Source organism: Nomascus leucogenys, chromosome 6, assembly GCF_006542625.1.
Source record: "Nomascus leucogenys isolate Asia chromosome 6, Asia_NLE_v1, whole genome shotgun sequence".
Taxonomy (NCBI): domain Eukaryota; kingdom Metazoa; phylum Chordata; class Mammalia; order Primates; family Hylobatidae; genus Nomascus; species Nomascus leucogenys.
Genome location: NC_044386.1, coordinates 40,434,713 through 40,567,485, shown reverse-complemented (window position 1 = coordinate 40,567,485; position 132,773 = coordinate 40,434,713). Strand labels below are relative to the sequence as shown.

Here is a 132,773-nt window from a genome sequence, read left to right as displayed (position 1 = left end):
ATGGCCTTCCATACATTATTTCAAAAGCACTGAGCTGCAGATTTCCCTTGGGGGGCCACTGGAATCTGTAACAAGGCTACAGGCAATAAAGACGGCCAGGTTGCTGATGCTTCCTGTTAGAGTTTAGCAAGAGTCCTTTTTAGCGTTTGATTGGCTCTACTTTCCCTGAAAACTGTGGCCTCCACACTAAATGAAGGCAGTACTGAATTCCTAGGCCTGAAGATATGTTTTGGGGTATTGTCACTGTGAAAGATGGGCCATTATCACTCTGCAATCTCTTAGGCAAGCCAAATCTAGGAATTGTTTCCTTCAATAGCAGTTTAGAAACCTCAATTGTCTTTTCAGACCGGGTAGGGAAAGCCTCAATCCTACTGGTAAAGGTGTCGATAAATAACTAAATATTAAACCCTTTACCTGGGGTAATCTGAGTATAGTCTACTTGCCAATCTTCACTAGGGTATGTTCCCCTAAGCTGAACAGACCTTACTGAAGAAGGAGGTAAAGATTGGTTATTCAGATTATTCTGGGCATAGAGTTTACAGGCCCGAGTTACCTGCTTTACTGTTTTAAATAAGCCTTTTACTAAAAAAAAAAAAAAAAAGACGAGACATTAACTGAAATTGGGAATCTCTTCCCAAATGAGTAGAATCATGCAAATCCTTAACTATTTCCCACTGATTAGCACCCAGTATCAACAGTTGTTTTCACTGATTACCCATCCAGAAGGATCTTGAATTAAACCCTGACTTTTAGCCCATTCTCATTTCTCTCAGTACATCTCGGTTCTGTCATTACTGGGGTGGTGGGCACTAATATGCCTACAAGTCCAGCTGGCTCCATTAATAGCTGCAACATCTGCAAAGGAGTTTCCCTTTGTCACACTACAGTCCCGTTTTGATGCCTTCTGAAACAGATTACACCTACTTCTTGGGCAGCAAAGCCACATCTAATAGATTTAAATTTTCCAAGTGATGTTGCACAGGGGAGCCCTTAGCAGTTCCTCCCAGATAGCAGCATGAGCATGAAGTACCAGGAAGTGTAAATGTTGATTCTTAAGTCTTTTTCCAATTGCAGGGCTCTAATGAGAGCTACTAATTCTGCTTTTTGAGCCAAAGTAGGAGCTGGTAAGGCTTCTATTCAATTACCTCATGTTGACTGACAACTGCATACCAGCTGTTCTGTTTCCCTGGGGCACAAAGCTACTTCCATCTATAAGCCATTCTACTTCAGGATTATCTAGAGGCTTAGCCTTTCGATTTGGCCAGCTGGAATAAATTTGCTCCATAACTTGTATACAAGAATGATCGTCAGGGTGCGGTGGCTCACACCTGTAATCCCAGCATTTTGGGAGGCCGAGGTGAGTGGATCACCTGAGGTCAGGAGTTCGAGACCAGCCTGGCCAACATGGTGAAACCCCATCTCTCCTAAAAATACAAAAATTAGCCGGGCGTGGTGGTAGGTGCCTGTAATCCCAGCTACTCAGGAGGCTGAGGCAGGAGAATCACATGAACCCGGGAGGCAGAGGTTGCTGCGAGCTGAGATCATGCCATTGCACTCCAGCCTGAGGGACAAGAGCAAGACTTCGTCTCAAAAATAAAAAAATAAAAAAATAAATAATGATATAGGGTGCCTGTGGGTTCAGGCAGATAGGCAGCTGGATTAAAAGTCTAGCATACTTAAGAGTTACATAAAAACTCAGACTCATCTATGGATTTTCCTGAATTTTTCAGAAAAATGGCCAAACTTCTCTTTACATAGAGCCACATCAGACATAGAAAAAGGGACATGTACTCTTACAGTGCCTTCTTCTCTGTTTGCCACTTGTCTAAGTGGAGAAAGATTTCCCTTTGGAGATTAAAAAGAGGCTTCACTACAAGTAGTACCTGCAAGGCTAGATTCTTCAGGAGGTGGTGGGTATAAAGTAGGACTAGACAAGTAAGGAGAAGGGGATGAAGGGGCTTCAATACAACTTGCAGGTGGACTAAAGGGAGAAGAGGCCAACGCACTGAATATTCAGAGCTGACAGAGGAGGTTCTGCTCCACCCAAAAATGCCCGCTGAACTTGGGGGGCTTGCATCAAGGGATCACCTATTACGGCTAGTTTTTTTCTTCCTTTCCTCTCATCAAACATGCACATGCCTGCTGCAGGGTTTTCTCCTAACTGAGCAACAAAAATGCTTGAACATGTGGCATTTCATCACATTTTCCCTCCCTCTTACAAAACAAATCGAGTTGAAGTGTAGTATTCAAGGCTGTAGTTCCAGTAGGTGGCCATTTTTTTTTTCCAAATAATATCAAGGCCAAACACTGTTACACACTGATTTCCTCTTCTTAAGCCCATTTAATTTAAACTGGTCCCAACATTCAAGAATACATTCTAACATTGAGTCCTTTGGAATCAACAACATGGTTCCCATGAAGGAGGCAGGTGATGTTGGAAGAAAAGTTCCAAACCTACAAGACTGTTTTGCCACTGGCCAAGTTCCACTGAAAAGGATAAGAGAGGTTTTAAGGCCGGTTGCATTAATGAGGAGATCCCTGCTGAAAACTAAATTATCTTATTCACACAAGCCAAATAATATAAATGAGCTAAGCCATGCATCTTAAATAAACCATAATATGAAATCTGACAAAATAAATGTCAAATAAGGCAAACCAAATGAAGAGGATTTAGTTGGGGATGACCAGAGCAAGCATGTTCTGGGCAACAATGGTAGCATGGATTGGACAAGCAAAGTCAATTTACCTGAATCCAAGAAAGGAAAGAATTTTTTCAGTGTGCAAATGAAACAAAAAAGCAAGGAGAAAAGTCCCCTTATTTCTATCTGTTTTAGTCTGTTCTCATGCTGCTAATAAAGACATGCCTGTGACTGGGTAATTTATAAAGGAAAGAGGCTTAATTGATTCACAGTTCATCAGGGCTGAGGAGGCCTCAGGAAACTTACAATCATGGCAGAAGGGGAAGCAAACACATCCTTCTTCACATGGTGGCAGCAAGGAGAAGTCCCTACCAAAAGTGGGGAAAGCCCCTTATAAAACCATCAGATCTGGTGAGAACTCACTATCATAAGAACGGCCTGAGTGTAACTGCCCCCATGATTAAATTACCTCCCACCCATTCCCTCCCATGACGTGGGAATTATGAGAACTACAATTCAAGATGAGATCTGGGTGGGGACACAGCCAAACCATATCACCATCCTAGTGCTTCTTTCTTACACCTAGTGGGCATAGCTGCAGTAAAACATAACCACATCTATCTAATCTTATTGCTCATACCCGTTAAATACCAAATCTCAATCAGCAATTTTAGAGATGGGACCTTAGCAGCTAGAGTGTTAAAGTAAGCCAAATATAATAAAACCAAATCTTGTAATGCCTTTTGTTCCCAATGTTTCAAAAGCAAGTGGACAGAAATCAGGAGGTACACAGGGGAAAAGAAAGTTCAAATCCCTAGGATCAGTTAAATGAAGTTTCCTGAAAATGACAGTGAAACCGAGACAGCAACCAAGAAATTGATTCATGCAGCAAAGAGGACAAGGCAGATTAATACAAAGAACATAGCAGTTAACATCCCATGGTGCCAAACCCATTTTTAGCCAAGAGGGATTTTACTGAATGGGGCCTCAACCCCCTAAACCTTGGGAGGGACTCCAACCTTCCTAAGTTGGGCCTGAAACCAAGTTCTGTCAAGTGTCTTTGACTTTTATTAAGAGGGGCCTTTAACCTTCCCTGTCTTAGAAGAGAGTTAAGTTGGGCCTCTAACCTAATCCCATCCTCTACCTAGGTAAGTGCACTCCACTTACCCAAAGTTGGCCAGTTGGTGTAGTGCACAGATGATTTTCCTTTGGGTCAGGGGTCTCTTCAGTATAATCTCTTTGTGGTTCACCAGAAAGATGTTACTGGAAAGGGGTCCCTATCCAGACCCCAAGAGAGGGTTCTTGGATCTTGCACAAGAAATAATTTAGGGTGAGTCCACAGTGCAAAGTGAAAGTAAGTTTATTCAAAAAGTAAAGCAGTGAAAGAATAGCTACTCCATAGACAGAGCAGGGCATTCCCAAAAGTAGGAGGAGGAATGCACCCATCCTAAGTACAGTACTTGTTAAGGTATAGGATAACAAAAACAAAATCACAGGGATATATGCTCTACTACAGGGTTTGTGATAAAGGATTTTCTTAATTATTATATTTTACAAGAATCGATATTATCTTTAAAGCAAAATTAGGAATGCTTTTGTTCTCAAGATATGGGCATATCCGGACATTCCTTGGCCGGGGTCTGTTTAGTAAACATTATTAATCTGTTTCCTTAACCATAAACATCTAGAGGCTAGGAATGCCTAACCTCCTGGGAATGCAGCCTAGGGCTGCATTGAATGATGGCTTTTTCCTAGCCCTCATTCAAGACGAAGTCTCTCTGGTTTGAATGCCTCTGACATACCTAAGAAACTCTGATATGGTTTGGCTGTGTCCCCACCCAAATCTCATTTTGAATTGTAGCTCCCAGAACTCCCGTGTGTTGTGGGAGGGAGGTGGTGGGAGATAATTGAATCATGGGTTAGTTTCCTCCATACTAGTCTCGTGGTAGTAAATAAGTCTCACGAGATCTGATGGTTTTATAAAGGGTTTCCCTTTTTCCTTGGTTCTCCTTCTGTTTTGTCTGCTGCCATGTAAGAATGCCTTTCTCCTTCCTCCATGATTGTGAGGCCTCCCCAGCCACGTGGAACTGTAAGTCTATTAAACCTCTTTTTTTTTTTTTTGAGACAGAATCTCGCTCTTTTGCCCAGGCCAGAGTGCAGTGGCACTATCTCGGCTCACTGCAAGCTCCGCCTCCCGGGTTCACGCCATTCTCCTGCCTCAGCCTCTCCGAGTAGCTGGGACTACAGGCGCCCGCCACCACGCCCGGCTAATTTTTTGTATTTTTTTTAATAGAGATGGGGTTTCACCGTGTTAGCCAGGATGGTCTCGATCTCCTGACCTCATGATCCGCCCGCCTCAGCCTCCCAAAGTGCTGGGATTACAGGCATGAGCCACTGCGCCCGGCCAAACCTCTTTTTCTTTATAAATTACCCAGTCTCGGGTATGCCTTTATCAGCAGCATGAGAATAGACTAATACAACCTCTGATCCAAATTTCTCCAAAGCTATCAACTCAGCTTTTTAATACGTAAACCTTCTTAAAGTTTCAAAATGAGGACTGAAGGAAATAAAAATATTTCACCCCAAAATGTATTTATTTGACATGTTTTGCCACGGCTGTTCAGAGGGCCTGCAAATAGAAGTATCCCTGCAAAGCTGCTTTTGTGGGGGAGAGCTGCATTTGTAGAGAAAATCTGTATTGATGCAGCCAGGTTCTTTCTGAGGCCTTCCATTGTCTATATCAAGAAAAGATTAACTGAGAGTCTGACGACTTTAAAGGTCTGAAAAATTATTCACCATCTAGCCTCTCTGAGGTCTGCTACCTATTAGGTTCCATCTATATAACAAGACCACCTTTGCTAGGAAGCTTTCCTCTTATCTCTCTCTCCCATAACCTGTTTTGCCATTGTAAACTGTTTTGTCACAATCTAAGCCCCCATTCTTCCTGTAACCTCAATATGGTATATAAGTTTCTAAACCCCATTAGGGGTTGGAGTGATCACTCTATGGTTCTCCCCTATGTACATGTTAAGAAATTTGTATGTCTTTTCTCCAATTAGTCTGCCTTTGTCAGCAAATTTTTCAGCGAAACTTCAGAGGCCAAAGCAGAAATTTTCCTTGGCGTCTACCCCTAAATCTGTTTCCTTTTGGTATTTTCCATCTTACAGGCTGAGGCACCAAAGCCAGAATCCTGGAAGTCACCCTCATCTCTGGCCTCACACTAATGCCTCACACACAATCTGTCAACTTCTTCCTAAACATCTCTTCAGTGTGGCCTTTCTCTCCAAACCCGCTACCACTACCTTACTAGACACCATCATTTATCACCAGAACGTCTGCAATAGCCACTGAACTTGTTTTCCTGCTTCATGTCTCATATGCCTCAAACCTACTAATCTCACACCCCTACATATCCTCAGCACCTGGAACAGTGCTGGCATGAAGTAGACACAAAATCAATATTTGTTGAATTAACAAGTGAATGAATGAATTCCTATTGTGGGGGCCAAAGAAAAACTTCCCCTTTGCTCTCTAAAGTTCTACTGAAAAATCCACTGACAAAAGGTATATTAAAAGAAATGACTGTGAGGCCCAGCGTGGTGGCTCACGCCTGTAATCTCAGCACTTTGGGAGGCCAAGGCAGGTGGATCACAAGGTCAGGAGTTCGAGACCAGCCTGGCCAATATGGTGAAACCCCGTTTCTACTAAAAATACAAAAATTAGCCGGGCGTGGTGACATGTGCCTGTAATCCCAGCCACTTGGGAGGCTGAGGCAGGAGAATCGCTGAACCCAGGGAGGCGGAGGTTGCAGTGAGCCGAAATTGTGCCACTGCACTCTAGCCTGGGTGACAGAGTGAGACTCTGTCTCAAAAAAAAAAAGAAATCGCCGTGCTCAGAGGAGACTCACAAAGTAATTACTCAAATGGGGTACAGAAGCTGATATACTTACTATCTTGAAGTTACAGAAAGAGTGGAAGCTCAGCGCATAGCCAAAAACAGATTATGGTGTTAAATCGGTTATAGTAGCAAGACACGGTAAGGGAGAGAGAGAGAGAAGAGGAGAACTGGCTAGCAAAGGTGGTCTTATTATGTAGATGAAATCTCACAGGTAGCAGTCCTCAGAGAGAATTTTGATAAACCTTTAAACGTATCAGAGTCTCGGTTAATCTTTCCTAGATGGGACAAGTGAGGGTCTCAGAGAAAGCCTCACTGCATCAATGCAGATTTTCTCTACAGATTCAATCTTCCCCAAAAAAGGCAGGTTTTTAGCTACTCTTATATTTTCAGCCCATCCAAATAACCATCTTGAACTATGTCAAGGAAATATATTTTGGGGTGAAATATTTTGGTTTCTTTCATTAGCCTCATGGAATTCACAGTGCAGCTAAGAGATCAACGTTAAACAAGTATCAGTAGATATTGAGGAGATTCCAAGCAGCATTCCTGGCTATCTTAGACTCTAAGATGAATTGGGACCCTAATCCAGATGGGAGTCTCAAGAGCTGACTGCCTGAGGTTACTTTTAATAGTGGCCAGAGGAAGATAATTTACACAGATGAGACACCCAAGAACAAATGCATCAGCTAATTTTTTTTCTCTCTTAATGATGCTCCCACTCATTTATAATGATATGTAAGTTGCCATGATGATTTGTGCAGAAAGGAATGAACTGAACTAGCTAGGAGAGAATTAGGAGTGATGGAATAAGATGCAACAAAGTTTATTTATATGTTAGGTTTCTAAAACTTGTTGTAGATTCACATGCAATTGTAAGAAATAATACAGAGAGATCTTGTTTACTCTTCACCTTGTTTCCCCCAATAGTAACATCTTGTATAACTATAATATATAAGTGATACAGTTCACCAACCTTAGTTTTACATGCACATGTGTGTATGTGTGTGTGTATGTGTGCACACTTATTTCTATGCAATGTTATCACATGTATAGACTCATGTGACCATCATTATGGTAAAGAACAAAATAGTTCCATCACAAGGTTTTTCTCACACTACCTACTCTTTTAATAACCACATCTACTTGCCTCTAAATTCCACTCCCTCCTTAACCCCTGGCAACCACAAATCTGCTCTCCATCTTCATAATTTTGTCATAAATTGAATCATACAATTGCTCTTGAGATTGAAATTTTGTGTTCAGCATAATTCCCTTGAGATCCATCAACATTCTTGTACGAGTAGTTCTTCCTTTTTTTGCTGAGTAGCATTCTGTGGTATGAATGTACCACAGTTTATGTATTCATCAAAGGATATTTGGGTTCTTTCTAATTTGGGGCTCTTATTAATAATGCCACTCTAAATATTTGGGTACAGGATTTTATGTGAATATAAATCTTAATTCTCTGTGAGAAATGTCCAGTAGTGCAATTGCTAGGTCGTACAGTACTTAATATGTATAGTTTTTTAAAGAAACTATCAAACTGTTTTCTAGAGTGACTATAGCATTTTACATTCTCACCAGCAACATATGAGCAACACAGTTCCTAGTTTCTCTACATCCTTGAATTTGCATTGTCACTATTGTTTATTTGAGCTATTCGAATAAGTAGGTAGTGAAATCTCAGCGGTTTTTAAAAAATTTTTCCTACTGGCTAATTATGTTGAACATTTTTCATAGGCTTATGCTATCTGTATATTCCCTTCAGTGAAGTGTTCTTTCATTTATGTTTGGCCCTTTTCTAACTGAATTGTCCTTTTACAGTTGAGTTAGGTTTTTTGTTTGTCTGAGTTTTTTTCAGACGGAGTCACACTCAACCCAGGCTGGAGTGCAGTGGTGCAATCTCGGCTCACTGCAGCCTCTGCCTCCCAGGTTAAAGCGATTCCCCTGCCTCAGCCTCCCAAGTAGCTGGGATTACAAGCACGCATCACCATGCCTGGCTAATTTTTGTATTTTTAGTAGAGATGGGGTTTCACGTGTTGTTCAGGCTGGTCTCGAACTCCTGACCTCAGGTAATCTGTCCGCCTCAGCCTCCCATAGTGCTGGGATCCCACCTGGCTATAGTACTCTCAATACAGTTGAGTTCTGAGAGAACTTTATATATTCTAGATACAAGTCTTTTGTCAAATATGTGGTGCCTTCATCTATTTTTGTTGCTATAAAGGAATAGCTGAGGCTAGGTAATTTATAAAGAAAAGGGTTTTATTTGGCTCACTATTCTGCAGGCTGTACTAGAAGCATGGCACCAACATCTGCTTCTGGTGAGGGCTTCAGGCTGCTTCTATGCATGGCAGAAAGTGAAGGCGAGACAGTGTGCAGAGATCACATGGCAAGAGAGGAAGCATGAGACAGGGGGAGGGTGCCAGGCTCTTTTCAACAACCAGCTTTTGGGGAAACTCTTCGGGAACTAGTAAAACCATAACTCATTCATTACTGTGAGAATGGCACCATGCCATTCATGAGGAATCTGCCACCGTGACCCAAACACCTTCCATTAGGCCCCACCTCCAACATTCAGGATCAAGTTTCAACACGAGGCTTGGAGGGTCAAATATACAAACTATACCATGTGGTGTGCAAATATTTCCTCTTGCATATTTATGAAAATTTTCTCCTGTTAGCTGACCTTGAAGGCTGCACTGTCGACTCCCATAAGGTCTAATGATGATCCTGAGGTCAATAAGTTCTAAAAAACAGTCTTTTTTTTTTTTTTTTTTTTTTACCATCACTAGACTGGTGACCTAAGGAAAGGCAGGACCATTGCAGGTGAGTTCTATTTCTGTTAAAAGATTATTATGGACTAAGTACTGGGTTAGGACCTAAAGGATTAAAAGGCATCCTTTGTCTTCACAGGGCTAGTTTAGGGAAGGAGACATTTAAATAAACCAAATACTAACAATAACAATCTGGCATGCTAAGTACCAAGACAGTTTTCCCAAGGTATACTTATGACAAGGGAGAGAATCTAAGATTAGGCAGCTTGGGAAGTCTTACTGGAGAATGCCTTTCAAGTACAGTTTAAGGACACATATTTTTTTCATAGTTCACAGCAGGTCCTTTTCCATATTACAACATATTTTCCCACTTGACCAAATTTAGTTCTACTCTCCTTTCACCATAAATTAATAAGAAAGGCATACGTGTGGATGAGGAGCACTTTGATGATTCTCTTTAGGGAGTTCCACATGGTGCTCACACGTTCATGTGTTTCTCTGTATGCATTTTGCAATACCTGCCAGTTAGCTCTGAAACAGTCCTAGGATGGACCTGAGCCCTTGTGGTATCTGGGCGCCTTTTCTGCAAAATGAAGACATTGGAATGTCTATCTCACAGGATATGAGGATAAAATAAAATGATAAAATAAAAGCTCTTAAAAGGTGACTGACACATAATAAATATTAGATATTTTTATTATCATGATGCAAGATCCATTCGTGTTATCTCCAAGTCCACCATCCACACATTATAAGAATAGGGCAAAAGTTATACAGTAACAAATACAGAGAAGGCAAAGGATATCTTACCTAATTTTCCTAACAAGAGGGTGTGAAGATGTCGTGACATCACCATGGATGCAGGATGGCCTTATCTTCACATAGGAAAGTCCCAGGTGTTAGAAAAGGTGCTATTCATCATAAAAGCTTTAAGGGGAAATGAAAGGGTGGTGAGTGCAAACAAAAGCTTGGGACAGAATTGGGGCATCTACTTCAGTGGAACATAACTCATTGTTAGTTTTTTCGCATAGTTTATGGGTCTTTCCTATATGATAAAAAAAGTCCAGGCAAGAAGTGACTGGTGACCACATACAATAATGAATTTGAAAATGTTAAAATTGTAATTTTTAAATTGTAATCTTGTCTCTGTAATATATGCTGAGTGTTACAACACAGTTATTATTTTACAGATGAGGAAAGTGAGGCTCAGAGAAGCTAAACCCCTTACTTACCCAAAATCACACAGCCAGCAATAGTCAAGGCTGGAATCCCAACTAAGCTCTGGCAGACTGAATCCTAAACTTTCCGTACACCAAAGAGCCACACGTACTGCTGGCTTCCTTCCCTGACTTCATTATTTTGCCTAACATCAATAGCATGAACCATTTATTCATGATTGCTCTCGGTGAAGCCATTTTCTCATTCATTAAGGGGAAGACATTGTTTTCTTTAGTAATGAGGAGAGAAAACGGTTAACAAGAGTTTGTGTCCCTAATTGAAATGATTCTTAAGATGAAAAGATAGAAAAACATGAAACCCTGCTTAAAACACAAGGCTAAAATCAGAATTTGTGGAGATGGATCAACCCAACCGTAAAGAAATCAATTTTTCCTTCCTTGTCATTACTTACATTCATCCATCCTTTATTTGGCATTAACACTGTCAGGCCTGACAAAAACAACAATTTACATATTAATAAAATCTAGAATTGTGCTGTGCAACGCAGTAGCCACTAGCCACATGTGGCTCTTGAGCCCTTGAAATGTGCCAATCCCGACTAAGATGTGCCATAAGTGTAAAATATGCACTGGATTTCAACTAGTATCTAAAAAATAGAGAAAAGATTTAATATTTTAAATCACATGTTAAAATACCATTTTGAACATAATGGATTAAGTAAATTTAATTTCACCTTTTTGTTGTTGTTGTTGTTGTTGTTTTTGAGACGGAATTTGGCTCTTGTTGCCCAGGCTGGAGTGCAATGGTATGATCTCGGCCACTGCAACCTCTGCCTCCTGCGTTCAAGTGATTCTCCCGCCTCAGCCTCCCGAATAGCTAGGATTACAGGCATGTGCCACCACGCCCGGCTAATTTTGTATTTTTAGTAGAGACGGGGCTTCTCCATGTTGGTCAGGCTGGTCTCGAACTCGCGACCTCAGGTGATCCGCCCGCGTAGGTCTCCCAAAGTGCTGGGATTACAGGCGTGAGCCACCGCGCCTGGCCTCACTTGTTTCTTTTCACTCATTTAATGTGGCTTCTCGAAAATGTAAAATTACATAAGTGGTTTGCATTTGTGGCTCGCATTATATTTTCATTGGACAGCACTGACACAAGATGAAAAAGAGGGGAGAGTTACATTGAAAGGTAGCACATTTTCTTGAAATTTCTGGAGGGGAAGGTTAAAGGGAAGAGAACGAAGCTTGTTAAACGTAGGTGTGACCTACTGTGGTAAACACCTAGTGTGAATTAAAAAGGGGGGACACATACTTTGATTCCGTTTCTACTCCCTTCCCCCGATGCTAACGGAGCAGGTGGCAGTCTCCCAGGGACCACTCCTCAGCAGTCCGCGGGGCTCGGCCGGAGCCGTCATTGAACACACCTGTGCGCCAGCGACCCCTGGCGCAGGGTCCACGCCCCCTCCCCCCGTGTTTTTATTTTCCGGGCGTCAACTGTCGGTGTCGCACGTCTCTCCTGAGAACTACCGAGTAGGTCGGGCCTGCCTGTGGTAAGCGTCCCCCTCACCCCTGATCCCCCCAGCGTGGCCCCGGGAACCGAGATGCCCCTGCCCGAGAGCCTGGCTGCGGGCCGGCAGGTGGCCGAGACGCCACTCGGCGGGCGGCCTGCTGGGCCCGGCGGCCGGCCAGCCGCGAACTGGAGGAGCCTAGCGGGCGCGTCCCGGGCCTCCGGGCCGCAGGGGGCCGCTGTGACCCGCCTGCGCCCCTGCCGCGCCGAAGGCGGGGAGCCGGGTTTTGGGGGAGAATTGGAAAGCCGAGGGTAGCCGAGGGGGGCGGGCGCTCTGGAGCGGCGGGTGCTCGTGCTACCGTCCGCTCCGCCAGAGGCACCGAGCAGCCGAGCCGGGGCCCTGCCGCCCTCCTCCTCCATGAGGCCCGAGTGAGGCGCGGCGGCTATAGCCGACCCGCGGCGCCTTCCCCCCGCGTCCTATCGCGAGCGCAGCGGCAGCGGCCCCTGGAGGAGGAGGCGGAGGAGGAGGAGCATGTCGGACGGTTTCGATCGGGCCCCAGGTGCTGGTCGGGGCCGGAGCCGGGGCCTGGGCCGCGGAGGGGGCGGGCCTGAGGGCGGCGGTTTCCCGAACGGAGCGGGGCCTGCTGAGCGGGCGCGGCACCAGCCGCCGCAACCCAAAGCCCCGGGCTTCCTGCAGCCACCGCCGCTGCGCCAGCCCAGGACGACCCCGCCGCCAGGGGCCCAGTGCGAGGTCCCCGCCAGCCCCCAGCGGCCTTCCCGGCCCGGGGCGCTCCCAGGTACGGAGCAGCTCTAAGGGCCCCAGTCCTCCTTGGCGAACGCTTCCCCACGGCCCTCCACGCGTGCCGAGGCCCGACGCGCTGTCTGCGGTCCCCACCCCCGGTTCCCCGAAAGCATTCCCCGAGAGGGCCGCGTGACTGGGTAGGGACGGGCCCAGAACCGGGTTTGGAAGGTGTCTGCTGGAATCCTTTGTGCGCCTGGCTGGGGGAGGGGCCGGGTGCGCGGTCTCGGAGTTCGCGGTCCCGGGAAGAAGTAAAAATCGCCTCCGCTCAGCAGCCCTCTAAAGCGAGACCCTAGCGAGTAACCACCTCTTTTCCAGCGACCCGTTTAAAACGACAGAGAGGAAAACAGCTCGCAAGCACTCATTTGAGAGGCAGGTATGCCCATAAATGAGTCACATCAAGTCTATTGTTCCTTTTTGTAGGCTGTACACATCCCAGCGATAAGCATAAATTTCATGATGGTTCCTATTTAACTCTTAAAAACAGACGCTTTTCAGATAGTTTTTCAGTATATAGCAAGTTGTTGTACAAAGGAAAGAATGCATCTGACGCCCCGTTTTTTTTTTTCTTTCGCAGAGCAAACGAGGTCCCTGAGAGCTCCACCTAGTTCACAGGATAAAATCCCACAGCAGAACTCGGAGTCAGCAATGGCTAAGCCCCAGGTGGTTGTAGCTCCTGTATTAATGTCTAAGCTATCTGTGAATGCCCCTGAATTTTACCCTTCAGGTTATTCTTCCAATTACACAGTAAGTACACCCTTTTTTCTACAACTCTGGGTTAATTTACTGGAATAATGTGGTTATTACTTTGTTAATCAGAGTATGTTTGTGCTTTCTGTACTACACGTAAAAAAATTTTTTTATTGTGAATGTTTTGAATTATTGAACTCAGAAGGAAACAAAGCTGATTCAGAAATATATTTTGTAATTATATTCAAGGTATTAGAATGTAAGCTTGAGATACACACCTGTGTTCTTGTTTCTAGTGATTATTCCATTACGTTAAAATAGACATAGTTTTGATCCTAATTGTATGCAGAAGTGTCTTACGGGGTTGCGATAAAGTATTTACATAGGTATAAAGAACGTTTAAACTTTCAGTTTTTCTTTGTCACTTATATAACAACTTTAAAAAATAGTCACTTCTCTTAAATAGCCGTACAAAGCACAGTTGGAATATGTAGAAAGGAATTTGTTGTACTGGATAAACCCAGATGAGTAAATGCATAGGGATTAATTGTAGAGAAGTGGGAGGGAATCATTGGAGAAATGATTGATGATACTTTAGCTTAAGTCCTGTCTTTCCTATCTTCTTAGTTTTATGGAAGTATAGCAGAGAATAGTGTAGTTAAGTGTTAGCTCAGTCTCATAAAGTGAACACTCAACTAACCAGCATCCCAGTCAGGAAATAGAACATTATCAACATCCCAAAAACCCACTCTGTCTCCTTCCAGCTGTTCCTGATGTCCAAGTATAACCACTGTTTTGACGTCATAGGATAGTTTTGCCTGTGTTCAAAGTTTATATAAATGAAGTCATATAGAATATATTCTTTCTCACTTTCAATATCAAGATTACTCCATGTTGTAGCATATAATTGGAGGTGACTTATTTTTATAACATTCCATTGCATGAATATATCCTATTTGTCTGTTGATGAATGTTGGTAGCTTTCACTGTTGGGTTATTATGAATAGGGCACATTTTGTGTCTTGCTGGCTGTATACCTTTATTTCTGTTTGATATATACCAAGGAATGGAGTTGGTGGGACTTAGGGTAGCCAGCTTTAGCAGAGACTGCCAAGTAGTTTTCCAGAGATTGTTCCACTGTACATTCTGAGTAGGGTATGATTTCCAGTTACTCTACTTCCTGGTCAGCACTTGGTATTTTCTGTTTAACCATTCTGGTGGGCATATAGTATCTAGTTGTGGTTTTAATTCATATTTCCTTTATAACTGATAATGACACACCTTTTTTATTACCTCTTTTTGGCTCTCCTTCCATATTTGACAGTAAAAGTATGGAAAAGCTGTGTTCCATGTTTTAGATACTCCATGATTCTTAAACGCTGTATAGGCAAAAGCTTTAGGATTGGAAAGAAAAAGATATAGGCATAGCAGGAAAAGCAATTGATATGGGGTGAAAAAGGCCATCTATCGTGTAAGGTAGAAATGAGAGCATCTTCAGTTCTTGCCAGAAAATTGTATTTAGCTCACAGAGGAAAAGAACCATTAGAGCACTGTAAAAGGTTGAATAAACTCTTAAGGATGCTTGTTCTAGCAGCCACAAGCAGGTTCCCATTTATTTTCTTCCCTATTGACTTGGGCTGTTTTATGATGGAGGGATACAGGGTGTGTTTGTGTGTGTAATAATCGTGTATCAACTATTTTTACGTGGTTCAAGTGACTTTGGGGCTGTAGAGCAGTATATAAAGTCATGTTAGTCCACTTTGAGCCACTGCAGCTTTTAGGCATTCCCTGCCATCCGCTAATAGATGAGCACCTCCTGTGCTCAATTTACCAAAACAGATTGCAGCCTGGCACCTGGAAACCTGTGTGGCCTGCAGGTGTCTTCTCTAGCCCTGAATGGGTTTGTTTTTTGTTTAAGTTGTTTTAATTAATTAACCAATACCTAAATTAGATATTAGAAACTTGAATGTTCTAGTTTGTCATAAAATCTGGCCTTAGTGGACTGGCATTTTGATACGGCAAAAATTGGTTGGAGCTGAGTAGAGGCATTCTCTTTAGATGGAGTCTGTGAGCTCTATAATTTGCTTTCTGGCTTATTTCATTCATTTGTAATCTACCTGAATTCTACAGGCATTCAGGCTTACTACCCCTGTTCTGGTATATTCTCTAGCCTTACTAGTTTACCCTAATCTTTACCCATAGTTAAGGCTAAGAGAGTTTTTCTCAATCCAGTTAGTCACAGAACAGCAGGATCCTTTTTTCCCCCTGACTCTTAGGATAAGCTCTTGTTGCAAAGGAAACGTTTCCTTTTAGTAGCCATAATCCAAAGTTAGCTACATTCACTCATTCAACAAATAGTCAAGTACTTATCATGAGTCAAGCACCGGTGATACAGCAACAAACAAAATGGACAGAAATTCCTGTCTTCATGGAGTCTCTATTCTAGTAGTCTCCTGGCTCAGTTTCCAGACATTTATTGAGTCTGCTTTTGTTCTACACATGAAAATCTATTTCCTGGTATCCTTTTTCTAACAGCCTTTATGGTAGTCCTCTGCTGTGCTTTCTTAACTCTTTCAAGGCACCAAGCCCTTTTATCTTCAGTTCTTCCTCTAATCCTGCTGCTAGAATTTCCTACTTTGCATGCCTTCTTACCAGTGAGTTGCTATGTCCATTTATTCCTGGCCATTGTTTCTTCTCAGACAAACCATTTTGCCTTGAATATTTCATCACAGTTCACTTACCAGAGCCAAAAATTTAACACAGGAATTCATAAAGCATTGATTAAGAGACAGAAGTCCCCTTCCTCCCCTGCAAAACAACAAGCTTTTTTTCTAAGAGAATCCCTCTTCAAGTTACTTTCCAGTTTTTCTTCTGCCTTGCAGTAGTATCATTCTCCAATAGGTAAAATCATTCACTGTCTCTCACTGTTCAAACCTCTGCAGTCTGATCTCCCTAATTGTATTGATACTATTTTTGTGACTGATGTTCTTCCAATCTTTAAATTTATCTTCCTAAATCTCATTTTAAAACTTTGAGCACTGTAGGATCTATTCAGTTTATAAATCCTCATGTGCCAGGTCCTGTGCTAGGTGCAAAGGTACCTTTTTAGTCTATCAGAAGCTCCTTCTCATTTTTATAAGAACTAAGTATTTAAGGTACTAATTTTGTTCTTTTTTCTCTCTGAGCATAATCTCCTTCTCCCAAGACTCTGCAATGATTATTCTTCTCCAGATTTCAACCTATGAATTTATTCTGTAGCATTTGTTGTTATGAGCACCTCTTCTCCCCTACCTCTTTGGCTTCTGTGGCAGTACTTTCTTTATCCTCCCAACTTGCAGATCATTCCTTTTCTCCTCAGATGACAGTTGGTGACGTTCTGTCTTCCATTTTATTACCTCCTTTGCTAATCCCGCCTATTCCCTAGAATCTGTCACTTATTTATGTGCTAATAACCCTGACATCTAGTCATTCCTTTGAACTCTAGTGAACTCTTGGCATACATTTTCATTTATTTGACCACTTCTTGAAGACCTCACATTCAAATGCAAGTATAAAATCTATACACAGTGTAAGAATTATTTATCTCATGTGAATCTCTTCTTTCTGACTAGCTGCTTACACTAAGAACTTGGTGGCGTATTGACTCACCTCTCCTGCACACCCTTGCCTTAATTCAATCCAGCTAGCTAAAGTAGTCTTGACTGTATTCACTCTGTAGTGTCTGATCAGTTTTCTTTTATTCCCACTGTTCTGTAATAGGTTCTCATCTCTTGACAATGTAGAAATAGAGTACCTACCATGAAAAAGTACATTTTCTAATTTATATCTCTCCCAATCTCCCATAGAATTCTAAGAAAAATAAAACTTGAAAATATCCCTGTTTGAAAGCCATTTGACTCCACATTGAAGACTGAAGAAATTTGTGGCTTTAAAAAATCTGGTGCTAGAGAAGTAATGCAGGCTTTGATTCAAACACGTTGGAGTGCCTGTCTGTTCCAAATACTCTATGCCTCCTTTTTTGCTTAAAATGGCAGGCTCTGGATCCTCTGTTCTGCTATATTCAGAGCAGTTCTACTTTCTTCTTTTACTGATCAGATTTTACATTTTCTTAAAAGAGAGTTCTGTTGACTTTAAAAAAAAAAAAAAAAAAAGGATTGCAAATCAGGGCTCTAAGCAGCATTTTTGCCACAAAGAGTGACAGTTGGTGGAAACAGGAAATTAGTACTTTCAGCTGGGACCCGTACCTTTGCCTTTCTGCTGTTGCTTGTCATTAATAGTGGTAGGATACTACAAGTCTGTAAAACTAGCAACTGTATAACAAAAACTTAAGACTAGTTTTTAGTTATAAAATTCATACATGTATGTAGTTAACATTAAGTATATGAATGTGTACAATTATGCCTAACTGCTTTCACAATTTTATAATGTGAGTATTTATAATGGGAACATTTTCTCACTCTAGAGGTAAGTACTGTTGCCTGTTGTTTTCTTAAATGGCTATATGATATTCCATTATACAGATATATGATAATGTATTTAACCAATTCCTTGTTAATGGATTTTTTGGCAATGAACATCTTTGTACATAAAGTCAGAATTGGGTTTTAAGCTTTTGTCATTTATTTTGAGTTTCACATAGAGGTTAAAAGTATAGGCTTTGTTCTGCGCTCAGTTCTTCTAACCAGTTTTGTGACCATGCACAGTCACTTAAGTTGGTGCATGGTCCTTCCTTGTTCAAACCCTCTTTCCCCCATCCTGTTTTTCCTACTCCCTTAAGAGTCAGTTTCCTTAATTTGGCCCCCAAAGCCCTCCAAGATCTCCTTATCTGCCTCATTGACCTCATTAGTTACCACCCATCCTCAGTTTCTGTATTCTAGTTATTGTCTTTCTCAAAGTTATTAGGCCTCCTTGGGGCCTGTGTGCTTCTTGTGCCCATAGAAAGACAGAGAATATCTTTCCTTAGATATTTGTATGGCTAGATTTTTTTTTTTTTTTTTTTTTTTTTTTTTTTTTTTTTTTAGTTTATATATTAACTCTAAGAATCTTTATTTGACTTTTTGCTTTTTTTTTTTTTTTTTTTTGTAGTATATTCCAACTTCTGAATGTGTCTTCCATCATGGGGTATGAGCTCCATGAGAGGAGAGCCCTGTCTGTTTTATTCATGGCAGATATTCATGTCATGGCAGTATCCCATCCCCTAAGACAGTCTTTGGCACTTAGTAAAGGAACAACTGGACAATTGGCAATGTTGGTCTTTCTCCTAAGACTGTGTCCTGGGCCAGGTGCAGTGGCCTGTAATCCCAGCACTTTGGGAGGCCAAGGTGGGGGAATCACCTGAAGTCAGGAGTTCGAGACCAGCCTGGCCAACGTGGTGAAATCCTGTCTCTACTAAAAATACAAAAATTAACCGGGCATGGTGGCGCATGCCTGTAATCCCAGCTACTTGAGAGGCTGAGGTACAAGATTAGCTTGAACCCGGGAGGCTGAGGTTGCGTTGAGCCAAGATTGCACCACTGCACTCCAGCCTGGGCGACAGAACAAGACTGTCTCAAAAAAAAAAAAAAAAAAAAGACTCTTTCTCCAACATGGAGCATTTATAAGGGTGTTTTGACCATGTATGACTTTTTTTCTTCTATGCACTCACTGACTTTAGAACTTAACCCCTTCACAAAATGCTTCTGTTTTGTAGTCATAACTTTTTTATGTGGCTTTTCATTTGACTCTGGAGAAGGTTAAATTTCATCAAACAATATAGTTATTATTAGATTTTAACTGTTTGGTAAACTTCAAAGCGCTTCGGGTGGTATTCCAGGCATTGAGATGTGAAAGTTGCTGCTCAAGTCTATTATCTTTTGTAAAACTCGCCCACTCAGCCTCCTGCCATTAGTGAAAAGTTGGAAACTGCCAAAGGTGACAGTGGTGGAAACAACATTAGCTGGAAACTACTGCTGCTATCAAGGTTTTGTTAGCAGCCTGGATGTAGCAGCCAAAAGGCCTCCTTCCATTTACACCATGATGAAATTTTAGTTACTCGAGCAGCTTTATGCATTTCTTTGCCCTTGGGGATTAACAGATGATAAACCTTATTAGGTTTTTGGTGGTTTTTTTTCCCCCAATAAAAAAGTTGTCAACATTTGCAGAAATACAGAGAATGGTATAATGGATCCTCATGGCCTCAACAGTAAGCTACATGTGGCCGTTGTTGTTTTTATATCCCTAGTCCATACTTCCCCTCCCACTTTGAAGCAAATCCTAGATCTTATTTCATTCGTAAGTAGATCAGATTCTTAATTTTTATATTGGCATTGTACTGAAATATTGGTTTAAACTTTATTCCTCGGCCGTCTTAGAAATTGATCCAGAATGGGAAGACAATTGCCTATTCGGCTAAACAGAACCTTTCTGCTGTTAATTATAACACTTCAGCTTTTAGGCAAGGAAGAAAAATAGCTCAATTGACAATTTTATTGATGAACATAAATTTTTATCATGTGAAGGATCTTTAAAAGCATTTGTGCTAAAGACATACCACCTTGTGTGTTTTAGCCAGTTGCATAGATTAAAATTTTTTTTTTCATTTTTGATCCGTAGGAATCCTATGAGGATGGTTGTGAGGATTATCCTACTCTATCAGAATATGTTCAGGATTTTTTGAATCATCTTACAGAGCAGCCTGGCAGTTTTGAAACTGAAATTGAACAGTTTGCGGAGACCCTGAATGGTTGCGTTACAACAGATGATGCTTTGCAAGAACTTGTGGAACTCATCTATCAACAGGTATGTTGGCCTATAGTATGGAATGACCTTCAGATAGCTTCCTTGAAGCCCAAGGATAGTGGCTACTCCTTGAAGGAGACCAGATTTATGATCACCTCCCTCTACACTTAACTCTTTATAGTTTCTGGGAGGTCTAAGTCTGTCTTGTATAAAACTCCTATAGTTAGGGATCCAAGGGTAGAGCCAAACAGGATTGCAAGTTCACCTGTGTAGTCAAGGTTCAATATAGGCAATATTCACCTGTTTAGCCAAAGCTCTATACAGGCAGTATAGTATAGAAGGTGATACGGGCACTGAAAAGGAAGGCTACATAAGTGCCACCCCCAACCCAAACCCTGCCCCTTGTTTTGCAGGCTCTGAAATTAGCAGTACCAGAAAAGACTGCAATTCTTTTTCCCTATGTGTTAAATTGAATAGTAGTATTAGAGTAGGGGAGGAAAAAAGAGAATTTGCTTGCCTCGTAAATAGGTCTTTAAAAAAAGAAAGCCAAACCATAAAACGTCTCTCTTGAGTCTTAACATTTCTACTTGTCTTTGCTTTCTTTTAAAATTTAAGGATTTCATCTTAATTCCTTGAAAGTCTAATTTAGTCAGTTGAAATTGTTTCATTATACAAGCATTTAGTTTTTATCCCAGCATATTGGTCATTAACATATTAACGCTTTTTTTTTTTTTTTTTTTTGATACGGAGTCTTGCCCTGTCTCCCAGGCTGGAGTGCAGTGGCGCAGTCTCAGCTCCCTGCAACCTCCACGTCCCGGGTTCAAGCGATTCTCCTGCCTCAGTCTCCTAGGTAGCTGAGATTACAGGTGTGCACCACCATGCCCAACTAATTTTTGTATTTTTGATAGAGACAGGGTTCCACCGTGTTGACCAGGCTGGTCTCGAACTCCTGACCTCAAGTGATCTGCTTGCCTTGGTCTCCCAAAATGCTGGGATTACAGACATGAGCTGCTACACCTGGCCTCATTAATGCTATTTTAAAAGTGAAAAATACAGTAGGCAACACTGGCTTAACACAAAATTTCTTAGTCACTGTGAGACTGGTCAAAAAAAATGGGCCATGATCAGAAATGTAAACTTTAGGTTCTTTAAGTCACTGTTACAAGAGCAACTCAAATTTGGAATATATGGAAGGGAGATTATAATGCAAATTAATGATTATTTTCTATCCTAATGTTTCATTTGGCTGCTTTTCCAAGTTATTCTGGATGGTTACTGGACCCCAAGATTAACTAGCCAACTGTCAGGTTTGAGGAAGTACCTGAGATGTTAGGAAGATAGAACTGTCCTCATTTTTGCTTTCTGCCGATAAATGAATTGAAGAGGAATATGAGATAAGAAAATGAAACATATATTTATTTCTTATGACCTTTCTGGCTTCCTCCACTATCTAGTTTCAGTTATTCAGTAGGCTGCATAATTAGTACTTATTCAGGGCTGGACAAAGGGTCGGTAACCTGATAAGCTTCAACTATTTCTCTGATTGTCAAATATGTAGTCAGTATATTTAATGTTTTAATATTCTATGATCAGTGGTGCATAGGTTTATCAAAGCTGCTAAGTTTCATTGAGGTAATTTATGGAAATTTACTCATAGCAACTAACAAACGAAGAAGTATTATCAAAGATGACAGATTAGGCTGAGCACGGTGGCTCATGTCTGTAATCCCAGCACTTTGGGAGGCCGAGGCGGGTGGATCACCTGAGCTCAGGAGTTCAAGACCAGCCTGACCAACATGGAGAAACCCTGTCTCTACTAAAAAAAAATACAAAATTAGCTGGGCTTGGTGGTGCATGCTTGTGATCCCAGCTACTTGGGAGGCTGAGGCAGGAGAATCGCTTGAACCCGGGAGGCAGAGGTTGCAGTGAGCCAAGATTGCGCCATTGCACTCCAGCTTGGGCAACAAGAGTGAAACTCCGAATCAAAAAAAAAAATGACAGATTAAATACACATTCAACTTTGATATCTCCCAAACACCACTAAAATGACACTATGGGGATTTTTCAAAGGCGGAAGCTCATAGGGACAAAGAAGAGGAAAAGAAAAGCACTAGTTTTGAAGACTAGAAAGCAGATGGGTGAGTGGTACCTGACTTGGCAGATCTAAAGTTGAATTCCAGGCCAGTGGTGGTAAAGCTGAGAATCACCATGACTTGCAGTGCAAAACCTAAAAGGTTCTAGAATAAGGATGGAATGAGGCTAAAAGGATTGCTTGAGAATCTAAAAAGTTAGACCATCCAGATCTTTTTACACTGACCAGCCAGTTTGAAATTTTGTTGTAACCCTTCTTATGAAATTAACAAAGGAGGTACTCTGTCAAAAAGAGGAATTATGCCACGGATGAAAACATGGGAACCAGGAAAAGGAACTCTACAGGAGAGACTAAGTGAACTGTCCAGATGATGGTTCAAAGGAGATCTCCAGACAATAGCAGCGTGCATAGTAGGTCTGAAGCAGTCAGGCTTCACTGGACTAGGTCAGAAGGCTCCAGGAAAGATGTCCGTAGTAAGATCAGCACACGTGCTGTAAGGTATGAGAAGAAATTTACAGAGTAGTGAGTTTAGGGATAAATCAATGAGAAGAATATAAAAATGTAGGAAAAACTGCATCTAGGGAAAACAGAGTTGTGCAAAAAAAGGTAAAAGCAGTGTAATACATGGTTCAGCTATAAATGAAAACACAGCAAATGAATAAAATCATAACCATACTGTGATAGTAGGAAATAGTAGAGTGGGGTGAAATTAAGCAGGGTGAAAGCTAAAAGCTCATCTTCCATGATGGGAAACTATAAGTTGAGTATCCCTTATCTGAAATGCTTGAGATTTCAAGCATTTCAGATGTTGGATTTTTTCAGATTTCGCATATACAGTATATAATGAGACACCTCAGGGAGGGTACCTAAGTATATTACAGCTGAAGGGGGCTGACAGGATCCTTTTTCCTTTGGGGATGCTGAATAAATTATGTGTTGTACACCTGTGTTTTGACTGACTTGTCACATGAGGTCAGGTGTGGAATTTTCCACTTTTGACATTATGTGGACACTCACATTTTCTGGTTTTGGAGGATATTAGATTTTTAGACAGGGATGCTCAAGTTGCAGTAAGAAATAACATCTAAACTGAAAAATTACGTAGTGCGGAGATATGGGGGTTAAAACATTTTTAGCTGAAGAAGTCAAAAGTGGTCTTTGGGAGTAAAACCGGGGTGTAAGTAGGGAAGTAGGAAACTGTTGAATGACAAGCCTTATAGAACTTGTCTTTAAATCATGTTATAACATTAAAAAGAAGCTAAAGGAAAACATGCAATGCCAATAATAGGAAAAGCGTAAGTATGAACCAAGTCTTGGGTACCAGCTAAACCTACATGATGTCAGGAGAAATCACTCTTTCTCCCTTAATGTGACATGTACTGGCCCCATTTGAGCAAGGAAATAATTAGAAATAAAAGTTAGTAAGTAGACCCAACATAGGGTCAGAGGGGTAGCAGGACATTTGTTAGATCCAGATTCTATGTTCGATTACATTTGTGACTAAGTCCCTTAACTTTTTTTTTTTTTTAAAGATGGCTTTGTTTTGTCACCCAGACTAGAGTGCAGTGGCATGACCACAGCTCACTGCAGCCTTGAACTCCTGCACTCAAGTGATCCTTCCATCTCAGCCTGCAGAGTAGCTGGGACTACAGTGCATGCTACCGTGCCCAGCTAATTCTTAAATTTTTTTATAGAGATGGTGGTCACACTGTGTTGACTAGGCTGGTCTTGAACTCATGGCCTCAAGCATTCCTCTGGCCTTGGCCTTCCAGAGTACTAGGATTACAGGCATGAGCTACTGTGCCCGACTTCTTAACCTTTTAATGTGTGTTTTCTTACCTTATATTAGATGATAAACTATGTTCTCTACTATTCTTTAGAAATTGCAATTAAAGTTAAACTTGCTGAACACTGCTTCGGTTATATCAACAATCTTTGATGTGTAGTGTTTTATTACTGTCTTTTTTTTTTTTCTTTTTTTAAGTAGCTTAGCTGTTTTCATTTCCCCTTTACCCAATCATTCTTGGAGTTTTTAAGTGTTAGTTGCTTGTGCCAGTTACCATTAATCACCTCTTTAAAGTCTAACTGAAGCTCAAGGAGGTTTACCGATGTCCAAAGTCATGAAGCAGAATGCCAGGGAATCTTGTCCTGGACTGCCAAACACTAAAGTCTGTGCTTTCCTGCCCCAAGAAGCCCCACTGGTCAACAGTTTGGCAATATTCTCATTCATAATTGTCACTGTGCAGTTGAGGACATGTACAGATTTTCTGCAAAAAATGGGTTAGCATCAGGAGACATTATCTCTTCGCTTTCTGGTAGCCTCAGGTGACTGATGGGTTTTTTCTTTTTTTTTTTTTTCTTCACTTTTTTTTGTACTTATTGTGGTTCTTGCTGTAAGGTTGGGAGAGAAAGTGAACTTACTTTCCTTAAGCCTAACAATGACAAAAGACTTGTATATATGGTCAGTTTGGGGAGTCAATTTTTTCTTCTTTAGAATGTTGCTGTTAGGTATTTGCATTGATAATGATGTACCTATGTCATATGACACTTTTCTTCTTTTTAAAAGGCCACGTCTATCCCAAATTTCTCTTATATGGGAGCTCGCCTGTGTAATTACCTGTCCCATCACCTGACAATTAGCCCACAGAGTGGCAACTTCCGCCAATTGCTCCTTCAAAGGTCAGTGTAAATGTGAAATTAAAGGAAAACTACTTCTAAATATACTAGAATTTGACCATTCCTCAGACCATATGTTATAAAAAGCTGCAGGAAAGAATAGGGCAGCCCATTTTTATGTGCATTATATTTGAAGTTTATAGTTCAATATACCAGTCTTTTTTCTGTAATGGTCTATGAATTTGGTTTTGTGTTTAGAAAAGCCTTTCCTTTTCCAAGATCTTAAAAATAAACAGTTATGTAATTCTTATTACTTTGGTAGCTTTGGTTTGAATAAGGATCTAATTTTATTTAGATTAGAATAAAAGCGAATAATCCATTTTTCCTTATTGATTTGAACTGCCACTTTTATCACACTGCATTATTTAGGTTTTGATTCTGGATTTTCATTGCATTTATCACTTATTCTATTCCTTTTTATTACCATACAGTTCATACAATAGCTATTAAAAAGCTTTTTTTTTTTTTTTTTTTGAGATGGAGTCTCACTTTGTCTCCCAGGCTGGAGTGCAGTGGCACGATCTCGGCTCACTGCAACCTCTGCCTCCCAGGTTCAAGTGATTTTCCTGCCTCAGCCTACCCAGTAGCTGGCTAATTTTAGTAGAGACGAGTTTCACCATGTTGGTCAGGCTGGTCTCAAACTCCTGATCTCAGGTGATCCACCCGCCTCGGCCTCCCAAAGTGCTGGGATTACAGTCATGAGCCACCCTGTGCTGCCAAAAGCTACAATTTTAAAAAATATCTTAGGGTAATTAGTTTTTTGTTCTTTTGTGGAATTTTTTTTTTTTTTTTTTCTTCCTAGACCGAGTCTTGCTCTGTCACCCAGGCTGGAGTGCAGTGGCTCAATCTTGGCTCACTGCAACCTCTGCCTCTGAGGCTCAAGCGATTCTCGTGCCTCAGCCTCCGGAGTAGCTGGGATGACAAGTGCGTACCACCATGCCCAGCTAATTTTTGTATTTTTAGTAGAGATGGTGTTCACCATGTTGGCCAGGCTGGTCTCGAACTCCTGACCTCAAGTGATCCGCCCACCTCAGCCTCCCAAAGTGCTGGGATTACAGGCGTGAGCCACCATGCCCAGCCTGTCGAATATTCTTTGCTATGCTTGTTTCGTCCAATGAACTTTAGAATCAGTGTTTGAAATTATACAAGTCTTGTTGGTATATGTTAGATATTTTGGAGATAATTTATAAGCTAATTTAGGGAAAACTAGTTTTCTTATAATTTGATGTCTTCAATAACAAGGTTATCTTCAAGTTTATTATAGTTTGTCCATTAGTTTTTTAAGTTACTTTTAATGATTGCAAAGCATTCCATTGTGTGGTTAAACTGCAGTGGAACAGAATAAAGATTCTAGAAGTAGACCCCAGAGACCCTTGAAAATTCAAGCTGTTGATAAAAAGATAAATTGTGCTGGTAGCATAACTGGATAATCATTTGGGAAAAAAAGACAAGTTCCCGTCTCACTCTCTGTGCTAAAATACCAAATATGTCAGAGACTTATTAAAAGTGAAATGATAGGCTGGGCACGGTGGCTCATGCCTGTAATCCCAGCACTTTGGGAGGCCAAGGAGGGCGGCTCACGAGATCAGGAGATTGATGCCATCCTGGCTAACATGGTGAAACCCTGTCTTTACTAAAAATAAAAAAATAAAAAAACTAAAAAAACAAAAAAAAAAAAAAAAAGCTGGGTGTGGTGGCGGGTACCTTTAGTCCCAGCTACTTGGGAGGCTGAGGCAGGAGAATGGTGTGAACTGGGGAGGCGGGCCTTGCAGTGAGCCCAGATCGCACCACTGCACTCCAGCCTGGGTGACAGAGCGAGACTCCGTCTCAAAAAAAAAAAAAAAAAAAGTGAAATGATAAATGCTAAGTGGGAAATTGACAAGAAAACAGAAATCTTGGCATGGTAAAGCCCTTTTAAACAAGACATGATACCCACAGGCCCTAAAACAAGAGATTAATACATTTAGTTACATATTGATTGTAGCATTTTGGGGGGAAGGCATATATTTATGAAGTAAAAATCAGATAATGTATAACACATGGCAATGAGCATATTTACTTAATACGAAAAAAGGGGCTTCTTGGGAATGAGTAAGAAAAAGACTAGTATCTTTTTTTTGTTTTTGAGACAGTCTCGCTCTGTCACCCAGGCTGGAGTGCAGTGGCGCGTGATCTCGGCTCACTGCAAGCTCCGCCTCCCTGGTTCACACCATTCTCCTGCCTCAGCCTTCCGAGTAGCTGGGACTACAGGCACGCCCGCCACCAGGCTGGCTAATTTGTTGTATTTTTAGTAGAGATGGGGTTTCACCGTGTTAGCCAGGATGGTCTCGATCTCCTGACCTCGAGATCCGCCTGTCTCGGCCTCCCAAAGTGCTGGGATTACAGGCGTGGGCCACCGCACCCAGCCGACTAGTATCTTTATAAAAATACTTGGAATGGGCTGGGCACGGTGGCTCACGCCTGTAATCTCAGAACTTTGGGAGGCCGTGGCGGGCGGATCATGAGGTCAGGAGATCGACACCATCCTGGCTAACCCGGAAACCCCGTCTCTACAAAAAAATACAAAAAATTAGCGGGGCGTGGGGGCAGGCGCCTGTAGCCCAGCTACTCGGGAGGCTGAGGCAGGAGAATGGGATGAACCCAGGAGGCGGAGCTTGCAGTGAGCAGAGATTGGGCCACTGCACTCCAGCCTGGGTGACAGAGCCAGACTCCATCCCAAAAATAATAATAATAATAATAAATACTTGGAATGGCCCCCAAATAGATATAGATACAATTTGGAAAAATACAGATGTCAAAGTTATAAAAAGATATCTAACTATACTTACAATTAAAGAAACACAAATTATAGCTTCTGTAAAGATTCAGAGTGGGTACTTGTAGGCGGTAGGACGCCAGGAATGCTCACTCATATTTTTCAGTGCTTCTCACCCCCGGCTGTGCCTTAGAGTTACCTAGATACTTAAAGCCAAGATCCTGTCTGAACCCTTTGAAATTCTGTTGTAATTAGACGAGGTGGAGTTAGGACATGGTTTTTTAAAGCTTCCCAAGTGATTCTACTGTATAGCTATGATTGAGACCCACTCTTCTCATTGACTGTTACCCACCATATGTGCTTCTATGGTACTGTGATCCTGTCAAAGATAATAACGTGGAGAAATGCTAGTGAGCTAACAAGTAAAAAGCAAAGCATAATTCTGCTACCTCTTTAAAAAATATATACATACTTTGAAAAAGATGGAGCGGAAGTTACCTTCACAGCAGTTATCTCTTGTTTTTAGTAGTATTACAGGTGACTTTGTTCTTTATGCTTTTTCTGTTTTAACCTTTCCAAAATAAACATACATTGCTTTTATAATTGAAAATCTCTAGCTTAAAAAGTGACTTTTCACCTAGTCAATTATGTAGGTATTTATGTTTGCATGTACATAATCATATCCTAACATACAATCTGTCACAGCATTTTATGAAAAAAAGTTATTTCATCAACTCTTACCAACAAAGTTGTAACAGAAAGAAAAGCAGCCAACAGGTGTTTTTAAATAACTGATTTGGCATTAATTAACTGATCTCTTCCATTATTAACCAGAATGTACTATCTATAAATATCCCAACTTTTTTCTGATGAGGAATTTAATATGTACAAGATGATAACAAATATCTTACCACATTTGACTCAAACAGAAGATGTTGCTCAGTTAATATACCTCGTAAACATTGGAATTGGCCACATAAGCACAATAAGCTGTGCTGGGGTTTCGTGGTTGACAAACTGACCCAGAGTCAATTGCTGAACAAGAGGTAATTTATTTTTTCTTTGTTAAACATTTTTTACAAAGTCAACCTAAACTGGCTGCATGGAAACCATTCAGTACCCATAGCTTTTCCCTTTGTCTTTAAAAGGAAAACTGTCAAAACCAGTTTTGTGAAACAGGTTACTTTCCCAGAGTTTTCTCACCTTATCAATAAAGATTAAAAATACTTAATAACAAAATGATAAACTTTTACAGTCCATTTTAAAAATCTATTTTAGTAACAATATCTGACACTGTAATTCACTTATGAAGGCAGTGACAGGGTTATTGTGCCTAGTTTAGTTACCTTGTAGGAACTATGACTGACAATAAGCTCCAAGAAGAGGATTGCTTCTTTTTGTCATCTGTGTGAAGCAAATGGGTCAAGTAAGGGGCAAAGAGAGCAAGGAAAAATCAGTTATTTGAAGCTGTCAGTCTCATTGGAAATAGAGAACAAGTCCAGTGCTTTCTATATTGTGGTTTTAATGGGGGAATTTTTTCCTCACATTAATACTTCTCTGATACGTATAATGGAAATTATAAGAATAATGGACTTAAAAACAGTTCATTTTCAGTTGGAGGCTGTGTGTGTGTGTGTGTGTGTGTGTGTGTGTGTGTATGTATTTAAAGATCCTTTTCAAAGTTGTAGTATGAAAAAAAATTTACAGAGACAATTTGGGTAAAATCAGTGCTTTCTTAGTAAAAAAAAAAAAAAAAAAAAAAAAAACCTATAAGACAAGGTGAGGCTCTCTCTCCCCTCTTTGGGCTGCCAGTATGCTGTGAATCAGATTACACCTATATTGCTTAAACATATTATAAATTTGATAAAAATAGTTGAAAATAAAACTGTCAGTTTTTTCAAACTGGGAGACTTAGTGTGAAAAGATGGTGTATATTCTAGCCTCTTCAATAGTCAGGAACAGTTTCTTTATTGTAGAAAGAGCAGTGGGACATTGTCCTTGCCTCTTGCTGTGGACAGCCAAACTGACAAATTCTTATCTTGTTTGACTGTTTAAAAAGCAAAGCAATGTGAGATTATAAAAGATATGTCTTTAATTAGATGTCGGACTGAATATGAAGTCAAAGATCAAGCTGCAAAAGGGGATGAAGTTACTCGAAAACGATTTCATGCATTTGTACTCTTTCTGGGAGAACTTTATCTTAACCTGGAGGTGAGAAGTTTTTCTTTTGTTAAGTACTAACAAGGCCTGAGAACGTAAGTTGATCTCAATGAGGAATTTGTGTTCACATTGTACTTTTACAACATTAAGAGTGAAATGAAAGAGAGAGGAAAGAAAACATGTTTCGGCACCTGCTAGTGTCTGTGGTTTACTGGACCATCTGTCCATAACATTTGCTCATGGGCAGAATGTTAGGAAATAATTACTGAGGTAAAAATCTGCGTACTTTTAGGAAGCTGTGGTTTACATGCAAATTTAAGTTCTTGAGATATCAACAGTGATACCTTTTTGAGTTCTTGCATCTTATATATTAATACATTTAGTATGTTGACTTTCAGATGGTGGCTCAAAGCAGTTTACTCTGCAGAACTCTGAGTGAAAAGAGAAACTAGAGTCTCTAGGCTTTTCACTCTAATTCACCCAAATTATTGTTTAATTAAAAAAAATATTTTTAAAAATATTTTTTTAATTGACAAAAATTGTATCTTTATGGTACACAACACTGATATATGTATACATCGTAGAATGGCTAAATCAAGCTATTTAACATATGCATTACTTGACATACTTTTTTGTGTTAAGAACACTTAAAATTTTTAGCAGTTTTCATGTATACAATATATTGTTAACTATAGTCATCATGATGTACAAGAGATCTCTTGAACTTATTCCCCCTAAATGAAATTCTGTGTCCTTTGACCAACATCTCCCCAATCCCCCAACCCCTAAGAATAGTTCTTTTTTGTCCTATTTTATATATTAATCTTCCACATAAAAATGCATTTGTACAAAGTCTACAGCTAAACGTATTTATAAATTTGGGTGGTGTACTTAAGTATATGCTTGTTAGTAGGCAATAGAAGTGCTGGATTCAACACAGCAATATTACTGTGTAATGGATTTGCTTGAATTTTTTTTTTTTTTTTTTTTTTTTTTTGGTGGGGACAGAGTCTCGCTCTGTCACCCAGGCTGGAGTGCAGTGACGTGATATCGGCTCACTACAACCTCCGCCTCCTGGGTTCAAGTGATTCTCCTGCTTCAGCCTTCTGAGCAGCTGGGATTACAGGCACGTACCACTGCGCCTGGCTAATGTTTATATTTTTAGTAGAGACGGGGTTTCACCATGTTGGCCAGGCTGGTCTCAAACTCCTGACCTCAGGTGCTGCTCGCCTCAGCCTCCCAGAGTGCTGGGATTACAGGCATGAGCCACCATGCCCAGCCTCTGCTTGATTTTTTAAATTAGTGAATATCAGATATAAGCTTATACCTTCTTATACCCTGATTTGAGAACTTAAGATCATAAATGCCATAATATCAGAAACATCATAAGACAATGTGAATCTATCAAATGTGCATCTCAGTCATTGTATCTAAAAGGTCTGTGTCCAGTCCAGAGCCTAACTTACTATGCCTTTTTACCACAGGTAGACTTAGTTTTTTGAAAATCTTATGCCATGTTCTTTTTCAGTCTAATTTTTGTTTAAGCCAAAATATGGACAGCAATCTAAAATAGGAATACTGTTGAGCATTTTCTGTATGGAGATAATGATGCTAGGTCTATGGGGGATGTAAAGACACAGCTTAGTTCCTGCACCTAAAATTCTTCTACACAGTGATATAAGATACATATACCACTCTGATGCAAAATAGAATATTTTAAAATATTTTAAAAGCAGAATAAAATGCTGTGTGTTCAAAAAAAAGTGGTAGTTGAACAAACTAGAGAAAGCTTTATGAAGCAGTAACATCAAAGTGGGCTTAAATTATGCTGACTCTGATATTAAATTTTACCTATAGCTTACCAGTTTTATTAGAGGTCTTAGTTACATATAAAGTAATTCTAACTAATTCTGTGAAGATATCAGAGTGTGTTCCTGTGACTTTTGTGATTTAGCTAAAATGCTTATTTTGCCAACACCTTGTTAGTTCATTTATGTATCTGTATTATATTTTGACATCATTCCTTTTGTTCTTTTTTTTGGTCCCTAAAGATCAAGGGAACAAATGGACAGGTTACAAGAGCAGATATTCTTCAGGTTGGTCTTCGAGAATTGCTGAATGCCCTGTTTTCTAATCCTATGGATGACAATTTAATTTGTGCAGTAAAATTGTTGAAGGTAGGTTTTTTTTAATTTAACTAATTTACCTATTTACTTATGATTTAGAGGAAGGTCAGTCTGTATAGTATACAGATGAATTCAAGATTAAGTTATTACTTTAAGGTAAATATTGACATTTTACTTTTTTCTCGAATATTTTGGAAAAGCAAGATATACTTATTGTTTAATATATGAAGCAAGTTCAGAAGTGAAAAATGGAAGTCCTTTACGCCATTTCCATTTGCAAATTCTGTCTTCTTCCCTTCTTATCTCGGTATATGTGCCCTTATTAAATAAGATCTTACTCTGTTTTGGCTTTTTGTTTTTGTTTCTGCCACCTAATGAAACATCTTAGATTTTTTCCATGGCACACAGATTTACCTCTTTTATTGAATAACTTCCTAGTATTCTGTCATATGCATGTGCATTGTTTATCCATTCCATACCATCTATCAATGTTTACTGATGAATATTTGGATTATCTTCAGTTTAGCCACTGCAGCATTGCTTGTAATCTTTTCTCTTGTCTTTATATGTGCAGATACTTTTGTAGGTTAAGTTCTTAAACGCAGATTTGGTGGGTCGATGAGCATATGTATTTTACGACAAGTAATGACTAATTTGCCTTCCAAATGCTGAACCAGAGTATAGCCCCATCAGCAGAATGAGTACATCTCTTCCTACATCCTTATAGTGATGGATATATCAATCTTGGTTTTTGTTTTGTCAGATGATTTTAAGCATTTCTTCATGTTTATTAGCCATTTGTTTATTATTTTCTATAAATTACATGTTTAAATTCTTAACTGATTTATTTCCTGATGAAATGCATGTTTGTGTTTTTTTTTTTAATTCAAAGCTTCTATATTTGTTGCATGTTGTATATTTCAAAAAAGTGACATGTTCATTAAAATCTAATAGCCTATCTTAGTCATACAGGGAATATAACAGTCGTTGACATAAAACCCATGATTAAAGTTCTGCTATCTTTTTTTTTTTTTTTTTAGTTTCTGTCAGTCAAGAGAAATATAGAGGGCGTAGAGATCACTGAATACTAGATGGTAGACAGAGAATAATTAGGAATATTAAGCTTGCTACATTCATCTCGTTTAGGGAATGCTTGAACTGTTACTGGTATCTTTTTAGAATTTCTATAATACACCGTTGAATTTCTTATTTTACTGACACCTGCTTTTTTAGTTGACAGGATCGGTTTTGGAAGATGCTTGGAAGGAGAAAGGAAAGATGGATATGGAAGAAATTATTCAGAGAATTGAAAACGTTGTCCTAGATGCAAACTGCAGTAGGTAGGAAAAGAAGTAATGTAAATAGCCAGTGCATCTCAATTTCTTGCTTTTTCTTTGGAGATTGTTTTTTAATTTGCTGTACTTCAGCAGGGTGAGTTGATGGCTAACGGATATACAAAAATACTTTAAAGGAATAATATTTTACCTATAGTTTCTGCTCGCTAGACATTTTTGTGATAGACGTGTCGGACATTTTTGTGATAGATGTGTCATTTTTGCTCAATTACATTTAGAAATTGAAAAAGCTAATTTTCTCAAGATATGAATTAAATGAAAAATAAAATCTGGATATTAACTGTCCAACAAATAAAAGTACTACTGTAAGTATAGTAGGACACATAAAAATGTTGTTTGAAGGGTAGCCACTGCCTTTAAGGTCCATATAGTCATAGTTACATGGAACATAATTCAAGGCTATTTTTTTTTTTTAATGAATTTATGTCATAGGAAACGTCTAGCAAGTCAGGGCATCAGACGTACGTGTTAAATTAAGGAAATAAAGTTTTGGGAATCTGAGATATTTTAGGGTCTGACAGCCCTTATGGTGGATACGCTAACTCACTTTCAACTTTTGTCTACAGAGATGTAAAACAGATGCTCTTGAAGCTTGTAGAACTCCGGTCAAGTAACTGGGGTAGAGTCCATGCAACTTCAACATATAGAGAAGCAACACCAGAAAATGATCCTAACTACTTTATGGTATGCCAGTGTTTATGTTTTAAGTTTTGCTTATTGCTTGAATTCCGTTTTGGAAATTAGAAGAGCTACATAAAGCTGTTCTCAGAATTCAGTGCCTAATAACTGTCTTCACTGGCTTTGAGTGACATGGCAGCCATCAGACTGGGTAAAAAAGAGAAGAGACCTGGAATTCTCCATTGAAAGGGTGGACTAGAGAAAGATATATCCAGTGGCAAGAGAGATTGACAAGGCTTGGACTTAAGTGAGCACAGGGATGCCAGGAAGCAGCTTTTCCAGACAATTTATAACCAAGGACCTGCATCTCAGACTTTTACTTTGCATGTTGTAGTAACGAAAAATAAAATAAAAATGGTTGGCCAGGCATGGTGGCCCACACCTGTAATCCCAGCACTTTGGGAGGCCGAGGTGGGCAGATCACCTGAGGTCAGGAGTTCAAGACCAGTGCCTGACCAACATGGAGTAAACCCCATCTCTACTAAAAATACAAAATTAGCTGGGCGTGGCAGTACCTGCCTGTAATCCCAGCTACTCGGGAGGCTGAGGCAGGAGAATTGCTTGAAGCCGGGAGGCAGAGGTTGTGGTGAGCTGAAATCACGCCATTGCACTCCAGCCCAGGCAACAAGAGCACAACTCTGTCTCAGGAAAAAAAAAAAAAAAATGGTAACTAGGCCAGTGATGCCCTGAAGCTCCTGACATGAACAAACATAAAGCAGCTGTGGATAAATGTTCCTCCAGCCCTGGTCTTGGAAATTCTTTAAAAAAAGAAATGGTGGGGTTGGAAACCACAGCTAAAAATGCACTGACACTAAATGACAGTGCACAACAAAACAGTTCACTGAAAGACAATAGACAGCACCGTTAGAACCACAAGAACTTGAGATAATAGAATGGAAATCTGAAAACCATAGACTTTCTCAGTGAAGTGAAAATGGCTACTAGGAAGTTAGGTTCTTTTGCTTGTTCTTGCATTATCAGGTGCAGACGAGTGACATCAGCCATGCCTCATTATTGTACTTACAAAAATCAATTCTGAAATGATTACATATTTTTATCACTTTGATTCATCCTAGAATGAACCAACATTTTATACATCTGATGGTGTTCCTTTCACTGCAGCTGATCCAGGTATGTTGTCTCACAGTCATTCCCTCCTCCCAGTTGTTTGGTAAAGTAGTAAATTTACAGAAAACCACATCCTCACCAGCACAAAATTGTAACTTTTTGATGTCTTCACATCATTCTAAAATACCAGTGTAATGGTTTGTCTAATATAGAATGCTCTTCATAGTGACCACTTGAAACATTTCAAATGAAAGTCTGATTCCACATATAATGTCTTGTCACTTAACAACAGAGGATGGGAAGAATTCTCAATTAAATGCAACTATTTTAATTTTATATTTCCTCTAACATTTTTTATAATCTTAAATTTTCAGGTGATTAGAATGGAGGGGAAAGATGGTTCTAGTTCACTGCATAGTCAGCAACATGTATTAATATGGGTTAATACTTGACACGAAGAATTACACATTTCATTCATACTTGGTGTGTGAGAGTTAATTAAAATCCAAATCTCTGTGCATTTCCTCTTCCAGAAGAGGACCATTTATAGAAAGATTGCCTTAATTGTAATACATGGAACTGTAGAGTGAGGAAGAGAAATTTTTCCCATTTGGTACAAACTGCAACCAGCTTATGGTTGGAATTTTTCCATTTGTTTCCTCTGGATTCCAAGCATTGACTGTCCTGTGTTTCTAGCACAAAGAAATTTCTTTAGGGCAAGGAAGTAGAATTAAGTTACACGCTATGGGCATCTTAAACTTCACTAAGTGTTACTAAATTGTTTTCCAGCATGATTATGCCACTTAATCTTCCCATCAGCAGCACATGAGGGTTCCTTCTCCTCATCTTTGGCAATACTTTTTATTAAACTTAATTTTTGTCCATCAGATTGTATGAAATTCTATCTTGCTGATATTTTATTTCCCTGACAAGTGATATTGAAGTTTTCTTGTTCCTGTTGACCTTTTTGATTTCTTTGAGAATTGCCTGCTCTTATACTCTTTGTTCATATTTCTGTTGGATCATTTGTCTGTCTTACTGATTTGTAATTCCTTGTGTAGTCTAGAAAAAAGTGATTCTTAGCTGAGGGTTTCCGTTACCTTCTTTCAGTATTTGCCTGTCTTTGCATTTTGTTTATAATGTCATGTAGAACCTTTGAGTTTTAATGTGAACAAAATTTATCAGTCTTGTTTGTAATTTCTGTGGTTTAAGAAAGTTTCCTTACCACTTCTATTTTCTTCTAAAAATCATTGTTGCTTTTTATATTTAGGTCTTTAATCTACCAGTGCAATTTTTATATAGCATGTTATCATAGGAATTAAGTATCTTTTCCATTGCCTGTTGTCTCAACAATAGGTATTAAGCCATCCTTCCTTTCCTAGTTATAATAAGCCCCCTTTGTTGTATACCATGTAACTCTTCTATCAAATTGTGTGTCTTATTCCTGTGTTTGTGTGAATCTTTTTTTCTGTTAATCTCTTTCTATGCCAATACTACACTTAAATTATTTTTACCTTACTGTGAATCTTGCTATGTCTGGTAAGACAAATCTTTCCTCTTATTCTTAAAAATTACCTTGATTTATTTTGATTATTTGTTTTTTATTTTGTCTAACTTGTTTAATTGTTTCTAGTACTGTTTGATTTACAGAAACTCAGTTTGCTTTTTCAGTTTCTTTTCAAGGAAAAGAAGTAATGTAGACAGCCAGTAGATCTCAGTTTCTTTTTCTTAAGGGTTTTTTAATTTGCTATACTTCATGAAAGTAAATGAAATCTTACAGTTTTACAGAAAAATCAAGCTAAATTTTGTTTCTGCATTTTGTTCAAATAATCTTGACCTTTTCTCAGAGTTTCAAGTTATTTTTTCTCATCATTCTAAACATGCTTACTCCTGTTTTATATTTTTGTTTTATCTCTTAATTACTACCCTTCTGTTATTTCTGATCATCACACATAAAATTTTTGCCTTAACTGTCTTTCTTAAACTTTTATTTGGAAATGATTTCAAACTTACAGAAAAGTTACAAAAGTAAAATTGTACAAGGAATACCTTTTACCCAGGTGTACTTTTTGTTAACAGTTACTTGCTTTATCATTTGTGCTCTTTCCACACATTTTTTTTTTCTTCTTTTCTTTTTTTTTTTTTGAGACAGAGTCTCACTCTGTTACCCAGGCTGGGATGCAGTGTTGCAACCTCGGCTCACTGCAACCTCCACCTCCTGAGTTCAAGCAATTCTCCTGCCTCAGCCTCCCAAGTAGCTGGGATTACAGGCATGTGCCACCACGCCCAGCTAATTTTGTATCTTTTTTTTATTGAGACAGGGTTTCACCATGTTGGTCAGGCTGGTCTTGACTTCCTGACCTTGTCCACACACTTTTTTTTTTTTCTTAAACCATTTGAAGTTTCATATTAATATGACTCTGATTGAATGCTTCAGTGCTTTGTCTTTTTTTTTTTTTTTTCCCCATGAAAAACACTGTGGCTTGGATTATAGGAACCTCTGTCCAAAATGGTTTTACGTTTGCTTCTGCCAGGAGCCACACAGTAGGTATCAGTGACTTGGACAAATTTTTTGCTTTCTTGTCATAGGGGTTCTTTATGTAGGTAGTAGGAATTTGAGGTGCAGGCCCATTGTTAAAAATTCTCTGGAGGACCAATTTCTACAAAGTGCTCTGTTCCTATTCCAAACCCAGGCAGAGATGACCAAGCTTTCCTGCTATCTCACAGGGAAGATAAAACACCACTGAGATATTTCTTGGTTTTTTTCCTGATTCACCTTTTGTTTAAGATACCAGCCCTTTGAGGGTCCCAGGTTTGTGCAGGTGAGGTTGGGCATGGAGCATGGATTTCATTTTCCTGTTTCCCATGGGGCCCAAGACCTTGCTTTCTGACTTTCTGTGGGTTTTAAAATCCAAGCCCCTTAGTTACCGAGACCAACATCATCTGTCAGCCTCCCAGCTGCAGCAGCTGCAGTTTATGTATGGCTTTCAGTTCCTTCTTCATTTGTGACCTGATGACTTGGTTTTTCTTTTTTGTGAACTTATCCGTACATTTAAAAGAATATCTGTCTTTTTGTAGCAGGAAGGTTTTATTGTTAAAATGGTCTCTAAAGTGTCAAAATTGGGTATCAAAATGTCCCCAGCCCTTGAAGCTGGAGTTACAGTTTTATACAGACTGACATAGTTTTGGAAAAACATGGCTTTTACCCAGTCTAATATAATTGCGAAATTTCCGTTGGCTTCCGTTCATAAGAAACTATAAGGTAACTAGTCTTAATATATACTGATTCATTTTTTTATTCAGAGGTTAGGACTTCATAAAGAAATACGTAACTTAAAAGGTACCCAATAACTCTTCCTAAGAAAATTGGCAGATAGCTATAATATCACCTGTATTACCTGGGAGGACCCAATGAAAGGAAAGTTGGCAGAGCTGAAACGTTTACCAGGTAGCTGCCTTCCCCATCTCTCTGGGAAGAAAGGGAAGGAAAATCCCCCATTGTTAAAACTTTTGGTAGGTTAACCTCATCTGAGGAACAGAGACCAATTGTTATTACCTGGTTACTTTACCAGATAGCTTTCTTTACTTCCTTGTGGAGGAGTATAGAGGGAGCTGGAAACCAGTAGAATTTGATTAATGTCTTTCCAATGAAAGGAAAAACAGGAGTATGGAAGGACTGTTCATCCCCAACAGTTATATAACCATTATTTTGTCTGATGGAAAGCAGCAGTAGAGAATGTAAACAGTACACATTGGCTATGAATGTACATCACTTACAGTGGCTTTGATTTCCAACTTATATTTCTAGTACTGTATGTAATTTAAGATTTCTGAGCATGCAAGGGGGTAAAAGTCATAATATTAAAAAACATTTAGTGGTGATTGGTCATTTCATGTGATATTTTTTCAGTATTTAGTTTTTCTCCTATGTTGTCTTACAGATTACCAAGAGAAATACCAAGAATTACTTGAAAGAGAGGACTTTTTTCCAGATTATGAAGAAAATGGAACAGATTTATCCGGGGCTGGTGATCCGTAAGTTTTCTTTAGTTACTAACTTTGTGAAATTTCTGTGTCTAATTTGTAGGTGGAGATTAGACAAAGTAGCGCACGAAAGAATGGTGTTTGAGGCCAGGCGCAGTGGCTCACGCCTGTAATCCCAACACTTTGGGAGGCTGAGGAGGGCAGATCACCTGAGGCCAGGGGTTCCAGACCAGCCTGGCCAACATGGCGAAACCCTGTCTCTACTAAAAGTACAAAAATTAGCCAGGATCACAGAATCACAGCTACTCGGGAGGCTGAGGCACGAGAACTGCTTGAACTTGGGAGGCAGAGGTTGCAGTGAGCTGAGATCGTGCCACTGCACTCCAGCTTGGGAGACAGAGCTAGATTCTGTCTCAAAAAAAAAAAAAGGCATTTTGATATTTTGATTTGATGGTGCTATGTGGTGGTGTTTATGTGTTAAAAATTTTCAGAAAATTGTATTAACTCAGAGACTAGCTCTGAAAAATGTATAGTTGAGGAAAATATTAAAGTAGTATACTTAAGCATAATTATTTTTTTTAAATAGATTCTATTTAGACTTTAAGAAGCTCTAAAACTTACTGTAAGATCTTGGGCAACTTCTGTGTCTGCTTCTCCATCTATAAAATAAGAATAGTAGTACCTGTCGTTGAGAACTACATGAGAGTACATAAAATGTCTACTTAGCCTTCCGGCACACAGTAGAAGTCTCAAATCTTAGCTATTAAAGGATAAGTTAAGAGTAAAGAAAACAGATTACTACGTAAAAATGTTTGAACTGATAAGAAGATGTTAATTATAAGACTGTTTATATATCTGTTTCTTCACCTGCCGCTCTTTGTAATTAAAGATCCCTTTAACATATTACTCACTTACCATCAGATTGCACTACATTTTCTTACAGAAGGACCAGGAAATTGTGAGGTTTAGTCCCAATTCTGTTAACAACTTGTGTATATTTGGACAAGCTACTTAGTTTCTTTTCTTCCTAAGTAGGAGATGGGAGGGAATAAATTATATCTTGAACTTATTTTTTTTTAATATCTCATCTCCTGTGTTGTAGATTTTTTTTAAAAGCGAACCACTTTTATTCTAGTGATATTTTAATTATGGGTCGGTTTGAGATCTAGAAATACAATTGTTGCCATACTTCTATATCCTAGTTTAATAGAAAACAAAAAAATACAGGGATTTAACGACCCAGGCAAACTAGCAAAGTTCCATCTACTTGGGTATACCGCTGGAAGATAAAGTTGTTCTTGGCATTGAACTTCAGGTTATCCTCAAGTTTATTTGGTAAGCATCATATTCTCTTGCCCTAATGAGCTCATGGTTATTTCAACACATGGCCCTGTATTGGAAATGGGGAAGAAACAGAAAAGGACTCATCAGCAGTTGGTAGGATTGGCAAGATTGTTTTTTCATGCTTGTAGGTGGAAGGGAGTGGATTATTGGAGGGGTGGGGAAGATGTAGATAGAATCATGTTGTGGAGGAAAAGGGGTAAGACCTGGAGTCAAATTCTGGCCCCGCCACACACTTAAAATTTTACATTGTTCATTTAACCTTCCAGAGTCTATTTTCCATCTCCAAAATGAAGGTGATCGTAATGCATATCTTTAAGATGGCTGTGGACATTCAATAAGAATGTGTAGATTAAATCCTTAATTGACACTTTAAATCCTTCCCCCCATACTTAACTATGGGAAGCCTTGCTTTCCACCATTTTAAACTACCTAATAGTTGGAAAAAAATCTGGAATAGATTATCTCAAAAGTAGCTTCCTATGAAAATCTGATTCCAAATAAATGGGAATGTAACTAAATTGTCATCATGGGAATAACCCAGCACAAATCATAGCAGGAATAGCACTTTCTACTATTAAGTGGACATAAAATAGTAGTGCATCACTAGAGGTGAATGGCATATTTGAAATTATGTTCTATTAATAGTTATATTCTAATTGTTTGTTGATAAGGTAAATTTATTAATATCAGTCTTGAGCCCCAAGTTTATATGTCAAGCCTTTGATTAACTTTCAAGTTATAGAATTTAACTTATGTCTAAAAGTATTATATATTCTTGACTATAATTTCAGACACAAGGGACTCAGAATCTGTAAAATTTTACTTACCAAATTAAGCATTTGGTTGTCCGAAGACTGCCATTAATGTAATTCTAAAGTTAGGCTTGTGTTCTATTATAACTCAGTCTAGGAAAGTTGTATTACATTATTTTTTCCATGATTTAGCATCTTACTTTCTGAATTGAAAAACCTTACACTTACGAATCATCTTTGCTTTTACAGATACTTGGATGATATTGATGATGAGATGGACCCAGAGATAGAAGAAGCTTATGAAAAGTTTTGTTTGGAATCAGAGCATAAGCGAAAACAGTAAAGTTAAATTTCAGCATATCAGTTTTATAAAGCAGTTTAAGTATGGTGATTTAGCAGAACACAGGAGAGCAAGAAAAATGTGTCACACCTATACCAAATTAAGGATGTTGAGTTATGTTACTAATGTATGCAACTTTAATTTTGTTTAACACTATCTGCCAAAATAAACTTTATTCCCTATAACTTAAAATGTGTATATATATATAATAGTTTATTATGTACAGTTAATTCTACTGTTTTGGCTGCAATAAAATCGATTTTGAAATAAATGAAATGTTGACAATTTTGCTAGTTGGTTAGATGCTTATCCTTTAAATTCTACTTTTCTTGAGGGGAAAAAGTCTTCGTCTGGAAATACATATTACTGCAAAAATGTAGCATCCTTTTTTAGGTAGGAGTATTATAGCTTTCATTTTAGTTTGACATTTAGTGTCCCAATGAATTGAATTTCAAATATGAATCATAATCTTGAAAATCTTTAGCACTAAAGTCTTGGAATATATCAACAACTGACTTACATATGCAGATGCTATTTGATACCAAGGGCTTTTTAAATGTCATGGGGGGGAAAAACCCAACTTGGTGAACTCCCAGCTAAACAACCAAGACTTCACTGAAGATTTATTCCCATTCTAGAATTGTTCTTTTTTATTTTTATTTTTTCAACTGACTAATTTCATTACCTTAAAGCCTAGAACATTATTCTGCTTTATTTATATGGCTTTCTCACTTTTATTTTGTAGCATGGGTTGCATCGACTTTTTTACTAGAGAATTTTACTAGATATTTGTCATTCAAATTTTCATCTGCTTTATAATTGATACACCTTGAGAGTCACTTTTCTAATACTTTTACTATGATGTGGTACCACCTCAGCCCTAATAAATAATATTTTTACCTAATGACAAATCTTTTTCCAGCTAACTAAAAATAAAACTATGTACAAAAGGATTGCTTGTAAATATGCATGTAAATAGTTCTGTTAATAACCCACTGTTTTACATTTGGTACATCTGTGTCTGCTAATACAGTTAGCTTTCTCACTTTTCTGCTTGTTTGTTCGGTCTGAATTAAAATTAGACTTTGAAAATAAAGCTTAAATAGTTCTGTTTCCTCTAAATTTTTGAAGTAGCATCTGGTATTTTAAATAATTTGCAGTTGAACTTAAATGACATAATGAATTTACTTAATGGTTTGAAATCAAAGAAATCATATTAGAAGATATTCTCTGAATAAGAATTTAGTAACAAGTCTACCTTGAAAAACTAGCAAATATAAAACATTAAAACTTTAAAATTCCTTCTGTAAAGGAAATATGTACATAATTGTGGTTTTTGGAAGTTGTAGTAGTAAGAAATGTTTTTCAAAATGGCTCCTGTAACATGGCAGCTATTAACATAATCTGCAGTTCTCTAAAGATAGCACTGACTTATAAATATTGGAGGGAGAGGAGGTGTAGAGAAGGGGTGGTACATTAGACCAGAGACAAGGAATGCTAACTGCATATACTTGAAACCTCTAGCAGCTGCTCTGTGAATAACCATCCAGTATTTGTCTCCTAGCTCATTGTCACCAACTACTGCTCTACTCACAGTAGCTACCAACAAGATCAATATCTGTTCCCGGTATTATGCTTAATAAAAAAAAAGCACAGAAATCTAGCATCTTAAAACAATCATTTTATTATGCTCATGGACTGTATGGTTCAGGAACTTGGAGAGGGCACAATGGGGATGGCTTTTCTCTATTCTGTGATGTCTGAGGCCTAGGCAAGGAAAACTAAGGGCTGAGGGTAATTTGAATATCTGAGAGCTATAATCATCTGGATTCATGGTATCGAGATGACTTAAAGCCAAGACTAGATTGGAATCGTTCACCAGAACCATCTACACTTGTCCATGTAGCTTGGACTTCTCACAGCATGTTGCCTGGATTCTGAAGGGCCATTTCAAAAGACCCAAAAGCAGCTAGCTGCATTTGGAAGTTATACAGCATTAGTTCCATTATATTCTCTTGGTCCTAAGGGAGTCACTAAAACCGTATCAGGCCATCAAGGAGCATGTGGCCATATTTTAAAACTGATGGCTTGAGCCTGGTGGTCTTTGGTTGACCAGACTTTGCATAATTGACTACACCAGTACATAATGAAAGGAAGAGTTGCACCCGTCCACAATTGTTGGCCTTTAGGATTGTCATGCCTTAAACAGAAACGTGTCAGTAATTCTTGAGGAAAGATCATTTTCCAATGAGCAAGGACACAGAGCTGCTAGTAAATATAGTCTTGTGTTCTGGCAAAAAAACACAAATATTGGTCTTAACCTAGAAGTCATCAACTCTGACCCTCTGTCTTTATGTTGTTAATGCTCTCCAGCCATAGACTACCAGGAACACACTGTACCTGAACATGTTGAGCTTATTGGGTTTTGTTTTTTTGTTGTTTTTTGTTTTTTGTTTTTGAGGCAGAGTATTGTTCTTGTTGCCCAGGCTGGAGTACAGTGGCATGATCTCAGCTTACCTCAACCTCCACCTCCCAGGTTCAAGCAATTCTCCTGCCTCAGCCTCCCAGGTAGCTGGGATTACATGCACGCACCACCATGCCCGGCTAATTTTGTATTTTTAGTACAGACGGGTTTCTCCATGTTGCCCAGGTTGGCCTCAAACTCCCAGCCTCAGATGATCCACCCACCTCAGCCTCCCAAAGTGCTGGGATTACAGGCGTGAGCCACCTCGCCCGGCCTGAGCTTATTGTTGCAGTAAAGGAGAACATACACCTTGTGGGAGTTGTGGGGTGCATCAGTAAGAGTGTGTTAGAATCTGTGATAGGATTTGGGCTTTGGTTTGGTGATTCGGGGGATGGTCTGAAACAAGGTTCACTCTAGGCTGGGTCTTGCCAGAAAGCAAGCTTAATTCTATAATTAGGTACTTCATTAAATCTTTAGGGAGGACAGATGCATATGGATTAAGTTGTGCTTTAGGGGGAAAAATCATTCACATTTAACGAGAGGAGGATGTTTGGTATGAAAGTAAACTCTAGGACTCAAAGTGGCTCAAACTGAAAAAAAAAAGCTCCACCACTGTCAGGGGGACAGGCAGATAAAGGCAGCTGCAAAGTTAACATGAAACTGTTAGGTCCTGCAGCAGCTATAAAATACCATCATGACTCCCTCATGTGACCACTGCTTTGCTGGCTATGACACCCTTAGATTGCTATAACCCATCTACTACTGGGGATATCCAGTTGCTAAACTTGCCCTCACCTCATTGCAGCACCAATCCCAAGTTAATTCTCACATCTAATCTTGCTACAGAAATAGCATCCAACCCAGAACTGGTCTCCTTTCCCTTATAGCTTGCTCAGAACCCTACATTGGGAACCCAAACCTTACCAAAGATGGCACCCCCTGCCCTCTTGTGGAATGCACCATCTTTGCTGCTTCTGGTTCTCTTGCTTGCAGATCAATAAATGGTTTTGTCAGAGAAGACAGGCTGGAGCCTGGTGATCTTTGGCGGACTAGACTTCAGCAGATGTAAATAATTTAAGCTCATGTATGCTGCTGCTTTATTGTGTCAGCCTGGCAAAATACCAGCCCTGGATGAACCCAACACTGCTTCTGCATCCTTGCAGCTGGAGGTCATGTTTCTGGTAGGTTTTTATCACTGTAAATTCATGCTCAGCACATTGAGTTAGGCTGTCAGTACTGCCAACAATGTTAATGTGTTTTTCTTCAATCCTTCTGTAACTATTTCAAACCCTTTTCACTCTAAAGGCCCTTTCACCTCCTAACTGATTACTTCGCAGGGAAAAAACAAAACAAAAAACATGATACCCATGTACACAAATGCATCTGCATTCACTTCATCCCTCCTCTTCCTGTACAGGAAGAATCCCTCCTCTTATTAAAGGCCAGTTATTCAACATGTGCTGGAATCCTATCTCCTCTCATTCTCTCATGGAGTCTGTTGTTACTTGGTCTGTATTTTTCCTCTCTTTCTCCATTGGCTCTTTGCATGGACTATTGAACACACCATTCTCATCAGAAGAAATCTGCTTCTCATATTTGTCTCCGACCACAGTCCTATCTCTGCTTCATAGTCAGACTTCTCAAGTGCCTTCCCATGTTTTCCATGTCCTTACCTCCTATTTGCGCTTAAAACCCACTATGGCTCCTGCCCCCACTATATACAGTGGCCCTCACGAGAGTCACCAATGACCTCTATGTCACTAAGTCCTGGAGAGACTTCATTCTTAGCTTATCCTGTGGCAATATGTGACATTGTTAAGTAACACTAAAATTGAAAACCTCAGGCTGGGTGCGGTGGCTCACGCCTGTAATCCCAGCACTTTGGGAGGCCAAGGCGGGCGGATCACGAGGTCAGGAGACCGAGACCATCCTGGCTAACACGGTGAAACCCCATCTCTACTAAAAATACAAAAAATAAGCCGGGTGTGGTGGCAGGTGCCTGTAGTCCCAGCTACTCAGGAAGCTGAGGCAGGAGAATGGCGTGAACCCGGGAGGCGGAGCTTGTAGTGAGCCCAGATTGCACCGCTGCACTCCAGCCTGAGTGACAGAGTGAGACTCTGTCTCAAAAAAGAAAAAAAAAAAAAAAAGAAACCTCTAGGCATTTAGGACACAGTTAACTTGCTTTCCATCTTCGTGCTGTTCCTCCTATGTTTCTGTGGGCTTCTCTTCCTTTACCTAATCTGTACATACTAGTGTTCTTCAAAGTTCAGTCCTAAACATTCTTTTCTCATGTCACAATATTCTTGGACTATTTCATCCTCTCCTGTAGCTTCAGTTAGCAGCTATCAGCCAGTGACCTCCAGATTTGTTTCTATCTCCTGATTGCAGACCTTTACTAATTTACCATTTCAATCAGGTGGACTAACAAAATTTAAATCATGCTATCACTAAATTTGCTCTTCCTCTTAACATCCCGCCTCTCATCAGTAGCACTGCCACCTATCCACTTGTCCCAACCAGAAACCCTGGCATTGCCTATGACTCCTACCCCTCCCTTAGCCCCCAGGTTCAACCATCACCAAGTATAGAGTCAATCTCCTAAATATTTCTTGGAGCTGTGCTCATCATCTTCACTGCCCAGGTCCTGCGTCCAAGCTGCCATGATCTCTACTGTTGCTTTTTCAAAAACCTTCTACTGAGCTATCCATATTCTTTTCTCATGTCACAATATTCTTGGACTATTCTTGCATCCTATAATCCTTTCTCCACTTACCAGTTCCAAGAATCTTTCTAATGTACAAATAGCATCGCAAAACTCTGTAGCAGACAGGATTTCTATATAGGAGGTTCTTAGAAGATAAAAGGTGGGGGTGGGACAGGACCTAAGTTAGCATTATATAATACAAACTGATGTTACAGTTCAATGAAAATGTGATCTTATAAGGATGCCTTTACACTTCATGTAAGATGGATATCAATTTGCATATCAGCCCTTCTTAAATGGAGGTAAATTAGGGGTTTAGGTTGACCCCCATCCTGTGGTGCTGCCACGTTTGCTTAAACACCTTGTTGTTTTCTGTTTTTGTTTTTTTTGTTGTTTGTTTTTGTTTTTTTTTGAGATGGAGTCTTGCTCTGTTGTTCAGGCTGGAGTGCAGTGGCACGATCTTGGCTCACTGCAACCTCCCCCTCCCAGGTTCAAGCAATTCTGCTGCCTCAGCCTCCTGAGTCGCTGGGATTACAGGTGCCTGCCACCATGCTCAGCTAATTTTTGTATTTTTAGTAGAGATGGGGTTTCACCATGTTGGCCAGGCTGGTCTGGAACTACTGACTACAGGTCCGCCTGCCTTGGCCTCCCAAAGTGCTGGGATTACAGATGTGAGCCACCGTGCCTGGCCTACTTAAACACCTTGCAATAAACAATTATACCTCAATAAAGCTGTTTTAAAACACACACACACACACACACACACTCACACACCCCTTGGCCAAAAATAGAGACCTCTTTTTTTCCTAATTTGGTGTCAGAGAATATAAATCTTGAGTCCATAAATCCCTAATGTTCTGTACTCTGCCTGCCTACCTCAATATCCCACTCCAGGATTCCCTCCCCTTCAGGCCTCTTTCTTCCCTAACCATGCTTAAACCACATTTGCTTTCTTTCAGTCCTTTTAAAGGGAAAGCTCTTTCCCTTGGGCCTCACAGCCTTAACACACAGACCTTAACCTCTGCTTGAAATACTTTTCCCCCTACTTTACCTGGCTAACATGTACTTAAATTTCAAACTTCAGTGGAAATATTTTCTCATCTTAGGTTAAATCTGCTCATTACAGGTATACCATGGAGATATTGCTAGTTCCGTTCCAGACTACCACAATAAAGCAAATATTGCAATAAAGTACGTTGGGAATTCTTTGGTTTCCCTGTACATATAAAAGTTATGTTTATACTATACTGTAGCCTATTAAGTGTGCAAAAGCATATTTTTTAAATGTACATACCTTAATTTAAAAATTCTTTATTGCTAGAAAATACAAATGATCATATGAGTCTTCAGTGAATCGTAATCTTTTTGCTGGTGGAGGGTCTTGCCCCAATGTTGATGGCTGTTGACTGATTCGGGTGGTGGTTGCTGAAGGCTGGGACAGCTGTGGCAATTTCTTAAAATAATCCAGCAATGAGGTTTGCCTCTTCCTTTCAAGAAAGATTTATCCAGTTTGCAATGCTGTGTGATAGCATTTTAAAGAAGTTCTATTTAAAAATTTGAGTCAATCATCTTAAACACTGCTGCTGTTTTATCAACAAAGTTTATGTAATATTCAAAATCCTTTGTTGTCATTTCAACAATACTCAGCATCTTCACTAGGAGTAGTTTCCATTTCAAGAAATCACTTTCTTTGCTAACCCATAAGAAGCAACTCAGGCCAGGCGCCGTGGCTCACGTCTGTAATCCCAGCACTTTGGGAGGCCAAGGCAGGCGGGTCACAAGGTCAGGAGTTCGAGACCAGCCTGGACAGCATAGTGAAACCCTGTCTCTACCAAAAATACAAAAAATTAGCTGGGCATGGTGGCGCATGCCTGTAGTCCCAGCTACTCGGGAGGCTGAGGCAGAAGAATTGCTTGAACCCAGCAAGCGGAGGTTGCAGTTAACCGAGATTGTGCCACTGCACTCCAGCCTGGGTGACAGAGCAAGACTCCACCTCAAAAAAAAAAGAAGCAACTCATCCATTCAAGGTTTATCAGGAGATTGCAGCAATTTGGTTACATCTTCAGGCTCCCCTTCTCATTCAGTTCTCTTGCTGTTTCCATCACATGTGCAGTCACTTCCTTCACTAAAGACCTGAACCCCTCAAACTCAACCATGAGGATTGGAATAAACTTCTTCCAAACTCCTCTTAATTGGATATTTTGACCTCCTCCCATGAAGCACAAATGTTCTTAATGGCATCTAGAATGGTGAATCTTTTCCCAAAGGTTTTCAATTGATTTTGCCCAGATCCATTAGAGACATCACTCGGTATGGCAGCTATAGCCTCACGAAATGTATTTTTTAAATAATAAGACTTGAAAATCAAAATTACTTCTTGACTCTTAGGCTGCAGAATGGATGCTGCGTTAGCAGGCATGAAAACAACATTAATCTCCTTGTACATCATCAGAGCTCTTAGGTGACCAGGTGCATTGTCAATAAGTAGCAATATTTTAAAAGAAATCTATTTTTCTGAATGTCATTTTCAACAATGGGCTTAAAATATTCAGTAAATCATACTCTAAACAGATGTGCTGTCATCCAGGCTCTGTTGTTTCTAGAGCACAGGCAGAGTAGATTTAACATAATTCTTAAGGGCCCTAGGATTTTGAAATGAGAAATGAGCATTGGTTTCAACTTCAAGTCACCAGCTGCATTAGACCTTCACAAGACAATCAGCCTGTCCTTTGAAGCTTTGAAACCAGGCATTAATTTCTCTCTGGCTATGAAAGTCCTGGATGACATCTTCCACTAGAAGGCTGTTGCATCTACATTAAAAATCCGCTGTTTAATTTGGCCACCTTCATCAATGATCTTCGTTAGATCTTCTGGATAACTTGCTGCAGCTTCTACATCAGCACTTGTGGCTTCACCTTGCCCTTTTATGTTACAGAGATGGCTTCTTTCCTTAAATTTCATGAACCAACTACTGATAGCTTTAAACTTTTCTTCAGCTCCCTCACCTTTCTCAGCCTCCATAGAATCGAAGAGAGTTAGGGCTTTGTTCTGGATTAGGCTTTGGTTTAAGGGAATGTTGTAGCTTGTGTGATCTTCTATCCAGACCATTCAAACTTCCTATCAGTAATAAGGCTGTTTTGGTTTTTCTTATTATTCATGTGTTCACTGTAGTACTTTTAATTTCCTTTAAGAATTTTTTCTTTGTATTCACAACTTGGCTGTTTGACACAAGAGGCTTAGCTTTCAGCCTATCTTGGCTTTCAACATGCCTTCCTTACAGGCTTAATCATGCATTTCTAGGTTTTGATTTAAACTTAGAATGAGAGACATACAACCCTCTTTTACTTGGACACTTAGAAGCCAGTGTAGGGGTATTACTTTGCCTAATTTTGATATTGTTGTGTCTCAAGGAATAGGGAGGCTCTGGTAGAGGGTGAGAGATGAGAGCGGCCAGTGAATATAGCAGCCAGACACACACATTATATATCAATCAACTTGTTACTAGTGGAAGAGATCTGAGTTACCCCAAGTTACCAGCAGCCTATCCTTGCAGGTCCATAGCAACTTCAGTCCTGGCCTCCTCAGAGAAGAAAGAATTTGACTGAGAGATCTAAAGCAGAAAAGAGACTAAGGCAAGTTCCAGAGTAGGAATGGAAGTTTATTTAAACAGGCCTTAGAACAGAAAAGAAAGGAAGGTACACATGGAAGAGACCCAAGTGGGCATATGAAGGTTGAAGAGAGAAGGCCGGCCAGGTGCAGTGGCTCACGCCTATAACCCCAGAACTTTGGGAGGCCGAAGCAGGTGGATCATGAGGTCAGGAGTTCAAGACCAGCCTGGCCAAGATGGTGAAACCTTGTCTCTACTAAAAACACAAAAAAATTAGCCGGGTATGGTGGTGGGCGCCTGTAATCCCAGCTACTCGGGGGTGGTGGGTCTGAGGCAGAGAATTGCTTGAACCCGGGAGGCGGAGATTGCAGTGAGCTGAAATCGTGCCACTGCACTCCAGCCTGGGCGACAGAGTGAGACTCTGTCTCAAAAAAAAAAAAAGAAAGAAAAAGGAGAGAAAGAGAGACAAGGTCAAGTGCCGCATTTAACCATGATCTTAGGATGGGCTCCCTGCATGCTCAGAGCCCTCTTTACCCTTGGGAAGTGAGCACACACAGTGATTTTATGGATTTATACACATGTCCATCTGAGGCTTTCTTCCTTTTTCCAGTGGAGTGTAGCAGAAAAATCATACTTCATTTTTGTCTCTTAACCGGCATGCTCAGGAAGTTGCTTCTCTCTGGGGCCTGCATTCAATTAACATTTTGGTGTTAACAGGTGTGGGCCATCAGGAACTGGCCTTTCCCTGGAGCTGCCAAATTATCATTTTTAGAGAGGCCATGTGATAATTGCTGAACCATCATCACCCAACATTTCTAGTGGGTGGGTGGCGGGGGAGAGCCCTATCCTGCCTTGCTCACGCCTAACTACCTGTAACAGATTCAGTTCGCCATTTTGTAATATATGAGCATGATCTGTGGTCCCCCAAAACAATTACAGTAGCGACATCAAAGATCAGTGATCACACAGATCACCCTAACAGATACAAAAATAATGAAAAAGTTTGAAATATTGTGGGAATTACCAAAATGTGTCACAGAGACACAAAGTGAGCACATGATGTTGGAAAAAAATGGCACCCATACACTTGCTCCATCAAGGTTGCCTCAAACCTTCCATTTGTAGTAAACTCAGTATCTGCAAAGCACAATAAAATGCACAATAAAACAAGGTATGCCTCTCTATGCTCTCACAAACCTCTGTATTTTATCTTAGAAACACTCACCACAACTGTAATAAATGATTGTTTATTCTTTCTTTCCAGTTAATCTCTAGCTCTGATTCTCACCCGCAAAGAACTGGGCCACCTTCCCTGCTTTATCCCCACTATGCCTAAACACATAGTGAGTGTTCCATAAACACTTGTTTAGTGGCAATAAATATAGCAGACACGTTTATTTGCCATTTTATAAGGAAAAAAGGTACAGATACATAGACGACCTATTTTCTGATACCAAATCAGGAAGAGTTCTCCATCTTTGGCCAAGTTTTTTTTTTTTTTTTTTTAAACAGCTTTACTGAAGTATAATCGTTTTTTAGCTTATTTAAAAATAAGTACCACTCCACTAAAACGCGCTCTGTGGTTAGTTCTCGGCTGGACCGTTCAAAAGGCTGATCCTTACAGCCTTTATTATTAATACAACCAGGTCGGACCGCTCTTGCGTGGGACACCAGAAATAAAAATCAAAGAGGAGCCAACCCGATTCCGAACAAGGAACCACCCCTCCCCTTCCTGCCTTCGCAGGGAACGCAGCGAGGGCAGCCTCCGGAGTGGAGGGGCGGGACTTCCGGCCCTCCCTGTCGTAGAGGGGCGGGACTTCCTGTATTCCCTGTTGCGGAGCGGTGAAGCGGCTGAGGGCGCTGGTTTGAACCGCTCTTGGGCTGTTTGCGCTTTCTCCTAGTAGTTACAGTTGGCGCTGTCTCCGCTTTCCTGTTGCCTGGTGGGCGTCTTGGCCAAAACACTCTCCCTGCCACCTTATTCCTCTAGGGTTGTGATTTTTTTCTTTCCTCAGGAAATATCACTTGCTGGTAATTTGTCAAACTCAAGAAAACCCTGAAGAAGCAGTCGTGGGCAGGCGCCGACGCTGCGGCTTCCAGAGCGTTTTGGCAAATCAAAGCCAGGGACCGTTGCTGGGCCTCATTTCCGCAACTTTTCGGCTCCGAACTGCTGTGAGTGGAAGACTTTTGGTGGTGGTTTTGATCAGGCTCCTTCTGTAACTAGAGACTATAGCATTTTGAAAGAAATGAGATTCTCATTCATATCAAGAACAGACTTGTGGATTTTTGAGTGTTAAACATACCCTGACGTAATGTGCTGGGTGATGAGAACGCAAGCGGGAATGAGACTGTAGAGATGAGAATGGCAGTGTGGGTTGGAGCCGGGTTATGCTTTTCTATGGTATGCCAAGAACCTTAGTCATTACACTGTTTCTTGTGTATGCTTGATTATTTAAAATTAGAAAACCGCCTCAATAAAGCTATTAAAGAAAAGAAAAAGACTTGGCCAAAGATAGACTATTTTTCCCAAATTGGAATCAGAAAATGTCTTCCATCTATGTATCAGCACCCGTTTCTTCCCCTAAAATACCAAGTAGACATATCCGATATATACGTGTGTGTTTATATATATATATATCTGTAATCTATATTGCCATTTGATAAGTACGTAAACAGGTGATGTAAAGCAGTTGGTATGGTCTAACTTGTGGAAAGTTACCTATGACATCAATACTAGAGATGGATTGGAGAGAGAAGAAATTCCAGACAGTTGCAGGAGTTGGAGAGTCTATGGCCTGAAAAAGAGAAAGAAGTAGAGAGAGCCAGGTTCCGAAGACAGAAAATCAACAGGACTTGTTACAGGGGCATGGAGTGGAAAGTCAAGTTTTAGAATATTGGCTACTAATAATGAGACACCATTAATTCAAATTGCAAATTCAAGAGGAGCAATTTACTTGTTTTTCATCATTCAAATATTTATTGTGCCATTACTATTTGCCTAATACTGTTTTAGATGCCAGAGATACTGTTGAATATAAGACAGATAAGGCCTCTGCTTCGGTTGAGTTTATATCCTAGTGGGAGAAAACAAAAAGCAAGTAATCAATTTTGATGATAGATTCTATGAAGAAAAAACTTGAAGAGGGATGACAAATGATTGGGAGATGTTTGGGAGTAACTTTAACTTAGTTGGTCGTTAGGCCCTTGTAGGAGTTACATTTGTGCTGAAACCTTGATGATGATAAAGAACCAGCCTTGTGATTAGCCAAGGAAAAGACAAGGCAGGCAGAAAGAACAGTGCAAAGATGGGAAAGCGCTTGTTTAAAGAACATTAAAAATGCCAATGTATCTAAAGTGTCCTGTAGAAGTATGAGAGAGTTGAGAAATGACATTGGGAGAGGTAGATAGGACCAGATTGTGTGGCCTTTGTAGGCTATAGTTTAGGAGTTTGTATTTTATTCTAAGTGGAAATGGAAGGTACTGGTGGGTTTTAAGCCACGAAGTGATAGATGTGATTTTCATTTTAAAAGATCCCTCTGGGTACTACTGTATGCAGACTGGATTTGAGAGAAGAGATGAGAGTGAAAGTGCAATTAGGGGATATTACAGAAGCTTGCTTTTGGTAGAAGTGATTAAGTTTCATTTTAGTTACGTTAAGTTTGATTTATCTATAGGACAGGGACATAGAGAGCGGTCTAGCAGGCAGCCACCTGAAAGCTCTGTGAGAGGTCAGGTACATTTAGAAGTTCTCTAGAGAAAGAAAATAATTAGAATTGTGTGAATCTACTCAGGAGAGACCATGTGGTTAAATATTTACTTATATCCTGACATATCCTCCAAAGATTACAGATGATATCACCTACAGCTGATTACATACATTAAAGGGGGTAAGATTAAAAAAAGACAAGGTGGGCTGGGTGCAGTGGCTCACGCCTGTAATCCCAGCACTTTGGGAGGCCAAAACGGGTGGATCATGAGGTGTGGAGGTCGAGACCATTCTGGCCAACATGGTGAAAACCTGTCTCTACTAAAAATACAAAAAATGAGCCGGGCGTGGTGGCACGCACCTGTAGTCCCAGCTACTCAGGAGGCTGAGGCAGGAGAATCACTTGAACCGGGGAGGCAGAGGTTGCAGTGAGCCCAGATTGCGCCACTGTACTCCAGCCTGGCAACGGAGCGAGACTCCGTCTCAAAAAAAAAAAAAAAAAAGACGAGGTGGGGCATAAAAGTGACATGAGTGTTAAGAAGGGGTGAAATGTGGACTAAGGTCAGGTCTTGAAGAATCTTTGATTTAAGGGAATGGTGAAGAAGAATGATTAAAAACAGGTAGAAGTGAAGAAGAAAACTGTGGCAGCCCAATGTTGAGGGGAAAAGTAGGGGAAAAGAGAGTTTGGTGCAAGGGAATGTAGACAATGCTGTTACACGTTGATGAGGTTTAGTAGGATGAAGACTAAAGTCATTGGGTGTAAGAAGACATTGGCGACCATTGCGAAACAATGTCAGTAAAGAGATAGAGGTGAAAGCTGGATTGCAGTGAATTGAAGACTGACAGGAGAGAAGGTTGGTAGTGAGTGAATACTACACTTGAGCTATTTATAGGTTGGAAATAGGGATAAAGTGGTGGAAGTGTTTTCTATAGAAAGTTATTTTTTTCTGGCACGTAAAACTTGATCATCTGGGTAGTAGAAGGGGATAATGTGGAAAGGGATGGGGTTAGTGTTAGAAAGGAATAAAAACATTTCATAAGATTGATTGAGTGCCTGCAAGGCAGCATCCCCAGTGCTGGTCACTATCATATTTGTTTTCTCTTTTAATCCACACAACAATCCTGTTACTACTCCCATTTTACATGAGGAACAACCTGAGACTTACAGCTAGCTAGTAAATGGTAAGGTGTGAATGAAACCCAACTCTTTAGTTCCCCTTCTGTCACTGCTATATGGAGAGCATAGGTGATTAGAGGTAGAGAAGAGGAAACTGAATGCAGCGAAATAAGGACAAATCCAAGACAATAGGAGATTAAGTTGCTCAGTAGTAATAAAGAGCTATTTCTTTAATGCTAGGGTAAAGATAGGATTCCAGGTATTTGGATTTCTTCTTCAGAGTCCTTTTCCCGTAGGCCTAATAGTTACTTTCTGCCTGTCTTTTGAATTTGTATTACAAACAATTTGCTGCATTCTTACCGTAAAGGTGGAATTTGCTTATTATTTGAAATTTAAAATGAGATAATGAGCATGTAATTTATAGAAATTAAATTTCTTTAGGCCGGGCGCAGTGGCTCATGTCTGTAATCCCAGCACTTTGGGAGGCTGCAGTAGGCAGATCACAAGGTCAGGAGTTCCAGACCAGCCTGACCAATATGGTAAAACCCCGTCTCTACTAAATTACAAAAATTAGCCAGGCATGGTGGCACACACCTGTAATCCCAGCTACTCAGGAGGCTGAGACAGGAGAATCGCTTGAACCTGAGAGGCGGAGGTTACAGTGAGCCAAGAAAATGCCACTGCACTCTAGCCTGGGCAACAGAGTGAGACTCCATCTCAAAAAAAAAAAAAGAAATAAAATTTCTTCTTGGTTATGTTCCTGCATTGGAGTAAACTTCTGGAAATTATAAGCTTCTAAATAATGAGCATATAATTTACAAAAATTAAATTTCAGTAGAAGTGAAGCTATTAAAATTATAAAGACAGTTATCACTTGTGGTTGTCTCTTCTTGGTTATGTTCCTCCATTGGAGTAAACTTCTAGGGGTTAATTAAGGCATTTTGTTAAGGATATTCATTTCAGATTTATCAAGTGTAGTTAGTATTCTTAACAAAAGTAAATGCAATGGCAATGTCATCTTCTTAGAAAATGCACCCATTTATTTTGATAAAACTTTTGTACATTAAGAGAACTATTTGTGCTATTGTTTTTCCTATTTCATTCAGTCTTTGACTTAGAAGGATATCTTATCCTGTCATAGTAATGGCAGCCGAACTGCGAATGGTACTTTATGAAGATGATTCAGTACAAGTACAATATGTTGATGGTTCCACATTGCAACTTTCTCCCTGTGGCTCTGAATTTTTATTTGAAAAGTCACCACCTGTTTCAGCACATCCTTTAGAACAACGAGAAAGAATTCGTCAAAGGACACATTTTGTCATTAGCACTTACAAAGTAAGTAAAGATATCACATAAACAACTTTTTTGTTTTTTAGAGACAGGTTCTTGCTCTGTCACCCAGGCTGGAGTGCAGTGGCACTGCCATAGCTCACTGCAGCCTCGAACACCTAGGCTCAAGTGATTCTCCTGCCTCAACCTCCTTTTACAAGGGAGTTACTCTAGGACTACAGGTGTGCACTACCACATCTGGCTAATTTTTAAATTTTTTGTAGAGCATTGTCTAGCTATGTTGCACAAACTGGTTCTCACACTTCTGGCCTCAAGTAATCCTCCCATCTTGGCCTCCCATTATGCCAGGATTACAGGTGTGAACCACCGTGCCTGGCCAAAACTACTCTTTGAATACCAAAATACTGTTGACATGGCTAGAATATGAAAAGTAATTAAGTATTATGGATTATACTGTACTGTCATTTTTAATTGATTTTCAAATCATTTTACATTAAGGTTACATTTTATATTTCTTTTCATAGGAGCAACTACAGCGAGCCCTAGATTTTCGAAACTCTTCAGCTACTTGCCCTTTTTTATCTGAAACCATCATACCTTCTGAAAGAAAAAAGGTGAATTTTTTAACTTCATTTTTGTTAGTATTATTTGAGGACAAGTAACTAGAAACAGGTAATTTAATATTTAGCCTTTTTTTCTTTTTCAGGACACCTGGGGATACATTGCTATAAAACATTGAAGTTACATAGTGTATCCCCTTGCCATTTTCTTTGTATCCAAGCATTATAACTAGAATGTTTTAAATTGGTGACTTTTTCATTCTCAGAGGTCTCAAAATTAAGAAATTATGTGACCATTTTCAGTAACAGCATATTTGTTAATGTAGAGATATGTAACTATGGGTATGACCTTTATTATTTTGCTTATATAGTATTGTATTTGGACTTTTAGGAATAGTAACTGTCATTTACTGAGGGTTTACTATGTCCAACAACTATGAACAATATTAAAAATATTTAATAACACCATACTGATCAAAATGGATATCCATCCAATCAAAACAGGTATATTGGCTAGATGGCAGCCTCTTTTTTTTTTTTCTGAGACAGAGTCTTGCACTGTCGCCGGGGCGCTATCTTGGCTCACTGCAACCTCCGCCTCCCAGGTTGACGCCATTCTCCTGCCTCAGCCTCCCAAGTAGCTGGGGCTACAGGTGCCCGCCACCACGCCCGGCTAATTTCTTGCATTTTTAGTAGAGATGGGGTTTCACCGTATTAGCCAGGATGGTCTCAATCTCCTGACCTCATGATCCGCCCACCTCTGCCTCCCAAAGTGCAGGGATTACAGGCATGAGCCACCGCGCCTGGCCGGCAGCCTCTTTTTATAGGCAAGGAAATTATGTCTTAGAGAGTTTACCTAATTTGTCTATGGCAGTTTTCTAAGTGGCAAAGTCAGGATTTGAACCTAGTCTGTCTGACTCTGTAAACTCTGTTTCTCAACTACTTTCTGCTACCTTTCTATGCTGTCAAGATGCTTGCCTGCCGGCTGAGTAATTTTATATTGTCTCGTGGCAAAGGAGCCATAAAAAATTAAAAGTTGTAACTTAGCCTAGAATGGCAATTTTCCATTGTGTCTTTTGAGTCACTGAAACTGCCTAGCTTGTTGCTGGTGCTGCAGCAGGATTATTAGATAGTCTAATTCTAAAAGAGGACTTTGATGACCATCCTTACAAACCAGCTTTGCTGTCAATAAATACAGCTCTCAATTTTAGTGTCCTAACATTGTACATATAGATAGCATGGTAAATTTAGGAAGCTTTCTTGACAATAGTTTGTGTAAATGTAAGGTTTTACATAAATGGAATTGAAATGCTAAATGCTTGGCAAAATTAATTCAGTAAAAACCTCTCACACAATATCTACTGTTTATATCTTATATGAAAAGACGCAACCAACACTGTTACTTGTTATGAGTCTGTTATTAGTCAAGATCAATTTTTCTTTGAGTAATTAAACTTCTTTAAAGTTTCCTCTAAGCCTCCTGAAATTTATTTTAGTGTATGGTGTGCCAGGTACTGCCTAGGATGGGTACTTTTTACATGTTACCTTATTTAGTTCATGTGATAACCCTGCAAGACAGAATTTCCCAAATGATGTTCAGTAATTCTAGTACTAGTTTAAATAATTTTCTCTTTTCCCTCTTGCTCTGAAAAACTTATGTTATCTCATGTAACATTTTAAGATATGATTGAGTTCGTTTTTGAATTTTCTGAGTTGTTCTGTCAATAATTTTTGTGCTAGTCCTGTACCATTTAAGCTATGGTTGCTTTTATTTATTTTTTTTTTTTATTTAAAACTTAAAGAAAAATTTTTAGCTATGATTGCTTTTAATATATTGTATCATAGTGTTGGTCTTCCCTTATTTCTAGTTTTTTTTCAGAGTAAACTTTTGCAGGGTGAGGGGAGGGGTACAAATCTGTTTATCTCTAATTCATTGTACATTTAAAACCAAAATACATTTAACACTAAATATGACCATTTCTCTCATTTTGTGTCTGTTTTACATCTCTTTTTCTTAAGGGTGATAATCTTAACAATATCAGATATTCTCTGGAAAATCATATATAGGCTGAGATCTGACCCTCCATTTTTTCATTCTCTGCAGATAGTAAAACACAAATATTTAAGAGCTTTCTTACACAATACTTAAATATCAAATGTATGGAAAAATTGGACTGTTAACAGAAAATACTCACCATCTCTTTTTCCCCCCTCATTGCAGCGTATCTTCATTGACATCACAGAAGTGAGATGGCCCAGTCTGGATACAGATGGTACCATGATATATATGGAGAGTGGCATTGTGAAGATAACATCTTTAGATGGTCATGCATACCTCTGCCTGCCCAGATCTCAGCATGAATTTACAGTACATTTTTTGTGTAAAGTTAGCCAGAAGTCAGACTCATCTGCAGTGTTGTCAGAAACAAATAATAAAGCCCCAAAAGATAAACTAGTTGAAAAAGCTGGCAAAATCTGTGTACATGGAAATTTATCAGGACAGAGACTGAAGAATAAAGAAAATGAGTTTCATTGCCAGATTGTGAAATCCAAAGAAAGTTTAAAGAAGATGAGTTGTGTAAATGGAACTGAAGGCAGGGAAGAGCTGCCTTCGCCTGGTACAAAGCACACATGTGTATACACATGGGTCAAGCAGTGCTGGTCTGTGGCTGCCTGTCCAGAGGAATGGAAATATCCTTTGTCTTTAGCACTTCATTTTCATAATAAAATCAGCAATATGTCTAAAATTGATGCACATATAACTCAGAGTAGATTTTTAACTTCTGATATTTCCGAGGAAAGAGGAGAAGTGGTTTCTGTTCTTCCCAGGGCCCTGTCACTCAGCTGTCCAGTCCCACACCTACACAGGTAATGCAGTAATGGCTATTCATGAAGCTTTTATCAGAACCAGTCGTAACCTGGATAATATTCTTTTTATCTGATACCATTCACAAGGAAAGTTTATCTCATCCAAAATTTTGCTTTTAACTGATAGTAAATAATTTCCCTAGCAGATATGTTGCTTATGTTTCTTACTCTGTGTCCATGCATTGAATGTAGAAGGCTGACTCTACACTAGATACTGTGCTAAGTCCAGTAACTGCAGAGATGACTAAGACACAGTCCCTGCTTTATAGCAACGTAGAATCTAGTGAAGGTCACTGTACCTAAAAAGATTATTAAAGTATGCTAAATGATAGGACAGGAGTCCGCACAGGGTTCTGTGGGCCCAGGGGAGCACCTGCTGCCGCTCACTGGAGCCCGTGACCTTGCTTGCTGGAGTGTGGATCTGACACAGTTTTTTGTCCATACCTAGCTTCAGAGGCTGCCCCTGTCTTTGGTTCACTGACTATAAATACGTCTGTTTTCAAAAGGGGTACACATGGAGTGGCTTCTGTAAGGCTAAGTAGAAAACTTTTAACTCCATTAAGGATTGTAGATTTGTAACATCAACTTTGCATAAATAGTGCAAATAATAATGATAAAAACTAACACTTACAAAACACTTATGTGCCAGGTACTGTTGGACTTTACCCATTTGATTCTCAAAGCATTCCCATGAAGTCAAAAAATGTATCATCCCTATATGTAGAGGAACTTGAGACACAGAAATGTTAAATAACTTGAGGAAAGGTACACAGCTAGTACTTGTAAAATTGAGATTTGATCCCAGGCAATCTCTGAGTATACATTTGTTATTTAAAACAAAAATATGGGAATGACTGTTAGGCTTGTCATGATTATCTGGTTAGAATGAGAAAAGTATTACGAGTACACATCAAAAGGGAATTATGCTTCAAAAGTAATGATTTTTCAATAACTTACCATGATGTTTAGGTTGAAATCCATGATCCTTCACATAGCTTACCAGGTGTTTTGTGATCTGGTCCCTTCCTATATCTGTAATCCTCAACTCTCTCACTACTCTTGCCCTTGCTTTCTCTATTCTTGCTAAGCTGGACTTCAGCAATCCCTAAAATGCTTGCTCAAGCACTCTGTGACCACTGCACCTACTCTTTACTCTTCAGGAGCGCTCTCTCTTTCTCTCTGTCAACTGGCTAACTTGTGCTCATTTCCAGGTTTCAGCTTAAACCTAACTTCTTTAGAGTGGTTTTCCTGAAGACTCTAAACAAGTTAAGTCCTATACAATTCCGTAGCATACAGTACTTGCCTTTTCTTTGCACTCAATGTTTATTATTTGACGTCCCTGCTGAGGGCAGGGACCATGTCTACCTTTTTTTGGTTGTTATATCCACAGTGTGTATGGCACAGTGCTTGGCCCACTATAGATATTTTAGTAAAATTTTTTTTTTTTTTTTTTTGAGATGGAGTCTCGCTCTGTCACCCAGGCTGGCGCGATCTCAGCTCACTGCAACCTCCGCCTCCCGGGTTCAAGTGATTCTTCTGCCTCAGCCTCCTGAGTAGCTGAGTAGGGATTACAGGCGCATGCCACCATGCCTAATTTTTGTATTTTTAGTAGAGACGGGGTTTCACCATGTTGGTCAGGCTGATCTCGAACTCCTGACCTCGTGATCCACCTGCCTTGGCCTCCCAAAGTGCTGGGATTACAGGCATGAGCCACTGTGCCTAGCGAATCCAGGCTAAATTTTAAATGTTAGTAAAACTTTATGTAATTGTGCTGAGATTCAATAATGAGATTATTGGAAATACTGAAAAATCATGGAAAAAGACTTGCTTTTTACATTTCATTAATATACCTTCATATTAATTTTTATTCTTTGATCTAGTGAGTTAAACAAGAAATTAATCCTGTTACAGTAGCACCATTTTGTTGACTTATAAAGGCAATTATATTGAGCAACCAGAAGTAATAGCTTGTATTTTATCCTTCACAGGTGGAATTTTTGTGATTCACTTTTACAGAGACAATCTGATGAATATTCCTATCCTGAACTAGTGAAAATGGTTTGGTATAAAGGTGTTACATATAGGTAAGGCACCAGTGTTGGCTTCTGTGTTGGAGTTAGAGCTGTTTATTGATGTCACAGAGAAGATGGGACTAGCCTTGTAGACAGACTCTCAGAAGAGGACATAGTTCTGTTGGGCCAACTGTGCTCTTGTGTTTGATCCTGAGTTTTACAGGTCTCAAAACTAATGTTATTAGTGCACACAAGCATCTTGTGACTCACTCACATTAACCATTTTTATAAGACTTATGTGGTACCTCCAAAGCCAATGAGGGATTGGTTTGCTAGTGAATGTAACATTCATATCAGTTATTTAGGATACCCCTTCCAAGCATTGGAGGATCAAGTTGTTTGAAATAGTCAAAACAGAATTGCTTGAGCATGGAATAAGAGAAGTTAGATCACCTAAGGGAGATTTTAGCCTTCATTCACAAAGCAAATACTCATTGAGTGGCCGCTCTGTGCCAGCACTGTTCCATTGAATTATCCCTACCCCACAACAAAGGACACCCTTCTAGTGACTAGAATACTAGTGTTAGCCAGTTTGAGAGTTTCACTTCCATGAAAAATGCTAGAAGAGCACTGCTGAATTTTTGGAGAGTGAGGGGGCTCTCCTTTTCCTATGTGAAGACCTATTCCTTCTAACAACATATTCTAACATATATGTTAATAAAATTAACTTGGCTTAAGTTTCTATTTGGTATATACCCAGTACCTTGATTGTACCTGGCTGCTCCAGGTACAGCCACCTTTTCTTAGGGATAGCCCCTTGTGCAGATGGCTAATCTTATCCATAAAGTATTGATTCCACTAGTTTCATTAATCTATTTATTTTCAGGCTCTGGAAATGTTGTATTTAACTCGTATGCCATAGACATTGCTTTGGTGACCCTTATATGCCAGCATTGTGATTAGCAGTGGGGATATCAAGAAGATGAGAAGTCAAGATGCCTGAATTCCAGAAGCTCTTAGTTTAGTTGTTGAAATAAATGCATAAACCAATTCTATTTATCTTTTTGTGAAAGAGTTAATTTAGCTGGTTGGGTTCAGAATATGAAATTATCTGCTTCACTGGACAGGCAAAAAGACTGTGCTGCTTTGCTTAGATTTTGTTACTGTTTTTTGATGACTATCTTCATGCATGTTTTAATCTCAAGTGGAAAAAAAATTTTAATGGTTATTTCTCTTTCTTAGACTCACCCATCAAAATATGAACTCAATAGAGATTTATTCTGGGGATGGATCTGTTTTCAAATCAGAAGGGGCTTATTTTGGGAACTATTTTACTTATTATTCCATTCAAGAAGGATCAGAAGAGGTAAGCCAACAATGAACTCAACTCAAGAAGAGTTTTGCTGTATAGCTCTTTCTAAATAATTCCAAATATATATGGGAAATTTGGTCATTATATAACATTGCTTCCTACTCCCCAGTCTGGAGAATTAATATAATCTTACTGCCAGCATTGGTACAGTAATTATTAACCACCTTATTTTTACTGTATTTTCACCTGCTATCTCCATTTGCCTAAGCAGTTCGTGTTTAAATCAGAAACTTCCTTTTGTCGTAGACTTTATCGATGGAAAATGCTGAAACCAGTACCATTACTTCAAGTTAATACACTACTTTGAATTAATATTTGTACATTGAAAAGCAAAAGCACATTCTTTTTTCCCCATCATGTAATTGTGTATTTTAAGCACCTCTTAACTTCTAAATCTTTATGTACAACTAGACGGTTGAACAAGATTGTTCTCTGTTGCTGAAAACAGTGAAACATAACATGCTATAATTACCAGCCCATAGTCTTAATAATGTCAATATTTTGTTAATGAGTTTTAATTTGCTTATTGCCCCTCTGATATTTGACATCCACCCTTTCACAGCAATCACTATAGTATCACACTACTTTGCATGCTAGAACAAAATAAGTATGTTTTCTCTCTTCATTACAGAATGGAGTATTTAAATACTAATCAGATTATCAGAATGCCTAGGGAATAGTGTTAAAAATTGAGATTGTTTTTAACTATGGAGATTTCAAACATATACAAAAGTAGACAAATATAATGGACCCCTATGTACCCATCACCCATCTTGTTCATTTATACTTCCTGCTACTCCCTCCACTCCCTTTTTATTTTTAAGTAAATCCCAACCAAATATTGTTTTCTTCATAAATACTTTAGTATATATTGGAAGAGATTCCCAACTGGGGCCTATTTCTAGGAAAGTATTTAGTAAATAAATATTAATTGAACAGTAACTCTTTGGCAGGCATTCTGGTAAGCACTGACAAGGATGAAGACGAAGAAGAGTTCCTGCCCTCAAGAGTTCACAGTCTTGTGTTCAGTTAGACAGGCAAACAAGCAAATGAGATACAAGCATGCCCAGTAACATGTATATGTATATATGTGTATATGTGTGTGTATATAGTACATCAGACAATCAAGTGAGCAAGCAAATAGAGTAGGTATGCGTAGTCACATTGCCGACTGCTGTATATCAGAGGGTTTGCAAAATTGCAAGATAAAAGGAGTGTATCTTCCTGGAGCTTCAATTATACTAAAAGCTGTTGTGGGAGGGGGTGATATAACATTGCTTCCTACTCCCCAGTCTGGAGAATTAAATAATATAATTTGCTTTTTATACTAAAGCAAATATATCATGGAGTAGAAGCATGAGCTTTTGGGTTAAAAAGCATTTGGGTTAAAACTGCCTTGGGCTTCACTCTCCAACCTTTGTGTGCAACACATTCATCCTTCTCTGCTTTAGTGCAAAGGTTTAGAAACAATTGACCCTCTTTTTGGGATAAAGTTGTTTGCTCCTTACTTTAACCCAGACTCCAAAATAAATTTCAGATGAATTAAAGAGCTAAATGTAAGAAACCAAACTTCGTAAGTGTTAGAAGAAAATATAGAAGAACAATGTTTAAAATCTCTAGGTAAAGGAGGCCTTCTTAAGCAGAATACAGGAAACCAGAAGGCATAAAAGAAAAGTTTGACAAGCTTGAGATCTTCAAACTTATGTTAAATTATAAATATTTAGGCTGGGCACAGTGGCTTACCCCTGTAATCACAGCACTTTGGGAGGCCAAGGCTGGTGGATCACATGAGGCCAGGAGTTCAAGACAAGCCCAGCCAACATGGCGAAACCTCGTCTCTACTAAAAATACAAAAATTAGCCAGGCATGGTAGTGCATGTGTGTAATCCCAGCTACTTGGGAGACTGAGGCATGAGAATCACTTGAACCTGGGAGGCGGAGGTTGCAGTGAGCCAAGATTATGCCACCGCACTCCAGTCTAGGAGACAGAGCAAGACTCTGTCTCAAAAAAATTTTTTTAATTAAAAAAAATTTTAGAATTTCTGTTAAAAAGATAAGCAAAGGCCCAGAAGATATTCCACACTACAAATCAGTAATAGACCAAAAAAACCAAAATCCCTAATAGAAAAATGGGCAAAGGGTAAAAAATGGATTTAGCCATAGAAAAGATAATGTAAATTAAAAAGTCATAATATTTGAAAACATATTCAACTTAACTACTTGCATCAGGGAAATGCAAATTAAAATATCAATGACATAACATTTTTCCCTTACCAAGTTGTCAATAACTAAAAAGACTGATGACATCTTCTGCTGGGAAGGGTGTGGGAAAAGGGGTGCTTTCATAGTGTTGGTTGAAGTGTTAATTGGTTTGGCTTTCGTAAAGGACAATTTGATAACATCAAATGAAATTGATGAGAAATTCTGCTTCTCCATATCTAGCCTAGAAAAATATTTGCACATGTGTTCAAAGAAGCATGGCCAAGGGTGTGTTTTGTGGCATTATTTGCAGCAGCAAAAAATCAAAAGCAACCTAAATAAATGTTCATTAATAGGGAAATGGTGAAATAGTTGTAATTATCAAATTACGGGAATGGTGTGCAGTAGTTGAAAAGAATGAGGTAGATGTCGATGCATAGAGTAATAGATTCTGGAAGATCTCAAAGATATTGTTGAGCAAATAAAGAAACTTGCGTTAGAACACATACAATGATATCTTTTTTGTAAAGAACAAAAAATAAACCCCATACCTATATAGTACTTTCTGTAATACACATGCACAAGCACAAGAAAGGATCCTGGGCAAATACACACTGAAGTAGCTACATTTGGGAAAGAGTGTGGGATTTTTTGAGGGAAGAGAAGTTGAGAGGACTCGATTTTCATACTTTTTTAACTTTTTTTTTAACAAAAACGTAATGTATTATTTATTGTGTAATTAAAAATTGAAATAGGAAAGATTGACAAGTACTCACAGTGTAAGTACTTCCATAGAGGTAAGAACTTGGTGCTTTGGGACCACATAAGAAATGGCATGTGACCCAGTGTTTGAGGCTCCAGAAACAACTCCTGAAGGAAAACTTGGCTAAGCTAGGATCTATAATTCCAAAGGAGGAGTTGTACAAAAGACAGATGGAGGTAGGAGGAGCATATAGCTAAGGGAACAATTTACTTTCTGAATTCTTTGCATGGCTGGCTTCTTGCCATTTCTATCTAAATGTCATCTCCTCACAGAGGCTTTTCCTGACTATTCAAATTAAAGAAGCTACCCAAGACACTCCCTATCATGACATCCTCATCTTTTTTCTTCAAAGCACTGAATATTGGGTGACATTTTCTTAATGATGTATGTTTGTTCATTATCAGCCACACTAGAGTTAAGCCCTATCTTATTCAACACATTATTATTGCTGGTTCTTAGAACAGTTTATAAATGGCACCTAACTGGACACAAGAGCCTGGGGCGAGTGTGGAATGTTGAAGGAAATAAAAATGTTGTAATTTGTTAGGCCAAAACATAGATGGGATGCTGGAGGAAATGTCCAGAGAAGAAGCCAGATCACTAAGATGGCCAGCTTATAACTGGAGCGAGAGAAACCTCACTGCATTTGGGGAACCATTGAAGGATTTCAAGTAGGGAAGTGACATCAGATTTTTGTTAGATTATTTCAGAGGAAGATGAACTGGGTAGGAAAGAGGTAAAACTTGAAGCTGTAGAACCAGTCAGAAGACATGTATAGTAGTTCAAGTGAAGGCCAGGCAATGGTAGGAAAAATGGGAAGAAATATTAAGGAGACAGAACTGATTGCTGACTGGACACGGAGGATGAGGAAGGAGTTGAAAGGGATGCCAAATTATTAATCAATGAATGGTGGTGCCCAATACTGTGTGAAACCAAAATTTTTATCAAATCTAAATTTTTTTGATGATGGCTTTTTTTCTTTTGCACCTACCATGAGATGTCAATTAAGGATTTGAGATTATTAAAATTCAACTATATCTCAACCCCCACCTAATAGATTATAAGACACAATTGTAAGATGGATCCAGATTTCAGAGAGGTTAAATTGTGAAAAATGAGCATTTTAGAGTTGATGAAATAGAATATTGGAAATAAGAACTCAGAGGGAATTCAATATCCAGTAGAGAAAGACATGAATAATTAAAATATGGTATTTTGAGTGCTTCCCATGTGCTAAGCACTCTGCTAATAAATGATAATGATACAGACATGAGCAAAACAGACACAGCCTCTTCCTTCATGGAGCTGCATTCTAACAGGGAAAACAGACATTAAGTAAAAAACTATTAAATTGAAGTTGTATTTAAAACCAAGAGGCAGGATTAGAGGGAACTGTACTTGTGGACATAACTAGGGGATTTCTTCTAGTCTGTGGGACCTCTGCAATGGCTTCCCTGAGATGGAAGGAAAAACAGGTGCTAGCCAGGCAAAGGGCGGTGCTGGAGGAGGGAACTGAGTTCTAGGTAGAGGGAACAACGTGATAAATGACATACCAAAGGTAAATACAGCGTAGAGAAAGTGAAAGTGCAAATTTTGAAATGACACTAATTCCAGTTTTAACATGGTGATGTTGAGGTGTCTGTTTTCATAGCCAAAAGAGAAGCCCAATAGAGATTTAGATAGTCAGTTCTGTAGACCAAGATAAAAGGACAGAGACTTTTGTTTGGTACCTATTATATGCTAAATTCTGTCCCAGGAACTTCATATGTATATTATATCATTAATCCTCAGATAAATCTGGATGGTAGGCAGTATCCCTATTTCACAGGCTGCAGGCACTGAGGCTTACAAAAGGTTGTATAGCCTCCTCATCATTATAGTTGGTAAGAGGCAGACCTGCGATTTGAATCCACATCTGTCTGACTTGGAAGCCCATCTTCTTCCCCTAATGGTAAAGAGTATGAGCTGCACTCTCTTGGTGGTTTAAATCGGATCTCTACTGTTTCTTAGCCCTCAGTCTCAGTTTTCTCATCTGAAAAACAAGCATTAATAGTTACCTCAGAATTATTTTGAGGAATAAATGAGATAATCCATGTAAAGTGAGTTAGGATAGTGCCTAGCACATAGTATCTGCTCCACAAATATTAGCTGTTGCTATTATGATATTTAATGTGAACACAGCTTTGGACCCTTTTAGGATTATCTAAAAAGAAGTCAGAAGAGAAGGCTGGAGACAGAGTTCTGGGAAACACTAGCAAGTCTGAGGAAGAGGAAATTCAGAAAGAATTTTAAAATAACATGTTTTTTCAAATTTCAATAACCTCAGACTGTAAATAATTTTTTCTTCCACAAACTGTAACAGTATTTCTTCCATTAATGTAGCAAAACGGTATATTCATTCAATTAAAATAGTTTTTTTTAAATCTATATGGCCATTTCTTTTTGTCTTAAGGGAAAGGGGTGGCTCATGATAAATTTCCTGCTAATGTGTAGGAAAATTAGTTTGGTTACCACGTTAATGTAAATATAGCTAATATTTAAATTGTGCAATAAGTTATAAGTTTTTAGAATGTAACTTTTGGGCCAGGCACAGTGGCTCATGCCTGTAATGTCAGCACTTTGGGATCCCTTGAGCCCAGGAGTTTGAGACTAGTCTGGGTAATATAGTAAGACCTCGCCTCTACAAAAAACTTAAAAAATTCGCCCGGTGTGGTGGCATGTGCCTGTGGTCCTGGCTACTTGGGAGGCTGAGGTGGGAAGACTCCTTGAGCCACAGAGGCGCAGTGAGCTGTAATTGCGCCACTGTACTCCAGCCCCGGGCAACAGAGTAAGACCCTGTCTCAAAAAAAAAAAAAAAAAAAAAAAAAAAAACATAAAAAAAAACTTTTGAATGAATTCTATATTTTTAAAAAATGGGAAAATGGCTTTTTTTTTCCACAACGGTTTTGCCACCAGAACACAGGTGTCGTGAAAACTACCCCTAAAAGCCAAAATGGGAAAGGAAAAGACTCATATCAACATTGTCATCATTGGACATGTAAATTCGGGCAAGTCCACCACTACTGGCCATCTGATCTATAAATGCGGTGGCATCGACAAAAGAACCATTGAAAAATTTGAGAAGGAGGCTGCTGAAATGGGAAAGGGCTCCTTCACGTATGCCTGGGTCTTGGATAAACTGAAAGCTGAGCGTGAACGTGGTATCGCCATTGATATCTCCTTGTGGAAATTTGAGACCAGCAAGTACTATGTGACTATCATTGATGCCCCAGGACACAGAGACTTCATCAAAAACATGATTACAGGGACATCTCAGGCTGACTGTGCTGTCCTGATTGTTGTTGCTGGTGTTGGTGAATTTGAAACTGGTATCTCCAAGAATGGGCAGACCCAAGAGCATGCCCTTCTGGCTTACACACTGGGTGTGAAACAACTAATTGTTGGTGTTAACAAAATGGATTCCACTGAGCCACCCTACAGCCAGAAGAGATATGAGGAAATTGTTAAGGAAGTCAGCACTTAACATTAAGAAAATTGGCTACAACCCCGACGCAGTAGCATTTGTGCCAATTTCTGGTTGGAATGGTGACAACATGCTGGAGCCAAGTGCTAACATGCCTTGGCTCAAGGGCTGGAAAGTCACCCATAAGGATGGCAATGCCAGTGGCACCACGCTGCTTGAGGCTCTGGACTGCATCCTACCACCAACTCCTCCAACTGACAAGCCCTTGCGCCTGCCTCTCCAGGATGTCTACAAAATTGGTGGTATTGGTACCGTTCCTGTTGCCCGAGTGGCGAGTGGCGTTCTCAAACCCGGTATGGTGGTCACCTTTGCTCCAGTCAACGTTACAACAGAAGTAAAATCTGTCGAACTGCACCATGAAGCTTTGAGTGAAGCTCTTCCTGGGGACAATGTGGACTTCAATGTCAAGAATGTGTCTGTCAAGGATGTTCATCGTGGCAACGTTGCTGGTGACAGCAAAAACAACCCACCAGTAGAAGCAGCTGACTTAACTGCTCAGGTGATTATCCTGAACCATCCAGGCCAAATAAGCACTGGCTATGCCCCTGTATTGGATTGCCACACGGCTCACATTGCATGCAAGTTTGCTGAGCTGAAGGAAAAGATTGGTCGCCGTTCTGGTAAAAAGCTGGAAGATGGCCCTAAATTCTTGAAGTCTGGTGATGCTGCCATTGTTGATATGGTTCCTGGCAAGCCCATGTGTGTTGAGAGCTTCTCAGACTATCCACCTTTGGGTCATTTTGCTGTTCGTGATATGAGACAGACAGTTGCAGTGGGTGTCATCAAAGCAGTGGACAAGAAGGCTGCTGGAGCTGGCAAGGTCACCAAGTCTGCCCAGAAAGCTCAGAAGGCCAAATGAATATTATCCCTAATACCTGCCACCCCACTCTTAATCAGTGGTGGAAGAACTGTCTCAGAACTGTTGGTTTCAATTGGCCATTTAAGTTTAGTAGTAAAAGACTGGTTAATGGTAACAATGCATCGTAAAACCTTCAGAAGGAAAGGAGAATGTTTTATGGACCACTTTGGTTTTCTTTTTTGCGTGTGGCAGTTTTAAGTTATTAGTTTTTAAAATCAGTACTTTTTAATGGAAACAACTTGACCAAAAATTTGTCACAGAATTTTGAGACCCATTAAAAAAGTTTAATGAGAAAAAAAAATGGGAAAATGAAAAAGCATCATAAAATACCATGGTTTTATGGGCTTTATTTTGTTAAAATCTACTCATCGTCACTATTGTAAAAACTTATTTCAAAGAAAAACAGCTAAGTAATAAAGGCCAAAATTTATTATTAATGAGATTTTTCATTTTAACTAATTTTCAGAGAGAAGAGAAAACTTACTCAGTAAATAACCTTCCTCCAGATAGACCAGGAAGTCCATTCTCTGTCCGTTCTCTAATTAAACAGGCAACAAGGTAAGTTCTTCCCATTCAATTGAATAAAATGTTATATGTCTAAACATCTTGGCACATTTTCTTGTGATTAACGATAAGATTAAGAATTGGCAGGTACAGTGGAAATATATGCCTTCGGTAAAATTTGTCAACTTTTTTGGTGTCATAATTTATATAATGTAATTTTTATGTCATTTATTAAGAGTACTTCTGGGTTTGTAATTTAAATATGGAGAAATATCCATATTTGGTGAGCAAGTGCTGAGAGGAAGTAAGTGCCCTTTCACTGCATAAGTGTGGCATCATTATTGTTCCTTGAAATCAAGTTGGAGATTTGATGTTACATTTAAAGTTTTTATACTTCTTTTTTTTTTTTTTTTGAGATGGAGTCTCACTCTGTCACCCAGGCTGGAGTGCAGTGGCGCGATCTTGGCTCACTGCAAGCTCCGCCTCCTGGGTTCACACCATTCTCCTGCCTCAGCCTCCCGAGTAGCTGGGACTACAGGTGCCCGCCACCACACCTGGCTAATTTTTTTGTACTTTTAGTAGAGACGGGGTTTCACCATGGTCTCGATCTGACCTCGTGATCTGCCTGCCTCGGCCTCCCAAAGTGCTGGGATTACAAGCGTGAGCCACCGCACCTGGCCCTATACTTCTTTATTATCTTCAGAGTAATAGATTTCTGAGAATATACTAATGATAAAGCATAGATTGGTTCTTTGGTTCATATGTTTTTAAAATTCTCTCAATCTATAACACCCAGAAGAATGCAAGTGGACTGTTGTTTCTTTTTATAAATTTATGTACAAGCAATTTCCAAAATAGATTTGAAGAAGCATATTCTGTAATTTGATTTCCTAGGGATAGTTGATTCGCATCCCTACCATTTTTAGGCTATGTGAAACCTTCCAGGCAGTGTGAATCTATCACCTCTTAAAAAGGAGTTCCTGAAAATTCTGTCCATGGAACCATTTCGTTGCTAAAAATTAAAGGAATAGCCTTAAGTAGGTAAGATTAGCACAAAGGGAAACAACAGTAGTTCCCTTCTAGGGGCTTAAGGATTTCTGGAGAAAAAAAGAGTTCCCAACACATTTCAATGGAAATGATTTACTGATCATCTAAAATGTTGTATGGCAGTGAAAATGGGTTGCTAGAATTGGAAAATGTCATTTGCAAATGTTTAGTATTTTTTGTGTTCATAGAATTCTTCAACATTGTGTGAAGATGAGACTTTCTTTAAGCCATAACTATCGTATATGCTGCTGGAAAATGGTATGTTAAAATTATTTTAAAAGCAAGATATTTTTAAATTGTTTTATTGTTTGTATCCATACTTTTGAGTTCAAACAGTTTTCCTCTAAGTCATGTGAGAAATGCTTGTAACATTAATGTTGGTGTAGTCAGAAAAATACCTACCTAGTAGACAAGCGCTGAAAGTTCAGGCTTTTATGTTATAGTTTTATTGTATATGGTTTGTTTTTATTTTTCATGAAGAGGAAAGGATAGGGGAACTGATTGGATTTGAAGTATGTAAAAACATTAGTCATTATAAACCATGATATTATAGTGTTCTATATTTTCATAGCCGTAAAAATAAATTCCTTAATGCTGATTTGGAGGAAGTGATTCTCAGACTTTGATTTCTGTATCTGTATTAATTTAATTACAAAGCTATAAGCTCCTAATTTTTGTCTATAATAGATGTAAAGTTCAGAGGAGAACAGTGACTTTACAAAGATATTAGAACTGAATCTGCTTGAAAAAAAGACTGTTATGGGTATCCACTTCTGGAAAAATTAAAATATAAGGATTTTACAATATTCGACTTCTGAATAAGTATCCAAAATTGCCCTAGAGTCATTAATATTCATTTAAATCTTGTTCTTAGATAACTCTATTTCCTGATATTTTTATTTACTTGGTTTTAGGTACGTGGGATAAATGATAGCAATATACTGCCTTTGGTTTTGAAAGAGTCACTCATACCCAATGTGGGAAGATTTCTTGCCTACTCTGATGACAAAGTACATGCTATCTTTTTAGATGGCATTACTCTAACCCTAAATTGGAATTTCAGCTCTCCTATTGAGAAGAGAAAGGTGGGTATACTTCAGACTTAGATCTATTTTTTATTGGTTATCTGTGGAAAACAGAACAAAGAAAATAAAGTACCACACTATTTTAGTTCATTTTTTGAAGTATAAAATTTGTCAAGAGGCTTTACTGATCTCTTTGGATTTCCTAGCAAAAATCAGAATGATTTGACAAATAGTCATTTTTCTAAAGATAACTGATTATAGAGAAAGGGATTAGTATTTTCATTTGCTTTGATAATTACCTATATGAGTGGTGGTTACATAACACCCATATCTCATGTAAACAACATTTAAACTGTTGCATCTTTAATGATTCCTCTACTTATTTCTTTAAGTTAATGAAGTTAGAATAGGTTATTTATGTTCTTTTTTGCAGTTCTAAAATGATAAAACTTATTTTTCCACTTCTTAAGGTAAATCAAGGTCTTAACTTAGGTTGGTGTAAGTTAACTTTTCCTGATGGACAAGATCAGTTAATTCAAATTGAACACCCTGAACCATATGAAAGGTACTGAAAAGCAATTTTAAAAATTATTTTTATGTTTTACTTTTAACTAACAGAGAAGAAGCAATAAGCATTATTTAAGTGTTATATATATTTTTAGTTTTTCCATGTGGATAATAATGAAGGCATTTCAGTCGTTTCAGAGTTGATAGTTGTACTTGTGTTTAGCATAACTAAATAGATCAAGTCAGCTTTTTTTTTTTTTTTTTTTTGAGACAGAGTTTTGCTCTTGTGGCCTGGTCCGGAGTACAATGGCACGATCTCGGCTCACCGCAAACTCCGCCTCCTGGGTTCAAGCGATTTTCCTGCCTCAGCCTCCCAAGTAGCTGGGATTACAGGCATGTGCCACCATGCCCAGCTAATTTTTGTATTTTTAGTAGAGATGGGGTTTCTCCATGTTGATCAGGCTTGTCTTGAACTCCCGACCTCAGGTGATCTGCCCACCTTGGCCTCCCAAAGTGCTGGGATTACAGGCATGAGCCACCATGCCCAGCCTTCAAGTCAGCTTTAATCATTTCATTTGTATTCAAGTAACTTTTCAAAATGAAATGTGTTATAGACATACTGATTTGCTGTGGAAGCTGGATATGGTCAGCTGTGTTAACAATTAACTAATCCTCTAACCAATTTGAAATAAGGTTTGCAACCACAAATAACTAAAATTGTGTATATTTCTATAAAGTGGATAAAATTACCCAATGATTACTCTTAAAATGGGGAAGATTCTTCAGCTTTTTATGAATTTTTTTCTTTTGGTTTATCTAATTTTTTACAGTAATTCTACTTGTGATAGTCTTGACATTTTAGTGATTTTACTTGAGAATATTCACAAAAGAATTGCTTTTTATTACCTCTGGAATGTATTTTTCTGTTGGGTTTTATTGTGTTTCAGTCTAAGTGCTCATTCATTGCTATTAATGATTTGCCTCAAAAAAGATAGTTTCTTTAGCAAACATTTCTGTTGATTCAGCCAATCATTTCAGATCATTCATTTTATTAAACTTGATACTTGTTTTAGATACGTAGTAAGTTACATATAATTATACATATGCATACAAGCATATGTGTATATGCATTAGCAGGTGTTTTTTGGTTTAAATTTTAGTAAGCAAATGCTCACTTAGTCTTATTATGTGTCGATATTTTTTGATAAAACTTAAACGCATTTTACTTTGAAAAACTAAAAGAATTAGAACATTTAAAATTGAACTTTAAATGAAATCCAAATATCACCTTTATTTTGATTCTTAAATGTCACTTGTATTAATCACAAATATAAGTAAATCATTTTATTCTTGATGAATAATGGAAAAAACTTGGCTTTTCTATGACCAGGGAAAAATATTTTGAGAATTGCCCAGTAAATGCTTCACTTTAACATTTTTTCTTTATCCTTTTTTCCCAAATTGTCTAATTATTTTTACATTGGTTTATAATTTTATAATGTATTCATTTTTCAAGTATTTCTTTTAATGTATTCACTTTAGATATGTGACAGCAGTAACATCATGGTGCAGGAGACTGACCCAGACTAGTCCCAGAGAGATGCCCACTCATTCATCATCTTCTGTTCTCCAAGGAAATTGGTATTTTTCTTTTAAACTTAATCTGTTTAGAAGAGCTAATACTTTAAAAAAATTAAAATGTCAAACAGTAAACTGAGACTTTTTTTCCTAAAAAAAACTTTCTTAGTTTTGAATATGTTTAACTCCTAAAGTATTTTTGATAGCTTAAGCTTGAAAATAATTTATTTCTAATCAGACATCTAATTTATTACATTTCATCATGTTCTATTTTACCTAAAGGTAAGAAAACCTTGCATTGACAACTTAACATGAAAATGAGTGGCTCTTTTTATGTGACAAATTCATCCTGAAAACTTTATGGAAAAATTTAAAAGGGATTCTTAAATTTTTAGTAATGTTGAAGGAAATAAAAGGTTTAATAACATAAGCTTTCAGAGAACATTGATTTTTAAATAATTTGTCATATTAGTTATTTCCCCCAAATTAACTGGCAGATCAAATAAAGCAAGTATTTTAGTCCCTCCTGTGTGCTTTTCAGTGTGCAGGGTACTAGAACTGGGCTTCAAGGGAACTTTTTGTGAAAATATAAGACATTTTAGGGAGGAAATAAGGGCAGAAGTAAAAAGGATATTTTCGCCTGTGGAGACAGAAGATAGTTTTTATGGAACATATGCTATCTATTAGTATATAGTATGAGTTTTGAGGGCTAGGAATGGATCTTATAATAAATAGGAGTTCAGACCTGATGGAATTAGAAGGTCCTAAATGGAAAAATGATAGGAAGAAAGGTCATTCGAAGATTAGTGTCACTGAGAGTCTAACCTGAATATATGGGAAGACAGGGATACCAGGAACAATTTGGGAAGCTTTTTAAGTAAGTTTTATGAGGGGACCTGACATAGTGTAGTGATACAAAATGTAAACATTAAGCCAATTTTTGTTACCTTTTCCTAAGTCCTTTCTTAGAACAAATCAAATCATATCAGTAAGCGTTATTTGACTATCTCAGGTATCTAAGGATCCAGCTTTGCAGATCCCTCATCCTTTAGCTGTAGCCTGTTTGAAAGCAGAAAAGTTGCCAAAGTAAGTAGCAAAAAACAATTGTGATGGAAGGAAAATTGTACTTGTCTATAAAACCGTCACTTCACCATTGCTTAGCTGGCAGTTTGTAAAATATCATCAGCCTTTTTATTTGAAAGCTGAGAAGAGGCTGTCAATACACACTAAAAACTGCAAGTAGAGATTGGTGATAGCAGCTAAAGGTGAAAGTAACTAGGAACAGCAGAGGCAAGATAAAGAAATTGAGGAGTAGTTCCATTCCCCTTATAAAGCCTTAGGTATCTCCACTTCGGTTTTTCTTATCAAAGCGGGTAGGTTGAAGGAAGAAACAAGATTGTACAATAAAAAGCTACCTAAGTTGTATTCTAGTATTTTTTTCCACCACACCCTCCATTATTAGCTTATTAATTCAACTTTTTAGTTAAAAATTGTACATGTTTCATAAAAAGTTCATTCATTATGTGAGCAATAACAATAAAGGTATTGTTTCTTACATCCAGAAAAATGTGTCGGGTTTTTACAAAAAAAAAAAAAAAGACATTTTGCAATAATGAACAATCAGCTGGTTATTGGAGTAAGTTGTATCTAAGTTCTTTGCCACAGGTGTTTAAAATTATGAAATTTCTTTTCATTCTCTATCCATAGGCTGGAGTACAAGGGAAAAGAGTACAAGCTGATAAGGAGGTGCATGTGATCTGTCGTAGTAAAGCCAATAAAGCAGACAAGTCACACACCCTACTACGAACTGTGAAGATTTTTCTAGTGACTTGAATATTTTGGACTAATGTCTTCATTAATTTTGCAGAGAGCTAGTCAAGTTACAGTTTGTAGTTGTATGCCATTGCTCATATTTCACTCTAAGTTGATAAGAAAAAGGATAAAGAAGAGACACTTAGGGGTTCTGCTGGAGATGTATATATTAACCCTCTACTCCATACCGGTTGTCCCACTATATTTCTATAGAACATGGTAAGAGCCAATGTTTATCATGTTAACCCTTTGTGCTTAAAAAAACAATGAAATAAGTAGGTAGTCTATTCCAGAAGGAATTTAATAAAAAATAGTTGTTTTGACACGTAATTCAACTATTTAAAAACTTGGATCTCCCATACCATCCATTCCTAAAGAGTTCCATATAAATGAGGTCTTAATATATGCACAAGTACGGAAAAATAAAAAACCCTTTCTTCTGAGAGAAACTAGGTAGGAAGAGCAGGAAGTTAAATAGTTCAAGAGAAGATATTACAAATAAGTATGTGATTAATTAATATGCTATAGGAATTCAAGGAAGGAGAGAGCACTTCTTTCACAGAAGGAATGGAATTTTAGTAGGTTTTTAAAGTTTGAGTAAACTTTAGGGAGGAAAGTAGAGTGTATGCTAGGTTAGTACTAAGAAGTAACAGGAAGGCCCATTATCCTCAAACGTCAATATTTGATTACAAATTCCTTGAATTGGATTTACAAGGGGTAGACTTTTATTCACTTACCTTTAAAGGCACTCAGTATCAGTTGAGTCAAGTTGATTTGTTGCTAAATAAAGGTAACATAAAGAGAATTCTTCTGCGTTCTTCCATTTAAAATTCTAACCTTTATGAAAAAAAAGTCAGGTATGCTTATTTGAAATACCATGAATACAAAAGAACTGAATGAATTTTTTTCTTTTTCCTTGGACAGGTCTGTTGCTTCTGAACTTGAAAAGATACAGAAGTTTAACTGTATCCTTTAAACAGAATGCACTGTCCTACATAATTACTCTGTTTCATTCTAGGCTTAATTCATGACTTCAGTACTTTGTGAATATTAATCTATACTTAATATATTGCTAACCTTTATTGAGTCAGCAAATACCTAAGATTGTAATTTAAGATGGATCTTGTCCATAAAAGGTATAGCATGTTAACATTTTTACCTTTCTTTGAGTTTAAATTGGGCAAAGAACAGTTAATTAGGGTTAAGGTCTCCTTTGGAGGCTTTTAATTATATTATAAAATTTTAACTGTTTAAGACCTCTTTTTTTAATGAAATATTTCATTCTGTACATTCTCACCCAATTCATCTAAATTTGTTTTCTCTTGTGGTTTTTCTCTAATCTTATTCAAATAATAAGTTCTGTAGTGGGCCGGGTGTGGTGGCTCACGCTTGTAATCCCAGCACTTTGGGAGGCCGAGGCGGGTGGATCACGAGGTCAGGAGATTGAGACCATGGTGAAACCCCGTCTCTACTAAAAATACAAAAAATTAGCCGGGCGTGGTGGCAGGCGCCTGTAGTCCCAGCTACTCGGGAGGCTGAGGCAGGAGAATGGCGTGAACCCGGGAGGCGGAGCTTGCAGTGAGCCGAGATCGCGCCACTGCACTCCAGCCTGGGTGACAGAGCGAGACTCCGTCTCAAAAAAAAAAAAAAAAAAAAAAGTTCTGTAGTGAACAGGTTTTTCATTCTAAATCTTTTTAAATTAAAAATAGACACTACACAGATTCCTTATAATCCTGTCATCCTACTCTTTAATTCCCATATCATTTCTTCACTTAAAGAAATGTTACTGAAATTTTCATTTCCTCTTTACCACCAAACCTCCACCCAAACACACACATACACACTCTGTTCTCTTTCCCCCTCCCTTATACTGTAATTAGTTTCTTCATCTACAAGGAGCAGACTTGATAAGCCTTGCAGTTCCAACTGTATTTTGAATCCAAGAGGTCTTCCAGCTGAGAAATATTTTAATATGAAGCCTATGCTTTCTGTATATAAAGATATTTATATAGTGAAAAATGTGGGGAAAACCTCCTTAACTAAGCAACTTAGTGCTACTAGAGAATAGTGGTATCCTAAACCAGATTTCTAACAAGAAAAATGAACAGTCTTTTGATCATTATAAACCAGGATCTTCAGAAACCTTGCTAGGAGAAGTTAATGAAAATAGAGTATCAATAGCATTGAAAAAAACCTCTGAAATCCTTCACGATATTGACTGTCTTCTATCAAACTCTAAAAAGTGAAAAATTGAATTATTGCAACATATTATTAAAGTTTAAGGATTTTGTTTCAAGTGACTGGTATAAAATTACTAGTAAGCCAAGATATTGTACGTATTACCCCTGCACAATGATTGTGAAAGAACTGACATTTAACTTTGAAGGTATTTTTATTTAACTTGTACTTAAAATATGTATTTATATTTTAATAATAAATAACTATTTTGAAGTTTTGAACTGTTTCACATTTAATTCTTATTTCAGATTAACAAGAAAAAAATTTGTAACATTATAAAGTTGTTGCTGTTTTTATCTTGTGGAGCATTCACTATTAATCTTCAGGTTTTTTCATTTTGTTTGTTTTTACTGTTTGAGATACGGTCTTGCTTTTGTCACCCAGGCTGCAATGCAGTGGTGCAATCATAGCTCACTGCAGCCTTGAACTTGTGGGCTCAAGGGATCTTCCCACCTTAGCCTCCCGAGTAGCTGGAACCACAGACATGTACCACCACGCCTGGCTAATTTTTAAAAATATTTTTTGTAGAGACAGGAATCTCCCTATCTTGCCCAGGCTGGTCTTGAACTCCTGGCTTCAAGCTATCCTCCTGCCTCCGTTTCCCAAAATGCTGGAATTACAGGTGTGAGCCACTGCACCCGGCCTCTTTTTTTAAAATATGCAGAATTGTGCATTTGTTCACTTGCTATTTGGTCCCTTTACTCCAAGTATTTTTCAATACAGCTATAAGACAAGAACTAGATCTCAAAAACAAAAACGGAGACAAGTAACATTGTAAACTAAAAATCAGGCACTTTGGCAAAGACTGTATCTAAACTGTCTCATGAGCCAGATACTTTCTTTCAAACACAGGAAAAGATTTATGCTGCAAAGTGTTTTAACAGAAATGAGCTCACCAAAAGTGCTATTTATTATAAGCTTGTCTATTAGGAAAGAACAAAACCACATATCTATAAAGACGTCAAGATTACACCAAACACAACCAGAAATGTTCAATTTTCTGATTTCTATAAACGACCTGGCTCTTCAAATAGAAGGGAAGCAGTAACAGAGAAAACGAGAAAAATGGGGAGAAGACTGTAGATCAGGAATGATAATGTCACCAAAGGCACAATGCCTTTTTTTTTTTTTTTTTTAGTTCCTCTGACACTGGGTTCCTTCACATTTCAATTCTCAAACACGTACCATTTCCTCATAAGGGCCTTCCTTACTACCTGACTAAAGTTAGCATCTCCCAAGTCTATTACATCACCCTATTTACTTCCTTTATAGTACTTACTACAATCTGTCTAGCTTGTTTCCTTGTGGCTTACACCCTCCACTAGAACTTGAGCTCCATAGTCATTCTGTAGCACACTGAGAGCACTCTGTTTGTATAAATGAATCAGTAAGCTGGGCACAGTGGCTCACGCCTGTAATCCCAGCACTTTGAGAAACCAAGGAGGGGGATCACTTGGGCCCAGGACTTCAACACCAGCCTGGGCAACATAGCGAGATGCCCGTCTCTACAAAAAACTTAATTACCTGCACGATGGCATGTGCCTGTGGTCCCAGCTACTCCAGAGGCTGAGGCCGGAGAATCCCTTGAGCCCAGGAGATCAAAGCTGCAGTGAGCTATGATTGCACCACTGCACTCCAGCCTGGGTGACAGAGGGAGACCCTGTCTCAAAAAAAAAAAAAAAAAAAAAGGCATCTACAGGCAGTAGACTGACTACAGACAAAAGAACTATTATTACACTGTTCGGGTTTGCATGAAGCCATCTATGTTGTTCCTCAATAGCTCCATAAGGCCTAGATTATAAGACTTTGTACCACACTGCAAAAGGGTAATGCCAAATTATTACTGCATTCAGAAGGAGAAAATTTGTCCTTAACATGGCTAAAAGCACTCGAAATTATAAATACATTTGCTGAGAGATACTTTAAATTCATTTAAGGTATGTGGGAGTTAAAAGGTGTTTAATTTTCCCTGTCAGTTGGGTCTTTTACATTGGCTAAGAACCAACAGTGTGACAAGAAATCAGTTCTATGATTGAGAAACTCTAAGATTCTGGGGGTGGCCTAGGAGTTTACTTTGAGATTGAAGTTTATTTTCTATGGTCAACTGTATAATTACGATGATACCACCCCTTGCTTTCCATCTGACACTTGGTTTGAGAAACTGTAGGTAGGAAAGGGAAAGAAGAATGTCCCTCGTTGGGCCTCTTCTTTTGGGCCTGTGCCTCCTAGAGTCAAATGTCAAGCTGGTATTTCCTTGGTGCTAAGAGAGCAACCACCACTCTGAGGCAGAGACGGGATGGGACCTAGCCAAAGTCCCAGTAAACAAACTATCTTGTAAGCGCGATTTAATTAGGGTCAAAGTACTCTGTATGGACTTGCTTTTTCGACTTCTGAGGATTTAGTAGTCATGATTAAGAGTTGTCACGCTCCTGCGGTCTACAAACAGCAGCTCCACAACATCCGCCCGCATCGTGGCAAAGAATTATCAAGAAATCCCCAAGGGGGCGGTGAGGAGCCGCCGGTCGGCCAGGTCGCCCGGTCCCTCAGTCTGGTGAAAAGCTCCGTTGCCCACCCTGAGGGGTTCGCGGAAGGAAGTTGGCAGTATCGCTGCACCTTCGAGACGCGACGGCCGAGGCTCCTAGCTCAAGCTTCTGGTAGTAAGGCCTGTGTGCCTGGCATTCGGGGAGGCCACTTTTCTGTCCCCAGCTTCCGGGCCACCACTTGGGTGCGTCGTGGGGATGTCGGCAGCTACGTTTGCGGCACGGCTCCGGCTAAACTGAAAAACGAATCCTCAGGTTTGACAAAAGTAAACTAAAAAGACACTTTTCTCCTCTCACTCTGACGTCCCAAAAGTTTCCTTTTTAGGGGTCGGGGCCTACGGTGGGCGAGGAGAAACTCGAGGTATCTACCCACCGCACCAAACAGTACTCATGCGTCGCTTCCTTTCGACTTGGAGTTGGCCAGTATCCCGGCGTCCTCTCCGCCGAGGCTGCGGTCTGAAGCCACTCTGGCCGGCAGCCGACGTCTCTATGGCTCCGACCGAGGGGCGGAGCCGCTGCTCGAGGGGCTGCTGGTTTGAACTCAGAGAACCCGGGTTGGGTACGGCTGAGCCGCTGCGAGGGAGTGAGGGGAGGGGGCCGGATGGACGCCGCGGAACTGCGTCCTGAGGTAGGAGACCGGAGGTGGGGACCACTGAGTCTGATGTCTGGAGGGTCCGGTTGCGGGTCGGAGGGCGTGCTGGAAGAGCCGGCACGCGGGAGCCAGGAGCCTGCTGCGTGCGTGTGACCCACGAGCTGGCACTGTCCCGCGGCCCTGGGGTCTGCGAGGAGCGCTGGCGCCGCCCTCCGGCTTCGCGCTTTTTCCAGATCCCTAGAACCCCAGCCCTCCGCCTATGCTCCGCGCCCCTGGCCCAGGGTAGGGTTCTGGGAGTTGCCGAAGGAGCCCATTGCTGTCCTTAACCGGTTGTAAGAGCCTTTCGCGCCCCGGAGCCCTTGAGGCTTGAATGCTGAGAGTGTGACATGTTTCTTTCCCTGCAGCCTGGCCCATTTTTTTAAATGACATTTAAAAAATTATTGCATCACACCAGACTCAGAAAAGGATGTCTGGGAACTTCTGAGGCTTGAAGCATGTTGAAATACAGAATTTTGTTTTATTTGTAATGGGCATAGGAACTAAACATTTTAAGTGCAGACATCTGATGGCTATAAAAAGTTGCAGTGAAAGTAAGCAAGATTTGTGTTTCCTTTCTTTGTCAGTTAGTTGCATCAGATTTGGCATCTGCTTTTGTCATTTTTCCGTTAAAGAAATTAAATATATTAAGTTTACAGCAACTACAGTTCAGTGAAGAGGACTTACTCGTAAAGCATAATAAAGGCAGTTTCTTGAATTTGGACCATGTTTTGACCTTGGGTTTTTGCATATAATGTGTAAGGTTGGTGGGGAAGGGGGAAGGTTAAAACAGATGACATTTACTTAGAGAATGTATCAGCTCTTATTTGTTTTGACAGAAATAATGTCTAAGATTATTAGCAAACAATACATGATAGCGTATAATTAAAGTGACCAGCTAATTATATGTGGAATTCAGGAAGCAGAAAAGTACTGCAATGTATACTCTGAAGGCCTCAAAGTTACTGGTATTTGTTATAAGGGGGATGGGGTGTGACAAAGTTTGGCCATTGCAGAAAGTGGCTTCTGCGAGTCATAGGGAGGAATTTATAATATGTCAGTTATGTCAGAGAAGTTATCCCAAACAGTATCTTTAGTTCATAGGCTGAGGATTTATTATGTGATTACCCCTTGTATTGGTAAAATGGAATATTTATTAAATACCTTGAGCACATTGGATTTTAAGCATGACAAGTTTAAAAGAGATCACTACTCTTAAGGAACCTTATCAACAAAAGTGAATATGTAAAATAAACTTAAAGCTTATGAATTTAGGAGGTTCGGGAGTCCGTTTTATTTGTAGGGGGAGGAATAGGAAATGGAAAAGGAAATAAAAAGTTTAAGAAGAAAAATGGGTACCCTTAGGTGTATTATTCAGAGACAATAAGTAATACAGGAAGAACACTTATTAAATTTCTCTTTTGCTAATACTCAGACTCTGAGCCAGATGTTAAATATCTGCACCAAAAGTTGGAGTAGAATAGATGCCAGAAATTTGGGGTTCTGGAACTGCAATTATACCTTCCTTAAAAATAGAAATAGTACTCTTCTACATATCTATTGTGTAATAAATTACACCAAAACTTAAAGGCTTAAAATAGTAGACAGTAGGGGCCGGGCGCCGTGGCTCACGCCCGTAATCCCAGCACTTTGGGAGGCCGAGGCGGGCGGATCACGATATCAGGAGATTGAGACCATCCTGGCTAACACGGTGAAACCCCGTCTCTAATAAAAATACAAAAAAATTAGCCGGGCGTGGTGGCGGGCGCCTGTAGTCCCAGCTACTCGGGAGGCTGAGGCAGGAGAATGGCGTGAACCCGGGAGGCGGCGCTTGCAGTGAGCCGAGATCATGCCACTGCACTCCAGCCTGGGCAACAGAGCGAGACTCCATCTCACACAAAACACAAACAAACAAAAAAAACAGTAGACAATAATTTTATTCTTTCTGTGGGGTCAAGACTTAGCTGGCGGTTCTGGCCCAGGGTCTCATGAAGTTGCAGTCAGGATGTCGGCAGTGGCTGTGGACATCTGAAGGGCTGACTGGGGCTGAAGGATCTGCTTCCAAGTTCACTGTGAGCTTTTTCCTTCCTCTTTCATCAGCAAGCTGTTTTGTACTTTCCATTGATAAAATGGCATTCGCATTATACCCATTATGTATAATGTATGTGTTCCTATTCGTAAACCATGATACAGTTATTTGTAAACAGTAAATTTTCCTTGTTGAGGTCGCTTTAAATTTGGATCATCATGTAAATACTTCAAGTAATCTTTTGATTTTTCACTTTGCTCATGACACTTTATTAGCAAACTAATCCTTTTAAAATCTGAATTCATCATGTAAAATGTAGGGTTAGTAGGTTTGGTGTGGTAGTTTCTGCCTGTAGTCCCAGCACTTTGGGAGGCCAAAGTGGAAGGATCACTTGAGGCCAGGAGCTGAAGACCAGCCCGAGCAACACAGTGAGACCCCATCTCTACAAAACACTTTAAAAACAAAAATTTAGCCAAGTATAGTTGTGCATTTCTGTAGTACTAGCTACTCAGGAGGCTGCAGCAGGAGCCCATGAGTTCAAGGTTACAGTGAGCTATGATCGTGCCACTACACTTCAGCTTGGGCAACAGAGATACCTTGTCAAAAAAAAAAGTAAGCCGGGCGCAGTGGCTCACGCCTGTAATCCTAGCACTTTGGGAGGCCGAGGCGGGCGGATCACGAAGTCAGGAGATCGAGGCCATCCTGGCTAACACGGTGAAACCCCGTCTCTAGTAAAAATACAAAAAATTAGCCGGGCATGGTGGCGGGCACCTGTAGTCCCAGCTACTCGGGAGGCTGAGGCAGGAGAGTGGCGTGAACCTAGGAGGCAGAGCTTGCAGTGAGCCGAGATCGTGCCACTGCACTCCAGCCTGGGCAAGAGAGCAAGACTCCATCTCAAAAAAAAAAAAAGTAAGGTTATTAACATTTAAATATATATTGTGATTATTAAAAATTGCTTCATGACTGAAAGAAAATATAATGCACTGGCTTTATAAGGACATCATGAAATTTGCAGTTAAGTGGATATTGGCTTTTTATTTTTGTCTTCCTTCTGGAATGAGGGTTGAAAATAAATTTGTAATTGGGTCAGGCTCAGTGGCTCACTCCTGTAATCCCAGTGCTTTGGGAGGCCGAGACGGGAGGAACACTTGAGGCCAGGAGTTTGAGACCAGCCTGGACAACAAAGGGACCCTGTCTCTTCAAAAAAAAGAAAAAAGAAAAAATTGCCCAAGCTTGGTGGCACTTGCCTGTAGTCCCAGCTACTCAGGAGACTGAGTCAGGAGAATTGCTTGAGCCTAGGAGTTAGAGGCTACAGTGAGCTAGGACCATGCCCCTGCACTCCAGCCTAGGCAACAGAACAAGACTTTGTCTCTAAAAAAAGAAAAGAAAATTTGTGATAATATATAAACAAAGATTGAGTGGCAGCAGAGCTTTTGTGTTAGGCGTCTGTGTAGTCTGTGCCCAGCCTAGGTTCTTCTCATACCTGAATGGCCTTCTTTCTCCTTAGGGCTAACTTACAGGCCATACTTTACTGAAGGAGGGGAATATTGCTGCGGCTGCTCTGGGTTGGCCATTAATTCAAGTTTTCAGTGTCCCTGCTTCAGTCCAGCTAAATGGATAAGGGCATTTATTTTTAGTTGAAAGGGACATTTTATCAACTTTAAAGTTATATGCATTAAATATTTAAATATGTTGACTTCTTTATCCATTCAGGTGTTGAATGTTTGTTTTCTAAAGGAGACAATGATTCATAATTTGTGACACTATAAATCCTGAGGTTTATAGAAAGGATTCATGACTTTGTAATGGAGGTATCTTTTGCATTTTTTGTATTTTGGTCACATCTCTTGGTTGAGAGTACCTGGAAATCATTATTTCCAGATCCTGGAAGAATCTATAGAAAGTAATCCATCTTAATGCTTTAGAGAACAATTTTCATTATTGCAAATGATCAAGAATGAGCATTGTTGTAGACTCCATTATCATTTAAAAAATAGTTGTTATCTGCAAAGTAAGTATGCTTCACATAAGGAATCTGCATAAGTTATTTCTTGTGTCTATTATTACATAACTATGAACAAATTGTTTTTATGTTATACAATAAATTTGATTTATGAGATTGGATGTAATTTTATTAATACCAATTAGTGTTATATATTTAATGTGTTTATTAATATATATTTATAATGTTATACTTTTTTATTACCTTTTTAAAATTACACTTTTAAGAGGCTGACTTTAACAATCAAGTATGAGTTGTTTAATTATTTCTGGCTTTAACTTTTCAAAGTAGCTTTATTGGTTTTATGGTCATAATAGTAAGACATTGAAATTTTTCAAAAATTCAAAAAAGGAAAAAAAGTAATGATTACATTTGTAAGCCCACCACTGAGAAACAAACCAAATGAACAGCCTTCCAGATTTTTTAATAGACCTGTATATATTTTTTTAACAAAAATGTAATTTTTTACATATTATTTTATAGGTTATCTTTTAAATTTTAATACTTAATGAACAGCTTTCTATGTCAGTAAATATGAGAATAAGTATTTTTTAATGGCTGCATATTTGTGGAATTTATTTCACTAGTGCCATATTTCAGACATATACATTATTTTAAAATTTTTCTTGTAAACAATGCTATGCTGAACATTCATATATAGCTGTTCGTATTTATCTAATTATTTCCTTATTTTCCTAGAATTGGAAATGTAGCATCAAAAGTGTTTGCTTATTTTTTGTGGTTTTTGATACATAGTCAAATTGACCACGAGAAAGTTTATACCAGTTTACACTCTTGTCAATAATCTTTGAGAGTGATCATTATTTCCCTACTCCTACTATCACAGAGTATTAGTAATCTTTTGTCAGTCTTACATTGAAATCTCATTGTTATAATTTGAATTCAACTGATTACTAATAAAATTGAAATCTTTTCATATTTTTTGACCATTTGTATTTCTTTTCCAAATTGTCTTTTTATGTACATTGCCCACATTATTATTAGGATGCTTATTTCTGTATTAATTTTAAGAGCCCTTAATACATTAGGGCTACTAATCTTTCTCTGTCATAAATGTTCTAAATTTCCTCCATTTATTTGTCTTTAACTTTGCCATGCAGAAACTTTACTGTGTAGTCATGCCTATCAGATTTTTAAAAATAATTTTGAGCTCTTCTAGCTAAAAGCTTTACATTATTGTGTAGTCATGCCTATCAGATTTTTAAAAATATTTTTGGGCTCCTCTAGTTAGCTGGACTATGTAGAATTCTATTGACAAATGCATATAAATATCCTAAATTTGATAACCCAGTTGATTACAAAAGCTGTCTAACCATGAAAGTTTTCCAGGCAGCTAGTCAACCAAACTGATTCCCTTTCTTAATTTAATCAGAGAAATGGTCTGTATTGTAAAACATGGGGTGTGACATTTTAAAATCTAAAGTTGTTTATATAAAATTACATTATACAGACTGAAAGTTGGTTATCCAAACTAGGTTTGTCTGATGATTGATTTTCTTCAGTGGTATTTAGTAATTATAGCCTTTTCTACCTACTGATTACCAGTATGGACAGGTGATATCCTGTTCAATGTAATATATCTGGGAGGTTCCTCTTCCAATCCATTGTGAAGGAAGATAGAACCCATGTTCTTCTATACAGATGTTCCTTTACTTATGATGGTGTCCATGTCCTGATAAACCCGTCGTAAGTCAAAAATTACATAAGCTGAAAATACATTAACACCCACAAACCCACTGTAGAGTCAAAAAAATAATAAATTGAACCATCGTAGGTTGAAACCATCTGTATATACTGAAAAGGCCACATACTGTTCTGTCTTCTCCAGCCTTGCAGCTTGAGTGTGGTCATATGACCTAGACTTAGCCAATCAGACACATACCTTACCCCGCTCCGAATTTTGTATTGAGAGCAAGGAAACAAATAACTGCCAAGAATCTTTTATAGCAGCAGCAGACAGGGCAGCACTGGCAGCAATGCCATTGGAAATACCTGGTGACAGGAGTTTGGGCAGTGCAAGCGGGTCTTGGTGGCAGGGAAATCTTCATCCGAACAGTTGTCTGGTGTCCTTTTTTTTTTTTTTTTTTTTTGAGACGGAGTCTTGCTCTGTTGCCAGGCTGGAATATAGTGGCGCGTTCTGCTCACTGCAACTTCTGCCTCCTGGGTTCAAGCGATTTTTCTGCCTCAGCCTCTCAAGTAGCTGGGATTACAGGCACACGCCATCACGCCCGGCTAATATTTTTGTATTTTTTTTTAGTAGAGATGGGGTTTCACGGTCTCTGATCGTTGGTCAGGCTGGTCTTGAACTCCTGACCTCGTGATCCGCCCGCCTCGGCCTCCCAAAGTGCTGGGATTACAGGCGTGAGCCACCGCCCCCGGCCTGTGTCTGGTGTCATTTTAACTGAAGGTCTTGAGGGATAGTTTTGAAGCCTGGTTTTCAAAACCTGACAAGTCTGTGATTTCCCCATTTCCTTATTTGTTGTTGTTTTTCAGACAGGGTCTCACCCTGTCATTTAGGCTGGAGTGCAGTAGGGCGATCGTAGTTCTTTACTGCAGCTTCAAACTCCTAGACACATGTGATCCTTCTACCTTAGCCTCCCGAGTAACTAGGACTACAGGTGTACGCCACCATGCCTGGCTATTTTTTTTTATTTCTAGTACAGACAGTCTGTGTTGCCCAGGCTGGTTTCAAACTCCTGGACTCATGCAATCCTCCTGCCTTGGCCTCCCAAAGTGCTGGGATTACAGGTGGGAGCTACCACACCTGGCCTCAAAAATTTTAATAAATTTTTTTTTACTTATACAAAACTGTTTTTGTCCTTCCTTGCACTTGGAACCATAGTTGATAACGAGATCTGGGTCAAATATTACATCATTCCTCTACCAATTCAGAATTATGTACACATTTCTCCCCACCATATACATACTGGGTCTGGTTCTCGATTTTGTATTCACCTTTATGTACTCACATTATGCTACTTTTTTTCAAAAGTTTATTAGCATGTACTCTTTCAAATGAAATTTAAAATTATTTTGTGAAGTTCCTAGAAGAAAATCCCTTTATGATTTTGATTAAAATTGCATTAAATTTATAGATTAATTTGGAGAGAATAACACCATCAGTGTTGTCTTCTTATGCAAAAAAAAAAGATCTGGCTTGGGTATCAGTTAGGATCCATCAAAGAAGCAGAACTACTTTGTGAGCTAAAGACCTATGAAATTATGGGAGGTGGTAGAGCAATCTGCAGACTTGCCTCTGAGTCTCTTGTTCAGCCTGAAGTTGCTGCAGATCAACTAGACTGGCAGTCAGACAGGGATACTGGATGTGGATGAGAGAAAGGACAAACTGAAATCCTTGGGGACAAAATGGAACCTGCATCAGTCTCTCACCAACCCTAGTTTTGATGCCTGAGTAACCTGCAGGAGAGGATGACACTTTCGATGTCAGAGCTGCACTTGTGGGCCCAGGATTTGGAGAAGTGGAGAGAAGGTCTGATGGGAGTTGAAGGAGCTGCAGGTCCAGCTTCTTCCCCATGCCAGCAAGGTGAGCTAACAGATCAGCAGCACATTCAAGCTTCACAGTGTGCTCTGCATTGACCTTCACGGTGTAAAAAATATGACTTGCTTCATTTGTGAGTTCCATATAATGTCTCCTGTAGCCAACAGTACCCAGAAATATATAAGGAAGGGAATTCTGGGAAATGTTTTTAAGTCTGAGTTACCGGAGTTGATACAGTACAAAGCCATTAGAGCTCTAGTTAATTGATATTTTTCATCTTTTAATAGAGTTTTGTTGTTTCATTCTTGCTATTTTAATTCTTGGCATTTTGAGTTGCTGTTGTGAATGTTCATTTTCCCATCTTTCTTCTTATTATTATTGCTATTATATTGAAAAATTGTTTTAGTTCATATCGTGAACTAACCACATTTTTCAACTTAAATTCCAACAGTTTTGTGTTGGTTCTCTTGGGTAGGCCATCATTTCACCTGCAAACTAATGTAATTATCTTTTCCTTCCTGATAATGTAATGACACATTTTCTTCCCTCCCTCTCCCGCCTTTATTCTTTTTCCTCATTACATTGATTAAAACTGCCAGAACAATGTTATAATAGCTATACTGTTTCTGGCTTTTTTTTTTTATTATACTTTAAGTTCTGGGGTACATGTGCAGAATGTGCAGGTTTGTTGCATAGGTATACACGTGCCATGGTGGTTTGCTGCACCCATCAACCTGTCATCTACATTAGGTATTTCTACTAATGCTATCCCTCCCCTAGCCCCCCACCCACCTATAGGCCCTGGTGTTGCCCTCCCTGTGTACCCTCCCTGTGTCCATGTGTTCTCATTGTTCAACTCCCACTTATGAGTGAGAACATGCGGTGTTTGGTTTTCTGTTCTTCTGTTAGTTTGCTGAGAATGATGGTTTCCAGCTTCATCCATGTCCCTGCAAAGGACATGAGCTCACCCTTTTTTATGGTTGCATAGTATTCTGTGGTGTATATGTGCCACATTTTCTTTATCCAGTCTATCACTGATGGGCATTTGGTTCCAAGCCTTTGCTATTGTAAACAGTGCCACAATAAACATATGTGTGCATGAGTCTTTATAGTAGAATGATTTATAACCCTTTGGGTATATACCCAGTAATGGGATTGCTGGATCAAATGGTATTTCTAGTTCTAGATCCTTGAGGAATCGCCACACTGTCTTCCACATTGATTGAACTAATTTACACTCCCACCAACAGTGTAAAAGCGTTCCTATTTCTCCACATCCTCTCCAGCATCTGTTGTTTCCTGACTTTTTAACGATCGCCATTCTAACTGGCGTGAGATGTGGTTTTGATTTGCATATCTCTAATGACCAGTGATAATGAGCCTTTTTTCATTTTTTTTTGTTTTTTAAGACAGAGTTTTGCTCTTGTTGCCCGGGCTGGAGTGCAATGGCGTGATCTTGGCTCACCGCAACCTCTGCCTGCTGGGTTCAAGCAATTCTCCTGCCTCATCCTCCCAAGTAGCCAGGATTACAAGCATGCGCCACCACACTTGGCTAATTTTGTATTTTTAGTAGAGATGGGATTTCTCCGTGTTGGTTAGGCTGGTCTCGAACTCCCGACCTCAGGTGATCCACCTGCCTCAGCCTCCCAAAGTGCTGGGATTATAGGCATGAGCACCGCCCCTGGCAAATGTCTTCTTTTGAGAAGTGTCTGTTCATATCCTTCGCCCACTTTTTGATGGGGTTGTTTGCTTTTTTCTTGTAAATTGGTTTCTCTGTAGATTCTGGATATTAACCGTTTTTCAGTTGGATAGATTGCAAAAATTTTCTCCCATTCTGTAGGTTGCCTGTTCGCTCTGATGATCATTTCTTTGGCTGTGTAGAAGCTCTTTAGTTTAATTAGATCTCATTTGTCTATTTTGGCTTTTGTTGCCATTGCTTTTGGTGTGTTACTCATGAAGTCTTTGCCCATGCCTATGTCCTGAATTGCCTAGGTTTTCTTCTTGGGTTTTTATGGTTTTAGGTCTTATGTTTAAGTCTTTAATCCATCTTGAGTTAATTTTTGTATAAGGTGTAAGGAAGGGATCCAGTTTCAGCTTTCTGCATATGGCTAGCCAGTTTTTCCAACATCATTTATTAACTAGGAAATCCTTTCCCCATTGCTTGTTTTTGTCAGGTTTGTCAAAGATGAGATGGTTGTAGATGTGTGGTGTTATTTCTCAGGCCTCTGTTCTGTTCCGTTGGTCTATGTATCTGTTTTGGTACCAGTACCATGCTGTTTTTGTTACTGTAGCCTTGTAGTGTAGATTGAAGTCCGGTCGCGTAATGCCTCCACCTTTGTTCCTTTTGCTTAGGATTGTCTTCGCTATTTTTGTGTGCTCTTTTTTGGTTCCATATTAAATGTAAAGTAGTTTTTTCCAATTTTGTGAAGAAAGTCAATGGTAGCTTGATGAGGATAGCATTGAATCTGTAAATTACTTTGGGCAGTATGGCCATTTTCATGATATTGATTCTTCCTATCCATGAGCATGGAATGTTTTTCCATTTGTTTGTGTCCTCTCTTATTTCCTTGACCGGTGAGTGGTTTGTAGTTCTCCTTGAAGAGGTCCTTCATATCCCTTGTAAGTTGTATTCCTAGGTATTTTATTCTCCTTGTAGCAATTGTGAGTGGGAGTTCACTCATGATTTGGCTCTCTGTTTGTCTGTTATTGGTGTATAGGAATGCTTGTGATTTTTGCACATTGATTTTGTATCCTGAGACTTTGCTGAAGTTGCTTATCAGCTTAAGGAGATTTTGGGCTGAGACGATGGGGTTTTCTAATTATACAATCATGTCATCTGCAAACAGAGACAATTTGACTTCCTCTTTTCCTAATTGAATACCCTTTATTTCTTTCTCTTGCCTCATTGCCCTGGCCAGAACTATGTTGAATGTACAATTAAGTTATTATTGACTGTAGTTACCCTGTTGTGCTATCAAGGACTAGGTCTTACTCATTCTTTCTTTCTTTTTTTTTTTTTTTTTGAGACAGAGTCTTGCCCTGTAGCCCAGGCTGGAGTGCAGTGACGTAATCTCGTCTCGCTGCAACCTCCGCCTCCTGGTTTCGAGTGATTCTCCTGCCTCAGCCTCCTGAGTAGCTGGGATTACAGGTGCACGCCACCACACCCAGCTAATTTTTGTATTTCTTGTAGAGACAGGGTTTCACTGTGGTGATCAGGCTGGTCTTGAACTCCTGACCTTGTGATCCACCCACTTCGGCCTCCCGAGGTGCTGGGATTACAGGTGTGAACCACCACGCCTGGCCTTCTATTTTTTTTAGTACCCATTAACCATCCCCACCTCCCCCTGCTGACTCCCCACCACCCTTCACAGCCTCTGGTAATGATCCTTCTACTCTCTATGTCCACGAGTTCAATTGTTTTGATATTTAGATCCCACAAATAAGTGAGAACATGTGATGTTTGTGTTTCTGTGTCTGGCTTATTTCACTTAGCAAAATGTTCTCCAGTTACATCCATGTTGTTGCAAATAACTGGATCTCATTCTTTCTTATGGCTGAATAGTAGTCCATTGTGAATATGCACCACATTTTCTTTATCCATTCATATGTTTTTAGACACTTAGGTTGCTTCCAGATCTTAGCTATTGTAAACAATGCTGCAGCAAACATAGGAGTGCAGATATGTCTTTGATATACTGATTTCCTTTCTTTTCAGTGTATACCCAGCAGTGGGATTGCTGGATCATATGGTAGTTCCATTTTTAGTTTTTTGAGGAACCTTGAAATTGTTCTCCATAGTGGCTGTACTAATTTACATTCCCACCAAGAGAGTTCAAGATTTCCCTTTTCTGCACATCCTCATCATCATTTGTTATTGCCTGTCTTTTGGATATAAGCCATTTTAACTGGGGGAGATGATACCTCATTATAGTTTTGATTTGCATTTCTCTGATGATCAAAAATACTGAGCACCTTTACATATGCCTGTTTGCCATTTCTATGTCTTCATTTGAGAAATGTCTATTCAAATCTTTTGCCCATTTTTTATTAGATTATTGTATTTTTTTTCCTATAGAGCAGTTTGAGCTCTTATGTATTTCGGTTATTATTCCTTTGTCAGATGGATAATTTGCAAATATTTTTTCCCATTCTCTGTGTTTTTTCTTCACTTTACTGATTGTATCCTTTGCTGTGCAGAAGCATTCTAACCTGATGTGATCCCATTTGTCCATTTTTGTTTTGGTTACCTGTGCTTGAGGGATATTGCTCAAGAAATTTTTGCCACGGCAATGTCCTGGAGATTTTCCCCAATGTTTTCTTGTCATAGTTTAATAGTTTGAAGTATAGATTTAAGTTTTTAATCCATTTTGATTTGATTTTTGTATATGGTGTGAGATAGGGGTCTACTTTCATTCTTCTGCATATAGATATCTAGTTTTCCCAGTACCATTTGTTGAATAGACTGTCTTTTCCCCAGTGTATGTTCTTGGCAGCTTTGTCAAAAATTAGTTCACTATAGGTGTGCAGATTTGTTTCTGGGTTCTCTATTCTGTTTCATTGGCTGATGTGTCTCTTTTTATGTCAGAACCATGCTGTTTTGGTTACTGTAGCTCTGTAGTATAATTTGAAATCAGGTAATGTGATTCTTCCAGTTTTGTTCTTTTTGCTTAGGATAGCTTTGGCTATTCTGGGCCTTTTTTGGGTCCATATAAATTTTAGGATTTTTTTTTCTGTTTCTGTGAAGAATGTCATTAGTATTTTGATAGGGATTGCATTGAATATATAGATTGCTTTGGGTGGTATGGACATTTTAACAATATTGATTCCTCCAGTCCATGAACATGGATTATTTTTCCATTTTTTGGTGTCCTCTTCAATTTCTTTCTTTACTGTTTTATACTTTTCATTATAGAAATCTTTCACTTCTTTGGTTAATTCCTAGGTATTTAATTTTATGTGTGGCTATTATAAATGGAATTACTTTAAAAATTTCTGTTTCACACTGTTCAATATTGTCGTATTGAAATGCTAGTGATTTTTGTATGTTGCTTTTGTATCCTGCAACTTTACTGAAGTTGTTTATCTTCTCTCTTTTATCTTCCCTCTTTTTTTCTTAGTCTGGCTAGAGTTTTGCCAATTTTGTTTAACTTTTAAAAAAACCAACCTTGTGTTTCATTGATCTTTTCTATTTTTTTATTTCAATTTTATTTATTTATTCTCTAATCTTTATTATTTCTTTTCTTCTACTAATTTTGGGCTTGTTTTGCTCATGCTTTTCTAGTTTAATAGTTTTAATAGTTTTCTTGTCGTGTCTTTAGGTTTTTCCAAATATAAGATCATATCATCCGCAAACAAGGCTAATTTGACTTCATCCTTTCCAATTTGGATGCCTTTTATATCTTTCTCTTATCTGATTGCTCTAGCTAGGATGTCTATTACTGCTGAATAACAGTGATGACAATGGGCATCATCCTTATCTTGTTCCAGATCTTAGAGGAAAAGCTTTCAATTTTCCCCCATTCGGTGTTGTGAACATAAAATATCTGAGACAGCTCTCAATCAGTTTAGAAAGTTTATTTTGTCAAGGTTAAGGATGTGCCCGTGACACAGCCTCAAGAGGCTCTGATGACATGTGCCCAAAGTGGTCAGGGTACAGCTTGCTTTTATACATTTTGGGAGTCATGAGACATCAATCAGTGTGTGTAAGATGTATGTTGGGGCTGGGCGTGGTGGCTCACATCTGTACTCCCAGCATTTTCGGAGGCTGAAGCAGTGGATCACTTGAGATCAGGAGTTCGAGGCAGCCTGGCCAACATGGTGAAACCTCATCTCTACTAAAAATACAAAAATTGGCTGGGCATGGTGGTGTGCACCTGTAATCCCAGCTACTTGGGAGGCTGAGGCACAAGAATCACTTGAACCTGGGAGGTGGAGGTTGCAGTGAGCTGAGATTGCACCACTGCACCCCAGCCTTGAGGTGGCAGAGCGAGACTCCATCTGAAAAAAAAACAAAACAAAAAAGATGTATGTTGGTTCCTTCTGGAAAGGCGGGACAACTCAAAGGGAAGACTTCCAGGTCATAGGTAGATAAGAGACAAAAGGTTGCATTACTTTGAGTCCTGGCCCAGCCTTTTACTAAATACACAATTTTGTCTGGCTCAGTGAATCTGCATTTTTACATAAATAGGGCAAAGGAAGCAATCAGATATCCATTTGTCTCAGGTGAGCAGGGGGAGGATTTACTGTCCTGCACCTGTGAAGATAAGCCATCAGTTTGCGTTGCCAGGGTGAAATTCAATGGAACTCTTTCAGGGTAAGGATCTTGAGATCCACAAGGAATTTCCTTCTGAGCAAATTGTGAGGGAGGTATGTAGCTTTTTATCTTTGTAGCTATCTTATTTGGGAATAAAATGGGAGGCAGGTTTACCTGACATAGTTCCCAAGTTTACTTTTCTCTTGACTTAGTGATTTCAGGGTCCCGAGATTTATTTTCCTTTCACATTGTGATATTAGCTATGGATCTGTCATATACAGCTTTTATTATGTTGAGGTATGTTCCTTCCATACCCAGTTATTTTTAGGGTTTTTAAAACAAATAAATGTTGAATTTTACTTAGCCCTTTTTCAGCATCAATTGAAATGATCATATGGTTTTTGTCCTTCATTCTATTGATATGATGTATCACACTGATTGATTTGCATATGTTGAAGCATCATTGCATCCCAGGGATAAAGCCCACTTAGTCATGATGAATGATCTTTCTAATGTATTGGTGAATTCACTTTGCTAGTATTTTATTGAGAATTTTTGCATCAATATTCATCGGAGATATTGGCCTTTAGTTTTCTTTTTTGTGTGTCTTTGTTTAACTTTTCCAAAAAACAACCTTATGTTTCATTAATCTTTTGTATTTTTTAATTTCAATTTCATTTATTTGTTCTCTGATCTTTTTTATTTCTTTTCTTCTACTAATTTTGGGCTTGCTTTGCTCTTGATTTTCTAGTTAAGATGCACTATTAAATTGTTCATACGAAGTTCCTCTTTTTTGATGTAGGCATTTATAGCTGTAAAATTACCTGAGTACTGCTTTTGCCATATCCCTTAGGTTTTGATATATTATGTTTCCATTATTATTTGTTTCAAGAAATTTTTAAATTTCCTTCTTAATTTCTTCATTGACTCACTGGTCATTCAGGAGAATATTGTTTTATTTCCATGTATTTGTATAGTTTCCAAAATTCCTCTTGTTATTAATTTCTAGTTTTATTCCACTGTGGTCAGGGAAGATGCTTGATATTAATTCAATTTTTTTTAATGTTTTAAGACTTGTTTTGTATAGTCTATCCCTGAGAATATGCATGTGCTGAGGAAAAGAATGTATATTCTGCAGCTCTTAGATGAAATGTTCTGTAAATATTTATTAGATCGATTTGGTCTGTAGTGCAGATTAAGTCTTGTGAACCCCAAAAATTTGAGACAGGTTTCAGTTAATTTAGAAAGTTTATTTTGCCATGGTTGAGGATGCACCCATGACACAGCCTCAGGAAGTCCTGATGACATGTGCCCAAGGTGGTCAGGGCGCAGCTTGGTTTTATATATTTTAGGGAGACAGAAGACATCAATCTGTAATGCCCAACTTCATTTTTACTAACCCTATTTTTAGACTCTCCCTTTTTCCTTTAATCACTTAGCCTTGTTTCCACCTGAATGGACTCTCCCTTAGCTAAGAGAACCAGACAGACTCCATCTTGGCTCTTTCCCTGGCAGCCCCTTCCTCAAGGACTTAACTTGTGCAAGCTGACTCCCAGCACATCCAAGAATACAATTAACCAATAAGATACTGTGTCAAGCTATATCCGCAGTTCCCAGGAATTCATCTGATTGATAACGCCCAAAGCCTCGCATCTATCACCTTGTAATAGTCTTAAAGCCCTTGCACCTGGAACTGTTTACTTTCCTATAACCATTTATCCTTTTAACTTTTTGCCTACTTTACTTCTGTAAAATTGTTTTAACTAGACACCCCCCCGACTCCCCTTCCTAAACCAAGGTATAAAAGTTAATCAAGCCCCATCCTCGGGGCCGAGAGAATTTTGAGCGTTAGCCGTCTCTTGGTCGCCGGCTAATAAAGGACTCTTAATTCGTCTCAAAGTGTGGCTTTTTTCTAACTTGCTTGGGTACAACAAATCAATATGTAAGAAGTACATTAGTTCCATCCAGAAAGGCAGATACAGCTCAAAGTAAGGCCCCCATCACTGAGGGCTTCCAGGTCACAGGTAGGTGAGAGACAGATGGTTGCATTCTTTTGAGTTTATAATAAGTCTTTCCCAAGAAGGCACTCAGAATATGTATCTATCTCTGCGAGCAAAGGGATGACTTGAATAGAATGAGAGGCAGATTTGCCCTGAGTGGTTCCCAGCTTGAAAGGACCCAAGATATTTTCCTTTCACAGTCTGATGTTTCATTGTTGATTTTCTGTCTGGAAGATCTGTCCAATGCCAAAAGTGGGGTGTCGAAGTATCCAACTATTATTATATTGGGGCCTATCTCTCTCTTTAGCTCTAATAACATTTCCTTTATATATCTGGGTGCTGCAATGTTGGTTGCACATACATTTAAAATTGTTATATCCTCTTATGGAAATTACATCTTTGTCATTATACAGTGACCTTGTCTCTTATACTTTTTGTCTTGAAATCTATTTTGTTTAGTATAGGTATAGCTATTCCTGCTCTTTTTTGGCTTCCATTAACATGGAATATCTTTTCCCATCCCTTTACTTTCAGTCTATGTGTGTCTTTATAGGTAAAGTGTGTTTCTTGTAGGTAACAGATCAATAGGTCTTGGTTTTTCTTACATTCAGCCAGTCTATGGCTTTTGATTAGAGAGTTTAGTCCATTTATATTTAATGTTATCATTAATAAGTAAGGACTTACTCTTGCCACTTTGTTGTTTATTTTTTGGTTGTTTTATGGTCTTTTCTTCCTTCTTTTTTTTTTTTTTTTGAGACAGTGTCTCTCTCTGTTGCCCAGGCTGGAGTGCAATGGCACAATCTCAGCTCACTGCAACCCCCACCTCCCAGGTTCAAGCAATTCTCCTGCCTCAGCCTCCCAAGTAACTGGGACTACAGATGTGTGCCACGACATGCAGCTAATTTTTGTATTTTTAGTAGAATTGGGATTTCACCATGTTGGCTAGGCTAGTCTCAAACTCCTGACCTCAAATGATCCACCCATCTTGGTTTCCCAAAGTGCTGAAATTACAGGCATGAGCCACTGCGTCTGGCCTCTTCCTTCTTTCTTTCCTTCCTGTCTTCCTTTAGTTAAAATGATTTTCTCTGGGGATGTGATTTAGTTTCTTGCTTTTTATTTTTTGTGTATTCACTGCATGTTTTTTTGGTTTGAGGTTATTATGAGGTTTGTAGATACTCTTACAACCCATTATTTTGCCTGATAACAACTTAACACTGTCTGCATAAACAAATAAACAGCAAAAAGAAAACTAATAAAAACTCTGTTTTAACTTCATCCCCCCCGCCTACTTTTTCACTTTTTGTTGTTTCTATTTATGTCCTATTGTACTATGTCTTGAAAAACTGTAGGCATTATTTTTCATTGGCTCATCATTTATTCCTTCTACTTAGGATAAGAGTAGTTTACATTCCACATTTACAGTATTATCATATTCTGTTTTTGTGTGTACTTACTATTACCAGTGAGTTTTGTACCTTCAAATTATTTCTTATTGCTCATTAACATCCTTTTCTTTCTGACTGAAGTTCTCCCTTTAGCTTTTCTTATAGGACAGATCTGGTGTTGATGAAATCCCTCAGTGTTTGTTTGTCTGGGAAAGTTTTTATTTCTGCTTCATGTTTGAAGGATATTTTTGCCAGATATGTTATTCTAAGATAAAAGTTTTTTTTCCTTCAGCACTTTTAAGATGTCATACCACTCTCTCCTAGCCTGAAAAGGTTTCCACTGAAAAGTCTGCTGCCAGATGTACTGGAGCTCTATGGTATGTTTGTTTCTTTTCTCTTGCTGCTGTTAGGATTGTTACTTTATCCATGACCTTTGGGAGTTTTATTATTAAATGCCTTAAGGTAGTCTTCTTTGGGTTAAATCTGCTTGGTGTTCTACAAGCTTCTTGTACTTGGATAGTGATATCTAAGTTTGAGAAGTTCTCTGTTATCCCTTTCAATAAACTTTCTACCCCTATCTCTTCCTCTGTCTCATCTTTACAGCCAATAACTATTAAATTTGCTTTTTTAAGGCTATTTTCTAGATCCATATGTGTGCTTCATTGTTTTTTATTCTTTTTTCTTTTGCCTCTTCTGACTGTATTTTCAAATAGCCTGGCTTCAAGCTCACTAATTCTTCTGCTTGATCAGTTTTGCTATTAAATGACTATGGTGCATTTTTCAGTATGCCAATTGCATTTTTCAGCTCCAGAATTTCGGCTTGATTCTGTTTAATTATTTCAATCTCTTTGTTAAATTTATCTGATAGACTTCCTTTTCTGTGTTATCTTGAATTTCTTTGAATTTCCTTAACACAGCTATTTTAAATTCTCTGTCTGAAAAGTCACATGTCTCTGTTTTCCAAGATTGGTCTTTAGTGCCTTATTTAGTTCGTTTGGTGAGGTCATGTTTTCCTGGATGGTGTTGATGCTAGTAGATGTTCTTCAGTATCTGGGAATTGATGACTTAGGTATTTATTGTAGTCTTCATTGTTGGGGCTTATTTGTACCCGGCCTTCTTGGGAAGGTTTTCCAGATATTTGAAAGGACTTTGGTGTTATAATCTAAGCTATATCTGCTTTAGGGGACACTCCAAGCCCAGTAATGCTGTGGTTCTTGCAGACTCATAGAGGTACTGCCTTGATGGTCATGGACAAGATATGGGAGAATTCTCTGGATTACCAGGCAAGGACTCTTGTTCTCTTCCTTTACTTTCTCTCAAAGAAAGAGTCTCTCTCTGTGTTCTGAGCCACCTAAAGCTAGGGTGAAGTAACCCAAGCACCCCTGTGGCCACAACTACCATGACTGTGCTGGGTCAGACCTGAACCCAGCATGGCACTTGGTCTCACACAATGCCTGCTATATTCACTTCCTGGCTACTGCCTATGTTTGCTCTAGGCCCTGGGACTCTACAATCAGCCAGTAGCAAAGCCAGCCAGGCCTATGTCCTTCCTTTCAGGGCAGTGAGGTCCGCCAGGCCCTGGGTGGGTCTAGAGATACCATCTGGGAGTCAGGGACTAGAGTCAAAAACCTTAGATGTCTACCTGATGTTCTATTGCACTGCAGCTGAGCTGGCACTCAAACCACAAGATGCAGTTATTCCCACTTTTCCCTCCCCTTTCCAAAGACAGAGGAGCCTGACTCCATAGCCGCCACCACCCCAGGTCGCAAAGAATACTGCCAGAACACTGCTGATGCCCCTTAAGGCACAAGGTCTCTTAAGTCAGTTTGTGGTGGATGCTGCCTGGCCTGAGACCCACCCTTTAGGGCAGTGGGCTCCTCTCTGGCCCAGGGCAGGTCTATAAATGCCATCCAAGAGTCATATCCTGGAATCAGGAACCCCAAGAGCTCACTTGGTGCTCTATCCTCCTATGCCTGTGCTGGTACCTAAGGTGAAAGACAAAGTCCCCTTTAGTTTTCCCTCTGCTTTTGTCAAACAGAGGGAGTTTTTTCCCATAGCCACCACAGCTGATAATGTGCTGAGTCTCACCTGAAGCCAGCAAGTCTCAAGAGGCTCACGCAAGGCCGTTGATGTAGTACCTGCGTATCACTGCTGGTTTTTCAGGTCCCAAGGGCTCTTCAGTTAGCAGGTGATGAATGCTGCCAGTTTTGGGTCCTGTCCTTCAAGGCAGGGGTTTCCCTTCTGGCTCTGAGTATGTCTAGAAATGACATCTGGGAACTAGGGCCTGGAATGGGGGCCTCATGACTCTGACCAGTGTCCTGTCTTGCTGTGGTTGAGCTGTTATTCTCCTCAAGCAAAAAGAAGGGGTCTCTTTTGGAGCCTCAAGATGTGCAGCATGGGGTTAGGTGAGGGTGATGCCAGGATGCCATTGGCTGCCCCAGCTGGGGTCTCAGTATGTCATGTGCCCATCCAGTCGACTGTCTCTGGGCCTAGTTCAGCTCTAGGACTCACCTAAGGGTGAGTAGTAGTCCTTAAGGCCTACACTGCCTTTCAAGTTTACCTAGAGACAGAGGGCACTGTAGCCCTCCGTGGCGAGGTTTGCAGAAACTCAAATTTGGACCAATGGAATGGGCATTTTCCTCTGGCTTGGGCTAATTTAAATGCTCCTTCCATGGCTGGACATCAGCTGAGTTTAGTCTGGTTTTCCTTTCTGCTCTAACAGGACAGCACTGAGTTCAGTGCCTCAAAACTGCTGTGTTCTCCCTCCCTCAGTGCCCAGAGATGCTCTCTGCCCCCACTCTGCCACTTCTAGGGTGTAGGGGAAGGGTGGCGTTAGTGATTCAGGACTGTTTTTGCTTTTTTATGTTTTTTTTTTTTTATCTCTTCTGTGCCTCTTTCAGTGGTGTGAAGTTAAAACCAGGTACTATGAGTCTCACTTGATTTTTGGTTCTTATGAAGGTGTTTTTTTTCTGTGTAGATAGTTGTTGACTTGTGTTTGGGGATGATTGGTGGAGCCTTCTATTCTGCTATTTTGCTCTGCCTCCCTAATTCAAATATGTGGTTAACTTTTATGGGGTTTCCATGAACATTTGAAAAGAATGTGTACTGCTTATAGCAGGAGTCCCCACCCCCAGGCCATGGACCAGTACAGGTTCGTGGCCCATTAGGATCCAGGCCACAAAGCAGGAGGTGAATGGCAGGCTAGCAAGTGAAGCTTCATCTGTGTTTACAGCCACTCTCCATCACTCACATTACTGCCTGAGCTCCACCTCCTTTCAGATCAGTGGCAGCATTAGCTTCTCATTGGAGAGCGAACCCTATTGTGAACTGCACATGCGAGGGATCTAGGTTGCGTGCTTCTTATGAGAATCTAATGCCTGATGATCTGTCACTGTCTCCCACCATCCTAAGATGGAACTCTCTAGATGCAGGAAAACAAGCTAAGGGCTCCCACTGATTCTACATTATGTTGAGTTGTGTAATTATTTAATTATATATTACAATGTAATAATAATAGAAATAAAGTACACAATAAATGTAATGCACTTGAATTGTCTCCAAACCATCCCCCTCCCCAGTCCATGGAAAAATTGTCTTCCACAAAACCAGTCCCTGGTACCAAAAAGGATTGGGACCACTGCTTCATAGCATATGAAGTTGTACACCTGAGTATAAAATAAAATTTATAAATTATATTATTCAGATTATGCCTTTTATTGACCACTTAATTTTTTACTGCTATGTTGTTTGACATGTAAGCATCCTCTTACCCCATAGAACTTTACTGTGATGTGAATATTTTATCCTTTTCAGTTCTAATTAAACATTTTTACCTTGAATTCTGTGTTTGCAGTTAATATTACCATTCTACTTAATTTTGTTTGTATTTCTTAAACATATTTTCTCATCTCTTTATTTTCTATATTGTTAAGACTTTTTGTTTGAGGTGTGTTGTTTTGAACAATAATTTAGTGATGTTTTCTTTTGCCCCAATCTGATTATGTTTGTCTCTTTATAGAGAAATTTAACACATTCACATTTGTTGTGGTATTTGTATTTTATTTGGTCCCTATTGCTTTTTGCAGAGTGGGGGTGAGCTGGAGGGAAGTAAGGTTTTCTTTTCTTTTCTGTCTTGCTGTATTGATCAAATTTTCTTTATTTGTCTCCCTTCCTGCTAGAGATTGAGAAGTTCTACTGCTCAGTTTCCCCTACCCCCCAAAATCATACATGGGTGTATAATTTCTAGGACAAAACTTTTAAAATTCACAGTTGCCACATAGGTACCATAATTTAGCTATGCATAGAATGCTGCAGTCTATGATCTTTTTCTCTCAGAGTTCTGTAAATGTTACCTCACAATATTCTGACATTTAGGGTTGATGATAATCACATTCTCTTTCTTTTGAAGATAATTTTTTTTTGGACATAGAAACTCTAAAGGTTTTCTCTTTATTTTTGGAAATTTTTTTTCAATGCCCAACTCTCTGTCTTATATTTTCCCCTTAAGCTTTGGAAAAATTCTTTGCAAATGTTCTCATTTACTAATTTTGATGTTTGAAAGATTCACGCCACTGTGCATTGCTTCAGTGCAGAGTAGACTTTGCATTGAGTTTTTATTTGGGTAATCAACTTTTTCATTTCCATAGTTTCTTGTTTTCATATTTCTCCTTTTTTACAAAAGCCTGCAGTTTTATAATCAATGAAGTGTACCTTCCTAACTTTTTAACATCTTTGTTGGAGTATAATTGACATGTAATGAACTGTATATGTTTAAAATATACAGTTTGATATGTTTTGACATATGTATGAAACTGTGAACCATGGAACTATCACCACAGTCAAGATAATGAACATATGCATCCCTTACCAAAGTTTCCTTATGCTCCTTTTTAATCATTCCTGCCTCTGCTGTCTTCAGGAAACCATGGATCTGCTTTCTGTCACTATAGTTTGTATTTTGTAGAATTTTAAATAAGTAGAATTATACTATGTACTCTTTTTAAAAGCATATTTCTAGGCCAGGTTCAGTGGCTCACGCCTGTAATCCCAGCACTTTGGGAGGCTGAGGTGGGAAGATTGCTTGAGGCCAGGAGTTGCAGACCAGCCTGGGCAACATGATGAAATCCCATCTCTACAAAAAAATTTAAAAATTAGCCAGGCATGGTGGCCTGTGACTGTGATTCCAGCTACTCAGGAGGCTGAGGCAGAGGGATCTCATGAGCCCAGGATGTAGAGCCTGCAGTGAGCCATATTCACACCACTGTACTCCAGCCTGGACAACAGAGCAAGACCCTGTCTCAAAAGATAAAGAAAGAAATAATTTTTTAAATTAAATAAATAGAAATGGAAACATATAGCCAGGCATGATGGCTCATGCCTATAGTCCAAGCTACTCAGGAGGTGAGGTGGGAGGATCACCTGAGACTAGGAGGTCAAGGTTACAGTGAGCCAAGATCAAGCCACTGCACTCCAGTCTGGGCAGCACAGTGAGACCCTGTCCTCAAAATAAATAAATTTAATAAAAACATTTCTAAATGAAAATTTTAAACATAGAGAAAAATATAATGAACTACAGAACATCTATTACCTAAATTTATAATATTTGTTGGTGGTTCATTTATTTAATTTTTAAAAATAAATTGACTTTATTTTTAAGTTTTTGTACGTTTTTTTAGTTAATAGACTTTATAAACTGATACGGTTTGGACTTGTGTCCTCACCCAAATCCCATGTCAAATTGTAATCCCCAGTGTTGGAGGAGGGGCCTGGTGGGAGTTGACTGGTTCATGGGGGCAGATTTCCCCCTAGGTGTTCTCATGATAGTGAGTGAGTTCTCACAAGATCTGGCTGTTTAAAGTGTGTAGCACCTTCCACTTTACTCTTCTACTCTGGCCATGTAAGACGTGACTCCTTCCTCTTTACCCTCCACCATGATTGTAAATTTCCTGAGGCCTCCTCAGCCATGCTTCCTGTACAGCCTGCAGAACTGTAAGCCAATTAAGCTTCTTTTCTTTGTAAATTACCCAGTTTCAGGTAGTTCTATGCAAGAACAGACTAATACATAAACCTAAACAGTAGTTTTAGGTTTACAGAAAAATTGAGCCAATATTGAGCATCTTATAGATGTCCTTTGCCCTGCATACATTTTCCCCATTATTAACATTTGCAATAGTGTGGTATATTTGATACAAGTAGGGAACCAATATTGATATGTTATTATTGACTAAAGTCCATACTTTACATTAGGGTTCATCCTTTGTGTTGCACAGTTCTGTGGGTTTTAACTGTGTAATTTTTGTTTGTTTGACTTCTTTCACTTACTATAATCATTTCAAGATTCATTCATGTTTTTATGTGTATCACGTGTTTGTTCCTTTTTATTCCACCTTTTGTTTATTCACATGTTTGTGGACATTTGAGTTGTTTCCAACTTGGAACAAATTCAGATAAAGCTGCTATGAACATTCATGTGTAAGCCTTTGTGTACACATATGCTTTTGGGAAAATACCTAGAAGTGGAATGACTGGGTTATATGGTAAGAGTACGTTTAACTTTCTAAGAAATTGGAAAACTGTTTTTCTAAAATAGTCATACTGTTTTTTATTCCAACCAGCAGTGTATGAGTTCTGGTTGCTCCACATCTTTGTCAACATCTGGGATTGTCAGTCTTTAATTTTAGCCATCTTAACAGATGTGTGATATCTCATTTTTAAAATTTGCATTTCCCTAATAATTAATGGTGATGAACATATTTCTTATACTTATTGACTATCTGAATATCATCTATGGTAAGGTACCCATTTTCACATCTTTTGTCCATTTTTGTATTGGTTTGTTTTCCTATTACTCTGTTTTGAGAGTTCTTTGTATATTCTGGATGTAAGTCCTTTATCAGATATAAGATTTAAAAATTGTTTTTTCTTTCTCTTGACATTGTCTTTCAAAGACCAGAAGCTTTTAATTTTGATAAAGTTCAACTTACCAATTTTTTAATGGGTCAAGCTTTTGGTATTGTATCTAATAACTCTTTGTGTGACCCAAAGACACAAAAATACTTTATGGTTTTTTTCCAGAAATTTTATCTTTTTATGTTTTATTTACATTTAGGTTTGTGATTCATTTTGAGATAATTTTTGTATATGGAGTAAGATATAGATTCAGGTTTATGATTTTTGCATATGGATATCCATTTGTTCTCACACAATTTGTTGAAAAGAATATTCTTCCTCCATTGATTTATCTTTGCACTTTTATCAAAAATTAATTGATCAGGCTGGGCATGGTGGCTCATGCCTGTAATCTCAGCACTTTGGAAAGCCAAGGATCACTTGAGGCCAGGAGTTTGAGACCAGCTAGGAGTTCGAGGCCTCTCTAGAGATAGGGAGACCTTGTCTCTTTGAAAAAAAAAAGCATGGTGACACACATCTGTGGCTCCAGCTACTCAAGAGACTGAGTTAGGAGGACCTCTTAAACCTGGGAGGTAAAGGGTGCAGTGAGCCATAACTGTGCCACTACACTCCAGTAAAACTCTGTCTCAAATAAAAAAAAAAAAAAAATTGGCTGGGCATGGTGGCTCACGCCTGTAATCCCAGCTCTTTGGGAGGCTGAGGTGGGTGGATCACTTGAGGTCAGAAGTTCGAAACCAGCCTGGCCAACATGGTGAAACCCATCTCTACTAAAAATACAAACAAAAAAATTAGCCAGGCATGGTGGCGGGCACCTGTAATCCCAGCTACTTGAGAGGCTGAGGCAGGAGAATTGCTTGAACCCAGGAGGTGGAGGTTGCAGCAAGCCAAGATCACACCACTGCACTCCAGCCTGGGTGACAGAGTGAGACTCCATCTCAAAAAATAAATAAATAAATAAATAAAATTGACTAGGTATGTTTGGTTCCATTTCTGATCCCATTCTGTATTCTGTTTTGTTGGTCTATATGTCTGTCATTATACCAATACTACACTGTTTTGATTACTGTAGCTTTTTTTTTTTTTTTAAGACAGGGTCTCTGTGTTGCCCAGACTGGCATGCAGTAGCACGATTACAGCCCACTGCAGCCTCAACCTCTGGGGCTTAAGCGATCCTCGCACCTCAGCCTCTCAAGTAGCTGGGACTACAGGCATGCACCACCACGCCTGGCTAATTTTTTGTTATTTGTAGAGACAGTGTCTCCCTATGTTGCCCAGGTTGGTCTCGAGCTCCTGTCCTCAAGCGATCCTCCTGCCTCAGCCTCCTAAAGTGTTGGGATTACAGGTGTAAGCCACTGTGCCCAGCCTACTGTAGCTTTATAATGAAACTTAAAATAAGATGGTATAAGTAGTCCTCCAACTTAGTTTCTCTTTTTCAAAATTGTTTTATTCTTCTAGGTCCTCTGCAGTTTTAGAATATATATAATGAGCTATGTATAGCTTTTATTGCAGAATAGAAGTTGAGTCATTATCAATAAATCAGTTATTCTTTAGTCTCAGGATTAAAACAAAACAATGTAGAAGAAAAAACTTCATGTGTCACACTTTAGATAGACAGATATTTTCTAGCTAGGTAAATAATGTCAGTATTCTGTGCCACGTGAGAACTCAGCATAGAATTATGATTGCATTTTTATATCAGTTAAGGTTATTTGTTTCAAGGCAACAGAAATGTAAAGGGGATTTATTGGGAAAATGCTGGGGTAGCTCATTGAAGTGGAGGGGGAGCTGCAAGATCTAGGGTAGCTCTGAGAACCTTTAGACATTGGACATAAGTACTCACTGTCGTCATGATTCTATTAGCATTTCTCCTTTGTGTCTCTCTGGGATTTTATTTTCCTAGGCCATTTCATGTAGTGGAGCCCATGGCCTCCAAGAAGAGGAATTTTCTCTACCACTAAGACAAATTTTGGAAAGGAATCTGATTGGCTCAGCCTGGGCCACTTTCATTACTAAATTAGTCACCATTATTAGGGAAATGGAAAACTCTAATTGGCGAGCTCTGGAGTTTATTGTGAGAAAGTTTTCCCAAAGGAAGGGATTACTGTTGTCTGAAGTATGGAAAGTAGTTGTTGGGTACACAAACCCAATGGATATTCACCACCATGTACTACACACAGCTGAGAGATAGAACTATTTGATGACCTTAAAGCAATAGATTGCAGTTGGTGGGCTTTCTGAAATTCTCCTTGATACATACTATGTACCCTGTTTTTCCTAAAAAAAAAAAAAAAAAAAAAAAAAAAAAAACTATTCTCCTTGGGCTGTATGGCATATTATATATAACATGTAAAAGTTGCCAGTATTTACATCTTGGTTTTATATTTGTGAAATTATTGCCGATACTGTTTTGTTTAAATATTATGTGGTAGTCCATAATCTTCATTCATATTTTTCTCTACTTTCTCCTTTAGGGTGCTGGAAATGTAAACAAGAATAGACTGTTCATTCCTGATGGTTTTTAGTCTATACTAACATATTGTTTGTCATGGCATCCGAGACTGAAAAGACCCATGCTTTACTGCAGACTTGTAGCACTGAATCTCTTATTTCCAGCCTTGGTCTGGGGGTATTTTGCCTCGTAGCTGACAGACTTCTTCAGTTTTCCACAATTCAGCAAAACGACTGGCTTCGTGCTCTCTCAGATAATGCAGTACATTGTGTAATTGGCATGTGGTCATGGGCGGTAGTCACTGGAATCAAGAAGAAGACTGACTTCGGAGAAATCATTTTAGCTGGATTTTTAGCCTCTGTTATTGATGTAGACCACTTTTTTCTAGCTGGATCCATGTCTTTAAAGGTAAAAAGCATAGGCTTAATTTTTCTGATCTTTAATTTCCTTAGCACTATTTTGCTGATCTTTACAGCATCATTTAGAACTAGAGAAGATTTGTCTTAAAATAGGAAAGCACATTCATTTAACCTTTTTGACCACTTAGTACTTCCCTAAAGATGCACACAGACATGTTGCTAATCAAATTATTTGCCATCACAAACTGCTATGGATTCACATAGAGCAAAGACCCATGAACTGTACCTAAAGAGTTCAGTGCTGGCTTACAAAGGATGTGTTTAGCCAGGTCTTGAAGAATGTATTAGTAAACCGGTTTAAATTAACAGGGGTGATTCTCAAGGGTGTCCTAGTTCTTTTTGTATCAGTGTGGTTTCTTCAGGAGCACACTTAACATTTCCCCCTTATTCTTTAGGTTTTACAGTTAGTATGCAGCTCCTAAGTACTCCATAAAAGTTGAATAGCTTTAAGATGATTCCCAGTCCTGAGGAATGACTTGAACAGATTAATTCTCCCAGTCCCTTTTGGGGCGAAAGGCATGTATTTCAACTGGACTGACTACAACACAGTCCCTTGTGGAGAAATTGAGGAATTTCACTGAGGCATTCAGGAGTTCAGTTATATAGTTCACAAATGAACTAAACTTAAAATGTTGGTTCAGATAATATTTTCTAAACGTCAGAAGATTTGCCTACGTTTTATGTGTTTATGATCTATAAACATTTCAGGAAAGAAATCTAAACTGATAGAGCAAGGACTTTCTGTTTCATTCACCCCTGGCCTAGAACAATGCCTGGCTTACCTAGTAGATATTCAGGAAATATTTGTGGAATGAATGAGAAATATTCACTTTTTCCTATTATGCATCAAGTACCAGGTATTTCTCAGAAATTGTTTCACTTATTTAGAAAATCAGTAAAGAATCAGTAATTGCTAATTAAAGACAAACTTTTGTGCTATAAGTAGAGTTAGCATAACATTTTGTTTAAGATTGAAATGAGAAGACTTGAGTTTGAATCCTGGTGGTTTGGTGTTAGTAGAGTACTTTTCTTTTTTTTAGTTTTTTTTTTATTTTTATGGATTTAAGGCCACAAGCACAGTTGTATAATGTGTATGTATTGCATAGCAGTAAAGTCTGAGCTTTTAGTGTACCCATCACTCTAATGCTGTACAAATAGTATTTTATCTCTCACCTCTTCTCACTCTCCCACCTCTTGGAGTCTCCAATGTCTGTTATTCCACTCTGTATGTCCATGTGTACCCGTTGTTTAGCTCTCGCTTACAAGTGAGAACATGTGTGGTTTTTTTACTTTCTGTTTCTGCATCATTTCACTAAGGATAATGGCCTCCAGTTCCAACCATGTTGCTGTACAAGAAATGATTTTATTATTTTGTATGGGCAAGTAGTGTTCCATGGTGTGATTATATATCACATTTTATCCAGTCATCCACTGATGGACACTTAGGTTAATTCCATGACTTTGCTATTGTATATAGTGCTGCATAATCATACAAGTGCAGATGTCTTTTTTATATAATGATTTCTTTTCTTTTTTTTTTTTTTTTTTGAGATGGGGTCTTGCTCTGATGCCCAAGCTGGAGTGCAGTGGTGTGATCACGGCTCACTGCAGCATCAACCTCTTGGGCTCAGGTGATTCTCCCACCTCAGCCTCCTGAGTATCTGGGACCATAGTCACATGCCACCATGCCAGGCTAATTTTTAAAAAATTATTTGTGGAGGCAGGGTCTCCCTATGTTGCCCAGTCTGGTCTCAAACTCTTAGGCTCAAGTGATCCTCCCGCCTCAACCTCCCAAAGTGCTGGGATTACAGGCATGAGCCACTGTGCCTGGCAATTATTTATTTTAAATAATAACTTATTTTCCTTTTGGAAGATATTCAGTAGTGGGATTGCTGGATCAAAAGGTAGTTCTATTTTTAGTTCTTTGAGAAATCTCCATACTGCTTTCCATAGAAGTTATACTAATTTATATTCCCACCAACAACGTATAAGTGTTTCTTTTTCTCTGCATCCCTGCCAACATCTGTTGGTTTTTGACTTTTTAATAATAGCCATTCTGATGGTATGTGATGGCATCTCATTGTGGTTTTAATTTGCATTTCTTTGATTATTAGTGATATGGAGCATTTTTTCATGTTTGTTGGCTGCTTGTGTGTCTTCTTTTGAAAAATGTTTGTTCATGTCCTTTGCCCACTTTTTGATAGGGTTATTTGTTTTTTTCTTGTTGAGTTGTTTGAGTTCCTTGTGGATTCTGGATATGAGCCCTTTTCCAAATGAACCCTACTTTCTCCCATCCTGTAGGTTGTCTGTTTACTCTATTGATTATTTCCTTTGCTGTGAAGAAGCTCTTTAGTTTAATTAAGTTCCCTTTTCTTCTTTAAGTTTTAATTTCTTCATCTGTAATATGTGGATTATAACATTACTTACCTTGTGGGATTTTTGTGAGGATTAAGTAAGCATGATAAGTGACATGGCCTGGTAAATATTAACAGTAAATGGGCCGGGTGTGGTGGCTTACGCCTGTAATCTCCCAGCACTTTGGAGGCTGAGGCGAGATCAAGAGATCGAGACCATCCTGGCCAACATGGTGAAATCCCGTCTCTACTAAAAATACAAAAAAAAAATTAGCCGGGCATAGTGGCAGGCGCCTGTAATCCCAGCTACTTGGGAGGTTGAGGCAAGAGAATTGCTTGAACCCGGGAGGTGGAGGTTGCAATGAGCCAAGATCACGCCATTGCACTCCAGCCTGGGCAAGAAGAGCGAAACTCTGTCTCAAAAAAAAGTAAATAAATAAAATAAATGTTAGAGATTGGGATAAGCTATGAAACATTATAAAATATGTGATTCATAAATGTATTCATCTAGAATTTATTCTATTATAATTTTTAAAAGCATTTAGGCTGCATAATGTATTTATCCTTTAATTCACTTAGAAGCACTATTGTTAAGAATATGAATTATAGAGTTAGACAGACCCAGGATCAAATCCCAGCTGTGCCACTCATTAACTGCACAGTATGGGGGAAGTAACTAGCCTCACTGCCTCAGTTTTCTCTGCTGTAAAATGCTACCTACCATATAGAGTTGTTATAAGGATCAAATGAGATAGTGCACATAAAGTACAGCATAGTGCTAGTATTAATCATTATTTTTGAATTAAGTATTAAAATATTTTACATCCACCATAAGGTGATATGTGATTATCAGTAATAAATATCAAAACTGAATAAGTATTCATGACAGTGATCTATTTTTACTTCTATGATAATTCCATTTTCTTTCCTTATTCATTGTTTTTCTATTAGTAAAAAAATCAAAGGCCAGGCACAGTGGCTCATGCCTGTAACCCCAACACTGGGAGGCTGAGATGGGAGGATCACTTGAGGCCAGGAGCTGAAGACCACCTTGGGCAACAGAGCAAGACTCCATCTCTACAAAAAATAAAAAACTAGCCAGGCATGGTGGTGTATGCCTATAGTTCCACCTAATCAGGAGGCTGAGGCAAGAGGATCACTTGAGCCCAGGAGTTACAGTGAGGTTACAGTGAGCTAAGATTGTGCCACTATACTCCAGCCTGGGCTTTGAGACAGCACAAGTCTCTGTCAAAAAAAAAAAAAAAAAAAAAAAAACACTGCATTGACATTTTAGAATCAGCCAACAACAAGAATTTCCAGTTTCTTTTTTAGCAGCTATTAATATAAATAGATGTTAATTCACAAATAAGAGTATGAAGAATCAGTATGGCTGTAAACATATCCCGAGCATAACTCAACATCAGGTTATTGCTTTCTTGCAAGTAGTGATTACCATAGGCTCCTTAATCCCATCCTGTTGAAAATGTTGTACTTCCTATTAAAGGTGTCACCAGTCTTTCCAATCAGTTCTATGATTTATATTTTACTAATATGGATTATAAACTAAACCTTTATTACTATAGTACATAAAAGTGCTTTTGTTGGGGGGAGAAATCTGATGCCAGTGTAATGCTATTGCCTTTGGAAGTTATTTTATCTTTTGCGTGGAGGGCTTAAAAACTGTTCTTTTATCATTATTACAGTAATAGCTCTACTAAATTGTCTCAAAGCTTATCATTGAGTCAGTTTTTTAAGATGGGCTCTTTCAATAGATTCGCGTTTTTATTTTTGGTTTTCTTGGATCATAGCTTTAAATACTAGTTCCATTCTGTTTCTTTGTTTTTCTTCTTTAGGGACTTCAGTTATACGTATGTTGTTTCTTTTTGCCTGTATTCTGTTTCAGCTATTTGCCACCTGACTGTTTTTACTTTTTCCTCATATCATTTTTATTCTCTTGGTTGGTTTCCTGCATTTTTTCTTTTCTTTTCTTTCTTGAGACAGAGTCTTATTCTTGCCCAGTTTGGGGTGCAGTTGTGTGATCTCAGCTCACTGCAAGCTCTGCCTCCTATGTTCAAGGGATTCTCATGCCTCAGCCTCCTGAGTAGCTGGGATAACAGGCATGCACCACCATACCCAGCTAATTTTTGTATTAATTTTTTCAATGTTCCTTATTAAACTTTCATTTGACCTATTCTCCCTCGGATACATTGCAATATAGTCATTTATTAGATTGTTTTTGTTTTTTTCCATACTGAGTTTAATCAGTTATTATCTTTTTTTAATCTATTTTTTTCCATTTTTGAATTTCTTATTCAAGATTTTTTATTCCCCATATGGTTGTTTGAGATTTAATTTAGTTTGGAGTCTTGTGATATAATTTTCTTATGTTTTATGTAGTTAAAAAAAAATTTGTTGTTTTGTATTTGTTACTAGGAACAGGATTTAAGAGATGGTTCTTTTTTTTTTTTGAGGGTGGGGGTTGTTTTTTAGACAGAGTTTCACTCTTATTGCCCAGGCTGGAGTGCAATGGTGTGATCTCAGCTCACCGCAACCTCCACCTCCCAGGTTCAAGTGATTCTCCTACCTCAGCCTCCTAATTAGCTGGGATTACAGGCATGCACCATCATGCCCAGCTAATTTTGTATTTTTAGTAGAGACGGGGTTTCTTCATGTTGGTCAGGCTGGTCTCGAACTCCTGACCTCAGGTGATCAGCCCACCTCAGCCTCCCAAAGTGCTAGGATTACAGGTGTGAGCCACCCCACTTGGCCTGATATTTTTATTCTGTTTTTTATTTTCCTCCTGTACTAGCTTTTTATAGATTTGTTCTATTTTATCACTTTATTTCATGATATTACATTATTCTTTATTCTAACATATTCTTGGTTAAGGCAGTGTTAGTAAAAGGACCTATGATGAACTTAACATATTGCGGATATAGAATTTAAAAACAAAGGTGAAGACAAAAGTAGAATAATAATACAGAAATGGTACATGTTCTGATGAAGTAGAAGTAAAACAAAATATGGAGGAGAAGGCAGGGAAAGAGGAGCGTAAAATAAACTCTTTGATGTTCATACCATAGGTGAGAGGTAAAGAATACTCGTTTGAGGAGAGGGTTTATAGGATTCCTTGTTCAAGGGTGGTCTGATTTGACAGTGGGACAAGGTACAGTCTCTTTAATAAGTAACTTTTTTTCATGTGGTCAGATCATTGTCTGATTTTTGTTTGTGTTTTTTGGACAGGAAACTACATTTCTTCCTTTTACTACTTCTTTTCCTTTTCACCATCCAGTCTCCAAAGGGTGTCTCTCCCTTTCTTACCATCATCTCCCCCAGAATCAATACCTTTCAGAGTCTTGAAGGTCCACTTTTAAGTCCTTTCCCTGCAGTTAGTGCTCTGACCTACTAGGACACTCCAGTATTTTCACACTTAAGCTGAACTTCCTAGTGGTAATTTTAGATCAATCTTAGGGTTCCCCTCTTCTCTCTTCAACATAGTTTTTCCTGACTTGGATGGAAGTGTGAGAGAGAGAACCCACTGATTTGGTGTTTATTTTAATACTTATGGGTAATTTCAAATATGGGCATTCTCTGGCTTCTGTTTATGCGAGGGTTTGAGATTTTGTGTAGTTTTATTTGTCCTTCATGTTTTGTAATACTTTTAGAGGATATGTGCGGAGATTCAGATTTAGACAATCATAACTATCCTCAGCTTTATTTTTGTTTAGGGATTATCTCGCTGCAAATTAGTCTTTAAAGCAGGTGGGAACAAAACCCTACTCATGAATCATTCAGGGATTAAGCCTGAAATTTTTATTGGTTCAGATATTGAATATACATTTTGGTAGTGGCTTAGAAATTTACTGAAGTTTGCCAGGCATCATGGCTCACATCTGTAATCCCAGCATTTTGGGAGGCCAAGGTGGGTGGATCACCTGAATTCAGGAGTTCGAGACCAGCCTGGCCAACATGGTGAAACCCCGTCTCTACTAAAAATACAAAAATTAGCCGGGCATGGTGGCAGGTGCCTATGATCCCAGCTACTCGGAAGGCTGAGGCTGGAGAATTTTAACCTGAAAAGCAGAGATTGCAGTGAGCTGAGATTGCGCCACTGCACTCCAGCCTGGGCAACCGAGCAAGACTCCATCTAAAAAAAAAAAAAAAAAAAAAGAAATTTACTGAAGTTTTTTTAACTCAATTTTAGAATACATGTTTAAAATAATATAATTTTTCTAAATGTTGTAAATAAATTCCAAAAGTGTTTATAGCTAATATAAAATGGATATAACAAAAATATTTCCCTCTTTTGCCTTGACTAAAGAATATTTTATTTGGTTGTGAGATATTTTTACAGTGCTCTTAGAGGCCCTGGGTAATTATATAAAACTCTAAATTACACAAACTGTACACTTAGATTATAAATTATGTTCATATTGTGAATTTTCTAAGCAAATAATGGGAAACTTACTTAAAAAATTAATCTCCATATTCCTGAGACCTTGATTTTATTTTTAATGTAAAGGATATCCTGCTCACACTTTTATATTCTTTTATATATATATATATAATTTTGGTATATGTATTCTGAAGTGGCATAGAACATCTTTCTTTTGCATGTCCAATAGACTCTGGAAAATATTTTAAAAGATTAAGAAGCATGTATAAAATTTTGTTTTGCTAGAAAGGAAATGATACTCGCTATTACTTTGCTCCCTCAGGCTGCTTTGACTCTTCCACGAAGACCTTTCCTTCACTGTTCTACTGTGATACCCATTGTGGTTCTGACCCTGAAATTTACTATGCACCTTTTCAAGCTCAAAGACTCATGGTGCTTTCTTCCCTGGATGTTATTTATATCCTGGACTTCACATCATATCCGAGATGGGATTCGTCATGGTTTGTGGATATGCCCATTTGGAAAAACTTCTCCTTTGCCATTCTGGCTTTATGTAATAATCACATCATCTTTACCTCACATCTGTTCATTCGTTATGTATTTAACAGGAACCAGACAAATGATGTCTTCAAAACATGGAGTTCGTATTGATGTCTGAGGTAACCATACGGCAGTCTTAGAGAAGCAAATGGCTCAGATGATGATAATTAAGAGTAGCCAACATTAAAGTTAATTTTTAAAAATACAGTTAGGTGTTTACATTATTTAGTTATTATAATTCTGGAATCCTCTTGCTCAGGAAGCATGTATAACTTTTTAAAAAATTATACTTGTTATTATTCTACTTCTCTCTTCTATGACAACTCTAGTGCAATATTAGAGTTTCATTTATTCCACGATATATTTTTATTGTTTTTTTCTGTTTATCTGGCTTTACTAGTAGTTCTTTTAGATTAACATCCAGTTCATTTTCTGGAAATATACCTGGAATTTAGTCCATTTCCTAATGAAAAACAGCTCAAATTTTAGGGTAACTAGTTTGTAAAGAGTTAACATTATATTTGGATCCAATTTTCTTGAGATATTGAAATAGTGAAATCACCAAATAAATGATGTGAATCATTTAACTATACAAATGTATAGTTAATGCTAACATGTATTTATTTTCATATATGTTGATCCTGAGTGAAATTTAATTTGCAGAATGCTTTATGAGTTATGATTACTGGCAAAACCTTCAGAACACTTGTGACACATTATTATAATATCCAGTAGCTAACATTAGATCTAGCTTATTATTTCAGAAATTAATTTAGGAAATAATTATTAAAACATGTTGGCTACAGTAACACTTTACTGAAGTAGTATTTTTTAGTATCTCTAGCCTAGAATCTCATGTGTTAGTTTTAACTGTTTTGAAAAACATAACTAAATGTAATATTTTTTAATAAGTAACATTAACAAAATATTGATATTGGGATCATAACCATAACATTTGAATTCATGCAAAAAAAAGACCAGAAATGTCATTTCAAATGTAAATTCCTGAATGTACCATTAAAATTGTTTTAGTTGCTATCAGTTTGTTTATATACTATTTTATATACTATTCTATTTTACTCTGCCTGATACTGAAAGACAGCATATATTTTTTTCAAAATAAAGTTTTAGGAAATTTGCTTTTTCCTTTTTCTTTCAGGTTGATCTTCTATTAAAATGATTCCTCTTTATTAGAGAAGGAAAATTTAGTTGCTATACATCTTATATTTGCACAGTTTATTAAAATCCGTGCCCTAAAGGTACCTGCTTTTCTTTGTGGCATATATGGCACCTGCTGTCTTCAGATTTTCTTACAGTTTTGTGATTTATAATGCTAGTGATTGGTGCCTTATTCTCTGAGGAAAGATGGAGGGTTCACAAAGCAATGCCTTATCCACAGCGGATTTTCTTGTATATCAAGTTAAACAGAATTCTGTAAATTATTATGAAGGTTCAAGCTCTTTAGGGGAGTTTTTTTTCTTGTTGTTAACAAATTGGTTGCAATCTATTATATTTTGCAATTGATTAGATACTACAGTCTACTTATTTTTCAAGAGTAATTATTGTATAAGTTTGGTTGATATAATGGTAAATATTATATAGTGGGGGTAAATTTGATTAGAGTTTTTTTTAAGCATCTGACTTCAGAAATCCATGGAAATAAAGTCTGTATCTTGTGTAACAATTCCTGACTAAATTGCAAAACCTATTCTACTTTTTCTTTCTTCATATTAAACAAATAAATATTATTAAAAATATAGGGCCTTATTTAAGAATGCTACATAGCGACCAGACGCGGTGGCTCACGCCTGTAATCCCAACACTTTGGGAGGCCAAGGCAGGCAGGTCACTTGAGGTCAGGAGTTCGAGACCAGCCTGGCCAACATGGTGAAACCCCGTCTCTACTAAAAATACAAAAATTAACTGGGCGTGCTGGTGTGCACCTGTAGTTTCAGCTCGGGAGGCTGAGGCAGACAATGGCTTGAATCTGGGAGGCAGAGGTTGTAGTGAGCTGAGATGGGGCCACTGCACTGCAGCCTGGGTGACAGAGGGAGACTGTCTTAAAACATAAAAATAAAATAAATAAGTAAGAATGCTACCTAGGCATTTTTTGGGTTGTCATAACTTTCCTTTATTAGAATGGGAATTCACTTTTGAACATAACTTCTTGCTTAAACAATACTGCACATTTTATGTGTGGGTTCATCGTGGTTCCTACCTCTACCATCAGAAATCTTCCTTGTCCTCTAAATCAGCAGTCCCCAGCCTTTTGGCACCAGAGACTGGAGGGACTAGTTTGGTGGAAGACAATTTTTCCACAGATGGCAGGGGCGGGGTGGGGGTGCAGACAGTTTCAGGATGAAACAGTTCCATTTTAGATCATCAGGCATTAGATTCTCATAAGGAGATTTCAACCTAGATGCCTTGCATGCGCAGTTCACAGTAGGGTTCCTGCTCCCATGGGTCTCTAATGCTGGAGCTGACCTAACAGGAGGTAGAGCTCAGGTGATAATGCTCGCTCACTCACCACTCACTTCCTGCTCTCTCACCCAGTTCCTAACAGGCCATGGACCAGTACCTGTCCACAGCCCAGGAGTTGGGGACCCCTGATCTAAATGGACCCCAAAAGTTGTGATTATAATGTCTGGAAAACCAGCAACCACCTCCCCATGCCCGCACTTTGTTTTTGCTTCTAGTGAAAGAATCTGTGTCAATACAACGTTGTGTTTGAAAGTTAGATTGTACCTTATTTGCATGTGTGCATTCTTCTCCATCCTCTAGACTAACTTCCTTCACCTAGTGTTTGTTTCTTTGCTGTTTCACTGATCCGACCTCCCAGTCTACCATTCTCTTTTCTTGAGTTGTGTTATTCATGCTGGCTTCTGGACAACTTCTGCTGCTGAACTATGTTCTACTCATCCCCAAGCCCAGCTTTCTTTAATGGCAGGCTTAAGAATCCCTGTTGTGGAGAACGCCACAAAGATACTCCTTGAGAAGAGCAACTCCAAGACACATAATTGTCAGATTCACCAAAGTTGAAATGAAGGAAAAAATGTTAAGGGAAGCCAGAGAGAAAGGTCGGGTTGCCCATAAAGGGAAGCCCATCAGACTAACAGCTGATCTCTCGGCAGAAACTCTACAAGCCAGAAGAGAGTGGGGGCCAATATTCAATATTCTTAAAGAATTTTCAACCCAGAATTTCATATCCAACCAAACTAAGCTTCATAAGTGAAGGAGAAATAAAATCCTTTACAGACAAACAAATGCTGAGAGATTTTGTCACCACCAGGCCTGCCTTACAAGAGCTCCTGAAGGAAGCACTAAATATGGAAATGAACAACCCGTACCAGCCACTGCAAAAACATGCCAAATTGTAAAGAGCATCAGTGCTAGGAAGAAACTGCGTCAACTAACAAGCAAAATAACCAGCTAACATCATAATGACAGGATCAAATTCACACATAACAATATTAACCTTAAATGTAAATGGGCAAAATGCTCAAATTAAAAGATACAGACTGGAAAATTGGATAGAGTCAAGACTCATCAGTGTGCTGTACTCAGGAGACCCATCTCACATGCAGAGACACACATAGGCTCAAAATAAAGGGATGGAGGAAGATCTACCAAGCAAATGGAAAACAAAAAAAGGCAGGGGTTGCAATCCTAGTCTCTGATAAAATAGACTTTAAACCAACAAGATTAAAAGAGACAAAGAAGGCCATTACATAATGGTAAAGGGATCAATTCAACAAGAAGAGCTAACTATCCTAAATATATATGCACCCAATACAAGAGCACCCAGATTCATAAAGCAAGTCCTTAGTGACCTACAAAGAGACTTAGACTCCCACACAATAATAATGGGAGACTTTAACACCCCACTGTCAACATTAGACAGATCAACGAGACAGAAAGTTAAAAAGGATATCCAGGACTTGAACTCAGCTCTGCACTAAGCAGACCTAATAGACATCTACAGAACTCTCCACCCCAAATCAACAGAATATACATTCTTCTCAGCACCACATCACACTTATTCCAAAATTGACCGCTTAGTTGGAAGTAAAGCACTCCTCAGCAAATGTAAAAGAAAGAAATTATAACAAACTGTCTCTCAGACCACAGTGCAATCAAACTAGAACTCAGGATTAAGAAACTCACTCAAAACCACTCAACTACATGGAAACTGAACAACTTGCTCCTGAATGACTACTGGGTACATAACAAAATGAAGGCAGAAATAAAGATGTTCTTTGAAACCAATGAGAACAAAGACACAACATACCAGAATCTCTGGGGCACATTTTAAGCAGTGTGTAGAGGGAAATTTATAGCACTAAATGCCCACAAGAGAAAGCAGGAAAGATCTAAAACTGACACCCTAACATCACAATTAAAAGAACTAGAGAAGCAAGAGCAAACACATTCAAAAGCCAGCAGAAGTCAAGAAATAACTAAGATCAGAGCAGAACTGAAGGAGATAGAAACACAAAAAAACCCTCCAAAAAATCCGTGACTCCAGGACTTGGTTTTTTGAAAAGATCAGCAAAATTGATAGACTGCTAGCAAGACTAATAAAGAAGAAAAGAAAGAAGAATCAAATAGACGGAATAAAAAATGATAAAGGGGATATCACCACTGATCCCACAGAAATACAAACTACCATCAGAGAATACTATAAACACCTCTATGCAAACAAACTAGAAAATCTAGAAGAAATGGATAAATTCCTGGACACATATACCCTCCCGAGGCTAAACCAGGAAAAAGTTGAATCCCTGAATAGACCAATAACAGGCTGTGAAGTTGAGGCAATAATTAATAGCTTATCAACCAAAAAAAGTCCAGGACCAGACAGATTCACAGCCGAATTCTACTGGAGGTACAAGGAGGAGGTGGTACCATTCCTTCTGAAACTATTCCAATCAATAGAAAAAGAAGGAATCCTCCCTAACTTATTTTATGAGGCCAGCATCATCCTGATAACAAAGCCTGTCAGAGACACAACAAAAAAAGAGAATTTTAGACCAATATCCCTGATGAACATCAATGCAAAAATCCTCAATAAAATACTGGCAAACCGAATCCAGCAGCACATCAAAAAGCTTATCCTCCATGATCAAGTTGGCCTTATCCCTGAGATGCAAGTCTGGTTCAACATACACAAATCAATAAACATAATCCATCATGTAAACAGAACCAAAGACAAAAACCACATGATTATCTCAATAGATGCAGAAAAGGCCTTCAATAAAATTCAACAGCCCTTCATGCTAAAAACTCTCAATAAACTGGGTATTGATGAAACCACATCTCAAAATAATAAGAGCTATTTATGACAAACCCACAGCCAATATCATACTGAAAGGGCAAAAACTGGAAGCATTCCCTTTGAAAACTGGCACAAGACAGGGATGCCCTCTCTCACCACTCCTATTCAACATAGTGTTAGAAGTTCTGGCCAGGGCAATCAGGCAGGAGAAAGAAATAAAGGGTATTCAATTAGGAAAAGAGGGAGCCAAATTGTTCCTGTTTGCAGATGACATGATTGTATATTTAGAAAACCCCATCGTCTCAGCCCAAAATCTCCTTAAGCTGATAAACAACTTCAGCGAAGTCTCAGGATACAAAATCAATGTGCAAAAATCACAAGCATTCCTCTACCAATAACAAAGAGCCAAATCATGAGTGAACTCCCATTCGCAATTACTACAAAGACAGTAAAATACCTAGGAATCCAACTTACAAGGATTTGAAGGACCTCTTCAAGGAAGAACTACAAACCACTGCTCAATGAAATAAAAGAGGACACAAACAAATGGAAGAACATTCCACTCTCATGGATAGGAAGAATCAGTATTTTGAAAATGACCATACTGCCCAGGGTAATTTACAGATTCAATGCCATCCCCATCAAGCTACCAATGACTTTCTTCACAGAATTGGAAAAAATTACTTTAAAATTCATATGGAACCAAAAAAGAGCCTGCATTGCCAAGATAATCCTAAACAAAAAGAACAAAGCTGGAGGCATCACACTACCTGGCTTCAAACTATACTACAAGGCTACAATAACCAAAACAGCATGGTACTGATACAAAAACAGAGATATAGACCAATGGAACAGAATAGAGCCCTCAGAAATAATACCACACATCTACAACCATCTGATCTTTGACAAACCTGACAAAAACCAGCAATGGGGAAAGGATTCCATATTTAATAAATGGTGCTGGGAAAACTGGCTAGTCATATGTAGAAAGCTGAAACTGGATCCCTTCCTTACACCTTATACAAAAATTAATTCAAGATGGATTAAAGAGTTAAATGTTAGACCTAAAACCATAAAAACCCTAGAAGAAAACCTAGGCAGTACCATTCAGGCCATAGGCATGGGCAAGACTTCATGACTAAAACACCAAAAACAATGGCAACAAAAGCCAAAATTGGCAAATGGGATCTAATTAAACTAAAGAGCTTCTGCACAGCAAAAGAAACTACTGTCAGAGTGAACAGGCAACCTACAGAATGGGAGAAAAACTTTTACAATCCACCCATCTGACAAAGGGCTAATATCCAGAATTTACAAAGAACTTGAACAAATTTACAAGAAAAAATCAAACCACCTCATCAAAAAGTGGACAAAGGATATGAACAGACACTTTTCAAAAGAAGACATTTATGCAGCCAAAAAACACATGAAAAAATGCTCGTCATCACTGGCCATCAGAGAAATGCAAATCAAAACCACAATGAGATACCATCTCACACCTGTTAGAATGGCCATCATTAAAAAGTCAGGAAAAAACAGGTGCTGGAGAGCATGTGGAGAAATAGGAACGCTTTGACACTGTTGGTGGGACTGTAAACTAGTTCAACCATTGTGGAAGACAGTGTGGTGATTCCTCAAGGATCTAGAACTAGTAATACCATTTGACTCAGCCATCCCATTACTGGGCATATACCCAAAGGATTATAATTCATGCTGCTATAAAGACACATGCACATGTATGTTTATTGCGGCACTATTCACAATAGCAAAGACTTGGAACCAACCCAAATGTCCATAATGATAGACTGGATTAAGAAAATGTGGCACATATACACCATGGTATACTATGCAGCCATAAAAAATGATGAGTTCATGTCCTTTGTAGGGACATGGAGGAAACTGGAAATCATCATTCTCAGTAAACTATCGCAAGGACAAAAAACCAAACACCGCATGTTCTCACTCATAGGTGGGAATTGAACAATGAGAACACATGGACACAGGAAGGGGAACATCACACTCCGGAGACTGTTGTGGGGTGGGGGGAGGGAGGAGGGACAGCATTAGGAGATACACCTAATGCTAAATGACGAGTTAATGGGTGCAGCACACCAACATGGCACATGGATACATATGTAACAAACCTGCACATTGTACACATGTATCCTAAAACTTAAAGTACAATAATAATTTTAAAAATGTGGCACATATACACCATGGAATACTATGCAGCCATAAAAAAGGATGAGTTCATGTCCTTTGTAGGGACATGGATGAAGCTAGAAACCATCATTCTGAGCAAACTATCGCAAGGACAATAAACCAAACACTGCATGATCTCACTCATAGGTGGGAACTGAACAATGAGAACACTTGGACACAGGGTGGGGAACGTCACACACCGGGGCCTGTGGTGGAGTGGTGGGAGGGGGAGGGATAGCATTAGGACATATACCTAATGTAAATGATGAGTTAATGGGTGCAGCACACCAACATGGCACATGTATACATATGTAACAAACCTGCTAGTTGTGCACATGTACCCTAGAACTTAAAGTATAATAATAAAAGGAATCCCTATTGTGAATGGATAAAAACTCCCTTTTTTATTTTATTTATTTATTTATTTTGAGATGGAGTCTCGCTCTGTCACCTAGGCTGGAGTGCAGTGACATGATCTCAGCTCACTGCAACCTCTGCCTCCCAGATGCAAGCGATTCTCCTGCCTCAGCCTGGGATTACAGGCACCTGCCACAGTTGGCTAATTTTTTTATTTTTAGTAAAGATAGGGTTTCATCAGTTGGCCAGGCTGGTCTCGAACTCCTGACCTCAAGTGATTCGCCTGTTTCAGCCTCCCAATATTGCTGGGATTACAGGCGTGAGCCACCGTGCCTGGTCAAAACTCCCCATTTTATTTTCACCTCTTTAACTTGGCCCTTCTCTGAGGCAGCAACCTTCCCAGTCTGACCCTTAGGGAGACACCCTTGGCTCCTGTTTCTTTTGGCTGGTGGAACGATTACTTAGTTTGGCCCATTTAACCAACTGGTCTTTGCTCACCACTGTCAGAGTTCTCAGTTTTTTTCATTTGATAGCTCATTATGTTGCTCACTTCAAATCCTCCTCACCTTCTAAGACTCACTTTCCCCTTCTTTGATGATATGAGCAAAAAGGATCCCCTTTTTCCTTTTATTCCAACCGTTGCTTTTATCTTTCCCAGTTACAGATAACCTGCCTGAAACCTGGACTTTTGCATTCCCCTATTCTATGCCACTACTCTCATTGCCACATCACATCAGCCACGTATCAGTACAGTGGGCCCCTGTACCTCCTTCTTAGATGATACTGGTCACCTCTGAGATCTTAAGCTTTGTTTCCTTTCTCTAGACCAGTAGTTCTCAAACTCCACCATACATCACCATCACATTCAGGGCTTGTTAAAACCTGGACTGCTTGGGACCCATCCCCAGAGTTCTGATTTGGTAGGTCCTGATCACTTACATTTCCAACATATTTCCAATTGATGTCGATGTTTCTGTTCAGGAATGATATTTTGAAGACCACTACTCCAGACCCATCCTGCTTCTTTAACTTCATTTTCCTCATCTCTCTTTTTTTAATTGAGCCAGCTGCTCTGCCTTATCGATATTTTTAATTTTTCTTAAATGTCCCTCATCACCAAGTCCATCAGCCGTCTGCTGGGTACATTTAACTCTGCCAAGGCCCTTACCTGTACAGTGGTATAAGTTCAGTCACCCATCAGTGCAATGTACAGTACGGTGTAAATTACTGTGCACTTCCTCGTGTATCATACAATTAGTCAGTCTAGAATAGTCTATGTAGAGGGCTTTTCCCAGTTCTACTTTAGGCCATATGTCTTTGAAGTAGTTATGGAAGCATGCTGACTTGGCTTACTACAACTCATGCAATCTAACTTCAGCCAGGTACTTGATAATGTGTTGCTCACTACTGAACATTGTAGTGTAATATTGTAACATGGAATGTCTGCTACACCACAGCTTTCTGATAGTGGCATAGGCTTGGGTGGGTGCTTAAGCATAACTGATCATACTGACCTCATGACCCCACTCTATTCTCTTTCCTCCCCCACACTGACATACCACAGGAGGGTGCCCTTGACCCTTGACGCAAGTGTTGCCAACTGACAGCAGGTTAGTCTTTGGAGATGACCTGATAAAGAAGTTTTGACCAATTCCTTAGAGAAGAGAAAGCACCTTAGAACCTTAGAGAAGAGAAAGCAGACATCACAAGCCACAACGTATGCACAACTGGTAAAGGTTTATATTTTCCTTTTTTTTTTTTTTTTGAGATGGAGTCTCGCACTGTTGCTCAGGCTGGAGTGCAGTGGCCCGATCTCGGCTCACTGCAAGCTCCACCTCCTGGGTTTGCACCATTCTTCTGCCTCAGCCTCCCAAGTAGCTGGGACTACAGGCACCCACCACCATGCCCGGCTAATTTTTTTTTTTTTTTTTTTTTTTTGAGACAGAGTCTTGCTCTGTCGCCCAGGCTGGAGTGCAGTGGCGCGATCTCGGCTCACTGCAAGCTCCGCCTCCCGGGTTCATGCCATTCTCCTGCCTCAGCCTCTCCGAGTAGCTGGGACTACAGGCGCCCGCCACCACGCCCGCCTAATTTTTTTGTATTTTTAGTAGAGACGGGGTTTCACCATGGTCTCGATCTCCTGACCTCGTGATCTGCCCGCCTTGGCCTCCCAAAGTGCTGGGATTACAAGCGTGAGCCACCGCGCCCGGCCGATTTTTTTGTATTTTTAGTAGAGACGGGGTTTCACCATGTTAGCCAGGATGGTCTCGATCTCCTGACCTCGTGATCCACCCGCCTCGGCCTCTGAAAGTGCTGGGATTACAGGCATGAGCCACCGTTCCCGGCCCTTTTTTTTCTTTTTTTTTTTTTTTTTAAGACAAGGCCTTGTTCTGTCACCCAGGCTGGAGTGCAGCGGCATGACTGCAGCTCATTGCAACCTTGACCTCCCAAATTCAAGCACTTCTTCCACCTCAGCCTCTCAAGTAACTGGGACTACAGGTGCAATATCATGCCCAGCTAATTTTTTAAATTTTTTTTTTTTTTTTTTTTTTTTTTTGTAGATGCAGGGTCTCACTGTGTTGCCCAGGCTGGTCTCAAATTCATGGCCTCAAATGATCCTTTTGCCTTGGCCTCCCAAAGCGTTGGTGTGAACCATTGCACCTGGCTTATGTTTTCAACTTATATGAAAGCCGGGGGTATTTTTCAATCCATCCTATGGACTTTTATTGAAGGATATACTCTTTTACTAAGAGTTTCAGTTGATGGACTCCGTTTCCCAGAGCTACAGAATGATGAGTGAGGTCATTCAGTCCTGTGCTCTGCCTTCAAATTGGATGAGCCCAGCGACTGTCAAGCCTACTTTTACAGCTTTCAAGAGAATTTCAAATTCTTTCTGCTTTTTATATCCTGCTCCAAAGAAAACACAAGGGTTTTTTTTTTTTTCCACATTATCTGTATGCATAGTCTGCACATGAAGTCTGATCTGTGGTATAACAGAGCTTATTGGCACCTTGCACAATTTTATGGCAACAACACAAACATCAGGATGATGGAGTAGGTAACATACTCAAACCTCTGAGTGTGGACTTCTGTAGAATCTTTCAAATATAACTGTGCCATATTTTAAGTGCCATGGCCTCCTGAGCATGGATAATGATGTATATTGTGTTGCATTTTAAATTCTCCCTGAAAAGCAAACTTAGCCACCTAGCAATTTATTTCATATACCAGATTATGAAGCAGTAAAATGCAAATATGATGAGTCTAAATGTCTACCCCACAAATTAGAAACCAGTAAAGTCTTCTGATTTCTGGGGTATAGAAGTGACTCTCACTCCTTGGCTGGTGTGGGTGCCATGCTGAGGAGTTTAGCGACCATGAGCAAGCACTTTTGACAATTGTGCTGGTTTCTTCCTCACCATATATGGCTGGATCTCAGTGGAAATGTACGGGACTGAAAGCAATTATGCATCATTTGGCAAGCAGTGTTCACTATTTTATATATTTTGTGCCCTCTTCTGAATGTTGTCACACATGCATGTGGGGGAGACAGAGAGGAATTTAATGGGATTTTACTAGTGTGCCAGAGTATCCTGCCAAATGTCTGTCATGTTAGATGGTCTGTGATGCACTAACTACAAAATATAATACATATATGGCCAAACAGTCTGGGCCAGGCACGGTGGCTCATGCCTGTAATCCCAGCACTTCGGGAAGCCGAGGTGGGCAGATCACTTGAGGTCAGGAGTTCGAGACCAGCCTGGCCAACATGGTGAAACCCGTCTCTACTGAAAATACAAAAATTAGCCAGGCATGGTAGCAGGTGCCTAATAATCCCAGCTACTTGGGAGGCTGAGGCACGAGAATCACTTAAACTTGGGAGGCAAAGGTTGCAGTGAGCCGAGATCATGCCATTGCACTCCAGCCTGGGCGACAAGAGCCAGACTCCATCTCAAATAATAATAATAATAATAATAATGAGTCTGTCAAAAGTTTTCTATTTGTTTTCCTATGGTTTTTCCTCTGGGCCCAAATCATGACCTTAAAAAAAGAAAATGTTGATCTAAATGTTATTCACAAAGTTCTAAATCTAGAGCCCTTAAGGAATATCTTAATTAGTAATTTCTTCTATGTGACTCATTATGTCTGTTTCATGTGATGAAAAGACATACTGAACTTAATTCTAATGGAATCTGCAGATGTGGTAACAGGTTGATTTTCATCTAGTTTTGTTATGAATTTATAGATATTTTGTGATTGGAGTACTTTTAACTTCTCAGTTACATCAAGAAATGCTTATTTCTGGCCAGGCGCAGTGGTTCACGCCTGTAATCCCAGCATTTTGGGAGGCCGAGGCAGGTGGATCACCTGAGGTCAGGAGTTCGAGACCAGCCTAATCAACATGGTGAAACCCCATCTCTACTAAAAATACAAAAAAAAAAAAAAAAAAACCTAGCCAGGCGTGGTGGCGGGCGCCTGTAATCCCAGCTACTCGGGAGGCTGAGGCAGGAAAATCGCCTGAAGCCAGGAGGCAGACGTTGCAGTGAGCCAAGATTGCACCACTGCACACCAGCCTGGGCAAAAAGATCAAAACTCCATCTCAAAAGAAAAAATGAAAGAAAGAAATGCTTATTTCTGATTATTGCTAATTATTACAAGTATTGTAATTGTTATGTTATAGAAACAATCTATTAAAACGTAAATCCCAAGATATTTAATGTAACTAAAATGCAAAATAAAACATCAGCAAGGTTTTTTTAAAATTCTCAGTTTGGTACATTTTAAAAAGATTGATAATAGTATCGGCAAGAGGTGTAAGGAAATGGGCACTGTTGGTGAAACAATAAAATCACACTTTCTTGCTAGAGATAAATTTGGTAACATGTTTTAAAAGTACAAGCCATTTCACTCAGAAATTCTATTTTAGGAATTTATTCTAAGAAACAAACAAGTAAGTATACAAAGGAGAGGGATTTTTATTGGTTGCTTCAGATGGCAAAAATAAAACGAGACAAAACTTGCAATCGCCTGAAAGTCTGACTAGAGGATTAGTAGCCTAAGCTATCGTGCAAACAATGGAATAGTAATGGCTAAATCACTTAAAGGGATGAAGGAGATAGATGTAATGATATGCAAAAATATCTGTATGAAATATTTTAAAAATAAAAGCCAGTAATAAAACAAGATGATTCCATTTTTGTAAAATAGGCATATACATGTGTGTAGTGTAGAAAACAATTCTGAAACCTAGCTACCAGGCAATTTACAATGGTCACCTCAGGAGTTGGGGGAGTGGGTCATGAGGAACTTCTGCTTTTACTTTATATATTGTATCATGTTTTACAATAAGCATGTATAATTTTATATGACGTAGAGGTAGCTCCATTTCCTATCACAAATGCAGTTCTCAGTCTACGGAGCAGGTCTGGCCTGACACCAGCACCTGACTCTCCCCGCAACACACCTCAGACTGGTGCTGATTGTTCTGGTGGGTCAGTGAGCCGAGCTACTGATAAGCTACTCTGTTTCCACACTGGATTCAGCACCTCATTTAAGCCCACATAGCTGTCCTTATTATTTAATCTGTTATTTCATCAGACTCCAGCTACGTACCAAGATCTATTCCAAGCCAGAAGGTTCACAGCCATTTCATTGATCTGAGAAACTCATGTTAATATTCAGTCTCCACAATTACTTTGCACTTTGCATAAATCAAAGGTTCTGCCACCTGCATCTCCTTGGCATTTCTTTACTTGCCAGAAATAACAATAATAATGAAAGGGTGTATGAAGCATTTTACCATTTCTTCTGACTTTGCAAGGAGTCAGTTTGACTTACATATCCAGTATCGCAATTAATATTGTTGCTTCAAGGTCTGGGCAGCATTCCAATTCCATCAACCCCACAACTGCCTGCACAGGAGGGGAATGTCCGTTTAGAGGTCTAGCACATATCCTGATCTTCCTAAGACCTCTGGGTGAGCCTTCAAAGAAGGTGGTCATCTGAATTCACACCCCCTTACTCATTTGGTATTAATTGGTCTTATATTGAACACTGCCCAAGTTTCCAGGTCAGTGATATTGACAGCATGCACATAAAGTGGAAGGCAGAGAGAAAATTTTTCCTAAGTATCCGGGTGATACTAAATAAAGTCTAAAATGTGGGACAGTGGTTACATAACAGGCACGTATAACATATCTTAATGACAGTAGTAAAGTATTCCTGAGAGTACTATTAGGAACACATTGTATGCTGCAGAGGCGCTGTCTCTCTTGGAAAGCCATGTGTAAATACCACAGTTCCCTCTTCCTGGAGGTCCACAGCTGATTGCTCAATGTCTGACAATAGTCTCTCAGTGTTAGGCCTGGTTCCCTGGCATGCAGAGACTCTAGTGTTCTCCAGATTCTAAAATGATTGGCACAGGTTGCTCTTGTGCAATCTGGCCTCCAGAGAAGATGGCTTGGGCCCCAGGCCAATCGTGGAAAGGGCTCTCCCATTCCCAGGGTGTGACATCTAAGACAAACCACTCTGCAAGCCCTCTGCTTCCTTCTCCACATACCAATCCAGGTGAGATCAGATGAAAATCAACTTTGAGGGATCTTTGAAAACTACAAAAGGGTGGAAAGGAAGTATGGAAGTGGGGAATTCTGCCTACTTGGACTGCTTAGGGGTTATAGGGTATGAGTTTGTGTCTGTGTATACAGTATTACTTTTCTTTTGCTGCTGTATTAAATGACCACAAACTTAGTGCTTTAAAACAAGACACATTTATTATCTTATAGTTCTATATGTCAGAAATCCAACACAGTCTCACTGAACTAAAATGAAGGCATCAGGAGGAAAGTGTCCATCTGGAGGCTCTAGGGAAGCATCTGCTCCCTTGTCTTTTTCAGCTTCTGGATACCACCTGTGCTACAGACTCAATGCATCCCCCCAAAATGCATACAATCCCCCTGTGATGGCGTTTGTAGGTGGGGCCATTTGTAGGGCAGAGCCCTCATGAATGGGATTAGTACCCTTATAAAAGAGACTCCAGAGAGCTCTCTCGCCTCTTTTACCCTGGGAGGTTATAGTGAGAATTCAGTGTGTGCAACTCAGAAAAGAACATTCATCAGAAACTCGACCTTGAGAACTATGAGAAATAAATTTTTGTTGTTTATAAGCCACCTAGTCTGCGGTTTTGGTTTTTTCATTTGTTCGTTTGAGACGGAGTTTTGCTCTTGTTGCCCAGGCTGGAGTGCAATGGTGCAATCTCGGCTCACTGCAACCTCCGCCTCCTTGGTTCAAGTGATTCTCCTGCCTCAGCCTCCCAAGTAGCTGGAATTACAGGCATATGCCACCATGCCCGGCTAATTTTTTGTATTGAGTAGAGACGGGGTTTCACTATGTGGGTCAGGCTGGTCTCAAACTCCTGACTTCAGGTTATCCACCTGCCTTGGCCTCCCAAAGTGCTGGGATTACAGGCGCGAACCACCGCACCTGGCTAGTCTATGGTACTTTGTTATGGCAGCCCAAACTGACTCAGACAACCTGCAGGCCTTCGCTTGTGGCCCTTTATTCTGTCTTAAAAGCCAGCAATGGCAGGTCAATCCCTTTTCATATTACGTCTCCCTGATCCTCCTTCCATAGTCACACCCTCCTCTGACCACAGCCAGGAAAGGTTCTCTGATTTAAGAACCCATGTGATTAGACTGGGCCCACCTGGATAATCCGTGATCATCTCTTCAGCTGAAGGTTCTAATCATGTCTACAAAGCCTCTTTTGCCAGGTTGCAGGGACTTGGAGGCCATTACTATATTCTACCTGCTATGATTGCTTCAGTATTTTCAGTTGCTGTAGTTTGTTAGTGGTTTTGTTTGTTTAATACAAGCTGGTGGGCCACCTCCCATACTCCTGAAACCACTTTCTAAAGTCACTATGCCCTGGACATCGCTGTGTTCCTGGTGTCTTTGGAGAAGTCACTCATCTGTTCTGAGCCAACGAGGGATAGGCCAGATGCTTCCCAAGATTCCTTCCTGCTCTATTTTTTTATAATCTCCAGCTCTTTGTCCAAGTAATGCTGGGGCTCCTCAAATTCTGGGGAAATGGCCCACAACTTGCCTTGTCAGTTAAGTTCATTCTTGGGATATGTTTTTCTCCTTCGATATCAACGGTTGTATTTTTCCTTTATTTTCTCCATGTAGAACTACTGCATCTTTAGAAAAACCCTTTCTCTATTCTCCACGAAAAAAAATT

At 39.1% G+C, this 132,773-nt stretch overlaps 3 protein-coding genes and 1 pseudogene across 9 annotated transcripts; all 4 read left to right on the top strand.

Moving 5' to 3' along the window:
- The first annotated feature begins 11,646 nt into the window (after positions 1-11,646).
- On the top strand, positions 11,647-42,624 carry PAIP1 (poly(A) binding protein interacting protein 1). 5 transcript variants are annotated; one of them, XM_012507848.2, is made up of 11 exons: positions 11,647-11,674; positions 13,369-13,538; positions 20,073-20,258; positions 24,857-24,969; positions 29,821-29,932; positions 31,933-32,058; positions 33,241-33,347; positions 33,929-34,046; positions 35,117-35,171; positions 39,050-39,143; positions 41,438-42,624. In XM_012507848.2, exons 2-11 carry the CDS (start codon positions 13,440-13,442, stop codon positions 41,529-41,531), a joined length of 1,104 nt encoding a protein of 367 aa, XP_012363302.1. In that variant the 5' UTR covers positions 11,647-11,674; positions 13,369-13,439; the 3' UTR covers positions 41,532-42,624. The 5 variants fall into 5 exon arrangements, with proteins under 5 accessions (XP_012363302.1, XP_003277799.1, XP_030669898.1 ...); XM_003277751.3 differs by lacking the exon at positions 11,647-11,674 and adding an exon at positions 11,680-12,035; XM_030814038.1 differs by lacking the exon at positions 11,647-11,674 and adding an exon at positions 12,213-12,552.
- A 9,510-nt stretch (positions 42,625-52,134) lies between these two features.
- C6H5orf34 (chromosome 6 C5orf34 homolog) lies at positions 52,135-79,505 on the top strand. The gene is made up of 13 exons (XM_003277752.2): positions 52,135-52,472; positions 56,230-56,461; positions 56,941-57,030; positions 59,198-59,844; positions 61,833-61,928; positions 63,099-63,222; positions 71,039-71,130; positions 72,312-72,381; positions 73,038-73,208; positions 73,619-73,713; positions 75,198-75,296; positions 77,970-78,010; positions 79,098-79,505. Exons 2-13 carry the CDS (start codon positions 56,267-56,269, stop codon positions 79,289-79,291), a joined length of 1,914 nt encoding a protein of 637 aa, XP_003277800.2. The 5' UTR covers positions 52,135-52,472; positions 56,230-56,266; the 3' UTR covers positions 79,292-79,505.
- On the top strand, positions 69,113-70,873 carry LOC100588799 (annotated as a pseudogene). Its single transcript, XR_004030423.1, has one exon. The product of XR_004030423.1 is annotated as an elongation factor 1-alpha 1 pseudogene (transcript).
- Positions 79,506-82,372: 2,867 nt separating the features above from the next.
- On the top strand, positions 82,373-118,414 carry TMEM267 (transmembrane protein 267). 2 transcript variants are annotated; one of them, XM_030814037.1, is made up of 4 exons: positions 82,373-82,451; positions 109,021-109,406; positions 116,490-116,667; positions 116,776-118,398. In XM_030814037.1, the coding sequence occupies exons 2-4, from the start codon at positions 109,095-109,097 to the stop codon at positions 116,823-116,825; spliced, it is 540 nt and encodes a 179-aa protein (XP_030669897.1). In that variant the 5' UTR covers positions 82,373-82,451; positions 109,021-109,094; the 3' UTR covers positions 116,826-118,398. The 2 variants fall into 2 exon arrangements, with proteins under 2 accessions (XP_030669897.1, XP_030669896.1); XM_030814036.1 differs by having other exon boundaries at positions 116,490-118,414.
- Positions 118,415-132,773: the final 14,359 nt, after the last annotated feature.

What these genes read in the sequence shown, in the direction of transcription:
- PAIP1 (XM_012507847.2), top strand. Translation starts at nt 12,525, where the DNA reads ATGTCGGACGGTTTCGATCGGGCCCCAGGTGCTGGTCGGGGCCGGAGC. An exon ending in CGCCAATTGCTCCTTCAAAG is followed by an intron (nt 24,970 to 29,820) that starts GTCAGTGTAAAT and finishes GTCTTTAATTAG; the next exon opens with ATGTCGGACTGAATATGAAG. An exon ending in CTAGATGCAAACTGCAGTAG is followed by an intron (nt 33,348 to 33,928) that starts GTAGGAAAAGAA and finishes TTTTGTCTACAG; the next exon opens with AGATGTAAAACAGATGCTCT.
- TMEM267 (XM_030814036.1), top strand. Translation starts at nt 109,095, where the DNA reads ATGGCATCCGAGACTGAAAAGACCCATGCTTTACTGCAGACTTGTAGC. An exon ending in CTGGATCCATGTCTTTAAAG is followed by an intron (nt 109,407 to 116,489) that starts GTAAAAAGCATA and finishes TTGCTCCCTCAG; the next exon opens with GCTGCTTTGACTCTTCCACG.
- C6H5orf34 (XM_003277752.2), top strand. Translation starts at nt 56,267, where the DNA reads ATGGCAGCCGAACTGCGAATGGTACTTTATGAAGATGATTCAGTACAA. An exon ending in CCAGTCCCACACCTACACAG is followed by an intron (nt 59,845 to 61,832) that starts GTAATGCAGTAA and finishes TATCCTTCACAG; the next exon opens with GTGGAATTTTTGTGATTCAC. An exon ending in TCTGTTCTCCAAGGAAATTG is followed by an intron (nt 75,297 to 77,969) that starts GTATTTTTCTTT and finishes TTCCTTGGACAG; the next exon opens with GTCTGTTGCTTCTGAACTTG.